The following is a 120339-nucleotide window of genomic DNA, read 5'->3' as shown; positions in this document are numbered from 1 at the left end:
CTGCATTGCATTTCATGAATTACTGCAAACCACCTTGAGAGTTTCAGCAACCAGGTGGTAATAGAAATAAAATTAGCACAAACCAGTCTGGCCAGCTCTACAGTAGGAATCAGTCTATCCACGAAGACTGCAAGCAATAGTCACTTGTGGATGAGTAGCTGGCGTTAGTTTCAGGGTTAAAAAAATCCACTTACCATCAGCAAGGACAACGCAGCCCTTTCTGGACAGAGGATGTAAGATGCCATCAGCCAGCAAGCAACTGGATTAACAAGTCCCCACTCCCTTGCAAGAGTTGCATTCCTGCACTTTCCGCTCGGTTGCTGGAGGTGCCACCTGCTCCCTTTAGCCTGGGCCGCTCCCGTGTCCACTCCTTCCCACACACCCATCACCAGGAGGAAGTGGATTCCCAGCCGCAGCAGCTCTCCGTTTTGGGGGTCACAGCAGTGGCCACCATGGTTCTGGTGTTCTGATTTTTCCTTTTTTCTGTGAATCTCCCCCTGACTGCAGAATATGTATTACATGTATATCCCACTGTTTCTTCCTCCCTATGCAAGAACTTAAGGCAGTTTACAAGAACATCCTCCACTCCATTCATTGTCACACTCTGAGGGAAGGTGGCCTTAGACTCTCCCATCATCCCCCTCAGAGCTGGGGATGATCCAGGACCGGCCCATGCGCAGGCACAGAAACAAGGGATTCCTCTGAAGCCTCCACCCAGACCAGGCCAGGTGCGGGTTGGACCACAGATCTGCTCCACTGCCCAAAGAAGCGTGATCCTTCTTCCAGCTTGGGTGACAGGAGCTTTCAGCTGCTTATTGCTTGTGCGCTGAAACAGATTCACCTGCAGGCACCAGGGAATCACAGTCCTCCAAGGAAAATAGGTTGCATGCCTCTAATATAGAGCAAGGCACCCTTGGGTGGGATCGGCCAAAACATCCCTCAATTATTGTGCAAGGTTTGCATCCTACAACCCTCTTCTGAGGAAGGGAAAAAGTTGGGAAGGCAGAATTCTGCAGTTTGGGCTTCAACCTTTAGGTTCAGCATTTCCTCTCTCCCTCCCCACCTTGCTTCATTTGGCATCCATCCAAAAGAACAGTTCCGTGCGGTGTAGTGGTTAAGACTGGGACTCAGGCAATCTGGCTCAGCCATGGAGCCAGCTGGGTGACTTTGGGCCAGTCACAGATTCTCAGCCCAACCCACCTCACAGAGTTGTGGGGTAAGATTGAGCACAAGAGGAGGGGAATGATGTAAGCCACTTTTGAGTACTTTGATAGATATAAATAAGTAAGTAAATAATGTGTTGTGGCATTCTAGTTGGCCCCAAATGGCATGACTGAGCCTTTTGTGGATTTGCACATTTTTCTGGTGCATCCACACAGGGCCTCAGGTCACTGTAAACCCAGGACAGAATGTTGTGACCCAAAGTCCACCAGACCACAAGGCTGCTCATTCCTTGTCTTGTATTACCCACCAATGGCCACATATGGGGGGACATTGGGCTGGAGGACTTGACTGCTCCAAAGCAGACTTCTGAAGTTCAGACCCTGATGCCAAACCCATCCTGTCCGTGGCTCTAATCCAGGCACCTGGAAGTTCTCCAGATTTACCCTGGAGTGGATCTATGTAGGACTGCACTGCATGTCGCATCTGCCTTTGCGAAGGTTACCAGATGCTGAAGAGGAGAAAGTGGGAAGAGGCTGCAGCTGCTTTGGAACCGCAAAAGGTGACAGGTGCAGGATCCGTATCCTCTTTTACTAGTTGGCTCTTCCCTCTCTCTCACACACAAACACAAATTCTGAAAAGTGGCAGCATGTGGACACCCCCCCCACACACACACACACCACACAGAAACACAACCATGCTTTAAACAACACCTTTTTAAAAATTGCATCCACAGACCCTACAGAGCACTCAAAAAGTCAAATGCAGCTTGTTTGCTATGGATGATCAAAAGGTTTACATTGCGCTTGGAATCCGGATATGCTTACATGAGAGTGTGTCCCTTTGAACTCAGCGGGGCTTACTTCTGAGTAAAACTGCACGGAGTCACTCTAGCCAGCCACTGCCACCGCTGTCTCTCTCACGGGCACCCAGGTGGGTCGCCCCGCACTCCCCACAACTTTGCTATACCAGCTGGGAGAAGAAAGGGGGAGGGGGAGGGCAGGCGCAAGAGGAAAGGGGATGGGGGGCGCAAAGCAGGAGGGGGAGAGTAAACGGAGCGGGAGGGGAAACGAGGCAAACTGGAGGGAAATGAGCAGATGCGTCTGTGAAAAGGCAAGATTCATCGCCGCCGCACCACCACCGTTATTTTAGCTGTCTCTGGAGGGGAATACGCGGAAGCAAAAATGGGGAGTGAAAACGGGACGGGGCTCCTCGGCTCCGACGCCAGCTCCACCTTCCCCCTTTCCAGCTGAGGCTCGCCTCGCCGCACGTCCCTCCCGCCGCGCCGACTGCCCGGCTTCAGCTCCCCGAGCATCTGCTCGCTCGGCGGCTGCCCCGCGGACGCTGCCTTCTGCCGCGCCCTCGCTCCGCTGCCTTCCCTTCCCCCTCGTCCGGACGCCTGTTGATGCCGCGCCTTTCCAGGCGGAAGGGGGGCGGCGCCGCGACAGGCGCGGAGGTGGCGCAGAGTCGCCTTAGCGAGCCTCGTGGTGCGCGCGCTTCTTTGCAGCCTCCCTGGCGACCGGGGCACGCGCTGCACCGTGCTGGCCACCCCAGAAAGGGGGGGGGGGGGGAGGAATGCTTTGCATGAATTAAGAAAAAGAATGGAGGAGCATTTTCCTGGAAAAGAAAAGGAGCCATTCTTGCAGGGCAGGGAGCAACGCGTAGCCCACCCGCAGCCCCCACTGCACCCTGCTGGATCCAGCAGTAGAGCAGAGAATAACTCCAAGGAAAAACCGGCTAGGGAGCACCTGAAAGGGTCAACACTGAACTTGCAAACAAGCCAAGTGTGACCCTTTTGGTCCTACCAAGCCTGCATTTTTTATTTTTTTGTAAATAACAGTTTGCAGAGGGGCAAAGAGGGTGTCCAGACTTCCCGCAGCTGCCCACCCCTGTTAAATAGAAAGGACGGGAAAACGAGAGCTTGCAGGAGGCCATCTTTTCCTGCCCAGTGCGAGAAAGCACGTGGCCAAGCGCACTGGCGAGACACCACACGGCAGACCCGTCGGGCAGCGAATGGAAAGGGTTCCTTCTGGGGATAAATGCCGCTTCTTGGTGAAACGTTCGCTTCGCTTCTTTAATCTTACTTGCAAGAAGAGGCCCGTGGAGCGACCAGGATCATGCGAGGAGTGGCCGACGTGGCCGGGGAGGAGCGCGGAGGGCGGACGCCTCCCTCGGGCACGGAGTGGCCCCGCTCCGGCTCAGCTCTCCTTGCGGGAGGTTCTCTGGGAGGCCGCCGAGAAGGTGATCAAGAGCTGGGCCGTGTAGTAAGTGCTCATGATGAGGGCGCGCGCGTGCGCCACGTTGGAGCAGAACTTGTCGAGGCCGACGAAGAGGTCGGACGCCACGAAGAAGAGGCTGCCCGCGGCGGCGGCCGGCCATCTTGCGCGGCGGGCCAAGGCGCGCCAGGCCATGACGCCCAGCAGGCCCGTGTAGGCGGCCGCGGCCCAGACGTACAGGCCCTTCAGGCAGGGCAGCAGCAGGAAGGTGTAGGCGGCGGCGACCGCCCCGCCCACGGCGAGCAAGGTGAGGGGCCGCAAGGGGCGCAGGCCGAAGGCCAGGATGTAGCACGCGTGGCATCCAGCGAAGGCGGCCAGTCCTGCGAAGGAGGGAAAGGGAAACACCGCGGTGACGTGGGGAAGGAGCGGGGCGGCCGGCTGGCCGCCTACAGCAGCCCTGGGCAACACGCCCCCCCCCCCCCGCTTGTTGAACTGCATCTCTCTGTAGCTCCAGCCACCCTCACCATGGGGGATTATGGGCAGCTCCCCCCACACATTCCCTACCCCCCACCTACAGGAAGGAGGGCAGATTTTTTGGGACGGGGGAGGGTCGCGCCAGCCTGACCCCCATGTGAGGTGGTCCATTGCTTAATTCCCTCTGGAAAAAGGAAAAGAAAAGACAGAGGGAATGTAGATCAAATAGGGATGCACATTCTGACAAGCCTGGAACTTTCCCAAACTGATGCCCTTCCGATGTGTTAGATGGCAATTAATATCATCCCCACCCAGCATGATGGGAGCTGTAGTCAGGAGTTTGGGTTAGTATATCAGCTACATTTAGGAATGATCATGCTAGCTGGGGATGATGGGGTTAGTAATGTGATAATATCTAAAAGGCACTTGTTTGAGGAAGAGTGCTGAAAAGACAGCAAATCAGACTGCCAGATGTGCATCATATTTTCCAGAGGTGTAGTCACTCTTCTGATTCATTCCAATTGCACTTATTTTGTTTTCTGCATAACACTGGAGTGAAAATGCTCTGTAATTTGTGAAGAGGGAGAGGGAGAGAGAGAGAGAGAGAAGAGGTGTGACATCAGAGCTCATACATATTCATAAGGTCTAGCAACTTTAAATGAGACCAGTAGTGACGAACATATGGCACGTGTGCCACAGCGGGCACACAGAGCCCTCTTGATCAACACATGAGCCAAGTCATCCCAACATCGCCCCAGCAGCCAAGCATCGGATAGCAGCGTACTGAGGGGCCATGCGCATGCTTGGAAAGGAGTAGTGGTGCCAGGCGATGATGTCACAAGCCGTGACTCATTAGCCGCAACTCATTCAAGCTTTCGCATGGCCAGTCAGTGCACTGCCTGGTGTGTGTGTATACATATATATACACATATATATTTGCTTGGACTGTCTGTGAGTTATTTTTTCTAAACTAAAGCCTCAGTTTTCAGGTTTTATTGCAGTGTTGGCACTTTGTGATAAATAAGTGGGTTTTGGATTGCAGTTTGGGCACTCAGTTTCTAAAAGATTCACCGTCACTGGGTTAGGGTTAGAAAAATGAGGTGTCCTGGCATGGTTTTGATGGTTGGAATGTGTTTAGGGTGGGCAGAAACAATGAGCTGTGCAGAAAAAGCTACTCAAGGAAGACTTCTTCAAAATCACCCTCTTTTCAATGGTATTTTACCCCTCTATTAGGGTTAGGGGTGTGCACCAGGTAAGGGTTAGGGTTAGAAAAACGAGGTGTCCTGGCATGGTTTTGATGGTTGGAGTGTGTTTAGAATGGGCAGAAATGTTGAGCTGTGCAGAAAAGCTACTCAAGGAAGGCCTTTTCAAAATCACCCTCTCGTCAATGGAACTTTAGCCCTGTATTACAGTTAGGGTAGGGTAGGGTTAGGGCAGTGGTGACGAATCTCTGGCACACCTGCCACAGCGGGCAAGCAGAGCCCTCTCTGTCAGCATGCAAGCCAATTCACCCCAGCATCGCCTCAGCAACTGAGCATCGGATAACAGTGCACAGAGGGGCCTTGCTCATGCTTTGAAAGGAGTAGTGGCGTCAGGCAATTACATCATGAGCCGTGACTCATTAGCCGTGACTCATCCGAGCTTTTGTATGGCCAGTCAGTGTGCTACCAAGGTTACATATATATTTGCTTGGACTGGCTGTGAGTTGTTTTTTCTAAACTAAAACCTCAGTTTTCAGGTTTTATTGCAGTGTTGGCACTTTGTGATAAATAAGTGGGTTTTGGGTCGCAGATGGGCGATCAGTCTCTAAAAGGTTCGCCATCACTGAGCTAGACTGTTCATGTCATAGATACGTCCAGATACCACTAACCCAAAGAACAAGAAATCTGGATATTCATCACAGGCCAAACTTAAATAATTCTTACTGGATATCCACTTAACTGTGGCCGTTGAACTTCTTTCAGGCCATGGGAACTTGACCAGTTTGCATTCCTATGTGAGGTTTGGCTGTTAATCTGTTATCTATTTTTGGTTTCATTGCAGAATTTTATTTATTTAATTACTTACTTATTAAAATCTTTTCTATCCTGTCCCCTCCAGAACATCTTAGGATGACTTAACAGAATTGAGCTCCATATACTACACAAACTTTTCCTTCATGGCTTCTCTACTACATAACCTCTAGATGGCACTGAGGTATAGTAGAATAGCACAAATACAAGATGAAATAAAGGGTTTTGTTTGTTTGTTTGTTTGTTTGTTTTTTTGCTTTCATGATAAAATGCTCTATTTCCCTGATCTTAAATTTGCTGAAAAGACTGGTTAGACACAGAAAGAAAACTGGAAAGTCATGGCATCTAAAGAACTGTTAAATTACTGTGAACGCACCATCGATAAGTACCTCAAATAGAAAAGGCCTAAGCCTTTCAACCTTTTAGAAGGTGGGGGAAAACTGCACAGAAGCAGGGGAATTACCCAGTGATTGGGGAAAAGAATGGAGGGAAGGGCATGGGGAACTACCGAGGACAGGATTGAGACTCCCAAGATGTCTGGATCTGGCCCATGGGCCTGGCCTTTAAACGCCCTGCTTTTAACAAATATGGAGCCAGTGAGAATCCAGTGTTTACTAACAATTCAGAGCTTCAGGGAAGGGGCAGAGATGTGTGCAATTTGTCCGGGTTCAATTTCCAGCGTAGGGTTGGGCAAGACCCTTTCCTAAAATTCTGGAGAGCTACTTCTCCATTTCCTAAGCTGCTAATAAATGTGTTGCAAAGTAAGCGAATATATTCTTTTTCAAAATTGCATGCACATACGAATGTGCATGTACACACATGAGCATTCACCCCCGTCAGATTAATCTGAAGTGTTTATTCATCATTTAACTAAAGGCCTGATTCATCTGTTTATTCCAGAGATGAGTTAGATTTTACTACGTCGGTGACACGATGCCAACAAAGGGAAAAATGTCTCCATTCTACCCCTACAAAGGGAGTTACATTGCAACAATGCACACATTCAACCTGTGTTTTTTAAATCTTTCTAGGAAATTTGGCACTTGTGATAAATGTGTCATTGGCGCCCTCATGTGGTACGATGAGGTATGCCATGGAGCAAGTGAGTGGATGGCAATTTACCCACTGGACAGATCTGCCTAAACTGTTTGTCACCTTGGCCCAGTTCTAGCAGGTAAGCTAGCTTCTTGTTACTGATTTAAACCCTGCTGGTGTTATTGCCCATGCTGCTTTGACATGACTTTGCTCCATGCAGTTGCTAGTTTTTGTCTATGATGTTGTTTCAGTGTGGATACTGTTGGCTGCTGGGGTTGTCTGGAAAACTATGATGGGAAGTACATTATAAAAAAGAAATAGGAAAAATATATCAGCACAGAGCACAATTACATTTTTTTCTGAATATATTAATTAGCAAAAAGGGGGAAATAAATCCTCTTGTCTTTTATATAAGTGCAGAAGCTCACAGTAACTGCTTTGCTTTGCTTTTTGCTTTGCTTTTTGCTTTGCTTTTTGCTTTGCTTTTTGCTTTGCTTTGCTTTGCTTGTCTAGAGTGGGGAAAGTGAAGTTTCATCTCTAATGAAGAAAGAAAAGGTGTTCAACTGTAACACAGCACCACCTAAAAGTTATATGAGACCTCCATGTCAAGCTCAGAGCTCGATGCTGCAGCGAAACCAAGCACAGATGCAGACATGAGTAGCTTTGTGCAGAAAAGCACAGTGTCTTTCCCAATTGCAAAATTAAGGCCACGAAGAAACAAAAGAAGTGTGAGATACTTAGTTATTTTTAATAAGTTTTTCATTATTAAAACCAAGGGTCAAAAATGGCCTGAATATTGAGTGTCAGTTGGAAAAAGAATCATAGGAAGAAGTGGGACGGCCGACTTTGGCCTGATCCGGCTTATAGTGCCTTGGGCAAAGAAATGTCTTGGACTCTAAACAGGAGCACTGCCATGAAGTGAAGACGCTACACTGCAATATCTTTTTGTAGAGCCCACTTATTAAAATCAGTTTTCACGGACATATTTGACACCCTGCAAATGTGCTAGACTACAGTGCCTATAAGCCCCCAGCCATCAGTGACCAATGGTCAGTGATGATGGGCATTGCAGACTGGTACATCTGGAAGAGGTCAGGTAGGGCCAGGCTGTGTGAAGTCCTAAAAAGACAACAGGTTATATTACAAAGTAAACATTGATGGGAAAGGATTCAGTGTGGAATTTATTGGGCATGGGATGTGGAAAGGGGAGAAAGGGGATGAGGAGAAGCAGACTTTGGCAGCAATGATGAGAAAAATATAGAGCGCATTGTTGGGGAGAACGCAGACCTCCAGTGGAGGGTTGCCCCGGAGCTCTGAGTATCAGTGAGTGGAATTTCTTTCTGTGGTAATTGCCATGCAAGGAAGGAGTTCTAAAGGGAAGGGAAGAGAAGAGCTCGCCCTCCCCTCCCAGCCTGTTGTAAATCCCCTGTCCCAAAGAAATCTCTTCCTGCATGACAGCCGATCTTGTTAAAAGCTTTTCTTCCATTTGCTGGGGATAATTTGGGGCAGGGTGCAAATTAATTGAAAAAAAATGAGAATATGAGAAACCAATTACTTGCCTTTGCCTCCTGTGAACTCCTAACAATAAGCCTACATTTGCATATGTAGTTCTAATTCAATATATGCAAATGTCATGCAGATGAATGTTCTATGGATCGGAGTCCCAATCTTTTAACTGCCTGGCAACACCCTTCCCCCAGAGAAGTGCGGCAGCACTTTTTAATATTTTGGCCAAACCTCCAGCACCCTTGAAGAAGCCCCCAGTTCCAGCCAACCCACTCTCTCCCCAGTTGTTAGGTTGCCCACCCCTGCCCCCTCAAAAAACTCCTCTACCAGGCCCCCACAAGCCCGTACCTGCAAGAAAAGTGTTCGGCCACACCAGACAGGCATCTCCCACTGCCGAGAGCAGCAGGCCTTGAAATATTCGCCGGGTGTACGGTGTCCAGGCACCTGCGCTGTAGGAATTTGTGGCCACAAAGAGCTTCAGGCAAAGGGTCGGCAGGCACTTGAGGATGGTGCCCCCAATGCTGGGCTCAGGGAGCCAGAGGATGAAATACGCCATGCAGGAGGCGAGGAAAGGCAGCAGCTTAAAAAACTGGCTCATCGTCTGCCAATGCAACGTGAAAGGGAGGCAAGGGTAAGGAGAGACGCACGGAGAGGTCACATCACGTCCTGCGGCTGCAAGCCTGAGTCTTGTCGACACTGAAGCATCCTTGGAGTGGGGGCATCGCTTGGTGAGTGGAGAGATCCAAGCCAGCCGGTGCCTCCTTTCACAGCAAGCTACTCAGGACAGTAACTCCAGGATGCATGTGTGGGGGGCGGTCTGACCCACAGGGGTATTTCAGGCCTCTCTTTAAACAGGCAGCTTTCATTAAAAGCAAAAGCATGTCTCTAGACCTTTACTTCTAGACCCAGTTCAGATGAAATGGCTAGCCATGGGTTAATGAATAGCTTCAGCTATTGGGCATTACAGAAATGAAATAATATATCAATATACAATATAGCTGGGGCTTGATCCAGCCAAGGCACCTGACTTTAGATTTGATGCTACTTAGGAAGTAACAAAACCACCTATTCCCAAAATAGTACACAGTTAATTGAATGTATTGATGAAATATGGATGCAGCATATAAACAAGTCAAAGAAAATGTGTACCCCCTTCTCTGTGGCCATATTGTGTCGCTAAATAGACAAAGGGATGCTCTGTGAGACTCACAATTTGGCTGGCTGAGTGCTGCATCAACTCCTCTTCCCAGGTGGAGAACAAAACAACATGCCTCTTGCCGTGAGTTTTATAAACTTCCTCTCTCTCCCTTTTTCAGAGTCACTAACTCCACTTCTGGGGATAGGGACAAAGCTGCTCCAGAAAAGGAAACTGTTTTCTTCTCACAGCAGAAGTGGTCCTTATCTACAGAATGATTGGGGAAGGCAGCTTCAAGGCAATTCTCTTTGGTGTCCTTCCACCAAAGCCCATGGAGACTTGGAAAGCCATGAAAACTTGGCGTGCCTTGTAGAACCTGTTCTGGTGTTTGGACATTGCAAAAGTTCACTACACTACCTGCTGAATAGTAATAATGTCCTTGCACATACAGTACCACAGGGAAACTGGTTTGGCGTCATCACGATTATTTAAAGGCCTGACCAGTTTGACCAAAGGCTGGCTGGCCCATTTTAATATATAGATCACCTGTCCTGGCATTTGCGGTATTTTTAAAAGTGGGTTAGACCCAGTCTTAGTCAAGCTTCAAAGCAGACCCATTGAGATAGCCAGGCCTTAAGTTAGTCATGACCAGTTTTAATCCCATCAGTTTCAAGGGCATACTCAGTCCAACCAGCCTTTGGACTGCTGTTACTGAGCCAGCAACATTCAATCCATGTTTATGTAGCAGGATGCCCCGCTGGATTCATGGGGTCCCTTTCCAAGTTCAAAGTACTTAGGATCAGAGCCTCAATCACTTTGGTATATATGGATTGCGATTCCATTGCAGTTATATCCCACTGTTTTTCCTCTTTTGAGGAACCCAGGATGGCTTACATAGCTCCCTTTTATCCTCACAGCAACTCTGAAATAAGTTAGAAGATGGAGAGGGAGTGACTGGCCCAAAGGCACCCTGTGAACTTCATGGCTGAGTGGGGGCTAGGTTTTGGGACGGGGGTCTTCTACAGCCTTACCTGGAGGTGCTAAGCGCTGAACCTGGGACTGTCTGAATGCACAACAGATGCTGGACCACCCCACTGTGGTCAGTTGTTTCCCAGCCCTTTCCCAGGAAGAACAACTTTCACCAGTTCCCTGCTTGATGTCAGAATGGACTTCAGCATTACACCTGAACTGAGCTGACATGCAGGTGGGGGCCAGCCATACAACTCTGCCCCTTGACTTCTCCATCTTGGCCTAAAATTCTGGAAGTGACTGCAAAGCTTGGCACTGGGTAAGGAAGTCTGCCACCAAATGGCTAAAAATGATGTTGTTGATCTCAAATACATAGAAACATAGAAACAGAGCGAGTCAGAAGGGGCATCTCAGGCCATCTAGTCTGACCCCGGCTCCAGTCGGCTGTATGGTGACATTCATTAACGTATTTAATGTGCTTTAAACCCAAAGTAGCTCCATGCTGGATGTGTTGACTGTAAATGCCAAGTCTCTGGTATCTCAGGTTTCCACACCCACCACCTTTCCTGAGTGCTGCATCAAATGCCAGGAGTTCTGATAGGCAAACATAAAATTGGTATACCTCATGCCCAACATCCCAGAAAATGTGATGTTCCCTCTTTGATGTATTTGCCAGTTGATGGGTTGCCTTGCTGATTACTTGACTTCATCTACATTAAATATATTATTTTCCAGTAATGAAGTAAGTTCCAGACAAAATCCTGGGCAATTGATTCAGTTGCAAATTAACTAGGGGTGTGTTAAAAACCTAATACTCTTCTAGCATAAACACTAATATTCAATACTTACCATTGGGAATAAAATCCAGGATGTGATTCATGAGTTTTCTTTGGCCTAATAAATTGGAGAATTCCAGTTGTACTTCATTAGCAGAAATACCATTTAGTCCAGAGCTTGAAATTACCTCACCGCAACACTTCATCCTTGACATAGTAGGGGACTTCATAAAAAGTTTTGTACCGCTTCTCAGCTTGCCCTAACCACAAACCTCTTTGATTATGATCTCGGTGATAGAAAATGCCTTTCCCAAGAGAGAAATGAGAGAGAAAAGCCAGGATGCAATGGCCTATCTGAACTCCATAAGGGCTAGAGCTAGATCTGGTACATGAGAAGGAATCTGGGTTCTCCAGATTCAAAGTAGGGTCTCTCTTATTGTTTTTCAGTATTTCCTTTTACAGCAGGAACCCCTCCCCTGGCAGATTATAACAAAACCATAAATTAATGCAAATAATAACACCATAAAAATAAGTCCTAAAAACAATGAGCTGCTGCGACCCCCCTCAAACGAACAACCCCCCTTCACTACATCGTAAAGATTTTGCTACATAGCTCCTATTTAAAATAGATTCTTAATGAAGAAGAGATAAACAAAAAAACTAGAAATTTAAAAGTTCAGGCTTCTCACCTGACAAGAGGGCCTTGACAAGGAGGTAACACCACCCTGGATTCTCAGAGACAGATTTCTAGCAGGTTAGCATAAGTACCACTACGCCCTCTCCCTGGGTGCCTCAGGTTCCCCTCCCTCCCTGGTGGCCAAAACACAAACCAATGCTTACATTAGCAGCAACCTTCCTTCTGTATTTGGCATCCACCTCCAGTATATCCATGGCCTCCCCTGGTGTCGGCCACACCGCTGAGCTTCAACGTGCCAGCCACTCACGGCTGTACCTTCCACGAACATGGACTTTAATCTCCCCAAGGGTGCAATGGGCCAGCTGATAAGAGAGCAGTCAATACCTGTTCCTCGTCCCTGCTTGGTAAGGGATTGTCTGGATGCACCTGCCTCCAGGAGAGAGGCCCTGAATCCTCTGGAGCAGCCCCTACGTGTTCCTGCACAGGGGAAGCACCTCCATTCACTGTTGCCCCTTTCCCCCAGATCGGGGGCACAGCTGTCAAGCTTCTCGATTCACTTTGGTTTTTATGGGAACCCTATGAGCCCCTAACCGGAGCCAGTTGTGCTTTGGGAAGCTTTTCGTCAGACGGCGTCCACCACTAGCAATAAGGTGGCATTGTTCACACGTCTGCCCTTTTCTAATGGGTTTTCTAGAGAAAGTTGTATTAAAAAGATGGAAAAAGTAGTAGGAGAATATTTGAGAGTTACATTTAGAAATGCAGAAACAAAGCGAGTCAGAACAGGACTCCTGGGACATCTGGTCTGAGCCCCGGCTCCAGCCAGCTCCACTCATGTAATCCTGAACATGTGGTTGTCCAATCTTTTCTTGAGCACCCTCACTAATAGGGCCTCAACCCCCCCCCCCCACCCAGAAGCCTGCCCCATATCCTAGGGGTCCTAACCATCAGGAAGTAATTCCTGACATCCAGGCTGAGGCCTGGTTCCTTGCGCTTTGCCCCATTGGAATGCATCCTGCTCTCCACTGCAGGGAGGAACAGGTCACAGCCCTCCTCAACAGGCCATCCCCTCACCTACCTATAAGTTGCTAATGGATCCCCTCAGAGTCTCCTCCAGGCTGAAAAGACCCCGTTCCCTCAGTCTCTCCTCATACACTGTCCCTTCCAGCCCAACTACCATTCTTGTGACCCTGCGCTGAACCGATTCTAACCAAATAGCAAGATACAGGCCAGCGCCGACGTCACGTTTTTGAGGGCTGTGAGGCAAGAGGCATTTGATGGGTCCCTCTGTGAATCTGCCTTCTCACCACCCTGTCAATAGTGTTTGTTCCTTGTGCCTTTTCCCTCACTGCTACCGTGACCACTCACCACCACCACCACCACCCCTGTCTAGGCAGGTGAACAAGTAGGTTGCGATGGAGGACCGTTGTGAATGGGCCCCTGTTGAGGTGTGGGTCCTTGGCAAGGGCCCAAGCGTGCCTACTCTTGACACTGTGAATGGGGCAGGGAGAAAGCATCACCAAAGCCTTTAAAGCTCCGTTAAATTAAAGGAGTGCATCTGAGTGTATTCTAGGAATCGGATCTCAGTACTGGCACTGAACTGAGCCAACACGCCTTTCCCATTAAAGTATGTTTTTCCTAGTTGCTCCAAGCTTTCAGTTGCCTTCTGACATGATCTAAGCCATTTGCTGCCATTGTGAAAGGACTGGAGCACGGAAGCTCTTGCTGATCTTCCGCAAATCACCAAAAGTGCAGCCGGTAGGTCACAGTTTATCCCTATGGCGGATAGCACAGTACAGGCCACTGGGGGAGAAAGAGCAGCTGCGCTCAGGTAAGGCGGCATTGCCTGCACCAGAGCTCCAGGTGATAAGTGCAAGCGGCTATGGACAGGTGGGCCAGCAGGGACGGCTGTTACAGAACGGAAGTTCTCGGCATTTTTTGGTGGATCAGATAATTCAGCCTTCTGCAATCTGGTGCCCTCCAGATGTTCTGGGCAATTCCCATAATCCCTGACCATTCACCACAAGGGCTGGTGCTGGTGCTGATGGGAGCTGAAGTCCACAGTGTCCGAAGGGCACCAGGTACAAGTATTCTAGGCCACTGACTGTATGTGTGTGCATGTAAAGGGCCCATGTGTCAGCCTGCAGGCTGAGTACCGGTGTTCACAGAAGCTGACTGCCTGTCATAACAGGATGCCTTGCATTGTGATCGGGGCGCAGTCCTCCAGTTGCATGCTTGGCGATGGGAGGTCTCCAGACCTGTTTGCTTCTGATTGTGCTGGGCAGGGCAGGGGTGATACTCCCCTCCCTGCCCTCCCACCCTGCACAGGGTGCTCGCCCACCCAAGGTGCTTTGCAACCCTTCTCGTGAGGAGGGTGCTTTGGAGGGAGATGGAAACGACTGGCAGAAGCTCAGTCTAGCTCCGCAGCCTCCTCGCTGCCCACCAAAGCACCCCTTTTCCCCACCTCCGAGTCACAGAGGGCAGCCAGGGCAGGGCCTTCCATGCAGCTGCAAGGGTGGGGAGCAGATCTCCAAGTCCTTTCCGAGGGGTGCATTGTCTCTGACTCCATAGGGGAGACCCCCACAATTCGATGGCTCCACAGACCATGTCTAGGGGCCATGGGGTTGCCCTTTCCATGTGGAAGAGCTTTGGGAGGGGGCATTTTAATGCTTCTCTTTTATTTTAACCCCCAAAGCCTTCAAATGACAGAATTACTGGGCTTCCTTTTCAATAGATGTTTATTTCTTGAATTAATGTACATACCATATCAAACGATCTGACACACCTGTGATCACAGGGAGTCAAATTATCTGCCCAGTGCTCTTTCACTGTAGCTTTTATCACGGCTTTGGAGAATGTTTCATCTCTCCACTGTTGAGATTCTTTCCAAGTTGACTTGCAGGGACCGTGTGGAGCAGCCTTCTCCAACCTGCCGCCCTTTAGATGGATTGGACTGCAAATCTCATTATCTCCAGTTGGGATGATGGGAGGTATAGTCTAACACATCCGGAGGGCACTGAGCTGAAAGCTACCTTTGAGCACCAATACAGGTATTAGCAGGTGGCAAAATAAATGAAATGGCAACAGAAGTCAGTGGTGTTACACCTCTTGGACTGATTGATTTCTATTCCCATGGCCAAAGCTCTCAGGGTGGTTTGCAATGCTGCATAAAACAGTGCCGTGTAAGACCATACAAATTTCCAAAATACAGAAATGTAAAACCCATTTTAAGACAGCTAGTATCCAGAGTCCACCTGTAAAATACCCACAATGGGTAGCTCCTCAGGCCAATACATACCCTTGGCTGTCTTTAAATGCTTCAGCACCAAGAAGCCGCCTTAACTGGTGCACCAATGGTTGGCATAGGCAGGCCTCACTGGGGAGGGTATTCCAGAGCTGAGGGCCACCACTGATGAGGCCTCCCCCTCATTGCTGGCCTCCGGGCCTCCCTCCCTCCCTCCCTCCCTCCCTTCTTTATTTATATTGCGATTTCTATCCTGCCTTTTTCCTACAAAGGGCTCAAGGCAGCTTACATCCTCCTCCTCCTCCATCTTATCCCCACAACAACAACCCTGTCAGGTAGGTTGGGCTGAGAGTCTGTGACTGGCCCAAAGTCACCCAGTTGGCTCCATGGCTGAGCGGGGACTCGAACCCAGATTGTCTGAGTCCCAGTCCCATGCTCTTAACCATTACACCACACTGGCTCTCCTTGGGGTTGGCCCTTGGGGGAAGGCCTTGGCTGTTGTCTGATCTGTACGGGTAGATTACATTTAAGAGAGGCACTCTGTCAAATGTCTTGGACCCAAATGTGCCACGTCGGTGGTTTGTAGCTTGCTCCATGTTCTAATCAAGCTTTCCCAAGGTCGTGATCCTGTATTTTGAATGCTATGGTTTGGCAGAAAGATAGGATCTAAATCAAATAAACAGAAATACCTCGCAAGCTGTGCTTGGTTTTATGGGTCAGTAGAGCCTAATTAAGGTTCTTGCTACAACTGTTAAGAGCGACCGCTCGTAAATTACACACTCAGCTCCATAAAACAAGTTTCTTAAGGATGAAACTACAAGTTGCGTTATGTCAAGGAGGCACGTCAAAGCGCATGGGCTGGCAACACCTGCTCCCCTTCCACAGAGAGCAGGTTTGCACACTCACCTGTCCAGAGTGTGGGGGGAGGTTAACACCTTCTCCTGGGGAGACGGGCGAGTCCTGTGTCAGTGAGGCTCCCCGTCCATGGCAGCTTTTATTCTAAACTTTACAGGAGCTATCCAGCATGTTGGGCTCTATCACCAAAATAGGCTCGCTACCATAATGCACCACTGACAGCACCCATGGAACTCAAACTAAAAGCTGCAGTGGATGAGGACTCGGGAGATCTGGGTTCTAGGCCCCACTCAGTCATGTCGCTCACTGGATGACTTTTGGCCAGTCATGGACTCGACCCAGCCTGCCTCACAGAGCCGTTGTTGCAAGGACAGCATGGAGAGGAGGCGAACCTTGTAAGCTGCCTCGGTTTCCTTGCAGAAGGCAGGAAAGGCAGGTTATGGAGGCAATGTCATCATTGCCTAAGCGTACACATCCTCACCTGCGATTCCTGGAGCGCCACTGAAGTCAAACAGCAGCAATGCGTGGCGTGGAGGGAGATTTTCGACAAGAAAAGAGCACCGGGAGGAAGGGGTCAAGTTCCCTCTCCTTGCTCAGCAGTTTGGGGCTGGATTCCCTCTCCCACATCATTGGTTTTCAGAAGGAATGAGAGGGGATGGTTGTACACATAGACTATAAATTGTGCATTGAATGTAATGAGCCATTTGCTACTTGTACACATGGTTCTTTGCAGCACAGGGTTGTAATTTTATACATGTCTGTATCACACCAAACATACACCAATATATCACACCAAAACTATATCACACCAAAAATACCCAAACAAACAAACACCTTTTAAAAGTATAAATAGATTGCATACGGAACCCATTCTTGCATTCACGTGCTATCACTGAACCGTCTGAAGATCTGACTGCTCTTGCAGCATTTGAACATCTGGTGGTTGTTTAGATACGTGGATGGTTTATATAAACATACATACATACATACGAAACAGATGTGTCAAATCTTTCTGCCTCTTCCAGTTATTATGGATGGAGGTGGGGAATTTTTTTGGTTTGGTTTTGCTATGTTCTTTTTGCGATTCCCCCATTTCTCTTTTTTGTTTATTGTAAGTGAACATTATATATAGATACATACACACCTGGGTGTCTCATCACAGCTGTCCTGCATACCTGAGGTCCTGGATGCATTCTCCAGCATTGCCAAAGAAAGCTGGTGAAAGATTCTTACGTCAAATTGCAGCGAGTGGCTGGCAATCCTGTGCTGAAGACACTGCACAAAACAGTAACACACTTCTTGTGCTCCAGATCCAGGAGCATAAGACCTGCAGTCCTAAACTGCCGCATGGAACCTTGTTTTTAAGGATGCAATCCTACGGCACGCAGGGCCAACACAAAGCCCTATAACTCCCACATTGCCCAGCCGGCACAGGGAATGAATCTAACCCTAGAAAGGAGTTTTGAAAGACAAGCATTTGTCTTTCAACATGCGGGGTGGGAGAAGTGATGGCCGTACTGGCCCAACCTACCTTAGATTCAGGATGAGAGCCACTCAGGGAATACCAGTTCAGCAATGGATGCACTTGGGTGGAGGAAGGAGAGCCATCTCCACGGAGCAGGAAGAAAGCCCCGTGGGGCCAAGCTGCTGACCTGTTACATGGAGAGCAGCCCCAAGCACGATCGGAAATAAGATATGTAGGGGAAATGCAAATAAATCTTTATAGAGAGAACTTGCTTATATGTGCCTTTGTGACATAAAATCAAACCTGCAGTGTCCCTGCTCTTCTTGGCCAGAAAGAATCAGAATTCCAAGCCAGACTCTTTTTCCCTGAAGCGTTATTAGTCATCTGTCCCTTTCAGAGACTGTGTCTCTCCACTTGCCTGAGGCAGCTGCTACATTTAGTTGCAAAGTTCATCCTCTGCGGAAGTGGCTTCCAAGGATGTCCACTCTTCTGCCAGCAGCAGCAACCTGGCCTGACTGGTTTCCCTGCTTTTATGTTCAGGCTCACACCCAAGACCTGTAATGATTAATGTGCCTTTCTGATTGTTGTGTCAATACCCTGTAGTAATATTTGCTGTCCTATTCCGTCATGTCGCCTCTGCAGTTTGCTCACATAGTTTTGACTATGAATACATTATGTACTATTATTTGCTCATCATCAACCCTGTTCCTGTGTACGTGACTAGAAACCTATAAAACACTCTGTATATGATCTGGAATTTTGTAGTTGGTGGGTGTACCTCTACCTGACAGTGCTGTTTGTGAGGATTTGTCCCTGCAAGGGGTGGCTTGCTCAGAAATGTCTCGCTGCTGCATTCCTACTCCCAGGGATAGGTCTTGTGCTGTTCCTGTGTCAGGTGACGCCGAAAGAACATTGACAGTCTTTGGGTGCTGATGGACTGGATGCCGTGTGGGGCCGGCTGGGGTGGGTAGGAGGCAACAGGAGGTCCTGGGCCTTCCCCTTGTAGCTTTTTCGGGCGGTGTAAGAAAAGGAGCCTTCCTGGACGCAGGAGTAGAGTTAACTTGTTTGTGAGAGGAGACAGCCCCCAAAAGAATAGACACAGACGCCTCCGCCTGGTACAAGGTGTTCCAAGCAAGCCCAAACCTCCCCATCGGCCTGTGATGGATTTGGAACCTTTTTCTTTGCATGAATGCGGCCAAGCACAGTGCCTGCTGCCTGGCTGCACTCCTGCAAATGGCTTGTCCTCGTTGCAAGCTTGGCCTTGGCAATGGAGACAAGACAGCTAGGCTGCAGGGTACCATGTTGCCCTGTAGCTAGCTAGGCCCTATTTCAATGCAGCAGCCTTCCTGCAAGCACAGGAACCATTCCCTGCATTAGCAACTTGCCTCTGTTAGTGAATCAGAGAGACAGAGCAGTCAGCCAGCAAGTCTGGTCAGGGCCCTGGAGAAAGCAGGTAGGTCCAGCATTCTCCCGAACTTCAGCTAAGCCTCAAGCAGGAGAGCATGGAGGCACAGCCGGGAGTCACAGACCCTGCCGAAAGGCATGCTGAACAGGGGCCAACCACAGCAAGTCCTGGGTCCCCACCCCGCTTTCCCGACCAGATACTGATGCATAAGCTTTTGAGATCTCCAGACATCCTCATTGGGGGAAATGTTACAAAAAGCTGGGGGTGGTGGAAAGCAGAGAGGGTGGAAAGAGAGGAGAAAGCTGTGTTATAACAAAAAAATCTACATGATGTATTTCTTACATTAATATCCCACCATTTCTCTTATTGTGAGGAACCCAACATGGTTTGCATAATCCGCCTCTCCATTTTATCCTCACAACAACCCTGTGAGGTAGGGTAGGCTTAATGATCTTGAGTGGCCCAAAGTCACCCACGTGGCAGAGTGAGGACTGGAACTCAGCTCCCCTGAGCCTCAGCTCAACCCCCTAACAAGTGCTGTGATCGTTGCAGGTTGCACCTAGAACTCTCCTTAAACCTCTGGAAAGAAAAAGAACAAAAACCAAACCATAGCACAGTGAAACAGAGGCTTTGGAAATCTGGAATCCAGCTGTTCCTAGTATTCCCTCCATCCACAGGTAAGATGTACGTGTGATGCCTCCCAGCGTTGAGGAAAGTGAACCAAATGGCTCAATTGGTGTAATTGATTCTTCCAGCAGCGTGTGAAGTCCTTCAAAGCTGCAGGTGGAAATCAGCTTACAGTGACGATGCCTGAACCGCCCCCAGAGAGATCACTTAAGAGCAGGGTGAGGTGCTCAGAGGGTGCTGGGTCTAATTTCTGGAATGGGTGTGTATTTGCTTCACTATGAATGGCACATTTAATCGAATGGGGACATACCTGGTGGAGTCAGCTTTTGTTCCTTATGAAACTAACACCATGAGCAATGAATAAGTTTGGTTTTGTTATTCTGTTTCTCCTTCATTTGGGGCCAACTAAGGTTGTAGCTTGAACATGCCTGGAGGGCACCAGACAGGGAATGGCTGACTGGACACACCAAGAGCATTCTGAGAAAATATGAAGGTGGGTGCCCAAGAGAAGTTCTCCTGCTGTTGCCAGAGAAAGAAGAAAAGTGCTCGAGGAAATGAATGCTTTCAAGAATGGGAGGTTTTGATGAAGGTGAGTAAAACAAAAGGAGAAAAATATTATGCAGTTCTCATATTTAACACTAGCTATGTGTGTAGGTCCAGACCTTCTTTGCTTCTGCCTCCATTCTGAGCTCATTCTGCTCAGAGTAGGTGGTGACCTTACCAGAGTTTCTTATGCCATATTCTTGAAGGATATCACCAGGAGATTGCAATGGGAAAGTCTTTAAAAAAATACCTATTCTTCACTGAGGTTCTCAATCAATCCGTGTGGTTCCAGGTTGTTTTAGTGGAGAAGGATGAATTTGCAAGGCTCATAACTGTGTATTACTTGCACAGAATCTGTACACAGAACATGGGTCAGAGGAAGGAGTGAAAATTAGCCAAAGAGAATCAATAACTGAAGATACACAGATGATTGTTAGCCGAAAGCGGCAATGGCTTGAAACGGCTCTTGATGGAAGTGCAAAAGCAAGAGTGCGGCTCAACATTAAGAAAACAAAATTGATGACTGCAGAACAATTACAGAAGCTCTGTAACACTTCTTCGGTGAAGAAATTGCCATTGTGAAATATTTTGCATACTTCAGCTCATTCATCAAGTCAAAGGTCTTCCTGCAGCCACAGAGTTCAAAGAAGTCTGAGACTGGGAAGGACAGCCATGAGGGAACTAGATAAGGTCATCAAGGATAAGAATGCTTTACTGGAGACCAAGGCCAAGCTCATTCATGCAATTCTACTCCTGACCACTAAGGATGGGTGGGAAAGCCAGGCAGTTGGGAAAGCTGATGGGAAGAAAGTGGATGTGTTTGAAACACGGTGGTTGGAATTGCTTTGTGAATACCCTGGACTGACAGAAAGAAATACAAGGGAGTCCTAGATCAAATTAAGGCAGAGTTTTCTCAAGAATCAAAAATGACAAAATTGAGGCTGTCGTGCTTTGGACACATCATGAGAAGGCAAGACTCCCTGGAGAAGACAGTCATGCTAGGGAGAGTTGAAGGCAGAAGAAGGACAGGAAGGCCAAATAAGAAATGGATTGACTTTATAAAGCGAGCCTCTGCTTTGAATTTAGATCAGCTAAGCATAGGGTGTCATGCATAGGACATTTTGGCTTTCATTCACAGGGTTGCTAAAAGTCAGAGACAACTTGACAGTACACAAAAACAACAAACTTGCAGAAGAATCCCATTTTTTAACATCCTCACCCGGCTATACAAGAACTTGGAAACCTACCTTACGCTGAGAGCAGACCACTGACTGATGGAGCTCAGTTCTCTTTACAGAAGAGATGGGCAGAAACTACATCTCCATTAGTTTATATTTCAGCAGCCAGCATTCGTGACTATTAGTCATGCTAGTGAGGAATTAAGGTCCAAAACATCTGGATATATGCCTGGTATGCAGCCAGCACGGGCTTGGAGGACTCTGGTTGGATCCAGCTTGCAGAGGGCATTGTAGGGGTGACTCAGTGTCCACCACCTTAAAGCCACTCCCCTGTTATATATACCATTTAAGAACAGGATCTAATTGCTACTTGTATGAAGTATGCATTTAAAACAGAATCTTGCTGCATCCTGCTTCTGTGAAAGAGGAAGACTCCATCCTATCTCAGAATTGGCGGTTCGGTTCCATATTTAATCATACTTACAGTAGACCCATTGCAACGAATAGAACTTAAGCTTGTGGATTGTGTGGCTTGGTAATAATTTTGTAAACCATCTTGCAGTTAAATAGCAGACTATGATCGATAAATAATTCCACCTTCCTGCTCTCCAGATTACTGGCATAGTTATAATAGTTGAGCTACTTAACCTGATGTTACTCTAACCTTTTGATGCTAAACCCATTCAGCTGTCTGGTTAAAAGGTGCTAAACAAGTAAGCAAGCGTTAGTCAAAAGAGATTGGGTGGGAGCAATTAGAGAAAAACAATTTGTAAATAAACAGCTAAAATAAATAAAATCAGTTTGGCTTCATAAAGGCGTCAACCCCAACTCTCATAAGAAATCTTCAGCTTAAGCCACATGGTAGGCCTTTGAAGGTGCAGCACTTGGCCAAAGTTTAAGCCATGAAGGTGCAGCACTTGGCTTCCTTACTAGCAGAAAGCACAAGCTGGTGATGTGAAACAGCAACATGGGACTCCCTCTAGCTCCAGAGTCTTGTTTCCAAGAGCTGTGGTGGTAAAGGACTGATGGGAGTGATAAATCGTGCTACCTGATCAAGAAAAGGTGAGCTCCCTGCTCAGACCAGATTGGCTGCATGGAGAGGACACATCGAGGGAGAAAAGCAGCCAGTGGTAGCCAAAAGATTTGCTGAGCAACGAGGCACTGGCAGATACAGGAATGCTGGAGTAGTTTCACCTCCTGGCAGCTCGAGGGTGGTCCCCGAGAGTTCACAGTTCCACTGCAAAGGGAGCACGTGGGGTGCCAGAGCAGTGCTAGAGTGGCACACTTTGAAGTCTGGAGCTGAGAGGGAGGGAGGGGGGCTGTGGTTAAGCTCAGGAAGCACAGGACATTGAGTGGAACGGGGGGAGGGTGTCACCAACAGCTCTCCTAACAAAAACGCACCAGCTCTCTGTTCCTACAAACCCTGGCTCGCCTGGATGTGGGAGGAGGGGCTGATGCAGCCCCTCCTGCCCGTCTTTCCCATTGCACAGCCGCTGCTGTGTGGACAAGACGCAGGGCCCCGCCATGAGATGCAAAGATGAAGGGGACTTTTCCTGGCCACATCCACAGCACCAAGCCGCACGTAAGCTTGCAGGCAGGGATGGGGGTGTGCTGCAGCCACATGTTATTTTCATCACTTAATGTATGTTTTAAGGAGATTTATGTGAAGCAAGCAAACAGAGAAAGGCTGAATGAGAACTGGATTCTACTTTTTGCAAGGGAATGGCTTGTTGGATTAGCTGCCTGCCTCTCATAACTTAGGCAGGAGAGCAGCAAGATGCAGCACACAAACTGGCAAAAATACAGGGATGCTTATGCATGTACAAGCATAGCAATACTCCAGGAACAAAGCCTAGTTTTGTTGGTTCAGGATTCCTGGCCACCTTTACCCTTTTTCTGCATGGTCCCTCTGATATCCTTCAAGGTTTTTTCCATGCCAGGTGTAGATCCCCAGCTCCAAGATCAGAGTTCAGTTTTGATCCAGACCTAGAAATGTAAAGGATCCTATGGTTTCCTATATATTGTCTAGGAAGGTATAGGCCAGTGGTGGCAAACCAGAGGTCACGCAGAGCCCTCTGTTGGCACACAAGCCAAGTCACCCCAGCATCGCCCCAGCAGCTGAGCATCAGGTAAAAGCCCACAGAGGGGCCATGCGCATGCGTGGAAAGGAAGAGTGGTGTCAGGCGATGATGTCACCAGCCATGACTCATTAGCTACAACTCATTCAAGCTTTCGCATGGCTAGTCAGTGCACTGCCAAGGGGAGAGAGAGAGAGAGAGAGCGAGAGAGAGAGAGAGAGAGAGAGATTTGCTTGGACTGGCTGTTTTCAGGTTTTATTGCAGTTTAGGCGCTTTGCAATAAGTAAGTGGGTTTTGGGTTGCAGTTTGGGCACTTGGACTCTAAAAGGTTCACCATCACTGGGTTAGAGTTAGAAAAATGAGGTGTCCTGGCATGATTTTGATGGCTGGAATGTGTTTAGAATAGGCAGAAACAATGAGCTGTGCAGAAAAAGCTACTCAAGGAAGGCTTTTTCAAAACCGCCCTCTTTTCAATGGTATTTTACCCCTATATTACGGTTAGGGGAGTGAACCAGAGTGAATATATATATATATATATATATATATATATATATATATATATATTTGCTTGGACTGGCTGTGAGTTGTTTTTTTCTAAACTAAAACCTCAGTTTTCAGGTTTTATTGTAATGTTGGCACTTTGTGATAAGTGGGTTTTGGGTTGCAGTTTGGGCACTCGGTCTCTAAAAGGTTCGCCATCTCTGGCATAGGATTACTTTGCCTGAGACACAAACGAACAGGGAATTTCAAACTAATGAATTAATATGAGAAGATTATTTGTATATAAAGAAGAATGAAGTTTTAAGGCTAATGGGGTTGGATAAAAATGTAACAAACAATATGTAATGCTAAATGTATTGAATATAACCATGAATAAAATGGAGATGAAGCAGAACTACTCATAGAATTTTGTGAAGCCAACCATCTCTCCATTGCAAATATATACTTCAGTAACTTTTTTATTTAAACAAGTTTTTGGTTGATTTAATTTTATTTTATTTAATACCTTTTATTTTGTTGTGGGTTTTGGGTTAATTCTGGTTAATTTCTTGGTTTTGTTTGCTGGTGCACATGAGTATGTTTTAGCTGAGGTGCTATCTATTGTTCTATTATTTTATTGTTGTGTCTTTTATCTGATTAATAACAGTTTTATTGTAATTTACGTATGCTTTTATGCTGTAGTATTGTAAGCCATACAGAGAAAATTTGGGTTATGGGGCAGCATAGAAATGGAATTAAATAAACAATCAAACAAACAACCAATCAATCAGAAGTCTGTATACATAGACATTGCCAGATGGCCTATACAGAAAGCAAAGAGACAATGCAATCGAAATCAGTTGATACAGAGGTTGTATTCTCATTGCCCAAACAGAACAGGGAGCAGACTGTGGTAGTGATCATGAACTCTTAATATAAAAAATAAAAGTTGGAAAATGATCACTAACATAAACACAGTGCCAAAATACATCTTAAAATAACATTCCTAAGGAACGTCCCAAAAGGAAGAAGCACTAGAGATCATATTGCTACTAAACATTGGGTACTTGACTACACCAAGGAATTTTAGAAGATCAGCCTATGCTTTACAGGCTAGAACAAAGCCTTTGATTGAGTGGAGGTCCTGAAAGAGATGGGGGTGCCTCACCACTTGATCATCCTGATTGAGAAACCTGTATCATAGACAAGAAGCTACTGTTGGGACAGAACATGGAGAAACAGAATGGTTTCCTGTAGGCAAAACTTTCAGACAAAGGTGCATTTTACCTCTCCATCTGCTCGATTTGTGTGAGAACTTATCATAAGAAAAGCTGGGTTAGGCAAAAGAAGGCAGATTCACTGGAGAAGACAATTATGCTAGAGAAAATTGAAGGAAGAAGAAAAGGAAGACCAAACATGAGAACGCCATAAAGGAAGCCACAGCACTGAATTCATAAGAACTGTCTTGATCAAGGATAGGAATTTTGGAGGGCTTTCATTCATAGGGTCTCCTTAAGTGAGAAATGACCTGATGACACAGAACAACAAACCAAATGAGAATGGAAGCAAAATGATGGCAGAAAATCCAGCTATAAAAACTTTTTCGAAATGAGAGGAAAGAAGAGCTAAAGAATGGTGTGATGTGGGTTGAGAAAGCAAAGCAAGAGGTAGATAAAAAAAGGGTGATAAAAGAACACAGCAGAACTTTAAAAAAAAATGCTGAACAACATGAAGTAATTTCAAGTGATTTTGTTTCATGTCCCTGATTAGGGAAGGAGAAAATTAATTCAATTCCAATAAATAAGGTGACAACAGAGAACAACTGAGAGAACAAAAGCTACCTCAAAAAGCAAGGTTTTGCAGGGCAGAAAGAACACAGTCATGTACAAACAAAACTTGATGCGAAGTGACCACTCCCACCTCAACACACAAGAAAAACCTAGTTGCTCACTTTCTATTTCTAGCTACTATAGGTAGATTTGAGAGGAATGGGAGGTGCAAAGAACTGAAGGGCACAGTGTAACTTAATTGTTGCAAAGGACAGCAATTCAAGCTCCTGGTAAAACAGGTCTTAGAAACATAGAAACAGAGCGAGTCAGAAGGGATCTCCTGGGCCATCTAGTCTGACCCCCGGCTCCAGCCGGCTCCACTCACAACATGCCCACCATGTGCATGTCTAGCCTATTCTTGAACACCCTCACTGATGGGGCCTTAACCACCTCCTGTGGAAGCCCATTCCACACCCTTGGGATCCTAACTGTCAGGAAATACTTCTTGGTATCCAAATTGAACCTTGGTTCCCTGAGCTTCACTCTGTTGGAGCACTTTCTGCCCTTCTCTGCAGGGAAGAACAGGTCTCTACCCATCTCCGTGTGACACCCCTCACATACCTGTATGTCGCCAAAATATCCCCTCTGAGTCTCCTCTTCTCCAGGCTGACGAGACCCAGTTCCCTCAGTCTCACCTCATACGGCATCCCCTGCAAACCGGCCACCAACCTTGTGGCCCTACACTGCACTGACTCCAACCTGGCTATATCCTTCCTGTAATGAGGGGCCCAAAACTGAACGCAGTACTCCAGTTGCGGGCACACCAGAGTCCTATAGAAGTGCAAGTGGAGCTGACCTTCCATGTCCCTCCCAGCCCTGTAGAGAATGGACACTTCCTCTTCTCTTTTCATATGAGAAACAATTATTTAAAATTGATAAACCGTGCTTATAGCCCTGGATGGTGTATACTTTTTAGTGTTTCTGAAATATAAGGTGTTAATGAAGCCTGATGCCAGAAGGCCTTCAGCTCTGAAGCATTTGGGGAGAAACGTGTTTTGCATTGGGAAGCAAAATTCTGGATGGAGACATCCCAATTCTACTTGAGCCTCCCTCAGCTGTTACCATGCTTCCTAACACCCACCCTCAAATCTTGGCTAAAGCTCTTTTAATGGTTTGCCCAAGAAAGAATTTACTGTTTGGGTCATATTTAGAATAGACTCACTCAAATCAGGGAGAGTTTAAGCATAACTAACTTAAGTCCAATAATTTCAATGGATTTCCTTAATGTATCTATCGGTAGATCCACCTGGTGTTAACAGAACAACAAAAACTGCGTGCAAGAGTCCTGAACAGACTGGTATGGGAACACCTAGATTGAAACACGAATATTTTACATTATTACATGCTTCAAGTTAGAAAATGCTAAAGTACTCCACTGAATTCTATTACTTAGGCTACTCCTTCATACATCATAAGGGAAGAGCAGAGAGGGTCAGTTTCTGGAAAACATTTTAAATGAGAGCTTTAAAAGTTAAATAAATAATGGATCTTACTTGCATTTGTGTTACAGTAACAGCACGCATTGCCTCTTGCAGTGCAGGCTTTTCACAGCTTGTAGCCTAGCAGCGAAACATTCTTAAAAAGTGCTCTCCAGAGGCAAGCTAGGCTATCTCCACCCAGTGACGAGGTTATGAAGGAAAACATGTTGCTTAGCACCAGAGGACATGCCTTGTATGCAAAAGGTCCCCACTATGGTCTCCAGCATCTGCGGATAGGGCTGGGAACAATTCTTGCCTAAAAGAGCTGCTGTAGCTGGTGAATACTGAGCTAAATAGACCAATGGTCCGAATCTATATTCAACAAACACCTGCCCCCCCCATACACACACATTTTACACATATCCACAAACATGCAGAGTTAACCCTATAAGGTTTTCAATCGAGCTGGAAATTGTGCTCAGGTCTCATAAGCCTGAGAACAACACTTCCTCCCTAAGGAGGCAGAAAGTGCAAGTGACTTTCTTTGGAAACATAAACCAAATGGGCAGGAAGGATGATGCTATGCAGAGGTGGCTGTGGGGTTATGGAAACATCCTGACTTGTGGCCTCCTGCTTCTCTCTCTCTCTCTATCTCAGAGCTGCCTTGCCAGCTGCTAGTAATGAGAGTTGAAAACTAAAGATTTGGAGGGCTGAGAGTTGTGGAAAGTTGTTCTACAGCATCCTCATTTTTAGAGTTAGAACATATGCAACCCACAAAAGAACTCCAACATAGCTGCAGCACTTTAGAGACATCATCATCATCTTGGAATAGGCAGTGCTGGGAATTCCTCTTTGCCTAAACCTAGTGCCATTTTGCAGTGTTTCATACTGTATTCTAGTTCCTTTTTAACCACCAGAATTATTGTTCTTTTAATTCATGCAAATTGTAATTTGTGCAAATAGCATTTTGATGGTCTTGTACCTGGGGGTCAACATGTAAAGGCTGGCCTTATTGGTATTCTGGCAAGCACACCAGTGCAAGAGGCACACCTTCGGAAGGCAGAATGCTGCGCCATCGAGAGAAGGTGAAAAGGAAGTAAAGGCAGGAGAACGATGATAGAATGGTTTATTTTTTGTTATATTTGGGTGGGGGGTATTTGTGAAGCGAAGGGGGAAAGGGAAGGGTAGTGAGAGGATAGGCATTGGGGTCAGGGAATGAGGTAGGTAGAGTACTTAAGATAAAATTGTAAGATAAGTTTTAAAGACAAGTAAGACAAAGTAAATTTTATGAAGAAAAATGAGGCAGAGAGAGAACCCGGGGGACAGCGAACAGTGCTCAAAAGCAGACTGGCGAGAGGGTGGGGACTCCACCCATTAATATGAGGGGAAGCGGAGTTCCCGCCAAAAACCGATACAGCTGAATCTTCCTGAAAACAGGCACAGGCACAGCACCCATATGTGTGATGCATAGAAACCATGACAAAGAAACAAGGCTACAAACAGGTTAAACATCTGTTTACTTTTTCCTGAGGCTGCCAAATGAAAGCAAAACTTAATCGATCTTTGCTTCCAAGGGAGTGGCTCGTAGATCACTCCCTTCCTCCAACCTTTATACCTTTATCTGGAATAAAGACATTCCAGAGTTCCAAAGAAACAGATTCATATTTATTGCCTTTAGTTGTTTGAAAAATCGTGAACTGAAATGTACAATAATGACTTAATGTTGAATCATGCAAGGAGAAATAACTTGCACAAAATTAATCTTATTTGTACATGTGGAGGGGCTAAAAAAATCTATTTTATTTTCGATGTTTAACATATTTCCTGAAATGTCAAGGGGTTAAGAATTTTAAGCAAACCTAAGAAAGGGCCTTTAAAGTTAAAAGAGTGAATGAGTGTTACATATGAGAAAAAAATGGGTCCCTGGGCTGCCTGGGGAATGCTGAGAGTTGTAGGACATATTTGTCAAAATATGCATTAAGATTGCATCCTAAATTGCTATGACTCCTCCACAATTTTGCCAATCAACCTGCCATTTTCAGGGTATATACTTCTTTCATGCGCCCGAAAATCACAGTAAGGCTGGCCAACACAGTTCAGTTTCTTAAGACTGGAGTAACTTGGTCATAATTTAACAGGGCAGAATGCTCAGTATATGCCTGCCCTAAACACAACCATCACAGTTACAATAATAGGGCAGCTTCTTCTTCATAATGAACGGATCTGGTTTCACTCAATTTGAAATTGCCCTTAGTAGGATGCCTTTGAAGTGTTTAAGCAAAGCAATGTAGCTGCCAGACTTGAACACACAGTACCCTCCTTATCCGAATGAAGCATTGCCCTCTGGCACTGTTGTGCATCCCTACAGCCCCTGAAGGAGGGATCTGCTTCCTCTATTCACCTGAGGGGGCTGTCCCACAGCAAGGGGGAGGGGGCAGGGCAGCCATATAACCCTATGCTTATGACTAGTCCCCCACACCCCCTGGCTTCAAGCTATCTCACAAGGCTATTTCCTGGTTGGATGCCTGCCACCTAGCGACTCAAGTCCATACTGCAGGCTGCACATAGTTAAATTCATTAAAATTAATACATTTTAAAACACAAGTACCTCCAAGTACATACCCCTAGGTTCCCACAGTACACATGCTGAATCTCAGATGACTACGATTCATGCCCTTGGAGCTATGGTGCTTACAGACGTACATCCTATTATAGATGACACGTCCCGAGTCCAAAGCTCAATCGTTGCTTCTCAGGTGTCTTCCTGAAGTATCAGTGAAGGAATTTTGGTAAAAGGAGCAGGATCAAGGCTTTCTGACCCCCCGACTCAGGCCTCTAGAATACAGTTCCAGGAGGCTATTGTTTGCCTCCCTTTCCTAGCCAGACTGCACCCAGGACTGTGGAGGAAAAAACAAGCCAATTATTGAACAGACCTCTACATACATGTGTTCTGGTGGTCAGAAGGCCAAGGACACTGGGAGAAGGCACTACCCACCTGCCAGGAAGAACATCGCAGCAAAGGGGAGACTACCCTGGATGCACACACCAGACTGGGAAGTAGCAGCTACGGGGAGCTTGGTCCATTCTTGCCAGGAGTACCAATCGTAACAGAGGCCAACCTGCTACCCAGAGGAGTTCCTGCTCCATCACTTGGTTTCCTCTTCCTTTCCACTCCCCTTCTCTCCTTTGTGTTGGAGTCTGCTGAGATACTGTATTATCTTCCAATACCTTGCAGCAGTAAAAATTGTATGTGCTTTATACACATCAATAATGATGTGGTATAGAATGGGCTGGATTAATTCTGATGAAGAGAAGGAATCTTTTTCCGCTCAGAGATATTAGTTTGCCAAAAATTCCCAATAAATGAAAAGCTTATAGTTTAGGAAAGAAGATGCCAACCTAGCCTGCTCCTTGCTCTGCTTGTTTTCTACTTGCAAATAGGAGATCATGAAAAACTGGGATCCTCCATTCTACCACCAGGGCGTGGTGAAAAAAACTTGAAATGCAGAAGGAGCAGAGTGTGGGGAAGAAAGGAGCCCACAGAGGGTGGGGAAGAAGGGAGTGTGGGGAGATATTGCTATGCGAAAAAACAGAGAAAAGCCATCGTGGCCATAGAATCTCTTTATTCGAACAGAACACACACATACACACAGGGAAAAGAAAAAAAATACCGACAGGGCATGACGCAGACAATGCGAAAGGCCAATTCTGTCTTTTGTGGTTTAAGAGCTTCGAGAAATATTGCCACTTATATTGGGGCTGGGGAGGGAGGGAGAGACAGGAGGGGGCGAAGTTTTCTGGCCACCTGCAAGGAACAAGGTGGCGAGCGGAAGGATGCTCACTGCTTATGCAAGGGAATTCCCCACGAGGACTTCTTGTTCCCGCCACCACTGAGATTCAGAAACTGACTTCCGTGCACCGATACGCGATCTCCTGGCCATGCCCTCCCACCCCCTCACAGGCACCCACATTAACCTGCCCTCCTAATCGCAAGGCGTTCTCGGCTGAGCTATCGCAATGCTCTTGTCCTGCTTTTGTAGTCAGAGGCAAGGATGAGGCAGTGGTTTGCTTTTCTTTTTTAAACGCTACAAAATGAGCTACGTGAAGTCCAAAACATGTCAGCAGGTTGGGGTGGGAGGTCAGAAGAGGGAGAAGCAGCTGTAATTCTGGGGGCTTTGGTGGAGGATTGTGCAGCAGCCGGGAGGAGGTGGTACTGGAGAGAGGAGAACGAGAGCTCCTTGGCCTTCAGGGAAAGGTCTGGTTCTTTGGAGCATGTATCACAGACAGGGAGGCTGCAAGCCAAGCCCCCTAGACACTCTACAAGGGTCTTCAGTGATTTGGAAGAACAACTCTGGAGGAGGTGGCAAAAGAGTTTGGTTTGCAGTAAGTCTAAAAACACCCCCTGCACAAACTGAGCAAATTTTGGGATTCGGGAAGGGGAGAATATAGTAGAACTGGAAGTTACATTTCTGGAATATAAACTGGAGGCACACACACAGAATTTCTCCACTTTCTGCTAGACAACTGCCCCAAATAGAAGAGCTCCCTGTTTCCAAGAATGTTTGCAGAGAAACAACTTGGTGTTTGGATCCCACATTTAGGGAGACAAGGTACTTGCTGCAATAAAGGGAGCAGGTAAGAAGGCAAAATCAGAGTCACCAACAACACTTTCATCTGACGAAGTATAGTTGGTGCCTCTTATACCAGCAATACTGAAATTGGAGGGCAAGCCTGCCAAAAGCAGCAGTGCAGGAGACATACAGAGCTGCGGATCGTCTCTGCCATCTCCAAAGGAAACCGGGGGGCGTTTCCAAACCATGGATGTGCCAACTGGGGCTGAGGATCATCTCCTAGGCCAAATGGCTCAATGCCGCTTGTGGAAGAGAGACCTAGTTGTTCCTGCATGTACGTGCACCATATGCATTTCCTCGGACTGTTATCCTGGGTAGGAGCATGCAAGGACAGGCTTATGCGCTTCTTCTCCTATTCCCACCACACTGGTGATTCGTAGATCTGCAGGAAAGACACTGGACTTCCTATCAAACTCTTTGACAGGTTAGTCCCTGCAAAAGGAAGAAAAAATGGATAGGGGAAACGGGGCCCACTGAGAGGAGGATGGATGAGGTCAGGCCTGAATTCTAGTGAGATCCAAAGATACACCAGGGGCAGAGAGAATCAAGACGAAATTATTTTTGGAAGGGTTAATCCAGATTTCACATTGGTATGCACATGAAATGCTTTCAAAAATATGTCACTGTGTCGATGGGTTGAAGCCCCACTCCCCCAAATAATGGGCAGTTCTGGGGGTGGGGGAGAGCAGCCCGTTTCAGCCTGGACAAAGGAAGGTTTGCTCTGCTTCTGTCTCCCAAGCAACCACTGCTTTCTCGTGGAGATGAGCTTCCAAGTCTTGGGGCTGAGCACACATGTTAAGATGCAAAAAAATGGTATTCGTCCCAATGTAGAAAGAAAAATTTGTATGAACCCTGCACCTGTCACACAAGCCCAAATCTGTCGCTGTTGTCCTAACCGTTATGACTAGAGGCAGCAGCACTCAGTAGAAAGCAGCACAGCCTTCTGAACCCAAACTCCAACCTTTCTCACACTGTGTGATGCTTCTCTGTTAGTCCCACCTTCCTCCCTGTGGACAAATTTGGAGGCAGATGCTGCAGGGACAGGGAGGGGAGAAGAGGAAAGATGTGGCAGATCTGTGCTTGCAGGCAGGGCACTCTTTGTTGGAGGGGCTTGTTCGATTCTTTCTCCTTGCCCTACTCAGTGTTACCCCATTAGAAGATTCCTAGTACAATTCAAGCGTCAATTTTAATTGCATCAAAACAGACAGGTTTGCTCAATGCAGCAGTGTGTATGTATGCGCACTAGAGGGGGCAAGGCATTGTGCCAAAGGAGGAGGGGAGACCCCGCCCCCCGGGGACACCATTGCTGGGCTCGCCAACCAACGTGCCACAAGGAGGAAGATGCTTTTGCCCTCGAGTCCACATTCATTTCTCTCGCTGGCAGTCGCTTGTACCAGGTCCGGATTTTCTTCAGTCATTGCTTGGGGAGGAATAGGGAGAGAGGCTGGGCCATTTCATTGCCCCTTGCTGCTTTCTCTTCTGCCCCCACTACCTGCCCACAGGGGTGAAGGCACCGGAAGGACTGGGGTCAGTCCCTGGCAAAATGGACTCGATTGAGCAAGCAGCCATGGTCCTTCCCCAGTGATGAGATCCACTGAGGCTTTATCTGAGGACAGAGGAAAAAGCCAAATGTTAAGTGCTTTGCTGAAATCAAATGTTAAGGAAGAGGCCACTGCTTCAGCAATGTCTTTGAATGTTTGTATTTTGGAAAACGTGTGGTATTCTATTTTACTGTTTTACAAACTGCTTCAAAGCACTCAGAGAACTTCAGCTGTTGGCAGTCCAGAAACAAAATGAAATGATTATTATAACAACAGTACATTTCTATACCACCCACAGCCAAAGCTCTCTGGACAGTTCACAGTCTTTAGGTCACCCATCCAGATTTCAACCAGACCCAGCCCTGCTTAGCTTCCAAGATTCGGCAGGATCAGCTGCTTCAGGCTACTGGGAAGCTATAGTGTGGGTGTTCTACATACACGAAGGAAGGAGTGCTACATGAGCTGGGAGCTTTCCACCTGACAGCACAATCCTATGCATGTTTGAACAGAAAAAGGTCCCTCAGCTCCCAGCATCCCTGTGGGAGCGATGGTGTATTTTCCCCTATCTAAACGTGCATTGGACTGTACACTTTATGAAGAGCTTGGCATGTTTCTTCATAAAGCGTACAGTCATTGCCATGAAGTGCTTTGGGGCAAATTTTATTGGAGAGTGTTCTAGTTACAATCACTGGCAGTCCATTTAAACTAACATACAAATGGGATTTGCTCTCCATAAGCAGTAACAGCATAGCCTTTGACATTTAAGGAATAGCTTTCTTTCTCCCCGGGAAACAGTCTTTGCCCACAGCAGTATCTTAAAAAAGGCTCTGCAGCAAAGCCCGTACTTCTCTGACTGTTCTCCTTGCAACTTTGCCTCTCACATGCAATTCTATCCAAGCTTCCATCTCCTACGTGTCCCAAGCACTGAACCATTAGGTTGCTTAGTCAGTCCTGCAAAGTTACATTTAAGGATGGGAAGTTGGAAAGTCTCTCTTTCACACAAGGGAACAGAATTTTTGGAACATCCTCCTCAACAGTCTGTAATTTACAGGTGTTGCCCTTGCCTCACTAGTAAGTATACCTTTTCCTGACCTTTCCCAAATTTCTTCCTCCCCTGTTCTTTTTTGTTTGTTTTTGCCTTCCCTTCTGTCCATGTCTGCCTTCTCCAGCCATTGTCATTTCTCCTGGGAATTCTTTAATCTTGCTCAGTCACCACCTGCCTTGCTCCCTGCCTTCCTTTTGTTCTTTTCCCTCACCCTCTTTTCACTGCCACCCCAGTTCAGGAAATGTTTGCTTTGGCTGATGGAGTGAGTGCCAAGCGAGCAAACGTTGCTGAGAGCACCAACTTGAGCCACTGCCCTCTGCAACTTCCCTCTCCTTGCTACCTCCACTGGCCTAGGAGCCTGGCTGTGTGCAGGGAAAACCCACAATGCTGAGCGTTCCAGAAGAGGTGGCAAGCCTCACCAATCCAATCCCTCACAAACACATACCATCTAATCCTTCCTTTGTTGGCAATTTAAACAACTTGGCCTTAGAAGAAAATCTTGAACCGTTCAAAGATCTTAAGCTACTGTTGCTGACGGGCACGCAGGAAGAACTTGCTGTATTTCAAATTTGTTATGTATGTATTTGGACAGTTAACCTTTTAAATTAACACAGGTACTACAGAAGTGCTATATAAATGCAAAATACAGTATTTTACCTCTCATAAGATACATCTCATTGCCATTTGTTAATTCTCAAGATCTCTGGGTTTGCACATTTATGTTGGAACTTACAATATCATTGTATTTATTATCTTTTAAGAGAACTATTTTAATAATTGTAGGTTGTGCCCAATAACATCATTCCACTAGCAGAGGGGTAGTCAACCTTCTTCAGCTCATGGACAATCTGAGAAACTGTTGTGGGTACCACCACAAAATGGCTGCCATGGGATGTGTGGCTAGCCACAACAGAGAAGTACTCTGCCCAAAAGAACAAATAAAAAGAGGCAGACCTGAGCCCTCCCAAACACCTTTTTCAAATGCATAACTTTCAATGCCCTCAAATTTGTTTCGACAGGATACCGGCTGTTGGTAAAGAAAGGTGATACTTTTTTGGAAAAAATGGAAGGGATATGGCACCTCACCAAGCCTGAAGAAAGGTATCTGAGTGTGTATTGATAAAATACATTCCAAAGGATAATCGTAATAAAAAGAATCAATGCAAACGCTAGCCTCTGTTCAGAGGCTGTGGAGACATACAAAAGTAAAAGGCTGGTTAGATCCAGCAGCAGCCCCTGCTGGGAGCTGCCCTCCACTGAAAGACAGACAGAATTTTGGTCTGATCCAAAAGAAGTGCAAGCATCACCATGCTGGAACATAAAAAAATGGGGGAGTGAAAGCTTGAAGGAAATTGTAGGGTTACAGGAAATAGGCAGAAGATAGGATCTGTAGAAGAACCTCATAATATCACAAAACCCTTAGAAATGGTTGCCTTCACTACATCCTTCCTGCTTTTCTTGCAGAAAGGTCAAAAAGTAGCCATGATACTGATCAGTCCCTGTTCTTGCTCCATTACCTGCCCCCAACACCTCACCTGGCCACCGGTGGTTGATGCTGCTGCTGCTGTTCTGTCTGTGGGGAGCTGCACTCAGGTTGTGGCGCCTCTGTCGTCCCCTGAAGCGGTTGGGTGGAATCAGAGGTAGATGGGGGAGGTTCTACTGTGCTGTTGAGAGAAGGGGTGGGAGAGAGGAAGGCATGCCACTGATTATGGGGCAGAAAAATACAGCACACACACCCCACCCATCCCTGGCCTTGTCATGTCACATAACATTTATAAATACATGGTGTAACACACACTTTCCATTCTCAGTCTGTTCTGTTATGTTGGGGCCACAATCCCCATCAGCCCTAGCCAGCTTCGCCAATTGTGAGAGACTGAGAGCTTCAGGTCAAACTATCTGGATAGCCACAAGCTTCCCTGCCTCCTATTCTGTAACTAGTAAAGCTGCCATTGCCTTATCAGGCTGTGTTTCTCCTTCAGAAGTTTATGGTTCCCAACAGCTAATACAGAAAAAATGCAAAGGATTCAAAGTCAGGGATGCTGAACTGCCAGCAATTTGATTGCTTATTGAGATCCCATCATTTTTTAAGAACTCAAAGCAGCTTACCACCACCTCCTCCTCTCCATTTTATCCAAACAACCCTGCAAGGTAGGTTGGGCCGTCTGTTCCTGGCCCAAAGCCAACCAGTTGGCTCCATGGCTGAGCAGAGACTAGAATCCAGATCACTACACTGGCTTTCAGTGTATGAGAGCAAAATTGCTGTCCACCCACCCAAAACTGGGAAGGAAGGAAACTGTTTGTTTCCTCTGACTTTCTGGAGTGTGGTTCTTTAACCTCTGCAAATATTTATTCTTTATACAGATTATTTTAGCTTATTGACATCTTTTTTTATATTTTAGTATTTCCCCATAGCATAGCACAGCACGAAAATAAATAAAACTATTTTATTTGCCTGTAAACAGGAACATTCTCTAGGGAAAGTATCACAGGTGCTTGCATGGTTTTTTAAAAGCAGAGAACAAGTGGTCTATTTGCGGTGCTTTCTTTCATGATTCCACAGACTGGTAACGTAAAAAGCTCCACCATCCTCGGCTGGTCTTGAGAGCCCAGCCACAAACTGCTGCCACCAGATGCCTGCCATTCCTGGTCCCTCCTGGCTTGAGGGAGGCAAGGTCCCCCACCTCACAGCAGCTGAGGAGGCCCTTGCTTGCACCCACGTTCCTGAGGGAAACAGAAGCAGGGAGTGGGCGAGGCTTAGCTGATGCAGGGCAGCAGCTACGCAGCAGCCAGTGAAGGCCCTTCCTGCTCTGGCGCAGGAGGAGGAGAGGTGGGAGGCTTGCTGCATTGGCTCTGAATACAGAAGACATTCTGGAAACCTTGGCCATGTGGCAGAGATGAAGACGCCCGCCTTCCTCCAACCGAGCCTCAGAGCTGGGGAGAAGTGGGGAGCACGCTGCAGCTACCATGATGATTCCCTTCTCCCCGACACTGTTTGCAGCTTCTGTGTTGGGAGGATGGCTGATTGTCTGGCAAGGGCACTTGAGAATAAGTGTCAAAACTGGTAACACAGGCCAGCCTTCTTCAACCTGGTGCCCCTTCAGATGTTGTGGGCCTCAATTACCATCAGTTCCAGCCAGCATGGCCAATGGCCAGGAATTCTGGCAGGAGGGCTCAAAATATCTGGAGTGCATCAGTGCAGAAGGTTGGCAAAAATCATACTTATGCTTAATCTCAGCTAACCGATCAATCATGTGTGCGTGTGTCCGTGTGGGTGCCTTGTCAGTCTTTCAATATACTTGGCTATTACTTGATCAGTTTGAGATTTCCAACATGCATGTTTGTATTGAGCTGGATTACTGGACACCCATCAAAAAAACTGCCTTTCAAGGCAATGTATCACTCTTTTACCTGGCTACTGTTGTCATGGTGGAGGGATTTGGTGGATCACATCCTTCTGGGGGTCCTGTGTCCGGAGTAGGAGGATCTTGTTGAATACTAGAAGCTAGGGCAGAGGTATGTGGGGGGAATACCATCAGAAACGGATTTGCACAGGGGATAAATAGGGGGCATGCAAGGTACTGAGCCAGGGAATAGCCCTAGAGATGATAAACTTGGCTCGTCTGAATAGAGTTGTTAAGTTCTAAACTTTCAAGCAGAGTAGGCTACAGGTGTTTTTTTTCCCTTTTCCAACTCCCTTTCAAATTAATATGCACTAAACACACATGAATATCTGGAAAACCCATAGCCTTAGGATTGCAAGAAAGTCCATAGGATTGGGGGGCAAAAAACTCCCACACTGCACAAAGGAACACAATGATTTACACCCCTGTATGTGTATATGCATGCATGCATAATTAAATAAATAAATAGTTTCAGGTGCAGAACCAAAATGTGCTTGGGGTCTGAATGGCACTATCCCTCCACTGTCCATGTTCCCAATCAGAGATACCAGGATCCTTCTAGGGTGCGTACATTGTAATCAGGGCTCATCCCCCTGGCCTAGTCCAAAGAAGCTCTGCAGGCTGGATGCAGAATCCCTGTGGGTTGGATATTCCACACTGCTAAAGTAGATGATAGCTGAAAGGGTGGTTGGTCCTTTCCATCAGACCATTAGGAACCTAATTGCACCTGGCTGCCTACAGTTTTTCTTGTGACCTTAGCAAAAGGCTTAGAGGGGATGCTGGAACTATACTTCAGTGTATGACATAAAAAGCAGAGGAGAAATTACGGTTCACTTTTTATGGAAAACTATAATTTGCCCAATCCACACTGCAAACTGATATGCAGGCACCCTTTGTTTTTGCACATTAGCAAAGTCTGAACGTGATTCTCTAATCAAAAGCCTCATCAAAGGATGTGTGCAAGCATGCATTCCTTGGGGGAATATAGCATATGCAAAGGCATATATTGAAATAGTGTTTGCAAAAATAAGGGAAATAGTATTTCTTAATAAAACCTTTGCAAACTGATACAATAACACATTAAAACCAATTAAAACATAACAAATTGAAACATCTATAAAAGCAATATAAAAAGGGCCACAGCATTCAGGCTAAATGGTAAAAAAATTTCCTTAAAAGGTATGTGAACAGGAAGAAAGCACACCAAACGTCATCCATACAGTTCAGACAGCAGCGCACACAGAAATATTTGGTGAAAATGTAGAAGACGGGCTGTTTGAGTTTCCTAATAAGGACACTCTGTATGCCACACATGATGGCGCATGCTGAGCGGTATGGACGAAAGTAATGTGGGGGTGGAATATGCTGAATAAAGGGATACCATTCTGCAGATACAGAGTATTACCCACCTCCTGCTAATGATACATTGCTTTGCGTCACTTCCTGAGGCAGGTTTGCAGGGGAGGCAGGGCCCACAAGTGCTTTGGAGGGACTACCGAGGTAAAGAGAGAGAAATCAATAAGAAAAAGAATGTCTGTAGAAACCCCTTCCATACGGCCCGAGACCTGTCTCACGCAGCATCAGTTCTATTCAGTGAGATCCATGAAATCACACCTCCCCCAATAATCTCTCATTCCAGACGCCCACAGCATCTGAAATAAGCTAAGCACTCCACGGTCTCACCTGTCTTGCTGTGTCTGGCTTTCTGTAAAGGAGGCCCAGTTCTCATCCGTGGTGAGACAACAGCCATCTGAGCTGGACTGATCCCACACTGCTGCTCCTGTGTCGGCTGCCACGGACTCTGAGGACACCAGAGAGACTGAGGAAAGATCAGAGGGGTTGTCCGCCCAGCTGGAATCTAGAGGAGCACAGGGTTTACTTAGCAGGAGGTCAGATCTCTGCTGTTATCAACCACCCTCTGGTGGTAACAAAGGGTCCTTATATAGCACTTTAGCCAGTACTCTATAGCAGTGGTTTTCAACCTTTTTACAGTTAGGGACTGGCAAAAATAGGAAAATTATTTTGGGGACCACTGAGGCAGAAATAAAAAGCATTATATACATAATATAGCATTTTCTGTATTGATTTTTAAATACAGTACCAACAAAATACAGTACCACCACTTTCTCTGCGGTGGCGCCTAAGTTATGGAACGCGCTCCCCAGAGAGGTCCGCCTGGCGCCGTCGTTATTTGTTTTTCGGCGCCAGGCGAAGACCTTTTCATTCAAGCGGCATTTTAACTGTTAACATTATTGGTTTTATCTGGCCAGGGCGGCTTATTTTATACTGTGTTGCTGTATTTTAATTTTATATTTATATTTTAATTTCTATTATAATTATTTTAATTTATTGATGTGAGCCACACCGAGGCTTCGGCGAATGGGGCGGCATAAAAATGTTTTAATAAATAAATAAATAAATAAACAAATAAATAAATAAAATGAAAATTCTCTAAAATAACAAGAAACTGAGCAGTAAGAATGCTAATAAAATAATAAAATAATGAAATTAAATGTAATCAAAAACAACTGCAATTTTTAGAGAACAATATGTAATTCAAATAAGGCTACTGCGAGAGCTTCTCTTTTGCGTCAGATTATCCTCAAGTCCATAAGCAGTAGAGAAACCCCCATTTCAATTCCCCGGCCCCAACAACCAGGTGCTACAAAGAGCTCTGACCTCCAGACATTCTTTCCTCCTCTTCTGTTTGTTCACCACAACCGTTGCTGACACGAGTAGCATCTCTGTCTCCCCCGCCAGGATCTTCCTCCTCGCCTCCTTCTCCCTCTTCCGAGTCCTCACTCTCTTCACTATCCGTGCTGCCAAGGCTTCTGGAAAGATAGTGAGGGGATTGGACAGAGAAGAGGAAAGAAGGGGGATATTCCAGATTGTGTGCACAACCAGACCTGCTCAAGGTTAAAAAGAGAGACGAGTTGGGCTGAAGGCAAAAGGAAGTACAGGCAAAGATAAGAGGAGCAGGGAAAGTTACTCTTAATTCCAAGTAACTAAAACTTTATGACAAACATTGCAATTTTTTAGGATAGGGAAAGGCTGCACAAAAACAAGGGGAAAGGGGTGGGAGCCCCAGAAGAGGTGGGATCTGCAGGATCTTGGAGATTTGGAGTAGGACCTCAGGAGAGGCAGGCCTGAGGTAACAGCTTCCTGAGATTTCAGGGAAGCCACTTTTCTTGGCCTGTTACAAGAGACCCTCTGCTCTGAGGTGGTGGGGTATTCAGGCCTCCTGGAGGGAAACTGAATGCTACCAGAGACACTTCAGTAAAAACTGTTACAGAAACACAGCCTCCATGGCCCACATGTCAAAAGGATAAGAAAAAAGAAGCACTGTTGTGAGGAAGGACAGATCTTTTCTCTGTAACCAAATGGGGACAAAGAACATTCCAAAATAATGCTTTTGACTTGTCAGAAAGGTTGCTAAGAACTGACAAAATTTGAGAAAATGGCTCGGGCAACAAAATTCAGGGGTAGCATAATTGCTGGCAGTGGCCAAAAAAAGGGGGTGGAGGGAGGAAGAGCAAGAGGTTCTTACATTAAAGACAAGGCATAAATGCTGACAGAGGAAGATGTATCCCGTACAGGAATAGGTCTCTACCAAACTAGAACAACATGTTGGAGGGGTCGAACAAAATCCCCACAGTGCATTTTTAGATGTGGGCAATTAAAGGCGTGATCCTATCCTTAAACAGAAAAAAGTCCTACAGCCCCCAGTACGGATGCCTGCAGAATGCTGGGATTCATAGGATGTTTTTACCATCTAAACATGTACAGGATGGTGTTCTAAGAGGCTTTATGTTCAGTGCCAAAATTTCCATTTGAAGTAAGCCATGAAAAACAAACAAGCAAGAACTGCACAGGGACTTTAAGAACATGGTCTCTGACATGATTCTTGGGCTGAACAATGTTAGGAGGAAAACATGGGTACCAAAGAGAGAGTTTTATAGTTGGCCTTAAAATGCTTGCTCACAGTTTACAAGGAGCAAAGACTAAACAGAGTATGGGAAGGGGAAGTAGATCTAAAGAGAGGACTTGCATGGCATAGAACAGAGAGGCAGACACTGTACACCAATTCATCACAGGCTTGGATTTCATGACTACTAATAATAGTCCTATACATTATTCAGTGCTTTTAGATGTGTTGAGCAATGTACAAAGCAACCAGTCCCTGCTGAACCAGCTTGCTGTCCATTCGTGCTAAGCAGACAGGGGCAGCAGACCAGTCCCTGCTGCAGAAGGGTATATACAGCCCATTTGAGATCAGGAGTTGTGCCCTCCCTTGCGGCACTTTCTGGGGTTGTGATGGGTCTAAAACTCTTGAGGTGCCACTGCGTTTAGTGCCAGGTGACTGCTGGAAAATCTTCACCATGCTTAACACATTAGTACAGTTAGGGAGAAGCAGAAGCAGCTGTGAAAGGGAAGGTCTTGTGAGCTTGAAGGGCAGCCTGCTTACTTAGCAGATAAAGGACATAACCTTGCCCATGTTTCTTTTGCTCACCAATGGAAGAGGAAATGACCTCTAAAAATCTTCCCGACTCACTTGGGAAGGGGACAGAACATGCCCCAGTCCCTTCTCTATGAGCAGGAAGAACTTTCACAATAGGTCTATTATTTCCATCTAAAGAAACTGAACAAAAAGTGGAGGGCAGAAAACAGAAGGAAGGAATATGTACTTTAGACAGGAGGCTTCGAGACGGTCACAAGAATCAGAGCTGGCAGGGGCTATCTAGGGTCCATAGAGTCCAACCCCTTGCTCAGTGCAGTCACTGAAGCACTCCTGACGGAAAGCTGCCTAGTCTCTGCTTGAGTGACTCCAGCAACTGAGAGCCTGCCACCTCCCTAGGCAGTTGGTTCCACTGAGCCTATTAACAAAATCACAGAAGGGAAAATAAACAAAGATGCCTTATTTCCTCCACTATGTGCGCCAGTCAGGAGTTGGGGAGATTTGCATAATCACCTCCCCTGGCACTGCTTTCCATGTCATGCAAACCCAGGAAGAGTGGCTTGTTGCCACAGTTAACAAGCCCCCCAAAACAGCCCTTGGATTCTGGGCAATTTGTTAAACCCAGTAACAAGCCATGCTAGCCAGGTTTGCATGGTATGTCTAATTGTGGTGGCAAGGGAAATTAGACAAACTTCCCCACATGTGACTAGCATGCCCGACAGGAGAAATAAGCCAGCGTGCCTAATGCTCTGACCATTAGGAAGTTTTTTATGATGCTCAACTGAAATCTGGCTTCCTGTAATTTTGTCCCATTATTACATATGGATGATAGAGTCCTTGATGATAAAGAAGAGGTTGCATCCATCTGTATGACAACCTTTAAAGCACTTAGAAAGTGCTATTATTTCCCTTCCTCAGTCTTCACAAAGCTAAATCTATCCCGTTTCAACTTGCAGGACTTTTATTAGTTAAACCTATTTTTTCAACAGAAGTGTGCAATTAAGCAGGAAGTATATGAGCTAGTTTGAAGTTAGGGGAAAGGAGAAAAAAAGAAAGGTACTAAGATATTTCTGAAAATAAAAACATGCATAGGAAGAGCATTCCATGTGAAAAGAGAAGTGGAGGGAAAGGCAGCAAGGGCCCTTTGGCCTGCAATCTGACGGAAGCCCGCTCCAGAGCAGCCCTGCGCCTTGTCCAGGAGGTGTTCTCCTACCTGACAGCTGTGGACTGTGCTGTGCCAGAAGAAGCAGTAGCCTCCTTCTCCTGCCAGATGTCTTCCCCATCAGAACCATCCGCCTCCTCCTCATCATCGAACTGCTGGATCCGCTCCTTGTAGCAAATGTCAAACAGGTTGGAATTGGGCTGTGGGAGAGGGGAGAAAAGAGGTGGATCAGAGGACAGGCCAGATTGAGTGGGGAGGGAAAGAGAGGTGGCTCCAGAAGAGTGGCACTTACGCTGTCATCGTCCGCATTCAAGGAGAAGGTGATGTTGGCTGTCTTGTCGAAGGGGGCACTGAAACAAAGTAAGGAGACCACGGTGGAGCCTGGAAACATGACGGGTTCCTTGTTTGGAAACAAGGGAAGGAAGAGGGATCCACATATTGTGTTGTGGGTTGGTAGGGATTTCTCCTTGTTTTGGTAGCTCTGGACCTAATAATCAATTGTTTCACATTTCTGTAGCACTTCAAAACTCTTTACCAGCAATAACCCTGCACTGGTCCGTATCATTATCCACGTAATGCGGATGGGAGTGCCAGGACAAAGATAGCAGCCTGCCTAAAGCCCATACAGTGAGCAAGTTCATGGAGAGTCTTTCTAGAGTGTGACTGTTTTAGCTGTATTTGCTTTTCTTGCAGCCAAACAGCAAACTGATTTTTCCCCATGACAGCATTTTAACAAGCACAACCCTAGCCTTGGGCAGGGTTCTCTAGTTCTCATACCCTTTGCCAAAGCCCCCTTCCCAGAAGAAACGGAAGCTTCAGTTCAATTCCCTGTTACCAGTATTAATTGTATTGCAATGTATGAGCTGTTGCAAACTACCCAGAGAGCGTCAGCTATTGGATAGTATAGAAATAAAATATCATGAATGAATATATAATCATAAGGAGGGAATCCAAGTAATCTAGCAAAGAATCCAAGCTCGCAGAGGATCTAATGAGGCTGGGATTTTTTTTGATGGTGTTCTACGGAATTCACTCCCTCTGGAAATCCATGTGGCTCATATAAAATTACAGTTATATTCCACCTTTTTCTTTCTCAAGGAACTCAAAGAGCCTTACATAATTCTCCTCTTCCTTTCAGACTTATCTTAACAACAACCCTATGAGGTAGGTTGTCTGAGTCTGTGACTGGCCCAAAGTCACCCAGTGAGCTCCACTGCCAAGTGGGGACTAGAGCCCAGGTTTCTTGAGCCCTAGCCCAGCACTCTTAACCACTGCACTACACTACACTGGCTCTTTTGTGTGTGTGCATGTGTGAGAGATAATTGTTTCAACTGCCATTCTGCTAATTGCCATGCTCTGGAATAACTTTTTTTTTATTTTAAAAGACGTATATGTTTTTTAAAAGGCTGGTTTATACCATTCTTAATTTTACCTTGCCTTGTGAGTGGTATTGTGTCTTCAATGTCTAGTTTACATTTTAAAATGGAGGCTACCATCAAATGAGAGGCTGTGAACAGGCAGAACAAGGTTTAGGCACAGACTCAGTCGCAGAACAAGGCAGTCAGAACAAAGGCCCCAGTCGCCACCAGCAGCAAGTGGGCGAGCCGGCCATACAGCCCACCCACCGACCCTCCCTACTGTTGTCCATCAGCTGCCACCCTTGAATGCACAGGCAAGCATAAGGCTCAACAGGCACTTGAGTTTTTGCTTATGGCCAGATCTGCCTGGATGATGCTGGTCTTGGTGGGAAAAGAACTGCAGATACAGACAGAGCCCAATGCCCCCACTTGTGGCTAGAAAGGTGCATGGCAGCGCATCAGGCATTACCTTTTCAGCTGTCGGAAGTGAGCACTGGAGGGCAGATAGGCAGACAGAGAGGGAGAGAAAGAGAGAGAGGCAGACATGAAATCAAGGGGGCTGGGGAAAGAGGGGACTGCCCTGGGGTGGATTGATGAGGGGATTGCCAGCAAGGCCCTGGACTCCTGAAAAGCAGACTACAGGCAGCAAACAAAAAGTATCTCAATGACCCAGGAATCCAATCCTTGTTTTTCAGGAAACATAATTTAATTCCAGCAAGCTGAGCAAAGCAAACTGGGAGCAAGAGTCTCTAGGAATGTAGGTCTAGGCAAATCTTTTCTTCTCCCCAAGAACCTAATCAGCTTGGCTTCCAAACCTTTAAAGGAACTGTTCATGCTCTGCTTGTGGGACATTCTAGGATCATCTGATTATTAATTGTAGAAAGCAGGATGTTGGACTAGAACAGCTTAAGGTCTTTATCCAGTAATGCGCTCTTTATGTTCTTATAATCCACAAATCCTCTTTTAAAGAAACCAAGAATCTGAGGCTCTGCTCCATCAGTCTAGATACCTCAGGAAACAGGCTGATATCTGGGTATGCAAGGCAAACCTAGAAATATCCCCACCCTTACTTTCTGGCCTCACCAGCCACCTGTTCAAGAGAAGCCAAACAAGGATGACTTGAAGGCCCAGCATTCTCTGAGGGTGCATGGTGAGTACCTAGCACAGCCTTCCCCAGCCTGGGTCTCTCCAGACATTTGGCCCACCGACACGCATCAGCATGGCCAACGATGAAGGATGACAGAAGTCACAGGCTGCAACATCAGGAGTGATGGAGCTTGGAGAAGGCTGCTCTAGCATCTCCCAGGAGCTGCTTGTCAACAAGCATAAGAGGCAACAGACCAGCCCTTTTACTTCCTCCAGGTGAGCACTGAGCCTCCTTGTCACACCATGGCAAACTACCAGACTCAGGACTGCATGTGCAATCACATGCAAATGACATTTGCCCCAGAGTTCTGGAGGGCCAGTGAATAATCTCCTTTCTGAAAATGAATTCACAATGAAGCTGCAAGAAACTAAACAATGACATGGGTGGAGATGATCGATAGTGGGTGTGTGTCCCCTCCCTCACATTATTAGTCCCAGCAGATGGGGCATCGACAATGCACCCTCCCCAAGTCTGGAGTCCTTATTAAAACATGCTTCCTCCCCAAAGTGTGCAGAAGGCCCCCATGCTGTGCTATTCTTCTCACGGAAGGTGGGGATTACTGGCAGCCCACAAACATAGGACAAGTGAGAAAACCCCCAAAACACAAATTTAAGCTGACATACACAGTGGGGAAGTGGCAAGGGAGAAAGTGAATATGACATCACTAACTTGACATTCTCTTCCTGCTCGCCAAATTCTTCGTCATTAAAGCCAAAGTGCTCAATGAACGCTGAAGTCATCTGTTGCAGCTGGTAATCAACAAAAGCCTATAAAAAGGAGAAGGAAGAGCAGACAAGGACACAGTTTAAATATGCATACTGGTGTGTGTGCATGATAGCAGGAGGAAGCAGCTCACACGTTGTAACAGAAACTGAAGAGGAACGTGGATCAGTAGGCTTTTTCCCCCAGGGCAAAACCACATGCTCTCTATCAGCCCCTTATCTGAATTTAGAACATGAACCTTGGATTCTGTTGACACACAGGACTCATCCCATATAATATTGGTTTGGTACAAGTAGTAGCTTGCTCAGGGTTATTTCATATCATATAATTTTGCAACCTGTTTTTCTGCATAAAAGATACAAAGTAGAGTGAAAGGCCACTCAAGAAGACTGAAAAGGCTACTAAAATTACAACTGGAAGAACAAAATGCCACTTCTCTGCATCCATGGACTTGAGACAAGGATGGTGATGGTGGTGAGGATGAGCATACAAATGTCCATTCCAGGATCCTTCTCCAAGAGAAGGTACCACTTCCAAGGTGAGCACAGCCACTTACATAAGCACCCTTCAACTTAAAAGCACATATAGAATTTTTATTTGGAATGAAAAGGGCTATTTGGCAGAGGGACCAAGGATCCTACATGACTACGAGCCATCTAGAGTGCAAAATGCATTCCAAGAATAGGCCACAGCCATGGATTCCTGAGTTTCCAATTAAAAGAAAGTTTCTAGCCCTCACTCATAAATTGCATCATTTATTTACATTACTGAAGCAAATGTTGGTTGAAGGGAATGGGAAGGGAGAAGAGATGACAATAACAATTTTTGAAACAAGTGTAATATTTTTAGTGTTGTGCCTGCTTTAAGCTAAAAACGCAAAGTTACTGGTTCTCAGCAACCAAATACATGGGGATGATTCCACTTTGGGATGTGAAAAGCAGAACAGGGGCAGAGGATGAAGCACCAATCTCTACTAAGGATAGGCCCACGCACTTACCTGCTGCAGGACAGCCTCCTGCGGGAAGCTGAACTCCTTGAGGTCGTTCTCGTCGTCATCACTTGACGAATGGAGGTTGTGCATGTTAACCTGAAGTAAATGAGAATTTGTTAGAAGAGCCCTTTGACAGAAAAGGTGGACATTAAGAGTTAATGGAAAATTAGAGTTAATGGAACCAACTACTTCTTATCCCTTAGTTCCTCAACAGAGTCTCATGTCAGAGTTCTTAAGCTCCTCAACTGGACCCTACCAAGCCTCTACTCTCTTCCTTTGATCCAATCACTTTCCTCCCAACATCAGAGTTGCTGTGGCTATTGGCACTCCATGTCCTAGCTGTCATTTGGGCTACTGAAAATGGGCAGCATGGGAAATCAGACATATGGGGGATAGGAAGAGAGAGAGGCCGTGGCAGCTACAACAACTCTGAGAACTGTCCCCAGAAAAACCGTGCAGAACACCCAGTTCAGTGAGTGATACTGGTTAATGTAGTGCTCCCCTATATATTCCACTGCCATCAAGGAAGCTGAGAATTTTGGACAATACTAGCCATCTAGAGCAAGAGCGGGCAAGTTGTGGCTTGTAACGCCTATCCGCCCTAGCTAGCATACTCACAAGTGAGGGATCATGTAAATTGTAGGCCAAAATACTTGGAAGGCCAGAAATTGTCCATCCCTGGTCTGCAGAAAGCAGCCTTTTACTTGGAAAGGGCTTAAAAGATACAGAACCCAGATTCCCCAATGGTAGAAGTTAGGCCCAGCCCATGCAGGCCATAATGTTAAAAAGTAATATTCCTGTGATTACAAAGGAAGGGAAACTCACAAGATCCACAGTGTTCTTCTTGTTAGTCTCTGACAAGGGCCCCGAGACAAACTTGTCCCACTGCTCCTGTTCTTCCTCGGGCAGCTCTGCAAAGCAGAAGATGTGAGCCTGGGGCTTGGTGGGCAGGAGAAACATCTTCATCCATAATATGCAAAAGAACAGAAGTGGCAGGGGATGGAGCAGTTTACCATACGAGGCAGCTTGGAGCCAGAGGACCCAGAGGAATCCTGCCTTCCTGTTAGGGTCAGTATCAGGGCTAGGCCTGGATGATCACCAGTTGCGGGCCAGTATCCAGCAGGGGCTCACTGACAAGAGCTCCCCAGAGAGCACCTCTGCCTGTGGAGCTACTTAGCACAATTTCTACTACAGGCTTAGGAGACCAAACGGCTCTCTCAACTGGAGGACAGTGGGAAGGGTTGTGCCTTGTTTTTAGCGCCGAAATCAAGTATCATGTTTAAAACTTGTAAAAAATAATTAAATGGTTCCCTGTTAAGTGGCACTTCAGTAGTTGCCTTACTGCTTTCGCCATGCTTGTGTCACATGTGAGAAACTCCACTCTGAATTCCTTCTCCTCCATTGGGCAGGTCAAAGGGGCAGAGTATGAAGAACTTGTCCACCTTCATGATTCAGTCTATGATCAAGCTGTTGCCTGGTTTACTTCTCTTAAAGGCAATATGAAAGCGCAAATTCTAAACTCCTTTGGGCCAATGTCCAGGAAGGAACATGACCCACAAGTAATATTACATCACAATTCAGCTTTTAAGAGGTATCTGCAAGTTAGGGCATCTAGGAAAGCAGGGGAAGTTCACTTGAGAGAATCTATTTTTTCTTGGCAGCATGGCCAAAGTTCATGTCACCCATTTACTGGTGAGGATGGGAAAAGTGACAGATTTAGGGAGAGGTGGAGAATTGACTGGAGGGATGGGGAAAATGGAGGGGGCTGAAGGAAGCAGTCTCTGAGAACTGATTCCCTTGGGCCAATTTTTTTGCCTGAAGCGCAGGTAGCTGTGGCACTTGGTGCTCTCTACAGGTCCCACTGAGCCTTCGGGAAGCCAGCATGCTTTTCGCTGACACCCAAGTAAGCTGCTGTCAGCTGAGCAGTGGTGAAAAAGATCTCTGTTCTCACATAATGCTATTAGCAACACAGAGACAACAATCTTAGCTCAGATCACTGGGGGTGGGAGATTTAATTGGGATTGCTGGGAAAGTGGGGTAAGTTTTAATCTCGCTTTCCTAAAGGCAGTTGTGCAGCCAGAATTGCTTTCCCTGCCCTGTTAATACCCCTCTCCACCTCTCCCATCCCAGGACAGGTCATAATTCCCCAAGCCCGCTTGGAAGAGTGCAAACTTCCCCTGCGGGGATGGAGAAGGTCCTCCACTTTTCCATCTCAGCAAGGAGAATCTCTGCATCCCTACACACTGAGGATGGAAGAGTTGTTCTACCTCTTTCCCACTGCTTATTTCCCTTCTCTTGCTCCGCTAATGAGACGGAGGAACAGAAGATCCCAGCGCTCACTTGCTCGCTAGCACTCTGCCTGGTAAGCCAGCCAGTTGCAGCAATGATGAGAAAAGGGAAAAGGCGTAAAAGGAACTGGTGACAATGGTGGTGAGAACGTAGATTCACCAAAGGAGGCCCACACAAGGCGCCTTGCCAAAGGGCCCTCGAAAACCTGAAGTCAGCACTATTTCTGTTGCCCCGCTGTAACCCATTAGTCTCCTGCCTTTCTCTCATGAAGACCTATACTATCAGCAGGGACTTTAGCTGCCCAGCTTTGGAAGCTCTGGACTGAAAATCATATAAACATAAACTTTGGCTTACTTACCCTAGGAAATTCAGTAAATGAATCTATGTGCACACTCAGAGCAAACAGAATTATGCAAACAGTTAACCTGACTTCAGTTGATCACATTTAATTTATTAGACAGATTGTAATAGGATTAGCTTCCTGAGGCTGCGGCTACTGAATTTTTTCAGTAAGAGTTGGCTTGACCCTTTTCAAGCCTATGCAACATCATAACTGTAATGGGACAATGCATGTGTGTTTCAGGCTCACATGGGAAATCACTCAGTAGATTACTTGAAAGCAACCGGATTCATGAACTATTTGTTAAATATTAAATTTATTGCTCTGAGAGGGGACATGGAGAAGGAATACAAGTATGTCTTTAAAACCAAAGGCACCCTCCATTCATATTCTGAACTATAGTTCATAAGGAGGTCATGAAGGCAAGAGCCCCATCACCAATTGCTACTCAGTGGCAGACTTTCTTTGAACATGGAGGTTCTAGCTAAGCTATTAAGGGTTAGTAGCATTAATAGGCCTGTCCTGCTTAGACTGCTCTAGTTTCCTTTCAAAACTGTCTATAGGAATGTAAGAGATTCATAATTGGGCTTCCAGTTGAAGTCCGGGTCCAATTCAAGGAGCTGGTCTTGACCTATAAAGCCCTAAATGGCTTGGGACCAGGATACCTGAAGGAATGCCTCCTTCCTTATATGCCCTCACGCCCCTTAAGATCTGCGGGAGAAGCCCTGCTCCGAGAACCCTCTCCAAAAGAGGTAAAAAGGACATCAACTCGGAGTAGGGCTTTCTCTGCGGTGGTGCCCAGACTGTGGAATACACTCCCGAGAGAGGTACGCCTGGTGCTAAGCTTTTTTTAAACTCTTTTCGGCGCCAGGTCAAAACCTTTTTATTTAAGCGGCATTTTAAAAGATAATAGTTTTAATGATTCTTCCAGTCACTTTTGCTTTGTTCTATTTTGATTTGATTTATCTGATGTTTATTTTTTCATACGGTATCACTGTTTTAATCTGTGGATGATGCTATTAGAGGTTTTAAATTGCTGTAAGCCATCCTGAGATATATAAAGGACAGCATACAAAAGCTTTTAAGGAAGGAAGGAAGGAAGGAAGGAAGGACGGAGACTAGGGCAGGTGTTCCCCAACCTGGTGCTCTCCCAATGTATGTGATGGGGAGTGGCTGTCCAACACATCTGGAAGACACTAAGTTGGGCAAGGCTACCCTAGGGTAGGGGTTGGCAACACACAGTCTGCGAAAAGCATTCAATGCCTTGCCAGCTGAAAAACACACACAAAGCCCAGTGTTTTTTGTGCTATGACGCAGTAGTTTTCAACCTTTCCACAGCTGGGGACCAGCAAAAACAGGAAAACCACTGAGGCAGAAACAAAAAGCACCATACACATAATACAACATTCTGTGTATTAGTTTCCAAACACAATACCAAAAAAATGAAAATTCTCCAGAAACTGAGCAACAAAAAATGCCAGCAAAAGAGCAAAATACTGAAATTGCCATGGTGTGGCTCCCAGGCAGCTCGCACCAAGGTGTCTCTCCCCTCTGTGGCCTCTCTGGCAGGATCAGTGCACCCCCCGCAGACACGATGCAACTGAGGAATAAGTGGTGGAGCACAGCCAGCCCCCAAGCCAGTCCACAGCAAACAGGATGTGCCCCCCCCCCGCCCCCCAAGGACCAGTAGGAAATCTCCTGCGGACTGGTGCTGGTTCCTGGACCAGTGGTTGAAAACCACTGCTCTGATGGACTAAAAGGGTAACATTTAGCTTGCAAAAAGCTATAGAACTGTTTGTTAAATGTTGGTGTCAAACTGGCAACTAAAACAAAAATAACAGGGGGAGCCATGGAGCAAAAATGGCACCTGGGCCTCTTGCAGTTGTGCACCCCTGTTCCAGGGGACATGCCTGCAGTGAACAGATGAAATGAGACCCGCAACTGTTTACTAGGGCTGGTGGGGAATTTTTCATGCATCTATATGAGGTTAAGTGTTGCTGAGTCACAAGGTCCTGTCTTATGCTGCATTTTCTCTAAGGCAGTTAATTTTATTATTACATTTATTATTATTACATTTATAGCCTACCTTTTACCTCTTAAAAGGAATTCAGGAAGGCTTACATAGTCGACTTTCCTTTTTTTCCCCACACCAAGTTGAGTATGCTGAGAGTCAGTGACTGGCCCAAAGCTACCCAGTGAGAGTCATGGCTGAGCGAGACTAGAACCTGAAACTCCTCAGTCTAACTATACCACACTGCCTCTATTATTAACAATAGTACAAAGGAGAAAGCCTGGACTTCAGTTTTCAAAACGCTCACATGCCTATCTCCTGCTGCTCTATCATTCAATCCTTCTCGGGGGAAGATGACCCTGCAGCATGACTGCAAGTTTGCAAGAAGGGTCTGTGTGGTGTTGCAACTGGAGCAAGGATGAGGTGCTGTTGGCCTCCGCTGTCTATCAGCCTCCGCCAGCATAACCAACAGACAGTGACTAGTTGTATTTCAACAGCTTCAAGAAGGCGGCAAGTTCCCTATTTCTGGACTAAAGTGATGAATTTAGCCTACTGCAGAAGGATGGCAAGGGATGTCTGCCAGGACGTGAGGGTTATCACACATTCCTGCCAGCACTCCTTGAAGGAAGGCTGGGATAACAAGGCATTCATCTTAATTTTCCAGTAATATGCAACAATAACAAGTTCCTAATATTCACAAGGTCAGATCTGTTCATTTAGAACAATGCCCACTCCATCATTCCATCATCTCCATCATCATCATGACTTTTTATACTTTTTCTTACAAAAGCTAAAAACAAAAACCTCTCCTTTCTTGGTGCTTACTGAATGAATATTTTCCAAACAGCGCATGCAGAGAATGCTGGCAGAATTCTCTAAATGCAGGAACTTAATCTGAGTTCTTAAGGCTTCAGAATTGAGCCTACTCTACACCCTTCAGTCTAGAAAGCAACCAACTTCATCTTACCTCAGTGTGTATTCCCTGTATAAGCAGCAGATCCTAGGCCAGAGTCGACCACAATCCAACATTGTGATAAGAGGCCCATGTCTCTCCCACTTGAAGTTGAATGCCCAGAATATTCCACCAGCCAAAGGCACACTTTGGCAGCCAAGATCATTCAGTGATTTGAAAGGACCCTTCCCAGAGCGCCCAGTCCTCACAGTGCCCTGAAAGCTGCTTGTCCCTGTTACCTTTCAAGAGCTGCTTGATGAGGGTGGAGTGGGGCCATTTCTCAGAGCCTTGAGCTAAGGCATTGGCAATGCGGGTGAGGTGCCCCATGTAGCCCTTGCGTCTGCCCCCATCCAACCTGAAAGACAAAGATGGAAATGAGGCAGGTAGCCTGTTCACAGAGGACGGAGAGGGTGTGGCAGATGTCTCCTGACATAAGCAAGAAATAGAGACAGGTGGCATTGCAAGGGGGAGGACGATTTTGCAATTGTCAACACACTGTGGCCCACAATTTAATTTCATGTGGCCCCATCCCAATTTCCAAAGACCTGTTCATGCAATCAGTTTAGACCTCTGGCAAAAACGAGCTGTTCCTTCGTTAGCAGCCCACTCTGTGGGGAGGGGGAGGAGTTGCAAAAAGTAAAAAAGGGTGTCCCACCCACTCCTAGCTGTGGCTCTGTCCACCACTGATTTTGGTGCCACTCACTGCAGTCACGGAGTCTTTGACAAAATACCGATGAAGGAATGCAACCTTCAGTTGGAGATGCCTTGAATGTGGGACCATCTGCATACACAGTGAATGCTCTACCCATGAGCTATGGCAATTTTCCATGAAACTGAGTTTCAGCCCTCCTCACAAATCAATCTTGTGGGCTATTGCTGTCTCTCCCCTGGCTGCAACTGGGCCGATTTCTGCCAGCTCCCAGGGTCCAGAGGCTATTGGAAGATATTCCAACAGCATTTCCAAAAAACTTTCTACATAAGCATAGGCAGCAGCTGCATTCAAGGGGCATGGAAGAGCATAAGGATTCTGGGTGGCTGATGAGAGTCTAAATGAATGGAAGCAGCCAGTGAAATGCTATGACCAAAAGGAAATAAAACAGAAGCCCTGAAACATTATGGAATGAAGAGAGAGAAGGATTAAATCAGGGAAGAACTCCAGGAAGATAAAACGGTATAAAAGTAGAAGGCAGCTCACTCAAAAAGGGTTACACGGCACTCCAAAATTGCTGTTTGCCTTGGGCTGGAGACCCTTAGAGATTCATGTATACTAGGCAAGGGGAGAGAAGTGCCCAGTCATGCCAACCCAAAGTTCCCCATTCAATACTCACTGTGACTGCTCATTTTCTTCCCAGGCAGACAAAATTCTTTGGATTAAGCGACACCTCTGCAGCAACTACAAGGGTACAATGGAACTCACTCATGTGGAGAAGGTCAAGTTGTATGAATATTAGTACACTGAATACTGCAATAGGAAGGATTCTAGTTTCTCAGCTGGAACCCTAAAGCTTTCAGCTGGCACTGGTGTAGAAAAGTATCGAAAGAGGGAGGGTGAGGTATTGATTCTGGTAGGCAAGTGACAGAACTGCTCCTCCCCTAATGAGGTCTGGCAGTTTAAGAATATGCCAACTAAACCCAGCCATCCATTCCTTCCACTGCCACCTTCACCCTGTCACACTCACTTAGCCAGTCCCTAAAATTGCCTTGGCCCTGATTGCTTCTCTTTAGTTCTTCCACGTTTGAAAGCAAAGGCAATCTGTTGCTTCTCCTGTTTCAACAACCTGTTAGCCCAGCTGTGTGGGAAGAGCTGGAACCCACAGACATGCCCCACAAGACTTACATGCTGGATGACCGGGTTTTCCGGGAGGGGCTCCGAGTGGTTCTCAATGGTCTCATCACCAGTGTGGGAACTGAAAACACTGCTAAGGCAGGCCTCCACCTGAGCGTGTAAGAAGTTGTTGTAGGTATACTTGAAGTAGAGGTCCTGGCAGTGAAAGACACAGGCAGAATATGTATAGCCAGCCAGCAATTTTTAGAATTCCTATGACCCCAAACTAACACCATGCTTCCCTTTGAAATACCTAAATAATAAACAAGTGGCATTACAAACAACCCCCACAGAAAGATTGCCTAATGATGCAACATTTAAGCAACTAATCACCTTGATTAAATCAATTCAGCAACTAGAAAACATTACTCCAATTAGTTCAGCAAACTTTAAAAAGAAAAATTAATATGTTTATACAAATTCAGGTGACAAATGCCATCTTAGCAAGGAGGGTGCACATGGGAAATACCTACAACATCTTGAAGCAAACAAACATGGCTTTCTTCTTTACAGCAATTGTTTCTTTCATGAAGATTTAGTTGATATATTCAAATTCTCAGGGCTAATTTACAAGTCATTCTGGCGATTCCTAGATTGTTTAACCCAGGAACAAAATGGGCAATCATTGCACTAACCCTAGGTTCTTTAACCCATAAACAAGCCAGAAATCCCAGGTTCACACATCATGAAGTAACCCAGAAGCACTTAGTTCAGTAAAACCAGAAATGATCTGTGTTCTCTGCTTATCCCTACAATTTCTGGGTTAAACAATGATATGTGAACTGGATCACTAAAGTCAAGATTTTTAAAATCAAGTAATAGTCCTAGAATTTCTCCAGTGGTTTCAGTATAAATACCATTTTTATCTGTGTGACCACTCAGGAGTCGTCTTTTAAATAAAAGGTTTAGTTTTGATTAACAAGCAATACTGCAAAGTTAACTTTTTTAACAAATTCTGCCCAATGTGAAAATATAGAAATTCCAGCAGGCATTTCAAATTTCTAGAAATAAGCAGGTTGCTTACCTGTAACTGATGTTCTTCGAATGGCCATCTGTGCAGTCACACATATGGGTTCTGCGCCTGTGCAGTGCCTATGGCCCGAAGATTGATAGCTAACGGTTTTGACAGGAAACTCCGCTCCCCTCCCCGCCCCTGTATTATATATGGAGCGGAGTGTCCACCATTTTCCAGTCTTTGATAGACCAGATGTTTGCTCTCTAAAGAAAAAATTTCTACGTCAAGAAAAAATGCTATATGTATCAATAACAAGTTATGAATACAGTATAGGTACCTAGATTAAAAAATAGTACGGTACTGATAACAAGTTCCACCCATCGACACTGAGCGGGGCCAGCGGGTGGGTTGTGTGACTGCACAGATGGCCACTTGAAGAATATCAGTTACAGGTAAGCAACCTGCTTTTCCTCATCGTGGCCTCTGTGCATCACACATATGGGTAGATTAGCAAGCTTACCCTGACTGGAGGAGGGGAGGTGTCATCAATGAAGAACAGCTGAAAGAACGGCTCTGCCAAAGGAACAGTCTTGTCTAGCACGGACGTCTAGACGATAATGTTTAGCAAATGTGCAGACATCGTCAATCGGGACCCCCGCTGCAAAGGCTGAAGAAGCGGCCACTGCTCGCGTAGAATGACTCCTTGGGGTTGTAAGTAAGTCCATCTTAGCTAACTGGTAGGACAAAGTTATAGTGTGAACTATCCATTTGGAGAGTCTTTGAGGGGTAAAGGAAAACCTTGGTCCTGCTCCAAGTACTTCACAAAGAGCCGATTGGAGCGGCGAATGGATCCGGTCCTTGATCTATAAAAGGCTAGGCAGCAGCGTACGTCAAGCGTGTGTAAGAATCTCTCGATCAGATTCGATGGAGATGGAAAAAAGGCAGGTAGTACTATCTCTTGACTCATATGGAAAGTAGTAGCCACCTTCGGTAGAAAGGAGGGATCCATCCGTAGAACAACTTTCTCCCTATGGAAATTTAAATAGGGAGTGTCTACCCTTAATGCACAGAGTTCACTAACTCTTCACGCTGATGTAACCACTACAAGAAAAGCTGTCTTCCAGGAGACAAGGCGCAAATCAACAGTCGCCAAAGGTTCGAATAGGGGTCTTGTTAATGCCTAAAACACCACTGAAAGGCTCCAAGTAAGCACAACTGGTCTGATCGTTGGATGAAGGTTAAGTAGCCCTTTAAGGAATCTTTTTGTCAATGGTTGGGAAAAAATGGAGGATCTCTGAATTGTACCACAGTAGTAAGAAATTGCTGCCATGTATACCTTTATGGAAGATGGTTTAAGTCCTAAATGGTGGAGTTCCAAGAGAAACTGAAGAATATTCTCTATGAATGCTGAATATGGGAGAAAAGAACAAGACTCTGTGAAGGTAGAGAATCATCTCCACTTAGCCGCGTATGACTTTCGGGTTGACGGTCTTAGCGGAGATTTGAGAATGCTTTTTAATTTCCGGGTGTAAAGCCGTCAATCCTGATGGAAAACTAGTCGAATCCGATGACGAAGGAAAGGGCAACGGATTCGAAGCCTCAATCCGAGTGACTGATTCGGGGACACAATCCGTAGAAAAGTTAAACCTTGTCGGTACTGAATCAGTAGCAAGTGTTACCGAATCTGCCATGCTGTTAGTTTCAGCGACGGGAGATCTGGATGGAGAACTGTGCCCCCCTGCTGAGTTATCAGATATGGAACAATCAGAAGGTGAATCTATTCGCCTTGAGATATTCAAAGAAGTGTTGAAAACCATGCTTAGTGGGGCCCCCATGGAGTTATCAATAGTCCTGTGGCCCCGTTGTGGGCTATCTTCGATATTACTCTCATAATGAGGGGAATCGGAGGGAAAGCGTAAAAGCTCATATTGTCCCAGGGGATCATAAAAGCATCCCCTAGTGATCCTTGTCCTATTCCCACTCTCGAGCAAAAGTTCTCACATACCCTGTTTTGCCAGGTAGCGAACAAGTCCATGTTCGGATGTCCCCAGCGATGGAAGAGTTGGTCGCATATGTGCCGATCCAGCTCCCATTCGTGGGAAGTCGACATTTGTCTGCTTAGAAGATCGGCCTCGACGTTGTCCGTACCAGCTAGATGTACAACTACTAGAGCAATGTCTCTCGGGATGCGCCAACTCCATATCTGCATCAATAGCCGAGCCAGAGTGAGAGACTTCGTCCCACCTTGTTTGTTCAGATAAAAGACTGTAGCAATGTTGTCCGAGGCTATCTGAACTACTTGATGCCAAAGAATGTCCTCGAAGGATCGCAGAGCCTTGGACACTGCCAGAAGTTCCAGGACATTGATATGATTCATGGACTCCTGTCGATTCCAAACACCTTGAGTGCGTAGGCCGGAGCACAGTGCTCCCCATCCGAGCAATGACGCATCGGTACCGAGAGTCACCACAGGGCACCGAGGTTGGAACAGGACTCCAATGTTTAAGTTGACTGGAACTGTCCACCATATCAGAGATTGTAGAACAGAGGAGTGGAGCTGAATCAACTTCATAGGCATGTCCTTTTGTGGTCGAAACATCTTGTTGAAGAAGAGCTGAAGGGGGCAAAGCCGAAGCCTCGCATGTGGAACAAAGGCAACCGACGCAGCCATGAGTCTTTGAATAGATCGGGCAGGAACCGTTCCGTCTCGTCGCATTCGATGGATGTGTCGAGCAAGAGTGCCGTACAGGAGGCATAGGCGTGGAAGACCTAGCCCTCGGTGGAGAATCTTGTATCTCGCCATCAGGAGATCGAGCCCCGAGGTGGATCCTGGTGTGGTTCAGTTCCCGTACGGCATGGAGAGCCCGGAGGAATAACCCTCATAGCCTCCTGAATGGTTGGACCCGAGGGTGTCAGGACCACAGCAGTCGGGACTGAGGAAGCCGCCGAACCTGAGTGTCGGTGTTTGGAATGCTCGGGTTTTTTCAGTTTCTTAACTGGCTTTTCGGCCTTGTCTTTCTTGGCCTTCTTATGCACAGACAGCTTTTCAGGGCTGCTGTGTTTCCTCTTTACCCGCTGCTTTTTTGGCAGGGAAGCAGGCTGATTGCCCATGATGGGAGTACCTTTGTCCAAAGGGCGTGAGGGCAGAGCAGTAGAGGAAGGAGCCGGACGCTGTGGTGGAGCAGTTGGCGTTGGATGGCGGTCAGGTGCAGCCGAAGTTGTAGTGGACTTAGCCACCAGCCGGTCCAATTGTAGGAGAGCCTGGTCCCACAGGAGTTTACGCAGGTGATTCTCCCTATTCTTCCTAGCCTGCTTAGAGAAGGCCAGACAGTGGCCGCATTTGTCCGTCCTGTGACCTTCCCCCAGACAGAGGAGGCACAGGTCGTGCGGATCCGCTGCGGGCATCTTAGAGCCACACTCTACGCACTTGCAGAACGCCACTCGTTGTGCCATCATGGAAAGAGAAGAAAGAAGATAGTATAGAGGGAGTAGATAATATTTTTGTTTTTTTGGTTTTTTTATAGAACAACAAGAGGAGGAACGAAGAAACTAACAGGAACACTAATAATAGTAATACAAACGAGGGAATACTAACTTGGAAAAGAGAGAGAAATCAACAAAGCTGAAAGGCGAGTAACGATCTTAGCGAGAGCGAAAGCGGCACGCGGCACAACGAACGGCGGTCGCAAAGACTGGAAAATGGCAGACACTCTGTTCCATATATAATACGGGGGGGAGGGGAGCAGAGTTTCCCTCCAAAACCGTTAGCTATCAATCTTCCGGCCATAGGCACTGCGCAGGTGCAGAACCCATATGTATGATGCACAGAGGCCACGACGAAGAAGATCTTCATCTTGCCAGCACTTTGTATCAAAGCAAGCAGGTCAAACTGAGTTTGAGGCAACAGTGTGCTAGTACTGCACTGGTACTCACCAACATTGTGTCAAGGGCCCCAAGCTCTATAATCTCATCCAGCAGCGCTGCATTGTTGGTGCCCAATGAGCTGGCCAGCAGCTTCACAACATGCAGGCGCGTGTTTCCTAATGGAGGGTCTAGGATTCCCCACGTTGTCTGCAGGGCCTCTTTCTGCCAGAGATAGAAAGGTGCAGGCACAATGTTTGTCCGTCTGTCTGTCTGTTCGCCCGCCCGGCCGCCCAAGCATTCCAACTGCCAGTCCCATCAACTGCCCCTAATATAGTTCATTTCTCCTTTTCACTTCCCTACTGGGCTGCACCAGAGAGAGGGGCCTCAGGATATATCAAAAATTATATCCTGTTCCCCAGCTTGTTTGCTCTCTGTTGAAACACACACACACAAAAGATCTTTCTCCAATGTATTTAATTTGTCTTTGATTACAATGTTGTGTACAACACCTTGAGATACCGTGGATGAAAGGTAGACTATACAATTTAAAAGGGCAGTTTATATGATTTTAAACTAATTTTTTAAACATACATTTTCCTGGCATACAGCAGTAGCCAAATTACAGCTCATGAATGAACACAGCTAAGCTAAAACATACACACATGCCCAGAAAAACCGTTCAAACTCTTGTGAGAGCCTATATGGCTGGGATTACATGGACTTCTTCTATAGCAATGGTCTGAGAATCCTATTCTTCCAACACAATAATCTAGTAGCTCTCTTGGTGCTTTCTTTACCCTGCTTCTCCAAAGCCCTGCCTTCTTCACTCCCAGTCTAGGCAGCAACAGCAGCAAATACATGCACTCACCTTTGGTGGATCGAGGAGCAGCCGGTGAAGCTCCCTGAGACGCTGTTTGATGGCAAGCAGAGTGCCCAAACTGGCCTGGCTGGAGGCCACTTCACAGTTGGGCCCAGTCATCTCCATCTGTCCCTCCAGGTTGCAGTAGAAGCCCCCCATGCCACCCAGTTCTGTCCTGCAAGGGAGATCATGGACGCTTAACATACAGCACCAGGCCTGTGTGCCCTGGAAGAGCACAAACCTCAGATAGCTGAAATATGTACTATTTGAATATATAAAAACAGGGGAAAAAGCTAATCAAGAGGGCTCCCCCAGACCATCTAGTCTGACCCCCAGCTCCAGCTGGCTCCGCTCATGTAATTCCCATATCATGCAAATCATGTTTGTGAAGTCAGAAGTTCTGAATTAAGGTTCTGGAACCCATCTCTTTTTCTTTAGTACAACACGTTTTGCTTCTTGGAGTCATGTTGCAGGAAAAAAGAAAAAAAACCCTTCAATAAGGTTTAGTTTGCCTTAAATACAGGAACTAGAATAGGAAAAGTGCAAACATAAGAAGATACATATGAAAGAAAAATGTCCTCACAGTAAAGGGGCAGACTGATAGGCAACAGAAGCCCTGACCCGCTATGTGGTCCCACTGTGGTTACTAGAGGCTTCACAGGATGCTGCTTTTCTGATCTGCTAATTGCTACTATCATGTCTAGAAGCTATTTTAAGAGAATGTGGCAGCACTACTACAAACAAGACTCATCTGTTGAGGTTCAGAGTGTAAAAACCTGCTAATCTCTTTGGCTCTGCACAGTTTTCTTGACATGCAAGAAACGGCAGTCCCCCCCCCCCACCGCCATACATATCCCCACCTGGGTCTGCGTGGTTCCAGCAGGGTCAGCAAGACCTGGATTCCATTGACAATGACAGACTCGCTCTGTTCTCCATCCAGCATATTGCTTAGCAGCTGCTCAATCGTCTCCTGCCTGGATGCAAAGGAACAACATTGAACTTGTTACTAAAACTGCTATGCAATTTTTAACATTAACATATACTTACAGTGCACCCACTGTACACTGAAATAAAATAGCAACAAAAAAGACTGAATTAGAAAAATTAAGCAGTGAAACTGAAATATTTCCGAAGTTCCAAAGCAGGGGTGGGGAAAATGAAGTCCATTAACATCTGGAGAGCCGCAGCTTCCGTGAGTTACCCAGCCAAGCCAATGGAAAGAGCTAATGAGACTGGAAGTCCACTAACATTTGGAATGCCACATGTTCCTCACCCCTGCTCTGAAGAGTGTCCCACTGTGCTGTCCAGGGGGCGACCAAAAAGGACCCTGGAAATACTTTGGAGTTGCCTCTGAGCCATGGAGGGGAAGGGCTGCAAGCTCCTCTGAGTGCTGGAGGCTTCCAACACACTTTTCTGCTAACATTTCATGTATGTGGTAGGTAAGCAATAGTAGTAATAGTTGTTGCTTGGGACTGGGTGATATGAATATGTAAGTCCAGTCTTGGCTCACCAGCACTGGTTGCCAGTGTATCTCCAGACTAATTTCAAAGTGCAGGGTTTAACATAGCTCTCTTGACCCCAATACCTCAGGAACTGCTTCTCCCTTTAAAACCCTTTAAAATGAACCCTTTAAAAGCTCCAAAGCCTTTTTAAAAATCCAAACTCTCTCTGTGCAAGGGCAGAAAACTCTGATTCATCTTTGCAATTCCATAAACCTGCACCCTGCCCAAAGTTTATTCAGGATTACCACATTCAAACTTGATGTACTATTTATTAGGTTGCACCAATTCGGAACCAGCTGAGAGCCTTCTATTATAAACAGTCACACTGATGCCAGACAAAGAGACCTGACCCTTTAGGAGGTTTTCTTGCATCTCTGCACCAGGTGGGACACCACTGCATAGCTAGTGGGGTCTCAATGGAAAGCTGGACAGATTCATAGAGAATTTTAGTTTTGACAGTATGATTCTTACTGATTATATTTAATCATTAATGCATAATATTCACTCAGCAAAACCAGTGGTTTTGCATGGGTTTAGTTTCCTCCCACTCCTCCATTTTATTTATAACTGATAATGCAGTTAGAAATTCTAAAAATGACTTTTAGTAAACAAACATTGTTTTTTCTTTTCTACATTCATTTCCGCTTTAGAGAAGTGACAGTCACTGCTAACCAAAGGGGCAGCAGCGATTCTTCAGCCTTTGCTGTTTTTCCAGTGCTGTCACCAGCTTTGCACTCACTTCTCAAGCGTGGCCAGTAGCTGGTCCGGCTCGGGACTGTCCTGGATTTGGATCATCTGTTCACGGCTCAGCCGGATGATGTCACACAAGGACTGTGAAGCATTGGAATGTTGCTGTGTGGAGAGGGATAAGAAATTAGAGAGCAAAAAAGGCATAAAGATGGCACCTCAATACACCTTACTGAATTGGTCACCTTTCTCTTTGTGTTTCAATTTCAACCTAGTGTGATCCCTCAACAGAAAGGAGTTCTAAGCCACCCTTCCCTAATTTGGCACTTTCCAGATATGTTGGACTAACACTCCCAAAATCCCCTAGCCAACTAAGCTGGGTGAGAGATTCCAAGAGTTGTAGTCCAAAACCTCTGGAGCATGCTAGGGTGGGGAAGGTTTTTCTAATCCTAATCACCTTCCCTACACACACACACACAGTCTAACTTCCTGGCAGAGGGTGGATGAGCATGACTGTACATTTGCTATACTCACATTGTCATCCTTTGAAGGGTGGATCATCCCAATGAGCCTCTGCACAATCTTCTCCTCATTAAGCCACTTGGCATTATGAAAAGTAAACAAACAAACAAGACAAGATTAGGAACGCTTCTTTCAATCCTGTTCTCATTACCCACACTAACCTGTGCAGAACAGAAGTACATATGTACACACAATGAAGAAATAACCTTATATTAACTGCAGGCCTAGTGCTGTTACAGTGTGAAGGCCTGTTTTAATAGTAGCTGCTAAGTGACATTCTGAAGTTGGAAAGCGAAACAGAGAGAAAATATTGTAATATTTATAGATGGGGCCTGAATCAGGTGAATTCAATTCTGATATGCTGGAGATTCTAGGTAGGTGGGAAATGGCAGTGGACCGTGAAGCAGTGGGCACGTAGGGACTGAGGCAATCTGGTGGCAGTCACTGAAGGAGAAGGTGGGAGGGTGGTATTGTAGAAGGATGAAGGGAACTAAGGCCTGAATATTGAGCTATTCTGTCTGAGAGAGATAACCGTAAGTAGCTGGTGAAGATTAGGGTTAGGGAGCAGATGACTGTGTTGCTAGATGAAGATCACACGAGCAAGCAGTAAAAACCCAGATTAATTGCCCAACCACCCAGAAATACAACAGAAGGAGCTTTGGCAGTCGGAGAGAGATTGTGACTGCATTTGGCTGGAATGGAGGTTTATGAAATTTGGTCTAAGGTAAAAAGTCATTTAGGAAACTTATATTTGCAACAGTGCCTCTTGGGTCCTTAAGAAGCATCAGTAAGCATTGTTTTGAAATCCTGAAAGTAAATATTAGCTTTCTCTTATGTACAAAATATCTCTTTAATAAAGCACTTGCTGAATATTTCAACTGTTCTCTCATTTTGGTACCCATCTCTTCCCAAAAGTCAGGCTACTAGGAGGTTTCAAAAGCATTCTAACAGAAGTGGTTCTTTATGGCCTGAACTATAAGAATTTGCGGAAAATAAGAAATCTTACAGGTAGGATTGCCAATGAAGTATTAACTTCCCCAAAGACAATGGTAGCACTGGTAGAAGAATTCCCCACACACAGACTGCTCCAATGATACCCCACAACACTGTGCCCCACGGAGTTTCCAAAGGCTCTACCAGCACCCTTGGAATCTTCCCGGCAGTTGCCATGTTATTCTGGGCTTAAGAAGTCCCAATAGTGGAAGACAGTGGGGGGAACACCTCAAAATGGGGATGCAATGAAACACTGCATATGGAGAACTGTACAGTATTTTGTAGGACAGGAATCTTGAAAGAATGAGAAGTTTGGAGGGGTGTATCTATTGCATTTGAGAGGGCTGAAGAACTGTTATTCTACAGAGCAAGCATATTTGATTTCAGATATGATTTTACAAAGCCACCAGAAGTACGGGAGACCCAGAGGATAGTGAAGATGTACAAATCCTGGCGGAAGAGTATCATTTCTTAAGATGGGCAATACCTTAAAGTACCAAAAGAGACAATCAGTTGCTCAATAAGGAAATCTGAGCTAAACAATGAACTTACACATTTTCTAATCACCTTGTGCCAAAGGGAGGGCAGGGGAAGTACTAAGAACTTCCTCACACCTACAGCAAGCCACCTTTTGGCAGTTTGGTACCCCCTCTGTTGCTTCTTTAACATTGCTCCTCCAGATAGTTAAAGCAGAACCCACCCAGCAGAGTCAGAAGAAACAGGATATGTTAAAGATCAGGTTTGTCACCAGGTTCAAATCAGGAGGACCATGAACAATAAAACAAATATATTCCTCATTCAAGCACATTTGACCACATAACTTTCATTCCCTTTGAGAACCCTTTCATTCCATGACTGGTAAACAAAGGCTTGATGAAACATTTCAAGGAAGAGGGCAGATAGGAGTGCCTATACAGGATGCTTACATTGAACACATCCTGCCTGAGCTGTGGCTGCTCCACACAGGTGAGGAGCCGCAACAGTAGGTCCATGATGGCAGAGGTACCAATGTGACGTAGCAGCAGGTTGACAAAATCGTCCTTCTTGCGGAGGAAGGCAACTATCTGGAAGACAGTCAAGGAAGTTAGCAGTAGGGGTGTGGGGAAGAGAAGTAAGGTAAGACCATTTTTGGAAATGGATGTCCTGGCACATTTTTATCAATAACATGAGACCCAAACCCTGGAACACCCTGGAGAGGAATGGCATATATTTGATCCAGGTCAGCCTACCAATGGTTTCATGAGACTCCTTTGTGCATGGGTTACACTGGATAGCTGCATGGTTGTGAGGTCTTTGTATTTTTGCAAAAGTGGTGTGTTCTGGTGATTAAAACAGGGATGAGGCATGTGTAGCCTTTCAAATATTGCTGGATTTCTACTCCCAATATCCCTCACCACTAGCTATGTTCTGATGGGAGCTGAAATGCACCGGCTTCTAGAAAGAAAGACATTCCCCATCCTTAGGTTAACATGCCTCGCTAGGTCTGGGGAGGTCCAGCTTCAAATCACCATTCAGCATGAACCAATCCATCTCTCTCAGTCTGAGGCAGACTTGCCCAACTAGGTATCTTCCAGATGTTTTGGACTTCAACTTCCATCTGCCCAGGAAGCCTGACCAATGGTCAGGAATGCTGGGAGAAGTAACATCATCATCATACAACATCATCACCTTCATCATCATCCAAAACATGAAGGACACCAAGCTGAGGTAGACTAGCCCAGCTTATAAGGTTGTTGAGAAGGTAAACAGAGAAACATGCTATGTATGCTACCCTGAGATCTTTGGGGGAAGGGGTGGATAAATATCAATAATTAGAAAACACAGAACTGTGAACCTGCAAGCAACCCTGCTGAAGACTGACAAGACTGAAGGCCTGTCTTGTCTGGCACATTTCACAAAGAGCCAACCAGTTGCTCTGGGACATTCCTTAGTTGGCAAAAGGTTCAATAACTACACTTATATTTTAACATGGAAAAAGCTGCTTTGAGGGTATTTTACTTCACCCTTTCACTCTGTGAATGTTAACTTCTGGATGTAACCTGGTATAGTACCAGATGGTTTTTAACACGTCAGGAATTTAGAAGAAATGCTTGAGAGACATCAGATGATCTCATGTGATCCATACCAAGTGTTACCACATGGGGGTGCACTGGCAAGAAAATACTTTCATGAGGTCATCTTCCAAGGACTCTCTGCAAGCTAATCTGAATGCCCTATATGAGCATACTAGAGCAATGGAAATTCCCTTCAGCCACATAAAGCAATTAGAAGGCTGGGACATTTGAACAGCAGTAGGGATGGCGCTCAGCTGAAATGAAGTGGCAGGCCAAGAAACCCACAGGAGGGTACCTGATCAGTCTTGCGGTTGATGAGAATCCCCATGACCTTGCTGAAGAAGCTGGCCAACAATGGGTTGAGAATTCCACCAGTCTGAAGGAAGCTGTAGAGCCGCCGTAGGAGAGACTCGTCCTCACCCAGCGCGTCGTTGATCTGCGTGATGTCTGACGTCAGGATCTCACACGACACACTTGGATACCTATGGAAAAGAAGAAGCATGTGCATGAACTTCTCTACCAGCCTCTAATTCCTGAGTAAATTCCTGAGTAAAAGTTGTGCAGTTGAGCTAAACAGCACAGTACTGTGCTATCCACTGGTTTTGCAGGATACTACAGAGAGATAATCCAAGAGAAACAAAACACACTTGAGTGTTCTCAGCTCTACTTCAGGAGAAAATTTCTGCAACAAGGGAAACCCAAATTTCACAAAAAGCTGAATACTACAACCTCTATAAATTGTGCAAGTTGGGCAGACTTGCTTATTCTCTGCAATTTATTCTATCAATTTTAGTCAAGAGATGGAGCAGTGTGCATGCAAAGCACAGAATTTCCCATCAATGGCCTGTTGCAAAGATGTCACTTCCTTTTGTTGATTTCTGAGATTACAGCAGGCACTATCCACATAATTTTAAAGCACCTATTTGCTGCTACAAGGGCTTGAACCTTGCTTTGTGTTCTGTCGTTTCTTGAAATCAAAACAGATACTCAATTATCAGAACCTGTTGTCGCATCAGTGGGTCTATCCCACTACTTACCCTTATCTATAGCAGTTGAATCCTGCTCTCTCTCAGTGCTAACAGTAAAGTAGGAGATGAACTGAAAGTCCAAAACCATACAAACACCCCCAGAAACCCAATTTTATATTATGATTTTGACTTTCAGTATTTTGCTGTTTTCAGTGCCCAGAAGGTATTACCAATAACAGTTCATTCAGGGCAGTGGTGGTGAACATTATTGTAAGCTGTCCTGAGATGCTGTATCGGGAAGGACGGGATAAAAATGTTTTAAACAATAAGAATAAGAATAAGAAGTAACATATGGCCTTCCAAATGCTGTTAGATGGCAACTCCCACGAGCTCTAGCCAGCACAGCCAATGATAAGAAATAATGAGAACTGCAATCCAACAACATCTGGAGGCTGACTTGTTTCCCATCCCTGATTAGAGCAAGTTGTCTCCCAGTACTATCCCATTCAAGGAGCACTGGGAACAACAGGTATGGGAAAGACCTGCCTCACTGTGAAAATTGTACCCTATCGGTGCTGTTCTGATTGGTAACTCTAATGCATACAAATGTTTTGAATAGATAATGCATATGCATTAAAGCCTGGGTTATTTCTCACTCAACAACCCTAAGTGCCAGGTTCAACCATCACAGCAAATAAAGTGAAAAAAGGAGAGCAGTCTTGTACACTTTCAAAAGGTCCTGACAACTCATAGGCTGTCAGTATGTCCAAAGCAAGCCAATATCACTATTAATGCAGATACTTGACCACTTCAGCAGCAACTTTCCTGACCCTGCAATAAGCAACAGAGAATTAGCATTGGGTTTGCACACTCCTCCCTCACACATCCCTGCTGACTTACGCACAAGCTTTGATGTAGAAACACCGGCATGTTTTAACAAGAACTCTGTTCTTTTTATATCTGAAATGGAAATTCTGGATTAAAAGAAAGAAGCATCTCCACTCTAGAGCCAGTGCATGGGCCATGCTTTACGAAGGTTGGAAACTTCTGGTTCATTCAGATACGAAGCCAAACCATGGAATGAATGTCAAAAATTACAGGCAAACATTGTTTAGTGGTGCTCAAATCTTCTCTCTGTTTAGGACTTTTTTCTCTTTGGCCTTCTTTGATGGGGCAATGGTCATAGCTAGAGTGTGTTAATTCATAATTCATACATCCTGGCAAGCCATAATTAGTACAAACCACAAATTCTGATTCTGGTGTTGCCAAAAAAACTACAAATCAGGTTTGTAAATTTGAATAACATGCTAAACCAGAATTTTTAAAAATGAGTGCAGCAAGCTCGTGCCTTGACTTTTTCTACATTATTTTTAAAGAACAAAATACTCACCTGATTCCCAGCCCCCACCTCATATTTTAAAAACGAATCCTACCGGTAACCAAAAAATTAAAGAACCAGGAGAAGGAAGATCAATCTGCCATACTTCTTCCTGGTTCTGGAGATGCTGAAATTCCACATACAGATATCCCTCTCTCCTCCTTATCTCAGAAGGTCTACTTACTTGTAGCGCACTCTCTCATCCACGTCTCCAGGGGGTTCCTCTGTCACACAGGTGACCAATGCTTCCATGTGCTCGGGCTGCACCAGGAAGTCCACCAGCTTACGGTTGACCACCTTGCATTCCTGTAGCACATCCTCCTCATCCAGAAGCTCAAAGAGGGTCACGTTGCCACGCTCCAAGAGGGTGTCAATGTGGGAGGTCGTGTGGAGGTCAAACTTCCAGAACATGGCTTGCTGTGCATAGGGAGGAAGATAGAAAGGTGAGCAATCAAGCAATAAAGGAGAAGGGGAAGATGACTGTGTGCACCCATACAAGCTAGTTAAATGTTGGGCTCTGAATAAAATCACCCCTGCAAATGCTGATTCTCTGTAAAATAAGCCTTCACACAGGTAGGGAATCAGAGTCAAGCCATGCAGCCAACTGGGTGACTTTGGGCCACTCACACTCTCAGCCCAACCTACCTCTCAGAGCTGTTGTGGGGATAAGATGGAGAGTAACAGGTGAAGAATGATGTAAGCCACACTGAATTCTTTGTAAGAAAAAGGTGGGATATAAATCTGATAAATAATAAAATAAAATAAACAAAGTCAGGGTTTTTGGAAGTTTCAGTCCAAACATCTGGAGGACAGAAGGGTGATGTGGAGGCTTCAAAGTAAGAAGCAGCCAATACTGACAGGAAGGGAAAAGCTACAACTGAGAGGTTAGGCCAACTTTGTGGAGTTGACAGAGCAGCAGCAGGGAGGCTAGGAGAAACTGAGCAGGGGAACAGAGACCACCAATCTGGTTTGAGGGAGATTCAAGAGAGAAAACATGGAGAAACATGGATTTGGACAGAGCCTTCTCATCTTAGGGCTGGGACAGAAATGGTAGGAACCAAAGCTACTAGCTACGATACCAACATATATCACCTCCAGTACCAGAAGCGGCATGCATCTCAGTGCCAGCTGTTGGGGGGCAGGAATGTAAGGGTGCTGTTGCCCTCATGTCCTACTTGTAGGCTTTCTATAGGCATCTGATTGGCCGTTGTGCAAACAGAATGCTGAACTTCGTAGGCCTTTGGTCTGATCTGGCAGGGTTCTTCTTACGTTATTAGATCAAGTAATTCCAGATGGGCAAAATAGGTGATCTGTTACTGATTAACTATTCCTTAACTGAAGGCTTGTCAAACCTTTTAACTCATAGGCATCCCTTCTAAAACATGCACTAGCTTTTGCCCCTAACCACTTTTGTAATCACTGGATGCACTGATGAATGTGACAAATTATTAAGCCCAGCAGTATAAATCCCAAAAAGTAACTAATAGGTGACCAAACAAACAAACATGGAATTCACATCTACTGCAATTTCTTTAGTGACAAACTCTAAAAAGGGCTGCTGACCTTCTGGCTCCAATTACAGCTGACTAGTCAGTAGCTCTTTATAGAGGTAGTCATCTAAGAAACTGCAATAGATGAGAGGTATTTTGTTTTGTTTTTTAGATCCACTGATAAAGAGCCAATTGCTCAAAATGCATTCTCAGATTACACTGCGATGAAGGGACAAATAAGGGGACTGTCACTCTTAGAACTGTGCAGGAGATTAGAGACAGTTCACTTTCGGCAAGCATTCAATCCACCAATTTCTTGACTCACAGAGAGACAGGCACTACATGCCTCAGGATTTTGGTCTCCCTGGACTAACCTCCTCCATAGTCAGAGAATCATTCTTTAAATCCATCTTGACAGGGCATACAACATTGCAAGGAGGAGCAGATGGAACACTTTCCCCTCCATTCTTTCAATGCATGCATGTGCTTGGATGTTGATTCTCAACCTTATTAAGAACTGCAAGCAAAATCAAAAGGGAAGCAGTCATTGAGGAGAAAACAGCATGGGAGAAAAATGCTATGATGTGTAGAGGACACAGGCTTGCTTTCTTCTGTGCAAATGGTGGGATTCTGCTAAATGAGATGGCTCATTGCAAAATGCATTTGCAAGTCTCCTCCACTACAGCTGCAATTCAACCTGGCCAAAGGACTTTATGTATCATTGGCAGGGGGAACTGGATGGGGGAACCTGGAGAGAAACAAATAGTAACTCAGTGACACCCTGCTTCCCTTTTCAATTCGGTTGCCACCACAAGTGCGGAGGCCAGAAGTTTTCACCCGGTTTCTAAGCAACCTCTACACAAGGCTTTTGCAATACAGCAGAGCAGGCTGCCTGGCTTTGACCGCAGCCCTTAGATCAACTTTGAGAGGTGGTTGTTTAACACAGGTTGCCAACATACAAGGGTGGAAGGAGGGAGGAGAGAAAAAGGTGCAGACAGGATCTGTGAAGTGCAGCCCTTGATTTTAAAGTGCCAAAGCTCAGAGGTTCACAAGCATAGAACTCATACTTTTTAGGCCAATAATGGCAAGAACCCTTGCGGTGACAAATTTATTCAAAGCATGCATATACTGCCATTCATCAATGATTTCAACCCAGATTACAAACAAGTAAAACAATAAATATAAATGCCAACTAGCAAATCAACATGGAGTTAAAAGTCACAGAATTTAAGATATTTATGAATGTATTTTCTAAAGACGAGTTTAAGACAATGATAAGTTTCCCAAATCAGCCAAGCATAATGCATAACCCCTTTTTACCAACTGTACCACATTAGCTTTCAATTGCATTGAAGTTACATAGGACTGCATTTCAAACATGACCTATTCTCAAAGCAAGTTTATAATTTTCACTGTGGCTAGGAAGGACAAACTCCACAAAGGATAGCTCTCACTCAGCATATTATCCAACTTCAGAGTTTACTAGCTAGAGTCCACCAAACTTGACAGAACACTCTCAATTCTATCTCCAACTTTCTCTTTCCTGCTTTACTTTGACAAATGGCACCTCTAGTCAGGAATGATAAGGCCAGTGTTAGCCAATATTTTAAAGTAAGCACCACAACACTCACATTTTGTGCTTGGGAACCTGTACCTTAGTACAAATAGTAAACTATAAAACATTCCTCAAAATCTCTGTTTAGCAACAAGGACCCCACTGCTGCCAGCAGTGAAAGAAGTGGTGATGGACTTGAATGGATGATCCCTGCCACCTGTTATAAGCAAGCACCTGGATTTTTCAATCCTGTTTATAGTAGAAAGGAGAATGGGAAAAAGTTGATGAGCCCTACTATAGATGGTGGGGGGGGAAGCCCACAGAAATTCCAACATACTACCATCAAGTTTTTCGGAGCCCAAGCTATTATACATATCCTTTTCCTTCCTTCCCTAACGGAAAGCCAGGAAAAAAAAGCACATAAACAGATTATGAATCTCAGGGGGCTGGAAAAGGTGTTTTCTGCGGCAATGCAAGAAGTTCCTTGAATTCATTTGCTCAGCATGCTAACAGAGATTCTCTGAGTATCTGTAATACAATAATTTTGGTAGGCCCAGTCCAACTCCACCTGTTCTGAGAAATGGAAAAGAGGCTTCTGTAATATAAGGTGAAAGCAGCTTGTGTGTCAGCCAAATACAAATAGGATATTTGCCCTCTTAATTCCCTTTTCATCAGGTATTTGCCTGAAAGTTTGAAAAGTCCCTGTTCTAAAACACACATTTGTGCTAAAATTGACTTAACAGGTTTGAAAAATCCCCAGTGGTTTGCAAGAGAAATTCCCCGAGCCAAACTGAGAGAGATGATTAGATAGACAACTGGATTGAGTACAAGAATGCAACATTAAATGACTTTATGCAATTTATTTAAATTTATATTATATTATGATTTTTATCCTGCCTTTTTCCTACAAAGGGCTCAAGGCAGCTTACATCATTCTCCTCCTCCATCTTATGCCCACAACAACAACCCTGTGAGGCAGGTTGGGCTGAGAGTCTGTGACTGGCCCAAAGTCACCCAGTTGGCTCCATGGCTGAGCGGGGACTCGAACCCAGATCGTCTGAGTCCCAGTCCCAGCTCTTGACCACTGCACCACACTGGCTCTCCAATTCAGAGCCAATTCAGTTCTGAACTGGAAAATACCCTACTCATTGTAGAAACATTTGACGCTGAAGCATTAGTGACACACATACTGCTCTAATAAGTGAACATTATATTAGAGTCCCTATTAGAGTTTAAAAATCACATTTGAGCTGAATGAGTTCTTTGCCTTAGCATGCTTTCCAAAGTTATCTCCATCTCCACAAATGTTATTGTGTTTGCCATCTTTCTTATTTCAATAGGATGTATAAGACAAAATACATCTTCCAATCTAGTCTGTTTATACAGTTACGACTTAAAATATTCCTTTACTGTGCTAATTCTTTTTTGCTACCTTGGCTGTGGGCATGTTTATAGCCCAAGTCCTCCAATAATAAGGTTGGACAATTTGTAATCCAGTCAACACAGTCACTGTTTAACAAGGCATGAAAGTGTCTTTACTACTCATAAATAGCATTTGAAATCAAGATTAGAGGCACAGGTAATTTCTCCACTTTCTTCTTACCTGTGCCAAGCAACACCAGATGAACGAACAGAAGATGCACTTTTAACCACTCCACAAAGGAAGTGAGGACATCCAGCAAGGTGAAGGGAGTGCAGTGGTCGGCAGATGTGAAAGCAAGCAGAGAAAGGATTCCGAAACCCTTGCTGTTTAAGCCTTTTTATTCCATTTTAAAGAACATCACAGTGCACGGGGCTAGTAGCAGCTCACACATAAGAAGAGGTCCTCACTGACAAGTTTGCTTGGCTATTCCATCTGAACCACCCCAATGTCACAAATTAACTAACAAGCGCAACAAATAGGTCTGCCATGGATAAAGCGTCACCATTGCTGGGAGAGCAGAAAATGATGGCCAATATGCAGCTCTGAACTATATGCCAGGTATATGCTTGGAAGCTGAAACCAAAGTTTGGGAGTTTCTGAACTGAGCTTCTGAGAATTCATCAAAAGCATTTGATTGCTAATAGAGGACCCTTAACACAAACACAGAGAGTAAGTTTACTAGTACTACATCAAAGCTAACATGTAACGGTCTTATTCTGGCTATCCAGCTCAGTATTGGCCTCTAAGATTCACAGCAGCTGCCCAAGGAGAAAAAGATCTTTCCCAGCTCATTCCCACTTGCATGTGGTGATGCCATGAAATAACCTTGGGGAATTCTACATGCAAAGCAAGTACTTTACCCCAAAACTATGGAAGTGTCCCTCCATACTTCAAAAAAGATGCTAAAGAAACATCAACAGATCTTTAGCTTACCCACCTGTGAAAAGTAAGAAATACCTCTAGGCAACCAGGCAGAGAAGTTTTCATAAACTAGAGAAGTGTGGCTTCTCCATCACTTCAGCAATTCATGGCCCTATGGCCTACAGAGGTTTATTTGTTTAGATAAATATTCTTGTGGACTAGTAATTTATGTGTAAATGCAATGAGACATATGAGCAGGTTGGATCCAGATTTGATTAGATACACTCTGGTGCCACAGAAGTCAATGTAAAAAAAATTGCCACAATTAACTTGTTCTACTGACTTCTCTGGGACCCAAGTGCAACAAACTTAATCTGACTGCACCCATTGGAAGGGTTGGCATGACATGTTTAACCCCTTGGGAATTTTAACCATGCACTGCAGGTAAAATTATTCTGTGCTTGGCAGAGGACCAGGTACAGCAGGGTTTGTGTGCCTAGTCCTCCCTCTTGTTCCTCCCACCAACTCTTCCTGCAGTATCCCATGGGATGCTACAGGACCACTGAGATGTCCCCTGAGCCATGGCAAGCCATTTACTGCCACATGTTACACTTTCCCTTTTTGTTTTAAAGATGGTAAAAGTCACATTTAAAGGTGTTTCTCCTGATCCTGTTTTGGGCCATCCATGAGATGCCCCTCTCAAGGATGCCCAGCCCAAATAAAAGGGGACTGCCTTTTATGGCAACTTTTAAAAATTCAAGTTTTCTCCCTCCACTATGCACGGAGCCAACATGACAAAGTATGATTAGGATACTGTGCTTCATCGAAAGGGGCAATTTCTCCCCTTTTTGTAATGTGATGCCCAAGCTTCTTTTGGGGAGGTCTGCTAGCCCTGGAATCCCCCAGTGCCACTCTACTGCTAGGAGTGGGAAGGCACTTCAAAACATGAGGAAACCTCCATGTGGGGAGAAAGTGTTGTCTCTTTAAACCACCCAGCCTCAGGGTTTCCATTAGGAAAATAGCACTTCTCAAGGTGCTCTCTTAGCCAGGGTAAAGTGCAAACAAAGGGGAAAGCCAGGGCTTCTTCATACCCTAAAAAAAAAAACCTGGAAAGGAGTAAAACTGAAAGGGACTTTTCCTTCAGTGTTTTTGTGGGGTTCTATTGTTTCTATGTTACTCACACGTGAGAAAGTGTGAATGACCCAGGGGCACATTAGCACCCCTCAAAAACCCAGAGGATGCTACTGGAAAGTGTGCTTTCCCCACACTTTCACCCTTAAAAAAGTTTTAAAAGTTAGCAGTAGGCTCCAGAGTTGGAATTTGGCATGCACACACTGTCCATGTAGTCAAATGTCCATGTCAAATTGCAATTTTGTAGTCCTTGTTCAGGTTTTTTAAAGGTAGGGTGGGTGGAAAGCAGCAGAATTTAGGGTGAGGAAAGCATGTGGCCCTGGGTACCCTCACTATCCTAAATATGAATAATACAGGGACCCTTTTTCAAAAAGGCAAGAGAGGACTAGCCATGGTTAAGGGAACATCTTGGTTCTCCTGCTGTGTACCCTGGGACATGGCAGGAAGACTGAGAAGAGAGGAAGAGGGAGAGTGGAAGGAAGAAACAACCCCTGCTGTGCTTGATTGTCCGTCAAGGACAGTGCATTATTAAAATTCCCAAATGGTGTACTGCACTGTGTGAACCAAGTCACTGCCACTCTTGTTTAAGCAAGAGTATGTAGAAAGTTGCTTTTCCACTTTAGGAGTCAGTAAGCAACGCAAGTGAGCTGTGTTTTTTTTTATTATTATTATTATAACATTTCTATGCCGCCCCTTGCCGAAACCTCGGGGCGGCTTACAACATGATAAAATACATTGAATACATTTCCTTTTTTGTAGCTTTTCTCTGCTTTAAAATCTCAATGGAGGAGCTCATTTAACTCTGCTCCATTCATCTCAAACTAAAGTGTCCTGAAAAATGGAAAAACAATTGCACCCTCAGGGTATGGAAACACATTTTCAGCTTGTGATATTTGGGAATAGGGAGCAACAAGAACCAGACAACATTGCAAGACTAAGAAACAGCTGGCTCTACCTTTAACAACCATGCCAAACATTGAGAAACCAAATCAGGTCAGGCATGTAAAGTCAGAGTTTACAACAAGAAAACTCAGATTCTGTAATGGGAACAAAATAATGCAAACCTGTTTAACACAAGCCTGCCTCATGTTTAAGGCTTTAGCAAACATAGACTTTTGTGAGAGACTGACCAAGGAGGAACAGAACACTTGGAACAGCTATCATGACCACTACATAAGACTTTTAATTAGAAATAAATGTAAGTCAGCTTTCTGGTGAAATGGAACTAATTTTTTAATTAAATGCATTTAATCAATAAATGACTAAACAGTGCAGTGCAAAAGGTTGGAATGATTTCCTAGTAAGTCAGATGAGGCATAACTGAGATTGTGTTTTAAGGTTTTACCCCAATAACTGATCTTTACCCCCAGTATAATTATGCAAGCTGTTTTATACCACTGTAGATCAAGGAATTTACCATTTAGAACAGGTGGTAGTTTAGGCTAATATTTATTACTTGTGTCTCAAATAAATCTGTTTGTGGTTAATATTATTTCAGTCATGATAATCATTACAATAGTAAGTTAAAACAAGTTAGCAGCTATGGTTACAAAAATGTGTACTATCTACAAAATCCAAAATAAAATCAAAACATTTCCTCCTCAAATGTATAAGTGCACACACAATGGGCTAAATTACAATTTGGTCACACTTTGAGTAGGTCCATTGAAACTTATGGGTCTTAAATTAGTTATGACTAGCTTAAATCCCAGGGATTTAAATTGGTCTACTCTAAATACAACTTAATCTGAATGCAACCCTGTGAAAGGCAAGTTGCATACCATATTGCATCTTTACAGTTTACCAAATTAAACCTCAGCAAGCTTCTTCCTCAGCTTCTTTGCAACTTCTCTGCAGATGTGGCCACCCTGTCAGAATTTTAACAGGGTTAGATTGTAGAAATATGGTTTTAAATTTCAGCATTGTCTTTGGACATACTCCCCTATCAGCTTAAAAATTTCTTGCTCAATTCAGATCATAAAGAATTACATAGCAAACAATGGCACAAATTTGGTTCTGCAAAGGCACCACAAATAAAAGCACTGATCTATTAGTACTTTTTCAGTTCAGTAATACTCAAGTTCCACTGTGTATAGTTCTAAATAAAGACTTGATCACTTCATATTTTGACCCTGCTCCAAGTGCTAATCTTTCAGGTTTAAGCTTGAGAAGTGATAGGCAACTGAGTGTCCTCCATATATATATTCAGGATACAGCCTCTGTGAGCCCACCCAGAATGGTCAATGGTCAAGGAATATGGGAGTTGGGCCAAAATTACCCTGAGCTAGAGCAGTTGGAAAACCAGAAATTAAGGCCTATGTTTCAACTGGAAAAAAATCACTTTCAGAGTCCACTGAAAGTAATTGAAGTGCAGCAGCACATTTATTTGATATAAAGGGCTGCATTACACAAAGTGGGCTGAGAGATGGTGAGAAGATGAGCTTGGACTAAATGGCCCATCTGGTGCCATTTGATGGGATGGCAAATTTGAAATTGAAAATGGACAGGGAAATGAGGGAGAACTGGCCAAAATGTTAAACTTCAGCATGCCAAGCTAGGATGGCATATCCATTAACTCCACTTCAACCAACAAAAAAAATATGGATTGTTATATTAGAAGTTAGATCCAGTTTTGTTAAGTAAGGAAACCTAACTCTCCTAGGTTCTGCTTTTCAGAATGCAAATAAGCAAAAACCAAATGGGAAGCACCAAAACAGGACAGAATGCAAAAAAAGAGAGTGCATTTTCAAAGATGCCAATGTTGTTTAATTAGTGAAGCTAATAGCTTCCAGAATGAAGAGCTCCTTTGTCAGAGGCAATCTGCTGAAAACAACAGATTTAGAATCAATTCAGTAAATATAAAGCTTTACATGATAGTAAAGGTGAACTTGCCACCTTGGAGAACACTGTCTTTCTACATGCATCTTACCATGCAAGTAATCACTTATTTTAAAGAGGCAAATCTGCATTCTTGCTGCCTCCACATGTGAACTCCTCTTCCAGTGTAAGTAGGAGTGCTGGAGCTTATTATCATCTAAGATCTATTAAAAGTGCCCTTTATACTGCAGGTGTGAATTCAACCCTATTTAGCACTACTCCCAGAAGCTGGTCAGTTTCATATGCTGGTAAGTATTCCCAAGTCAGAAGAGATTATCATCTTTTGACCACCTTGCTACACCCATCTTCAAGACTGCATGTAGGGAAAAGCAAAGCAGAAAGCAGCTGCTCAGGCTCAGATTTAAGATGTCAGTGCTATTTCCTTTCCAAAAGAAGACTATTACAAATCTCTAAAATTCACTTGTCTCTTGACGGGAGTTTTGACAGAACATCTGCATACTACTGATACTAGTAAATATAACAAATATGGATTCTGCATTGTTTGCAAACAAAGGTCTTAAACAAATGAAACAGTAGTCCAAATAGTGTATCGCCAAGGACAACCTAAACCCAGTTTTCAGGGTAGGCCACTGGAGAGCAACTGAGGGTCTGATCAGAAAGATTCTAACCCTGCATGATACTTCTATGTGTCTGGGCCAAGCAACAGATGTATTAAATCAGTGCACTCATAGTTTAAAATACATTGTGGTATCTGTTTCAATTTAGATATAAAACTATAATCTGGTGTGCATGTCACAAGAACCTACCACATTAACCAACCATTAACTCAACTAGGTGAGTTGCTGTGTGGCCTAATTCAGGTGCAGTTTCTTCAGGGTGGCTTATTTTTCACTTTGAGAATCCACGGCTTGTTTTAGGATTGTTCTTGCACACAACGGGTTGTGGTGTCATCTAAACCTGGCAAGGCTATTTTATTATGGGTCACTGCAAACAGTTAGAAAGCTGCTCAGAAAGAGCAGCAAACAAGCTCGAGTTATAGGCTTTTCACAATCTTACCAGCTAGTACCATTCCACCAATGCCAATGCAGCACTTGGAAAGGCTGTCATTTGTTCCCTAGCTTAAAAAATTGAAGCCTCAAAAATGCATAATTGGGGTTGCAATATTTAAAGATCATTATTTTGCTGGTCTTTCAGAAGTGCACATTTACAGCAATCCAATATGAATACTTATATGACAAAGTTGCCTATCAGCTCATTTGCATAAAGCTGTGAAGGACCAGAGGGGAAAATAACAGTAAGAGAAAGGAGAGCCAGTAGCACAAGAAAGCAGTACTGGAAATGGGGGAATAAAGCCAAAGGGATAAGCATACCAAAAGGGAGAAAAATAACTCCATGTTGGCAATGTGATCCTTGTGTACTTGGGAAAAACCAAACCACAAAGTTGCACATTTCAGGCAGAACAAGTGACAGTCATTCCACAATGCCACTTCAGCATTTGGTGGATGGGTGATCACAAAAAAGTAGCAGCATGAGTCCCCCCTCCCCGCCCTTTTGGCTCTGTAGGCAGCTTCTCAGGATGCGTTCCCAGGGTGGCTTGTTCATGAAAAAGAAGCCACTCTGCAAAAACCTGGTTCTGGTGATATAACAGTCTGCCATGGCTGCTTACCAGATGCGAACCAGGTCAATGAGTTTGAATACTATCCTTAAGGCTGCTTATTCCAGGCACCGAACTATCCCAAGTAGCACATTCAAACAAGTTATGAAGATAAAGAGCACTTTCGCGCAAGTTTGTTCATTCTGCTCCATTTTCTTGTTTTATTTTGTACAAGACCTCTGGATTATTTAAAAAAAATGCAAAGTAGTAGCGAAATGGCAGAGGTGGAAAGTCCAGCTGGAGACTGTGGGAGAACAGCTATGTTGTTGTTGGTATACGCCATCAAATAATCTCCAATTTATGGTGACTCTATGAATGAGTGCCCTCCAAAATCTCCTGCCCAAGGCTCAGGTCTTGTAAATCCAAGGCTGTGCCTCCTTTATGGATTCAGTGCATCTCATATTTGCTGTTCCGCTGCTGCTTCTGCCTTCAACTTTCCCTAGCCTGATTGTCTTCACACAGGCAGAAAAGTTCTGCTGGACAAATAATGGAGCACACTGCCTGAATGTTTACCAAAGGACTTCCACAATCATGAGGTCAAGAAACATGCCTCTTTAATTTTAAGGTAAGATTTGGGTGACATTCCAGATAATCAGATTATGAATCCAAGAAGACAAAGAGCAACACCATTTCCTATTTTACTAATAGGAAACAGAGCCAGATATCTGGCTCAAAGCCATTATTTTGCCATGGTTTCAATACAGACACTCTACATAGTGCAAGCACATCAAAGAATAATCAAAGCACAGAGATTCACATTTCTTAGCCAGTTTCAATCATCCTCCAAAGCTACTTTTTGTTTTTCTCATTTATGCCTGGCTATATGCCTTATGATATAGGAATGCCATTAATATTTCTGAGATACTTATGCTCCTCCTCCTATGCACCCATGCTCATACTCATCCACTGCTATACAGTGCAGCCCACATAATCTTCCAACCCCAATCCCAACAGCAGGATCAGCCTACGTCATTTACACAATTTCTTTGAAGCTTAGCTAACTGGTCACATTTCCTTAATAAGGTTGTGTTTTTTGTTTTTTTGTGGTAAATCTCTGTAAGTGGCAGGCTAAAAAAATAGCTCACATGCCCAGAGAAGCAGAGCTGCCAAAGTTCAGACGAGGTAGAAAAGAGGTGGAACTAGCACTGGCCTTAAGCAGGTGGCAGCCGCTGTGTCATGACCTGCTGAAGACCATGGCTGATGACCCATAAATGTCTGTGCAGCAGCCACAGTATGCCAAGAATTTGGGCCTGAGCAAAACTCTGAAGCAGAGCAAATATTAAGTTCCTGAGAAATGAAAAGGAGTGAGACAAAACACAACTGGGCAAACCACAGCTCTTAACCAGTGTCTTAATGACAAACTGTAGATACTATGGCTAGAGCAGGGAAGCCTGTAGATTTAATAATGCCCACAGAGGTGCCCAATCTACAGGGCCCTCCCTTTTCTGAAACCCTATCCCTCGGTACAGAGAGAGGAATCCACATGTTATTGCTGACCTCTGACCAGAGAGAAGGGGATTCCCCTGTGCACCACTCACTGTCCCAATGGGGGCTGAGAGACAGCACAGGGGTGTCTTCACACTCGTCTACACAGCTCATAGCTCAATGGGAGCCACCTACTATAAGCACTGTAGGTGCCCGACTCAAATTGTCCTTCTAAGCATCAGCCAGATTGCTTTCTCTGTTCAGAGAGAGAAGCACGAAGTGCCATGCCTCTTCTTGCATGGCCAAAAAGTGATTAGTACTGCAGCACCCAATGTCAGGTCAAGACGGGATGCAGTTTGGATGGGGTCCTACTTGGCCCACAAGGGCTTGGTCTAAGGACATTTTGGCCCCTGAGAGCACTGGTGGGGAACACAGCCTAATTTCATGTGGCCTTTCAGGTGCTGTGGTCCCCCCATGCTCTCTGGACCATCCCTCCAGGAATTTCTGGTAGACAGAGAGAGTGTGGGAGGGAGGAAGAACACTATGTAATTCTGCAATATTACAAACTCTGCCCATCTTTTGCTCTGGGCCCAATCCTGCTAAATTTTCCTAGAGCAAAACTGCCCTTCCTGCAAAAGAGGTTCCTCACCTGCGGGCAAAGGTGAGGAACATATGGAGGATGATGACTAAATCCTTGGGGAAAACATGCTGAAGAATTTTTTTTTTTTTTTTTTTTACCATTAATGGGCCCGAAGGCACAATAGCAACACACAGAGACCAATAGTTCTCAGGGCTGAGTATTCTCCAAATGAGCGGATCTTCACTTGTGCTAACCTGACAGACCTGTGCATGTCTCTCTTGCTTTTGCAGGGCCCATTATCTTCCCTGACCAACCACACCACCTCCCAACTCCCTCCTTTGTAAGGCTAGGCTACTGAAATAAGGAACCCTTTGTTGGTAGCACCCACAATGTTGATCACCCCCCCACCGCATTTTAACCAGGATCTTCTTTACCAGCTTTTAGGTACCAAGATACCCATCCTATTCTGAGGCTTTCAGTGTAATTGGATTGCTTTATTGCTTGCTTGCTTGCTTGCTTGCTTGCTTGCTTGCTTGCTTATTTATTTATGGATTTATATCCTGCCTTTTTCCTACAAAGGGCTCAAGGCAGCTTACATCCTCCTCCTCCTCCATCTTATCCCCACAACAACAACCCTGTGAGGTAGGTTGGGCTGAGAGTCCGTGCCTGGCCCAAAGTCACCCAGTTGGCTCCATGGCTGAGCAGGGACTAGAACCCTGGTCGTCTGAGTCCCAGTCCCAGTCCCATGCACTTAACCACTACACCACACTGGCTCTTTACTAGTTCATTGGTTGTTAATTTTTGATCTTCCACTTTTTAAAATACTTTTATCTTATTGTATTAGCCTTAGAAGTATTCCTAAGAAGGTGGGATATAAATCCATCATTTAAATTTCTAGGAGTAAATACAGTGGTAGTTTTTGATGCATGTGCCTCTTCTCGCAGGATTGCAAAAGATAGTCTCCTTTGCATGCTTCCAATTTCACTACTGGCAAAAAGTTTAAGGACATGTGCTTCCTCTGCTGGGATCAATATTTCAAGCTTCATGCTAGTCCAGCCACCTCAGAGATCAATTCCACAGTCATAGATACTATTTTATTTGGTATAATTTGCTAGGTGGGATAGTTCTTCTGTTGAGATTTGTTTTTTCTACAATACTCTTCCTTACTCTATGGCATTTCAACTTGTATCTGTTATCCTCCCACCTGTCCCCAGCCAAGAGTTTTCACAGAAAATCATTAGGATTCTAGTAGACAGCCACAAGAACACCACCAAGTAGTACAGAAAGGCCACACAAGGTAACAGTTGTGTCAAAACATGAGATGCAGCTATGGGTGGTAGCCACAGCCCCGAAGTCTGTCCCACAGTAGTCACAGCTAACTACCTCCCAGAGGCAAGGGAAGAATCAATTAATCCAAAGCCAATGGAGGGCTTGCTAAGAAATAAGGTGGTTTTGTTAGCATTTGAAAGCCTGAGCTGAGCACCCATGCACGTGGCCCAAGACAGACATGCACAGGTCTAATGCACAGGTTAGCACAAATGTCACTTTTCCACCACCATCAGCAAATGCAGGCATGCAGAAAAAGCAGGCATGCTGCTGCTCTGTCTTTACTATGTGTAAAGGAAAGGGTAGGGAAACTTCTCAGTGAGGTGGCAAGTGTCAGTAACCAGAAAACACAAATTCTGCAATCTGAACAAAATTTCAATTGTCTCGTAGGAAAAAAGAAAATTCTGTGTTATGTTTTTGATCCAAACTGTCAAGTACTGAGTTTAGCAATACCTGGAATGATATTCATAGTGACTGAAGTGATGAGAGAAACACTGTACAGGCATCCAAGGAAGGCGGCGGTAAGAGGGTGAGAGTTTGGGGCTATGGAAAAGTACAGCAATCTTACCTCCTAAAGAAAAGATCACAAAGCCAGATTTCCTTCCACCTTCCTAGTATTCTGGTGGACATCATTCCTGAGTTTCAGCCTCTGTACCCAGCCCCCCACAGTTGTTGACGGACAATGATGTTAGAACTAACACAAGGAATCAGTCCATATGCTATATCGTAAATTGGCATGGGCTGAAAAGCATAGACCTGTGTAGATTAAGGACAAGAGAGGGATAGAGGGGTGTATGGGTGGGAAAACAATGGAGCTCATCAAGGTACACAAACTTGTTTTCAGCCAAAGCCAATCAGACGCTTTCACCAAGCCCACAGGTGAAACATGAAGGGACTGGATCTCTCTGAATTTACATCCGTGTTAATGCTTTCAAGGAACTCCAAAATGTAGCAGTGTAGAACTTTCCTATGCAGAAGCCATACTGACTTTCTCAGAGCCCCTTCTTTTTTTTATACACTGAATAGTTTTACATGTAATTGCCAATTTACCCGGGACAGATGTTGGGCTAACAGGACAGCTAAAGAGAAGTGGGACAAGGGAAAAGCCATGAGGGGGATAGTCATGAAAGGGCCAAAAAACACTTTTGAAAGGTGGCAAGGCCTGCGATAAAAGTGGTGGTGCATTGATGGTATTTCACTACAAGGCCTAACAATCTGTTGTTGATGATGATGATGATGATGGTGTTGTTGTTTAAAGAAGAAAAAATAGCATTTACCTGTTCAGCCAAGGCAAAGGGCCTTGGAGATGAAGAGCCAATGCCAGCTCCCTGTCGCTCTACAGCAAAAAAGGCAGGTCAGAGGAAGAGTTGGTTGCTGCTGTCTGAAGCCACGCGGGGCAGCTTTACACACTGAACTGCATGTGCTCCTGCCTCAGGTATGACAGTGAGGGGGGCTGGCAATTTTGGGCTTGGCCAGCAAGGTCAGCTATTGTTACTTATCACTAGTGCAAGTAATGAGTACCTATTTACAAGTCCATTGACTCTCCTACATATGACAAATCACAGTTGTTATGCTTTAGCAAACATATTAAAAAGAAATGTAGACTTTGCAGACACTTGAATCAAAGGCTGAGTATAGGCCCACACATACCACTTTGGTGAAAATCACCACCCTCACTGCTAATGCACCAAGACCTTTAACCATCTAAAATTTACCTTTTTCCCCACTCTTTTTTGCCACTGTACCTAAATGTCCAATTCTTACCTCCTTGGATAGAGGTAATTTATTTGGTGGGATCACTTTCTAAGTAATCAGACCTCTCACCAGCTCACCAGGGGCAATAACCGAAGCCAGATGAGACAGCCCTTTCCTCAACCCTTGCTGCTACAATTCTATCTTTTACAGTCAGTTCCTGCAGCCCCAGTTGTTCTGTGCTGCTTTTCTCCAACCACAGCTGCACTCCTAGTTTTCTCTGTTCTCTAGGTTTAAAAGGCCAGCAAACAGAGAGACAGCCAAGAATTCTAGACATCATAGTGCCATCGTTCCTTGGCAGGCAAAAGCTATTTGCAACTTGGTATAAGTGATTTTATGAAGTGCACTGCTATTTCTTCCTGGAGAAATACAGAGCTGTTTGCCACATAAGGCAAAGCAAGCCTAGGTCTTCCACAAAGATAGCAGATCCTGGCTTTCTGACAAGCACGTCTGCATGATATATATTTGCTACAGCCACCTATTATATTTAAGGTGGAGACAGGAAAAACATGGTGTGAAACAGACCTGTGAATGACCCAATGTATTTAGAAAGGGTGAAACTGCCAGGGAATTCCTTATTTCTATAGACAGGGCTTACTCTTACCACAGCCACACTGGGATAACAATCTTTGAATCTTGATTGTGTAAAAAAAGGCCTGTATAAATACAGTTCAGCTTTGCAGAAAGATCACTTGAATTTTGCTGGCAATGATTGGCGTGGGCACTTTCTTCCAACAGAGCCATAGTGTGGCTTAGGAAGAAATAGCATTTGGCAGAACAAGAGCTAATTTGCCATGGCACAATCTCTTATATCTCGCTCATGTGTAACAAGGCCTTATCCCCTCTGCTCGAACAGAGATAAAAACATGCATTATTTCTGCCCCAGATCAAACCTGCTGTAGGAAATAAATAAGCACTTGGGATTCCAGGCTGTCCATCAAAATGTACTAAAAGGGAAGCTTTGTTGGAATTTCAAGTCTCTTATTTCAATTACTTCCTTATGTGCTGATTGTAGCAGTGGGATTAGTTTTAGGCCTCTTCTGCCAAAACTGTCAAAGCAGGCTGCAGCTGCACACCTCCTAGATTTAACCATGACTGACTGTGTAGCCTGAACTATTGCAACAGGGTAAGCTCTAAATTAAAAAAAGGAATAAAAAGAGCAGGGAGAGCACATGAGAGAGAATTCTTCAAGCTGACATCTGTTGGAACTATCTGAGGTAAGAAGAGAAAAGTTCACCTCCCAAGTGTAACCATAACAGAACAAAGAGAGGCAGGCTGGATCCCCTTTCGCATTGTCCTAAATAGCAGGCAGATCAATGGAAAAGGGAAGGAGCAGCATCATATACCCTGTGTATAATTTAATCTCTCCAAAGAAAAATAAAAGGTGTATGCAACATAAACACATACACTACCTTTCTGGACTTCTGTTCCCCAATTCTAAACTAAGAGAACTGTCATAGGATTGCAGTGAGGGGGAAAGGGAGAAATCACCTTAGAAATTTGTGAACTTGAGGGCAAACTTGTCCCACTGGTTCCAACTTATGCTGCAATCCTATGCATGCCTATCTCCAAGCATAAATACAGTAGGGCTTACCTCTGAGTGAACACATGATACTGTGTTGTTAGTCTGGTTCCTGTCCAATGTATGATATCACACAGAGGCAGTCAAAAATTAAATCGGATTTAACATATTCGAAACTTGCTTATTCACACACCTCACATCTCCACTAGAGTAAACCTAACTTCTCCCCACCCTTCTCTGATGATGTGCTGTTGCAACGTCTCAATATAATAGCAGGTTGCACTGAACAACAGCAAGTACAGGTTCTGATTTTTAGTGCACTAGCTTAGCTCAGGAAACAATGGGACCAAAGCACCATTTAGTCAGACCCTTCCCTGGAAGAAGAGGAAGAACTAAGCACTTACCCTAAACAACAGAATTCCCTTAATCTTGTTATGTCACAGCAGCAGTTGAGACTTGGTTGTATGTTCCAGAGTTGTCTCTAGCTGTTCCCCGCTGTCCAACAGTCTTCACATATCTGGTGCCCTCCAGACTACACCAAACATCCTTGGTCAGGCAATGGTGGCTTGGCAAGGTATAAGTTGCAGACCAACACATCCAGAGAATACCAGATTGGGGATGCCTGTCTAAGAACAATGTCACTATATGCAAGGTACAAGAGGCAATTTCTGTTGTTGCCTATGTATACCAGAGCATTCACTTTCTCCACAGCCCTAAGTTCACACATTTCCCAGACAGCCAGTACCCCATTCCAGAACCTAGTTGAATGCCTCTCATTTACTTAAAGACACATACAGGCAGAAGATGCTTGGATGACTGTAATTTGTTCAGCAGTATTTCCTTGGTCAATATACAAGCATTCCTGCAGTCTCACTTTGGTGAATCAGCACTTTCTAGTTTCATTTATTTTATTGATACCAAAGACCAAAAGAGCATCAGGTCCTCAAACAACTGTGTGATATGCAGCATGATTTTTTTTTAAACTATAAAGCTTGAACAGGAAATGGAATCCCTTCCAGGCTCTTGCTTAGAAAGCACAAAGGAAGTAGACATCTGCCCACAATTTAATGGTTTTTTTGCAAAGTAACTACTCGGGTTAGTTTCCAAAAGTGCAGAATACTAGATAGTCACACTGTCAGATGGTTCAACAACAAAACAACAAAAAACCATAATCTACCAGGGCTACTGGTCAATTCCTTCTTGATCTCCAAAATACCAGTCAGCTAGTATTTTAATATCAGAGTAAAATCCATCCATTCTTTCCTTTTGCAAACACAAAACCCAGTCCCACCCTTCACCCCTTGCTACTTAGGGCCATCTGAAGGAGATAATGAAACAGATGAAGCCAATAATTACTGCAACAACTTCCAAAAGAATGAAATATTCCAACTGAGGTATACACATTGAAGAAATGTTCAAAGTCACACTGATGAAAGTGACCATGAAGAAACAGAAGCCTAGTCCCAGAAGACGACAGGAAATAACTTCTGCCCTCAACAAGCCATGGAACTATTATTTTTCTAATTCATAAAACCCATCTCTGGTGATTACTGGTGAGGAAACAAGATTACAGTCACATTTTTGCAGCTTACCACGATAATAAAAGGTTATGGGAAGAAGGTAATAGTGTGAGAAGCAATCAGGATCCCTCAGTGAAAGCATGACACAGCCACACAAGGGGTGGGGAAAAGGAGCTTGTAAGATCGATCAGGCTTTTGTGGGACATGCCTGCGAAAAAGGAAACCTGGGTATAGCCCTTAGGGTTATCCAAAGTCAGCAGGGAAGCATTAGTGGTTCATGTGTATGCAATTATCCATTAACACACTTTAAACTTGCTGTTGTGCATGGAAGTGAGGTTAAAGAGTGTTATATAATATGAATGGATATGCTTTCCTCTACACTTTAAAATGGGAAGTTTAATACATGTAGCAATTCTAAGCCATATTACTGTTCGTGAGGAGTGAACCACAGGGTATCAGTAATTTTATACAAAAGTAGGAGTATACAGAATAGGTACCAGTGGGTGTTCAGTAGGAAGAGGAAAGGCTTGCTGGAGAAGGGTACAGAAGGTTTGAAAAGGTTTAGATGCTGTAAGAAAAACACACAAAGCCAGGGGAGTGAAAAACTAGGGCCATGTGTTCTGAAACACACTCTTGTACCCAACTAAGCAAAGTAACAACAATGAGTAGTATAGTCACTAATATGCATTAGAAATCACTACTCCACCCACACAAAAATCTAGATCTTCAAGGTTTGTTCCCATGAATCTTTTTAAAAGGCCATAACAAACCTGATCAGAGAATGGCTTTAGGGGGTCAGTATTTAACTTTTTAATAAAGTGAGGGTTGTATAGCATTAATTTCAATCCTGCTCAAATGGATTTGTATATATATCATAACTTTCAGGTTAACCTCCCTGAACTTCGGGGGATGTGGATAAATGATCTGGGTGTCTTGGAAAGAAGGGGTAGGAGAGAAACCTTCCTCCTTCGCTGCTTTCACAGCCCACTTTCAAGTACCAGAGAAGCAATGAAAGTGGCTCTTTTCAAAAGGTAGTTCCTAAGATTTTAAGACACTTGATTATGTCCAGGGAGGGTACAGAAGGAGAGGAGACGAGGAAAGCCATCGAGTTCAGAGAGGCGGAGGAAAGAAATAGGAAGGCTGGCTGGCTGGCTGGCTGGTTACCTGGCAGGGTGAAAGAGGTGGGCCTCAAGAGGAATTATGAGGCGGGGAAAGGAAGGGACAGAAATCAAATTGGGGTCTGTGGGGGGGGGCGGGTATACAGGGGGAGGGTCTCCCATAGGGAGCTCTAAAATGGCGGCAGGCTCCTTCCCACACAGCTCCCCACTCACCCACTCGCGCGCTCTTTCCTCCCTTCCTCTCCCTCCCCCACCCCACCGCCAACCGCTCTCACCGGGCTCGAGCCCCCTCCTTCCTGCCCCTTCTTCGCTCTCTGGGCGGGGGACTTCTCTGTTTCGCTTGCTCTACCTCTCTTCACTATTTTTTTATTTTTTTTTTTTTTGCTCACACCGCCGCGATCCCACAATCCCCCGCGCGCGCCTTCAGCAGTCGACCTGCTGTTTCCTTCCCCGCTTCGCCTTCTCCCACTTAGCCCCGCCCCTGTGCTGCCTGATTGGCTCTTCCTCTTCTTTTTCCCTTTTCTTTTTTTTTAGGTTTTACAATGCGCGCGCTTTCTCAACCCGCTTTGCTCCTCCTCCGCGAGCTCTTTCATTCGCCCGCCTTCTCCCCCTCCCTTCCCTTACGCCGAGGGATGCAAGAGGAAAACTAGCTGCGCATGCGCCTGTGGATCTTCCGTCTTTCCTGGGCGCATTTTTTCAGCTTGCTCATGGGGTGTCAAGTCCAGTTCGTTGCAATGGACTTGCTCCTAAGTAAATGTTGCACGGGATTGTGGCTTTACTGCGGCTTCCCTCACTCCCTTTTATTCTTTTTCTCAATTTTGTCGAGGTTTATAGTTTTGTGGCAGCTTGTAACGCATTTAAGACGCAATTCAGTGCAAGGTTATATAGAAAAAAGTCTACAACCCCTAACGTGCCCCAATCACCCATTCTCGCTGGGGTATGCTGGGAGTTGTAGTCCTTTTGGTCCTGTCTAAACTTGCAGGCTTATACATAATTAGACGAGGAGGGAAGCCCTACCGCTCCTAGCATAATTTACTGGGACTTTTTTTTGTTCTAACCCAACTGGTTTTGCACCCTAAATATAATGTTGAAAAAAGAAATCTAGAAGAGCCATTCTTGTCTCCCTCGTGACTCCTTCCCCTCCAAATGAGAGCAGCCTCCCTGTGACCCTGGCTTTCTGTTAAGTTTTCTACCTTTCATACAGACAGGTAAAATAAATCTCACAACTCCCAGCATTCCCCAGTCAACCATGCTGGGAGTTGTAGGATTTTTTCCTACCTAAATATACATAGGATTGTGCTCTCGTTCTGTCAGTCTGTTGTTATCCACCTTTTCTCGTTTTTGTTATATCTGTATAGGTAGATAACACACACACATGGGCATATTGCAACACTTGGTTTGGATAAAATTCCCAGATTCAGTTCCTGGGATCTCCAAAGTGTGGGAGATTCAATCTGACCTGAAACTGCAAGAGCTGCTGCCAGTCTAGGGTAGAAAATGCACAGTTAAAAGTAATGAAATTTCCTATGCTCCAGATCTAGGAATGCAAAATCTGCAATCCTAAATTGCAGTATGGGGCCTTCCATTTAGTCACATTAAGGTGGAATCCTATGCAGAGTTAAACAGGAAAAAAACCCTGCAACTCCCTGCAAAATGCTGCAAATTATAGGACTTTTTGGTGTCTGAACGTACATTGATTTTCACCTTATTCTGAGATTCATAAACTTTTGTGGACTATAGCCAATTTCAAGTTACCACTGTCCTGAGGAGTCACTGTGCCTGTTTTATCTTGTACACCTGACTTTGAGTTGTTCTGGCATTTTGTGGCAAAGCAAGGCGAAAGGCCCTTTTACTGCAGCATACTGATGACAAAAACCAACCAACAACAACCAAAAAAACCCCCCACCATCAATATGCAAAACCCCAGCTAAATTACAATCTTTAAAATTCCAAAGAACAGACATAATCTTTCCAGAAACCAAAGAGCAAAGAGCCTTCGTGACTTTGATATCTCTTTGTGTATATGCTTTTGAAAGGAGCATGTTCTTTGTGGCCAGCTAGGCCTTTGCCACTGGTTCATGAGAATAAAATACCAGGCTCATTTCTTTAGAGTGTGGTACGGATGTACAAGCATATGTACAGATCATGTATCTACATGGGCACAGAGATGGTTAAACCTCTTGTTCTGTCACTAGGAGATAACAGGTTAGCTTTTGCATATGCAAATGCTGACAAATTTGTATCCCCATCTGACACACACACAGACCACATATTTTGGTTTTGGCCTATTCTGTGGTTGCCTGCCCCCCATCTTTGGAATAATCTCCCTGCTGTACTCTACCTGTCACAAAATTTGCCATCTTTTCTGCAACAGGTTAAGACAGTCCTCTTTGTAGAGGCCTTTAAAGACCTGCCTGGTCATTCAGGGACCTGACACGATTTCCAGATACCTTTCTTTTATTCTTGGCTGAATCTTTTTATTACCTTCCAATTGTCTTTTAATGTTTTGTATGCTGTTTTATTTTTCTTTAATCTTGCTAGTGCGTTTATCTATTGTATTTTATTGTTTTTATATTTTGTTGTAAACCATCCAGAAAGCTCCAGCTGTGAATTATATAGAAATGAAATAACTTTTAAAAATATTTTAAATGTCTTAAATTTTATTAGGTAAGGTTATTTTCTGTTAATAACAAATCATTTAAAAATACTTTAGGATTTGCATTCTGAGGTGCTCTGTGTCATTTTATCCATCCCTTGGTTTACCACACAGAGGGAATTTCAAAGTACACACCTGAAAACAAAAGTTGGGCCAAAATCGGGCGGCTAGAATGGTATCTGGGGTTTATTTTTCCCACAGAGTTTGTCACAGGACCCACCAAGACTCAGCCTGGATAAAGCTTCTGTTTCTGGAAGAGGATGAAGTTCCAGTGATGGCTCTGGTGCAAACAGAGTGCCTGAGAACTAAGTACCATGAGCTGAACCTGATGCTGCTTCCTGAGAAGATTCCCCCCCCCCCCCCGCCAGAGGGGCTCCAGTGCTGAGGTCTCCTGCACCTTGCCAGGATAAGCATCCCAGATCTGGATACACACACATACTGCTGCTTCCTGACAAATTCCTTTGGAAGCAGAAGAGAATCAGTGACAAAACTCCAGACCCACTAGGTCTACTCAGGAGGAAGATGCAAACCCCACATGTGCTGTGGATCCGGGAGCTAAGCAACTTCAGGAAAAGCTGGATCATCATATGGTGTGTCCCCTTTTTTTATCCCTGGGCACATTTGGGAATCTGACAAACTGCTGTGGGAACCGTAACAAAAGGACTTTCTGTGGATTGCCACTTTGGCATCCACCTGTCATGTTTATGTATCTTAGGCTGCATCTAATTCAGCCAAAATGGTTGTTTTGTGACTTACTGGACACCAAAGGGTCTCTTTAATACGGAATTGTTCAATTCAGCTAATTGCTGCCAGTGCAATACAGCTAATGCTTCTTTTAAAACCATGTTTTGGAAATGTTCTATAATTGTTTCTTTCGCAGGGGAAGTTATTACAGATAAATTTTGTACTGGAATCATCTTTAATATTCATTGATGTATGTACTCTTTTAAATTATTGACCTGTTCCATGGAAATTAATAAATGGTCTGTGTAAATGGATTCTCTGTGCCCTTTCAACAGCTAAAAAATTGATACTACAAAATTGGGCAGATACTCACCTCTTATAATGCAACCTTAGAAAGCTTTCAGTATATGAATAGGTGGTGTATAGAAGCCAACTTAAAATGGATACTTATTTGGAGGCTTGGTCTGCATTTCTTGAAGCTTCCAAATTTGCTAACATAGGGGAAAAATAATTAACTATCGGGTACCTGCAGACACTATTTGGGGGACCCCTTCAGAGATGCCACTGGAAGTGTGTGCTGGTGCAGCACTGGGTACTCCTGGCCTTTTGCAAGAATCAGCTGACCGCTCAGAACTTGTGCAACTGCCTAGAGTTAGCTTTTGGTGGAATGACTTGCTTGAACAGCTGTAAATGGTACAACATTACTCTGTAGCTTTCTGCAACTTAATGTCCTCCAGATGTTCTGGCATTCAGCTTCCTCAAGCCCCAGCTATCCTAGTCCATGGTCAGGAATGTTGCAAACACTGGAAGAGCATTAGGGTTAGGGAGGTTAATCTCACCGAGTTCCAGCATTGCTTCTGGCTCAGTTAAAGTGGGTTTGTGATTAGCCCAGCTCTAAATGGTTTGAGGTCAGGCTGCTTTCCCCCATATTAGTTAATCTTCTCATTGTGTTAATCTCCCAAAGCATTGCTCTGTGTCTTGTTGCATTTGGTGGCCTGGTGGGGCAGAGCAGTCGCAGTGGCAGCACCTAGCCTATAGATGCTGGAATTCTACCACCACAGCAACCCGCCTGGCTTCCTCCATTGAAGCTTCTAGGCAAGAAACACATAAAAGGGAGCATTTGAGCTTCAGTGCCATTTATTTTTATGGCTCCTTTCTAAAGTTACCAGTTCTTATGGTGTTTTATTTCTATTTTTATGCTTGTGAGATGCCTCAGGGGTCCTTTTAAGGCAGCTATAAATTATTTAATAAATGAATAAGCCATGCCCCCTTGTGGAGACTTCAGGACAGGGAGGGCAGTGTTTGGTTCTCCAAATATTTTGGCCTACAGTTCTGGTCAGAACACAGGACTACCAGAGAAGTGGGTACTCCAAGAAAACGCTGTAGTGTGGAGATCCCCTGTTCAGGATTCCAGCCATCCAAGTCCATTCCAGGATGGTTCCTTTCACCATGTATTTCCCACACACAGCAACAACCAGTATGTCATACCCACTCAACATAATTGGTCCTCAGAGTTTGTTCCTGAAATGTTTCTGTACTTCTGCAACCCCTGGCTTCTTCCCTCTTGTACATGGCTATTTCTGCTTCGGCTGTGCAAGGATCCACACTAAGAAAATGAATCTGATACTAGGATGCATGAGATCATAGCTATTAGCACCAGCAATTCTAGTTCTCTAAAGGCCCAGCAAGATCTTCCTGGAGTGGCGATACACAAGAAACCTCTTGTGTCTTGCTGTCTGCTTCCATAAATTACCATCAAACAAATCCAAGGCAGGCATGTCTGCTCACGATGTTGCTGCACAGCAGTGCACCTGTATTCTCAGTGGCTGTGGCGCCATCCACAGCAACCTCGCCAGCCAAGCCACAAAGTACCTGTTTTGCATGCCAATGCCCCAGGTTCATTCCCTGCCATTTTCAGACTGGGCTGGGAAAACTCTTCCTTGACAACCTGGACTGCTGTTGCCAAGTCAGTTCTGACACTGGCCTGACTCAATGCAAAGGGAAATAAGCCTTGGTATGGTTGTGTGGTCATCAGCCTAAGGGTGACACCCCACTGATATTCTGAACACATGGGGTGTCTTCAGAAAAGTCAGCACTGTCCTGATTGAAACTGAGCCTCCATGTATGCTCAGCACTAGGACCTCGACCTTAAATGGAGGCCAGTTACCAGAGTGACAAGAGAGAAAGAGGGAAAGATTTGGGAGTAACTGGGAGCTATAAATCAGTGAGGTTATAAGTTTTTATGCCATCATTTTTGTCGAATTTTCACAGTCCTTGTTCACTCAAAATATTCTGGTCTGATTAAAGGTAAAATACATCCTGTACTGGAGGGGAAGGTGGTTGTGGGGAAGGAAATGAAGGAGTGTCCTTGTTTCTAGTTGGAATCAACACACACACTCTTGTTTTGCAGTGGCATAAACATTAGCACTTTCTCCTTCTAAACCCTTAGCAGTTCAGCAAATGTTATGGTTGTACAATTTTTTCAAGGTGCTATGGGGCAATTACTTGTGTAATTATGGCTTGGGCATGAGACCTCTTTGTTCATATACGAGGTTTACCTGAAAGTAAAACATGCACCACATGGGGAGGCGTAAAGCAAATAAATGATAATTATCTCCAGCAGTCGTTTTAGTTTTAGCCTAGGGTTCAACCTTCCACTGAAGACATGGATGGGGTAAGCAGGGTTAGGTAAGAAACAACCCCATCGACTGTAGCATCTGTTGCCCAGAGAAGGCAATCAGTGGGAAATTCACAAGAGCCTGAATTCTGCCAGCAAATGATAATCCAAAGGAGGCTGCTGCAGCTTTCATTTCTATCTATCATGGCTAATTACCTCCCTTGTGAATCTATCTAATCCTTTCTAAAAGCCACCTGAAATCTAGGAGCAAACCCCACATCCTATGGCAATGTGTTTCATTATTCATAGTGGACTTTTCAAAGACTGCCTTTTCTCCTGCCTATGTTGATGATTATCATCATCAGAGGATCACAATGTTCTCTTGGGTGAGGAGGAGAAGATAAAAGATTAACGGTGGCTACATCAGTGGGAGGAATTAAAGAGCAATTAAACTCTCCATAGGCCTAGCCAGGACCAATGTCCATTGAGCTCCTCTGAGAACTGCCTCATACAACAGTTATTATGTAGAAGCATGAAAAAGACAATAGCTGAATATACGTGTGCTTTTCTTCCCTCCAGACGTCTTGTTCATCATATCCAGGAAATTTTAACCCATTTTAAAATGCCAGCCACCATGAGTACTTTAGAGCAGGGGCAGGCAGAAGGCAGCTCTCCCAATTGGGGCTTCAGCTCCCAGAAGCCTGTTAGCAAGGCCAATGGTCAGAAACTCTGGGAAATAAAGTGGCCCAACATTTGGTGATTTGCTTTTTTCCCAATTCATCATTGGAAGAAAAATATATATGATGCTTCTGTTCCCTGGCTTGGAAAAATCACAGAACCAGTTCTGCACACCCAAGGGATGTCACGCCGGACTTGTGTTTCTAGAACAGCACCCTTCACTCTGTCTCGCTCGCAAACCAACCCTGCTTTGAAAGGGGGAGTTCCATTAGTCCCTTGTAATATGGCGTATCTCCTCTGGAAGCAAAACACAATCCATTAGGCAGAAGCTCTGCCAGTGTCCTCCAGAAGTGCCTTTGGGAAAGACACTCTCACCACTGGGATAATAGCTAAGGAAGGGAGGTGCTATTTCCTTGTATTTTAAAATTTATTTATAATGACATTCAATGTTACATTTTCCTCCTGTAAGGAACCCAAGGTGATTTAGGAGGCTCTCCTCCTCTCTGCTGTCCTCTGTTAGGCTCGTTAGGCTGAATCAGAGACTGGCCTCAGGCCTCCCAGCGAGCTTCATGGCCACAGGCCACGAGGCCTAGCTGGACACTCTCACCACTCCACCACAATGGCTTTCCTCAACTCAGCTTTATGTTCTAGCTGATTCGTTTTTCATGTGTATCCAACTGCTGTCAACTATCTGGAGTACCAATTTTGGCAGTACATAAATTTAACAACTAAGAGGCGCTGATGAAGGCCAATTTTGATTGGGAGCATGATGACTTGCGTTCGCTGACCCCTACGTTGGAATGACCGCCTCTGTCATCTTTTTCTAAGTGAGAGAGACAATACACAAAAGAAGGTATAAACGCATCTGGTAGGAAAGACAAAAATGTGCCAGACTTATCACCTAAAACAGAAACTTGTTTTTTTGTTTTTTTAGAAACCTTAAGCAGAGAACACAGCAACAGCAAAAGCAGAGTGATGGGAGATGCGAGCCCCCACAATACATCTGCTCATCGTCAGCCAATGACATGAAAGGGGGTGAATGAAGCCAAGACCTCAACCAGAAGGCCTGCAGCAAAAGAGGATGTCCTCCTGTCCTTCTGATAGTTGTGTAGAAGAGGCAACTTCAGCTAGTCTCTCGTTAAAATCACTCTTTGCAATGATTGGAGGTGCAGGAATCCAGTCCTCTTCTGCAGCTGGCAACATTAACCTTACAGAGAATTCAGCTAGTACATTTTCTCCTCCCTGAAAATGGCTGTTTAAGTGATGGGTAAAGATACGTCCTATACACACATGCGCAAGTCCTTTGAACTGATGTTCCCCAAATATGCGATCTGGTGTATGTTTCTGGAGTAGCCAACTGCAATCCATTTTAGTTGTAGATCTAAAGATGCCCCATTCAGCTACTTCCTGGATAAAAAAAAGTAAAAAGGCACTCAAGTATCTCAACTCTGAAAAGAAGCAGTGTAGCTATGGGAAACAGGTCACTTCCCAATGAAACATGGAGAACTTAAGAGCCATCATGAAACTATAGCTACTTGGCGGTAAACTGTGGGGTTGAGGATAGGGAGAGCAGCAGAAAGCAAGTTTCTGCAGGGTGGCAGAGAGGAAGTTACACAGTGACAGCTTATGAAAGTGTCTTCCTGCTGATCATTAGGTTAACAAGCTCCGTATCTTGTTTCAGAGAGATCTTCTGTTATTCCAGCCTGTTGCCAGTTCAGTGAATGGAGGATAAACAGGGGCGTTTCCATACAGTGTCTCCAACTGACATGGGTCCAAGAGAACTTCAACTGTCAAGTGGGAGGAAGGGAAGCCAAGTTACCGATCCATGTTGTTTTCATCAGGTTGATTGCAGAAGCAAAGGCGCAGAAGTGTCTCACAGAAATCCTGTTCCTCCTATTTAAAATAATAATGTAAAAAAGAATGAGAGAGGAGGATATGAGGACAGTTTTGATCCTTCTTGGATCACTGCAACTTGACTTGATTGCCAAAATGCTGTTCAAGTAATGAAGACTTCCCGCTCTGAAACTAGAAATTGTTTTACTCACCATCTTTGCTTCCCACACTGCTTCTATTCTGCCCAATTAAGAGATCTGTGTTAACTTCAAAGCTTGCATACTCATACATGAACAAAAAGGCCTTACGCACATTCTTTATGGCCCATTGTAATCTCTGTTGCTTTGGCCAATTCAAAGGTGTGGTGCAGTTCTCCTATTCTGGTTGCATGGCAATAGAAGGAGAAATAAAGTGTCTGAATGTGACCTCATATCAAACATTCCTTACAAGTGGTCTAGCCTTCCTGAAGCAATAGAAATTTCTCCACATATACTCACTAAGTGAAATTATAGTCCCTGAGGGATATTTCAAACTATCTGTTTTCCTCTCTGGTGTTAACTATGAACAACAGTAGTGCCCAGGAGAGGAAGTCTTGGTAACAGTGCCCAACAGTTCCAAGATCTAGGTCCAGTTCCAAAGATCTTCCAAACAATCTGTATGTATGTGTGTCTCTTTAAAAAGCAGGATAGGACCCAAGGAGCTTACGATCTAAAATCTGACAGACTGGACAGGAAGATGAAGACCAGAATAAACAGAGGAAGAATGTTTGTTTATTTTAACTGCATATACTTTGGCTTCGAGAGCAATCTTATGCATGTTTACTTGGAAGTAAGTACCACCATATTCAGTGACTTACTCTTATGTGGATATGAATAAGACCACAGCCTCAGTTACATGGGGGCGGGGGAGAGGTTAACAGTAGATTGAATAATTTTATTCACAAAGATTTCATTTAGCAGTGGCTACTTTAAAGCACAAGTAGGCAACCTAGCAGTCTCCATCTTATGAACAACTCCCATCAACCCTACCTAGTATGGGTGATCAGGACTATGGGACTTGTAGTTAAAACATCTGGAGAGCATGGAACCTCCCTATTCCAGAAACAGATGAAGGGATCAGGCCAGATGTGACAGCAGCTTGTCCAGAGAAACAGATTCCCTTATTGGAGGCTGGTAATATGAGGAAGTAGATCAGACCACATTCCTGAAGACAGTTCTCCAAGAAATCCTATCTCTTTCCCAAAAGGCTAGAACCTGGATGGGCAACAAAACACCTTTCCTGACTGCCACAAGTAGGCCTGGGGGCCAGCACTGGGACATGCTGGTTGTTTAAGTGCGTGGAAGTGCTTATCAGCTGCTGCTTCTGAGCAGGAGCAAAGAGCAATTCAAAACCAGCAGCAACCTCCTCCTCGGCCCCACCCATCCCTGAAGTCTGAGTGGGTGGACCGTACCATGCAACTCTTCTGCTCATGCGTCTGCAAATGCTTTCAGGGTACTGAGCACCACGAACACTAAATACAAACGCAGGGCACCTTATGGAAAGACATGCTAAGCAATGAATTCTTCCTTCACTGGATTTAAAGGGAATAGCTGCCTGTTGATTATTTTGGGGGTGCACTGTCTGAGACTTGTTACACACTTTCAATAAACATTGAAAATGCAAGTGCCTTCAAATGCAATAAAACTCATGATAAAGCACATCCATGAGTTGACTGTGATGCACACCTTCGCCCACCCCACCTCCTCCATTTCAAGGGGCAGCCATGCAGCACCTCATGTGTAAGAATGAGCGAGAATCCTCAGGGTCCCCAAGTGCTCTCATCTCAGCGATTTTGTGGAGCTCAGCAGGGAAGGGAAGGAAGTTGGGCATTTTCGAAATGGCACAGCAGTGAGGAGCAAGGCTCGCTATCACCCTTCCCTTCATTACGCCAATTGTTTAATTATCAAGCTTGGTGTAACCTAATTGCTACGTTGGGAGAAAACTGCTGGTTGCTAACGGTAGGGGGCGGGAACTTGTCTGTTCAGAATAAACAAAACAAGAGCCGTAGACACAACACAAAGGCAGTGCATCTCTCCCTGTTTCCCCTCAAATCAAGTGCTAAAAAGTAAGGAGAACATCAGAAGGCTACAGAAGGGATGGGACTGGTCGCGCAATCCCATGGCAAGGAAGCGGACTCCAGCCTCCTGCAGCTGGGAATGTTTATCCACTCCATTCCTGAGCAGCAGAAATGGAAGCACCGCTGCAGAAAGGGCTAGAGTACTGCATGCACGCCCTGCACTCATAGGAAAGCCACCATCCACCACGATTCTTCACGGAGGCCAAGTGGCGTTGGCAAAAGCCCCAAACATAGAAATGTTTTAATTAATTAATAAATAAATAAATAAATAAATAAATAAATAAATAAATAAATATTGCTTGCACTGAAAGAAGTTCAGGAGTGTCAGATCATCCAATGTAACGCAGCCTTTTAAACAAGCTCCGAAAGGCTTCTGGCTTGCAAAAACACACACGCTCAGGGCAGGTTTGCATGTAATGGCAACCCAGTGTGATATATCACTACAACGGGCTGCCATCAAGTGCCAAACAACCTTGATGAGGCTGCAGAAGGGTTCGCGGGGGTTGCTTTGCTCCGCCCCCGCCCTTTCCTCCTCATTCCTCCTGGGGCCACCTCAGCTGACACCAGGGAGACAACAAGGCCTCTCTTTGTGACAGCTGTGATCCTGAGCTGATTTTGGCTCACTGCAGCTGTCGGAGCCTCTCTGCGCCGCAAACAGGGTTTGCACACCAAAGCACAGGAGGATGACGGCCACAGAGCTGATCTGGCACTGGGCCCGGGAGTTCCCAATCTGCTCAGCCGTGCTGCCCCTTTCGCAGGGCCGGCTCCCAGCTCCTGCCTGGGAGTAAGACGCTCGGAGGAACCAGGGACCTGCTCAGCAGGGCGGTGCTGCAAAGCCAGTGCCTGCCTCTGCTTGTGCCCAAATGGGCAACTCTGGGGGAGCAGTGGGGGACCAAACGGGGGGCACTGACCCCCTGCTCCCACCTCTCCGGCACAAGTGCAGGGGCATTCTCAGGAGAGCCTCGCAAAGCAGCTTGCTGGCTCTGCACTCCTGCATGGAGCAAGTTACATGGGCAGGGGCCAGGAAGGCAAGCCATGGACTCTGTGGGGCTGCCCCAAGGGCAGGGCATTGTCCCCAAACCCACCTCATTCTCTGGGCTCTTGCCTGAGAGGATGAGTCCAAAGCGGGAGCAGGGCAGGGAGTGGTGCAACACGCCTGGCAGAGGTGCCTTGTTCTTGGCGCATCCCCACCAAGCCCATGGTCCTGCTCTTGCCTGGGAGCAACCCTCCTCCAGAACAGAGCAGCACCACCCAGCAAAACACTGGCTCCTGCCCCCTCCCCCGGAGTGGGTCTCTGGGGCACAGAGGGAGGAGGGATGCCTCGGGCAGCGGTGCCAAACTGGGCGATCAAGCGGCTCTCTGAGTCCTGGGCTGCACCCACAATGGACCATGTTGTCCCAGTCAGACAACCCAGCAAATGATTGTGGTCGGGTTCTCCAGCTGCTCCTTGCTGTGGTTCTCCAGTATGGGAAGCCACAATGGAAAACCATCACAGCTGGGGCTGGACGACAAGATGAACCATCCGTGATGACCATCAACGGTGCTAGTTGTGTTGTGCGAGCCCAGCAGGGGCTTCTGGCCCTCCTGCAGCAGCCCAAGGGGTGCAGAGAGGGGGGGATTCCTCAGCTCTGCTGGTCCACATGGTTTCCAAGCCAGGGCGTGGATTAAAAACACAAGTGCTCAATCCCTTCTCCACCAGCCTGCTTACTTGCCTGCATGCCATTCTTTGTCACTCAGAGCAATCAGGCAAGGACTTAAATACCACCAGGCTAGATCTCCCAAACCTGACATATGCCCACCCGTGTCTTCAGAGGTCAATAAAAGTGTCTGGTGTCCCCTAACGCCAAGCAAACAAAGCAGAGCAAAGCTTATACGGTTTCTGAAGAAGCCTGAAGCCAAACATGCTCCCACCTTCCCAAGAAGCAAGCGAAGCTGCCAGGGGCTTTGTAGTTCAAGCATGGAGGGCAATTTGGCCTTCCAAAGCTCAGCTTCTCTCTGCTTTCTTGAGTTCTCCCTTTCAAAAAAGTTTCCAGCCCTCACCGTTGTAGAGAAAAGCTTGAACATGCCTTCGGTGCCTGGCCTTCCTAGCATTACCCCATCCTTTGATCAAAACTGGAAAATTGCAAAAGTAGAATCCTTCTGGCTTACCTGGAATTCATCCTGATCCTTTAGTAGCTTGCATCGCTCTTTTAACAGTTCCTCGAGTGCTAATTCTGGTTCTTGACACTCTCGTACACCTTGAGGGAAATCTGTTACTAGGCTTTTTGGGGGATGGGGAAGGGGCCACACAAAAGAAAGGAAATGGTGATCAAAAGGTGGACAACTGGGACTTGGAGCAAAAGGTTGCACAGCTGAGAAGGAGCACTCCTGCCCAGGTTTCTAACCTATGCCTCTCTCCTGTAATACTCTGAGCCATCTTCCCCTCACCCCCTTTTCATTTTCAATGGCCACAAAACCTTGTATGGCCATTAAGCATACTCAGTGCTCCTTGGGATTTTGTTTTCTTTTTTCATTTTGCAGAGAAATGCCCCCTTAGGGTTCACAATGTAAAGCACTGCTTCTCCTCTGCAAACCTTGGGAGTCCCCCATGCATGCAGGTATCTCCCTCTTGTCTGTCCGTGGCACCATTTCGGCTACATGGTCAGCAACACTCACCACTAGAGTTTGCAAGCAGAGGGCGTGGGAGGGTTGGGTTTACCCCTTCAGCAGGAACTGGGTCCAAAGCACATGCCAGCCACAACTGCTCTGTGTCGCTCTTGCTATACACAAGCTCTTCACTCCAGAGACCCAAGAATACTGCTCCCAAGAGAGCTCCCTGCTTCATGCACACAGCCTTCTAATACCCAGCCTTGAGCACCCCTCAGATCTGAGCTTCAGTTCTCGGCTCCCCACTGCTCCGTACCTGCACAGCGCCCCCAACACGTGCTCGTGGAAAGTGCTGTGTTCAGACCGGATCAGGGCCACCAGTTGCTGGACCATCCCCATGGAGCAGAGTGTCTCTGTGGGGAGGAAGAAGGCAGCAGGTCATATGACTGTTAGTGCAAAGTGATTAACCTTGAACCCTGGCTGGGAGAATGAGAGTTCAAATCCCCACACAGCCTCGAAGCTCACTGATCTAATCATCCTGGGCCAGTCGCTTGCTCAGGTGGACTTACCCCACAGAGCAGCTGAGAACGGGGGGAACGCCATATCCAGGCATGCACCCCGACCCCAACGGAGGAATGGCGGGATACAAATGTGGAGGAAACAACAGCAGCGTGTGCTTATACGGCTTCTGAAGGAGCACGGAGGAAAGGCCTTGGGTTAACCCTCAGCCTCTATCCAATGCCCCCATCAGACTCCCCCAACAGCCACTCACAACCCTGGGGAATCCCTCCGGGCAGCTCCCACAACCCTTTCTGCTGCCTGAAATGAAAGGCAAGAGAGCACTCTCTCCCCTTCTATGTCCAAAGCCCAAGTGGACCAGAAGCTGGATGCTCCAACAGTGGGAATGAGATAACACCCTACATCACACCTGACAACCCAGGCAGGCGACTGTTTGCAGCACGGGGCAAGCTGCACAGCTCACGCCTTCCTCCTCCATCACCTCGCTGCCTTCCAGCATCTGCCGCCAGAGGCGACGAACTCAATCTGCCTAACCGGAGAGTCAGCCCTGCCTCCCCACGAGGCCTCATCTACTCGAACAAGAGAACTAGGTGGTGGTATCCTGAGGCAGCTGAACAGACCAGATCACTGAGTGGCCTATACCACTTTGGACTGCAGGTGGAAGAGCCACAGTCTGGAAAGTTCAAACAAACAGCCCTACCTGCAGGTAGAAAACTCACATACAGACTGCCGTGGGCCAGAACCCTAGGCCCTGCTCTGCGTGTGCTTTACTGGCAAGGATTGTGTATTTAAAAATGGCATTCTCCCAACCCCACCTGAAAAATACACCCTTTTTTCCTTCAGGATCCTCCTGGAGCTTCATGGTAGAACAGAGGCTCTACGTGCAAAAGCTCTTGCGTTGGCTCCCCAGGAACTCCAGCCTAAAGCGACCTAGACGGCTGGGGATGGGGAAACCGCTGCCTGAGACTCTGGAGCTCTGCCAATCAGAGCAACCAATACTGGCCTAGATGGACCAATAGCCTGCCCTGGTAGAAGACAGCTTCTTCTATTCCTACTTATAGACCAAGCCAGGAGTAGAGAGAATGAGCCGTTAACAGCACCACCTTTGCGTGTCTACATAGAAATAACAGCCATGGAGTTGAATGGGCTTTACTCCAGAGAAGAACGTATAGAAGGCTTGCTTGACCTAGTGGCCTTCAGATATTTTGGACTTCAGCTCCCATTGGCCCCAGTTTGCATGGCCAGTAGACAGGGATGCTAGGAGCTGTGGTCCACAACTTTTGGAGGGCACCAGGTTAAGGAAGACTAGTAGACAGAATTGTGTCTTCCATCGCAGATTTTGGAGAAAGGAGTTCTAAGTGTTACTATACATCAGAAGACATCAATTGCCCTTGAAAAAAGAAGACTCTTGAAATGTGTCGGGAATGACAAACTGTGGTGCATTTCTCTTTTGTCTTATATATGATTGCAGCCAAAGTTAATCGGCATGTGGGAATACCAGGGTTGGCCTGTAAAATGTAATCTTAATCTTTAAATCTTCTTTTATGAATAGTAGGAGCTAGTGTAATGCTTCGGGGCTCACAAAAAAACAGCCAGGTCATATCTGGTCTCACCGTCAAGGGCAACCCAATCTCAGGACATCTAACAAGCCAGTGGAGAACTTTCAGCTGTCAAGACCACAGAGAGAAGAAACCAGAGCAGCTGGGACTTCCAGTGCAGGAAGTGAAAGATGAGGCAACCACGATGGAGGCAATGGAGAATTAGGTGCTATAAATCGCTAGCATCCCAAGAAGTAACACCTCCACACACGAGGATGGTGTGATTCTCACCTTTCTGCTCCGGGTGGTCTATGAGAAGGTTCTGCAAGAGGAAGGCAGATTTTACTTTCAGCTTCTGCACACTGCTCTGCATGGCCCTCATGAGGACTGAGAACCCATCAAGTCGTAGGAACTGCTGCAACCCAGCTTCCTGGGCTCTTACCAAACCTGGAAGCAGAGAGAAAGAGGGAAGTAGGGAGTTCACAAAATTGTCAGGCGCACAGACAGAGTGTTGGGCCCAGGCACCTAGATTTACATCTCACACCAGAGGCAAGACTCGGCCTTTGGTGCTGGACAGGCTGGCTGACATGGCCTTGGACTGAACGAATAAGAATAATAAACCAAGAATGAGACTGCCACACACTCAGTAGGAGGTGTACAATGCTACCTAAAATTGGCCAATTGAATAATAATAATAATAATAATAATAATAATAATAATACAATAACAGTAACTATCCTCCCCCTCCTCCTCCCCCCACCTCCATGGAGCTCCCGGAAGATGTGTCTTACCCCACTTTATCCTCACAATGATACACCAAGGTATAGGTTAGATTGACTTTATTGTGTTTCCTGCCTGAATAGGGCTCTGAACTCTCCAGCCAAACTATAAGATCAATTGTTCCTCAAAGACACAGTCATGTCAGTTCAGGGCACACTTATGAAGGTTCCCAAAACGCCTAGGAGAAGTTTGAACCATGAATCCTTGGAAGTAAAAAGTGTAACTTAAACAGCTGCTGGACTGCTGTGTATTTAATACACTTATAACTGTGGACAGTACCAGGCAGAAGCCTGGCATGCAATCCATCTCCCTCTGATGCCGAGGACAAAACAGCAACAGATTGGTTGCTTGGGTGCCGATTTTGTCATTGTTGTATTTCTCTTGGCATGTTTTCGCTGATTTTAGTTTCTTTTTAGAACAAAAAGGCAGTTCACAAACATCACAATGAATCATTGCAATAGCACCAGTTTACACCCACCTACTAGAGGACAACCCACAGGTTTTTAAGGTTCTCCTATTCAGGATTTAATGCTCTTCCTTTGTAACTTAACAATAAAGTGTGCTTGCTGCTAATGGAAGGACTTTATTCTTTTTGGGGGGGGGCACAGAACAGATGTAACATGCAAATCCATGACTGACTCCTCCCTCCACCTTGAACATCTTAAAGAAATTGGATAGGGAGGGGTCTTTATTTGATCACAGGAGGAGTACTAGGGAACAGTGAATTCAATATGTTTGCTGCTGCACCATCTCCCCTATATTAATTGCTCCCATCTGAACTGCCACTTATTCTACTGAGGGCAGGAGGGGAATATAAATATTTACCCTTGATCTGCTTGCAAGACTAAAGGCAGTGCCAGCAGGGAGCAGGACAAGTTGTGGCCCTCCCATTTCATATCTGGTTTTGACTTCGCCTCCACAGCCCAAGAATCCAAATATCCCCAAGCTTACAGGAAATAGCAAAAAGCGCCTTGATCCGGACTGCCTCGCTGGGATCGTGGTCCAGGAGCCGCAAGAGCTTCCGCATGCAGCCCAGTGCCAGCGCCTGCTCCTGCACCTTTGGCACGTTCTGGGCACAAGTGCCCACCAGGTGGGCAGCTCGCCAGCGCAACTCTTGCTCCTCATGTTCCAGGTACCGGTGTGCCAGCAGCCGCATGCCCTCCAGTTTGCAGAAGTCTGGGAAAAAATAGCACAAGCTGTCCAATGTAAGATGCCTCCTGCCTTTCCTGTCCCCCAAATGCCGCAGCAGTGACCCATTAGGCTCAGGAAAGGAAATTTATTCCGTTTACACCATCTATTCTTGGGATTTCCTGATATGCCATGATCTGAGCATTAGAAACTTCCTCAGGTTGCTTTAACATGTAGAGACACCAATTATATGTCCCCTGGAAGATGTCAAAGATGCTCAAGGATGGAGTGACATAGTACCAGAGATGGAGCGCAGGGAGTGTTGGGCAGGTCAATAGTGTTGCCCCCCGCCTTCCCTCCTCCTTCCTCACAATTAGTTTCTCTGTAGGGCAGAACTTGAATCATCCCAGGTTATCTGCTAAGTAAGCCCACTTGAATTAGGCAGCTTATCAGGAGGGGCACAGCAGTGGGAATGAGTCCCCTTATTTAAAGCAAGCAACTCACTCCTCCTCCTCCTCGCTCACACATGCACCGACTGAACGTACGCCCTGTACAGAACTCTTCTGATGCTGAATTTTGCCTTGTTACTGTCAGCAGCTTCTGTAAGTACTTGCTTAGTGACATTCCAAAGGTAGAAAGAGAGATACTTGCTTTGAATATTTATAGATGGGACATGCATCAGGCAAATTCAGTTTTGATTGGTTGGGGATTCTAACCAGGTAGAAAAGAGGGGTTGGGAAATTAGATGAAAAGCTAACATGTCCGTTTGGTGACAGTTTGTGAGGGAGAAAGTCTGGTTGGTAGGTGGTGTTGCAGAAGGTCTACAAGATATAGAAAAAACCCGAATATTAAGCTATTCTTCACCAAAGGGTACCTACATGTAGCTGGTGGGGATTAGGAGTAGGAACCAGGTGGCTGTGTTACACGGAGAGACTGATCTAAGATTCTGCTAGATGGTCAGACAAGTAGTTAGTAAAAGCCTGGATACACTGTAATATAAAAGGAGGAACTCTGGGAGTCTGAGGAAGATTGTACCCAAGAAGTAGACTTGGTTGTGAGTCCACATCTGGCTGGTTTGGGAAACTGAGGAAATTTTGGCTGGGATAAAAGAAATTATGAAAGGTTTGAATTTGCCAAGTAGATACACAAAATGAAAATTCCTAAGTAAATATTAGTATTCCTTTATGTACAAAATATCCCTTTGATAATGAATTAGCTGTTTAATAGTTTGTCTCCTCTCTAATGGATGGGGGCTCTATCACACCCAAACCCTTTATACCAAGCTTCTAGGAGGTTTTAAAGCATTTTAAGAAAACTGGTGGGAGAGGAAAGGTGTCAGCTTGTCAAGCTCTGAAGCAGCACAGAGCACCTTATGCCCTGAAATATAAACAATGGTTGGAAATAGGGACATTCCATAGGTGACACTGCCCACCTCCACTTAGGTGATGGCAGAGCTGAGAGCCCAAAATTCCCCCTATTAAAAGGCCTGCCTACGTGTGACCATCTCCATACCTGCAGCATTATCCAAGTTTTCACACAACTCTGCAAGAATGTCCAAGGCGCTCTCTCTGCGGTCGAGGTCCGAATGCGCTTCCTCCGAACTCTCTCCACGTTCTGCTCCAGGGGTCAAAGCCTCCAGTAGCCGCAGACATTCCTTCATCTGTTCTACCTCATCCACTTGCCCCCGGAATGCCTCTACCATCGCCTCCTGTAGCCACTGCCTCCGCTGGAGGTCAGTCATTGAACAGCAGAGCACAGAAGGAGGGAAAAAAGGAGACAGATCAGGAAATGTTGCTCACAGACAGTCCTCTTCTTCCAACCACTGCTTCCAGTCCCCCATGTAAGATCTATCGCCTCTTCTAGGGAACCCACGAGTCCTCCTTCTCCACACCTTTCATGCCAGCCAATGTGCAAGGCTGTGCAGACATCGTATCTGCTTGAGCCCTTCGGCCCTCCCTATCTATACCTGGCAATTGTCATTACAGATCATAAACGTATTTCAGCAGCATCTCAATGCACACGCATTAGTGTCTAATGCCGCCTCCATGCCCTGAAACTCTCCAACCTGTGAAGTTGTGCATAGCAGGCTGCTGAAGGCACAGAAGCAGGGCAGGGTGGTATTTTTTTTTCTGTTTAACAGGCAACCCTAAGCTCATCTCAGGTTGCCCCTACTGATGTCGGTTTGGCTCTAGGCTCTGCCTTCCACGAGAGAAAGGGGCCATGAAAGATCTCCCTGCCTGATTGTCTGGGGATCTCCACACCTCGTGTCTCACTCTATTCAAGAGGGTCTGTTAAGTTTCTGTGCAGGGGCCTGAAGGGGCTGCCACAGAATGATGGAGGCCAAAGCCCCCACTTCCCTCGCCACAATCAGTTCAGTAGAAATCCTGTTAGAATGCCTCAACTCCTGCTTTTCCACCCCAAAGCGGCTCACAAGGGCAAAGCACCAACCAAACAGCCGCTAGACTGCAATATGCAGGCCTGTACGCACACATGCTGCTTTTACATATGAAGGAAATCGGCAAAATACAAAGCAAAAATAACACAAGGAGGGGATCTATAGAGTTAAAACTAAAGGCCAGCCAAGAGTAAAGAAAAAAGGATACAAGGAAAAAAAGAAGCCTTGGCAGCAGAGCAATGAAAGGCTGGTAAAAATATTCTACCAGCCCTGCTGGAAGAGCATCACAAAGTCTCCTCCTCCTCCTCAATCATCATCAGCAGCAGCCATTCCAGCAAGTTGATCAGAGAGGGGTGAGAGGGAGATGCAGGCCATTCCACCAGTTAATCTTTTCCTCTTCCCTCCCTTTCCCTCTTTCCTTGCATGTTATGTCTCTTTGGACTGTAATGGTGTTGCCAGGAACTGTCTGGTTTAATGACTGCAAGCAAGGTATTCAGGGAGCCCTTCTGACCAAGCAGCTGAATAAAAATACTTCAAAGCAGCATTCAAGCAGCACTGGAAGGCCAGCAAAGTGGGAAGTAACTGAACCTCCCAGGACAAGGAATCCCTGGACGTTGGGAGCCACAAGTTAACGGGCTCTTTCACCTGTCTCCACCAACCATACCTTGTACGGCAGAGGGACGTGGGAAAGGGCCTTATCAGATTGCCCTCAGAAGGTGGGCAGGGACCATTATCCTCTGAGGGCTTACTCCAGGTCCCACTACCTGCTGAGGCTAAGTGGTTGTCGAAAGAAGACAGGAAGCCTATTTCTGGCATTTTTTCAAATGGTACCAAGTACAAACCTTTTACTTGCTGAGTCTCCTTAAACCTCTGATGTACCATACTGACATTTTATCTATGCCCTTCTTGTTCTGGTTTCCTTTTTTAAAAAATGGCAATACTGTCTTGAAACTGCTGTTTCAATATTTTATTGTATGTTGTTCTGAGCTCAACTTCAGTCAGCAAAACAATAACAGCCCTGTTATTGTTACCACATTTACCCCATGTATATCCCATTTTTCCTCTTTCAAGGACCTCAAGCAGATTTGCATGTCTTCTCTCCCTTTTAAAAAAATCTTCACAACAGTCCTTCGAGGTAGATTGAGCAGTGAGTCGGGGCTGCCCAAAGTCACTCAGTGAGTTTCATGGCCAAGCAGGGATCAGGATGGGGATCTCCCGAGTCCGGCTCAGTGCTCTGAACACCACCACACTTTTCCCCGGTCAAGACAGAGAAAGCCTAGCCTAGCTACAGCTATTCATGCTCCCATAACATCTTGTTCAGATTACTGCAATGCATTATACATGGGGCTGCCTTTGAAAATAATCCACAGACTTCGGCTGCTCCAAAATAGGACAGCAGGATTGTTAACGAGAACTGGCCTGGCCAATGCGATCGCATTACTCCACTGCTTTAGGATCAACACTTCCTTACCGTCTTTTTCCAGGCCCAATTCAAAGTCTGAAGCCCTGAGAAGAGAGCTAGGGTGGTACAGCAGTTAGACTGTTAGGCTGGGACTGGGGAGATCCAGGCCTAGTCTCTCCTTGATCATGAATCTCATTAGGTAACTTTGGGCCAGTTACTGACTTTCAGCCTGACCTACCTCACAGGGCTGCTGGGCTGGCAAAAGAGGCAGGGAGCACCATGTAAGCCATCTTGGTTCCATCAGAGGAGAAAAAAAGGGAAAATGTCCATGAAATAGCTAAATAAATAAAATCGTTTGGAATCTCTTCTGTTTTCCTGGCTAGATCCTAAATCACCTTCAGAGACCCTTCTCTGGGTACATCTTCCAAGCGGGGTATGATGGGAGACTCCTAAGAAGACCACCTTTTCAGTGGTAGCATCCTGGTTGGAGAATGTCCAACTGCTGCTGACAACTGGTGTTTGGTGCTGAAAAGTGCATCATGAACTTTTCAGCTCCAGGGGAAGGACTTTCAGTTATAATTGAATCTTTTACATTTTAAAGCATTATTCTTCCTGGTTTTATTTTGATTCTATTTTAGCTCGTTTTTAATTTTATGCTTGTACTGTATTTTTTTATTATACGGTTTCAGTTCCCCTCCACATACGCATTTGTGACCAGCCAAAGGACTTATTGTTAATGACTGTAATAAAGTGCAGTTTTAAAAAACCCTTTGCGAGTTGCACTATGACAAGCATCCAGAACCTACCAGATGCTGACCAGCGCAAAGCTGAACGCTGACAATTCCAGATAAATTTTGCACATGGCCAAAAACTAAGACACATTAGTGAAAGTTGACAGCCATTAAAACAATCAGCAGCATTTCTGCATGCATTAGTGTGTTTATATATAAAATATATAGTTAACAATAAAAATACAAGTAAAATTATACTTAAAACAAAAATCCATTAATTAAAATGCAATTAAAGCATGTCAATTAAATCCACAGAGTAAGAAATAAGCAGCACCCTCCAGATTAATACCTACTAAAACAAACAAGTCATCTTAAAGCCAAAAGCTTCACTTCAAAGCTAATATTCCCAGCTTGGTTAATTTAGGTTCAAGTGCCTGGATTTGTATTTTCTTTTTAAAGCATGTTTCTCCTTACCTAACCTCTAGGATTGCTTGCGCTTTCCCAACTAATGGCTAGCATAGCCTTCCTCAGCCTCATACCCTCTGAATCTTTTAGATTTCAATTCCCAACAGACCCAGATGGTATGACCCATGGTCTCAACATTCACTAGAAATGGTAAATAATGTGAAAGTTATCTGAACCATTTCTGCTTTTGAAAATATGAGAAGCTAATATGACCACAGGTATTGTTTCCCTCTTTAAAAATTCAGGGTGAAGTTAAGCACTTTTGGTATTGTGCTCATGCAGTCTTGCTACCAGAAATAAAACAGCAAAGCAAAATGTTCTAAGTATATAATGGACTGTCTCCTCCATGTTGTAACACTTGTAATGGGCAGCTCCCAATATTCTAACACAGAGGTAGACCAAGAAACAGAATCAAGGATTGAGCCATGCAGGTGAAGAGAAGGAGCAATGCCAAAAGAAACAGATTTGATTCTAAACAACTGCTAGAAGCAGCAAGTAAATTCAGTCCACACCCTCGTGGTGTCTGCCCAAGTACGACTCTGCATTCTTTCCCACAGGAAAGAACAGCTGCTTTTTACTTTTAAAGAAAAAAGTAGGCCATCAGCAGCAGTGCTCCTGGGCACAAAACGTTCTGCAGGTACACACTGAATCCCGCCAGAGGTCCTTACATGATACAATTTCTCCTTTCCTTGCTTCTGTCTGTCAGTCTCTCTCACTACTCCCTCCAAATAATGTAGGCATTTTGCCAGAATGCGTCAGAAAGCACCCAATTAACAACATGCTTGACACGGTTCTCTTGCAAGCTCTTACCAAAGGGGTGGCCAAAACTTCTGAAGAGTCACAGCTCCCATCAGCCCCAAATGGCATAGCTAATGGTGAAGGATTATGGCAGTTGTGAGCCAAAACATCACCGCCCACCTCTATTTTAGCCCAAGCATGTTTTGAAGCGGAGGGACTCCATAGCAGAGAACACACTTTGTCATACAATCTACACTAACTCCAGATAAGGCCCAGACAGCCTCCTATCTGTAAGTGTGGAAAGTTGCTGTCAACTGAATCAGAGGTGGGGAAAGTTTCCGACTGATTCCCAGGATATTCCACAAGGCCAGGATGACGTAATAAAAATAAAATAAATAAATAAAGGCAGCCTTCCTCTGGCACTGAGAAGGGAAGGGCATTGCATCAGCCCCGGAAGAGACCCTAATATGTAACTCTCACAGGCCAGCAGTGGGGACTTCCCCTTCTCTGGACTAGACAGAGCAAACAGACAAACTTGTATTTTTATAAAGAACTTCAATCCTGCCTTTTGAGCTTATACTTCCCAGGATGTCTTACAAATCATTTTTCAGAAAGTACTGTAATAAAAATCAATCAAGTGAGGAGACCAGAAAAAGAAGCTGGGAGAAAAATACCGCTGGGTTCCCCATACCAGCTTTACAGAACTAGGTGAAGAAGGTTATACACTTGAACCTCCTTTGTAGCTACTGCTACTTGTATGGCCATTTTATTATTGCACAATCTATTAACCTTTTTATCATTTTCATGTGAAGTGAATTGTAGGACATTAAAAAAATTCCTCATTGACTACCTTTAAAGTTGGGATAGGAAACTTTTTGAAAAATTTAATATTAATCTTTACACAAGTGTGAGACCTGCAACAAGATACTACCATGTGAAGGTGCTACTAAGATTCCAGCCTCTCCATTCCCTCCCTGGTTTCCCACCCCCCCTCAAACACCCCCCCCCATATCAGTCAGCATTTCATAATGACTGCACATTTAGCTGTTTGGGAAGCTCCCCGACACTTAGATTTTTTCTTAATTATGCTGTGTTTTTACATATTTTTGGGATGTACCTAACATGTCAATACCTTACTCTTGTACATTGCTATTTCTGGTTTGACAACATAAACAACACACAGCCTGAACATTGGAAATTAACGGTGAATTTTGAATTTAGATTGGCTTTATCAATTGCCTCTGTTTGAACATCTGTGTAATTTTTATCATAAGATGCAGAGTTCTGTGAATCGGACAGACCATAGCAATAATGCTTATGACAAAGGGAATGATGGGAACCTCCTTGTCTACTTCTTCTGCATGCCCCTCTCCTTGACTAGAAGGTCTTGGTACTCAGCACCTCCAATCCGTCCTGTGTATACCCAGTGAGCCTACAACTTTGTCGCCCAGTAAAAAGCAGATGTTTCCAACGATGCATCTCATTCCCTAAGTCCAGCCAAGGGACCACACTCCTCCCCTCTGCCAGTGAGCCAAGCTGCGCACCTCATCAGACATGGGCTCCACCGGAGCAGGTTCAGCGTTTCCTGCGGTGACCGCCATCTGCAGCAAGCCCTGGAGGTTGTGGGGATGTTCACGTGGCGGCTGGTTTCCACCAGCACCCCCTTCAGCCATGGCTGGGAACCGCAATCCAGTCAGGAGGCAACTCACGAAACTTCAAAAGGAAAGCAGAAAAGAGGGATGAGTGTGTGGGAGAACCCAAGAGTCAGCCAACCTCCCTAAGTCTGTCCAGACTCTTATGCAGAAAGCCCAGGTGTGTCTTGGTTACCCCTTCCTCTTTTGGGTATGCATCTGTGTTCTGTTTATAACTGAGACTCATAAATTTATTATTACAAAAATTTATATCCCATCCTTCCGACAAGTGCTCAGAACGGCTTACACAGTGGAAAATATTACAACAGTACAATAAAAACAACAATTATTAGAACAATATAATACAGCACATCATAAAACTAAGAGAAAAGAGAAGGAGGAAAAGACTAGAAAATATGAGTGTGGGGAGAAAATACCTTAAAACATCCAAAAACCTTAATTATTAAAATGATGGTTCAACAAAACATCTTGTTTAAATGAAGCACTGCAGCACGGAGCGCTCCTGTCCAGGGTTCTAGGTTGCTGTACCTTCTTTCAGAATACTCCATTCCCATTTCCCTCTCCCAAACTTGCAGCCAGCTTCCCATAACCAGTAAGTTATGGTTACTGGTTAACCAGTTACTGGTTAACCAGTAAGTTAACCAGTAACAGTACACTCAGTGGACTGTTACTGGGAGTGTGTTTCTAAAGATTTATTTGTACGTCTGTAAATCTTTGGTCTTCCTGCAGCCTGCAGGAATCTTCCTATTGTGGATTAGCTCTCATAAAATGAGTCTGCCATTCATATATAGCAGGGGTGAGAACCCAGATGTTATACTACTAGAACTCCCATCACATTGACCACTGACCACACTGGCTGAAAAAAAGACCTGACGTGCTACAATTCCCCCAAAGATATACAATTTGCAAAGATATACAATTCAGATGTCTGCCTTTTTTCTCACCTCTGTGCTGCTGTCCCCATGACAACACCCGACTTCCTCCCACCCTGGAAGATGCGGCTGCAATGGTAATCCTGTTTCCCTCCCCAGCACCCAAGTCAGGAGAAAAACTGGAGGTTCTTTGACACTGAATTGTCAAAAATGCCTACAGAGGCTTGCCCACAGTGGGGCCAACCAACAGGCCCCACCATCCTTTTCTCTAGGAAAGGACTGGACTCTTTCAGTGGCTCAGAGGCCTAATTAGACATTAGTTGAGCAAACACAACTTGCACAGGATTGCGTCTTAACATATCTAAAAGGCTTGTCTTCTAATCTGACATTGCTCAGAGAATCCAGGTCTTCCAGCTAACTCCCCCCCCCCCGCCCCCACTATATGCCAGCTGATCAGTTGAAGGTCTTACCAAGATTTTGGGGACTTTCTTCACTGGGGGACTGGCTTGCAAGAGAGTCCTTCCTCCAAAGTAGTCAGACAAGTCTGCAAGGAATATAGAAGAATCAAAACGTTACAAACTCAGAACTATTGTTTCAGAAAACATACAGTCTGGGGCCACATACAAAATGAACCCATCCTAAACTCATCAGTAAGGATCTCTTTACATCATTCAATCACCTTGATGGGTTTATAATCAAGGCAGACAACAATAGAAAAGAAAGGTAGGTATCTTCCTCACTTTTTCTGGGAATACTTATTAATGCATTACATATACACTCATCCTTCCTCCAATGAGCTCAGGAATGCATGGCTGACCTCCCCGCAATTCATCCACACCATAATCTCGTGAGAGGCTAAAGGGGATTTGACAGGTCCATGATCACCTAGCAAACATCAGAGCTCAGCAGAAATTTGAACTGCAGTACTTCAAAATCCAAGGCTGACACTCTAAACACAACATAGGCTGAGATGTCCAATATGGATTGTAGTTGTCCACACTGATGACTGCAAACTCTGCAGAGAAGACCAGTAAATCCTTAAGGAGTCACTTATTGCATGCGTGCAAGAGAGAGAGAGTTTTAATATCTGATCTGAGGACAGCTTTGTACCTCAATCAAAGGAAAAACAGGCACCATTTCAGTCTACACTAACAGGTATGTGTGGACTGCAAGTTGTTAGACTGTCAGGCTAGGACCTGAAAGGCCGGTTTAAATTCCTACCGTTGGCCTTGGATCAGTCACTGACTCCCAGTCCAATTAATCTACCTTGCAAGATTCTGAGTTCCTCAAAGAAAAGTCAGGAGAAAAGCATACTAAACAAAACATGTCAAACCCTGTATTCTCTTACTATCGAAAAACAAGTTGTCCCATCTTCTGGTCCTCATTCCAAGTTATGTCGAGTGTCCTTTTCCAACTTCTAATTCCAAAAGCTGACAGGATTGCAACCTCCCTGGCCCCTCTTCTGGGGGCAAAGCACAGCGGCCAAGAGCCTGGACTACTAATCGGGGAGACCCAGTCTGAATTTTGCCTCTGCCAAAAGCACACGGAGTGGTCTTAGGCAAGCTTCCCCGCGCGGCCGCTCGCTCGCTCGCACACAGACGCACGCGCGCACATGAACACGCGCGTGTTCAGAGCGGTCGCGTGAAATGGGACTTTCTGGCTGAGAGGAATGGAACAAACTTCACCAGCTGGAGGCAGGCGACAGGGTCTCTCCTCCAAGAGTCAAAGGCCACCTGAGCGGCTAAATCACAACTCCTAGCGCGACACCACAGCCTCCACGCTGCGCACACATGCGCACTCTGCCTCTTCTGGGTCCAGCGCTTCAGCATCTGACTAGCACAGGGTCTAAACATCTCCCTAACAATTCAAGAGCTGGCAGCTCCACTGTCTTCCTCGCTCTCACGCCAAGTTTTCGACCGGCCCGCTCCCCAACTACAGCCCCTCTACGTCATCTCTATTTCTGCCCCCGCTATCCTCTGCTTCTTTGGGTTGAGAAGTGCCGCACTTCAAAGGGGCTCCCTAAATCAGCCTTCCTCAACCGCGCGCCCTCCGGATGTGGTGGACTACTCGGAGCGGTAGTTAGTAGACATGCTAGGAGCTACAGCCCAACACATTCGGGGGGCGCCCTGTTGGAGAAGGCTGCAAACAAGCGTTACCCCTCCCCCATAGTCCCCCTTTCCCCCCTCTCTCTCTTTCGCCTCTTCCTCGGTGATGCCTCCCGACTCCTTCTCCCCGATGGATCCCTTTTCCCCACCCCAGAGGCGCCGCCGCTGCCAGCCGGCCCGCTCCGCTCCGCTCACCCCAGCAAAGGCACCGCGTCCCTCCGGCCTAATGCGGCTGGTGCAGGCGGCCATGTAGGAACACGTGCTGAAGCAAGGGAGGAGCCCGGCCCGAGCAGATGCGAAGGCCCCCTCGTGGCGGGGAGAGCGGCCGGGCTCTCGCGAGGCGCGTGCGCAGCGCGCTGCTTCTCCCGCGCCCTGCCCCGCCGCCTCGCTTGCGGGTTGCTGCGGTCGTCCGCACGCTCTCTGCCTGAGAGTAACTCGGCTGTTTTGGACGCCACGGGCGACAACGAGCCACGGCGATGATTCTGCACAAAATGAGTGCCTGGGAACGGCTTGGAGGAGGCGCTCCTTACTCGCTCTAGCCGCTTAACTGTGGTGACTCTGGCTTTGGAGAGCGCCCGGCGTGCCGCCTTCTCAGTTGGAACAGGGGCTGGATTCAAGCAGCACGATAACCTGAATGAGGCCTAAGTGCTGGATGAGGGTTAGGGTTGTGGTGGGACGGGGGTGAGCTGGACATGGAAGTGGCTTCCCTACAGGAGGCTTTTAAACTGCAACTCTGTAGAGACGGCTGCTTCGGTTTTCTTTGAGAGAATCTGATTGGTCTTTTATATGCTTCCCCCCACCCGAGTTTTTCTTCTCCTGCTCTTCTGTTCATGCCATTAAGTAAACAGGAGGAGGTGTAGCAGAGTTACCAAAATACATAGACTTCCCATAGTAGCTTTACCTCAAAATTAAGAAATAATGCTTGACATTCCTCACTGTAAACAAGCTGCAAAAGTGGATGCAAAATATGGGACGGGTCCAGGAGGAGGAGGGTACGCAAAGCCCCTACAAACTAACCTGAGTGCAGAATCACAAGCATGCAATGAATGCTTTGTGTAGAAGAGTGCAGGAGACACAGGCTCTGTTTAAATAAAACTTAGGTTTTTGGGGGATGCAGAGAAGCAAGTCCAGAGGACTCAGCTTGATCCCTTGGCAAGTACCTGACCTTGCCTATCCCTGACTGTATAAAATTAATATTATTAAAATTAATAATATTAATTATGAAAATGGTGGTTAAATAAAAAGGTCTTTACCTGGTGTCGGAAAGAATAGAGAGTTGGTGCCAGGAGGACCTCTCTGGGGATTGTATTCCATAGTCTGGGTGCCACTGCAGAGAAGGCCCTCCTCCAGGTGGAAACCCTCCGTACCTCCTTCAAAGAGGGTTCCCGGAGCAAGGCCTCCCCTGCCAATCTTAAGGGGTGTGAGGGCGTATGGGGAGGAGATGTTCCTTCGGGTATCCTGGTCCCAAGCCGTTGATTCTATTGGGTCTACTCTAAGTATAGATTTGTCTGGATCCAACCCAAAGTAGCTAAGGAGGGAGACACCATGAAATTTAGTGGGGCCGTGGACCTGTAATTTGCATATCACTGGGAACATTCCCAAGAGCGTTCCCCGATATGGCTTCCCCTGGTACATGCCCTCATAAAAATAAAATTCTATTCAGCTAAAGGCCCACCTGTTCCTGCTGTGCTCTTATTTGCAACCAGACACTTCTAGGAAAAGACCACAAACATGAAGGCAAGAATCCTTCCTCATTGTCCCCAGCAGCTGGTATTCAGTACCATGTTGACGCTAAATATGGGAGGTTTCATTTCACTACCTTGGCCTTTCTCTGCTGATAGATCTCTCTTCACATAAATTTGCCTCATTTCCTTTAAAGGCAATCTGCAAATAGCTATCATTGTCTCTCAGAGAATCCTATGAGCTAACTACACATTGCATTTGGTAGCTTTCATGGCTTGGGGATAAAGTATATGAAGGAACAACCTGCCCATACATTCCTGTCCAAGTCTTGTGTCAGGGGCCCAGCTCTGAATGTCCTAGTTTTCTAGGGAGCCCCCTGGAATACCTCCCCAGAGAGGCCCCCTGGGCACCGGCATGGCTTTTAGCACTAGGCAAGGGCCATTTCATGCATTGTGTTTTGAAGTAGCTTTATTTCTAGCATACTGTTAAATCTTTGTAACTGAATAGTGTCATTACAATGCTATGCTATGCTTCTCTACTCAGGACCAAGCCCCGTTGGGTACTCCCAGGTGTTCATGCGTGAGATTTCAGACTTGTTTTATTCTGCTGTTTTTTCTTTGATTTATATGAACTAGGATCATCTTGTTTTTATTTTATATCACTGAGAACTATTAGTTGCCAGGAGAGTAATGCCTCTTAGAAATAAATATTCAAATAATGGATTGGATCTGGAGTTGAGCATATGCCACTCACCCAAATGAAAACACTTCCTGGCTGCCTCCTCTGTGTAGTGCCCCTTGCAGCCCTCTGAAAATGGTTCAGTGGGGCAGGGGTGCTGAAGGGAATGAGCTGTGCTTCAGGAAGAAGGCAGGAATCCCTAAAATTGGGATGGAGGCACCTTCCAGAGTACCTCAAGGAGCAGGTGTACATTTTGAAGTGCAGGCGCTCCTCATGCCAGTCACTGTGCTCCTCAGAAGAGTCCAAAATTCAGGCTGCTGCCTCAGACCTTAGCAACAAACCAGCTGGAGCCGCTCTCATCTCCACCAGAGCAACACTTTTGTGAAACTAATTGGCCTTAATTGTCCATTCAAAACCAAGCCACCCTCCACCCCAAAATACTTTGCAGTTCAACATTGTTAATGGGAAAATTCCTACCTCTTCCCCTTCTCCCCCAGTTATTATGAAGATTGCTGCTAAACTTATAAACTTCGAGGACACACAGAATTGTTGCAGGGGCAGAGGGGAGGGGAAGAGCAGAGTGACATATATGTCGGCCTGCAGTCCTGCATCCTGGTGAGCCCCGGACCCTGCAGCATCACTGAGGAGCCTCTTTTAGCCCTGCGTGGACAGACCAAAATTGAATCTTCTGAGTTATTCTGGCCTCCCTACTTCTGAATGGACATGCTGAGTCATGTCCTGTTTACTTCTGACTAGGCTTCATTTTGGTAGGAACCATACTTTGGTCCCACCCATTCTGCCTTTGATTCCACCCAGAGAAGAGACCTGGCCCCTGAGACCTTGTCCCGATCAGCCTTTAGACAGAATAAGCTTCCCTGCCCTGCTCTGCTCTCTTGAGTCCCCAACTTCTAATGACATTTTCAAACTTTTTTCAGGATTTTTATCACAGTGTTTTTGTTGCTGCTTAAGTTGCATAGTTCCATGTTTAAAGATACATTCACATCCCCCTTTTTTCTTCCGATCATCCCTTTGCAAGTGGCTACTCAGTGTGGGTGGCATGAGGTGGGAGCACAATAAGATCATGGATCTTGCTACATGGGGTAATGAGCAAGGTCCAAATGAACTGAACCAAACCCCCGAGAAATACATGTCGAGGTCAACAACCCCAACTTCAAGTATAGGCCGATAAATTCGAATTTAGGAGTGCCTGATCAAAAAATCAGATCCTGAGATGGTGGCGGTGGACAGTTTGATGAAAAAGCCAACCCAGTGTGATGCTGCTGTGAAAAAGGCAAACTCTGTGTTGCATATAAAAGTACCAAGATCACACTCTACCTATACAAATCTTTGGTGCGACTGTAAGTAGAATATTGTATCCAGTTTTGGTCACCATACCTGAAAAAGGATATTATTGAGTTGGAACAAATACAGAGAAATGCGACTGAAATGATTGTGGAGTTGCATTTATTAGAAACAGTTACAGCAACTGGGATTGTTTAGCTTAGAAAAAGGGAGACAAGGTAGACATCATAGAGGTGTTTAAAATTATTATTATTATTATTATTATTATTATTATTATTATTATTATTAT

General features: G+C 45.4%; 3 protein-coding genes across 6 annotated transcripts; all 3 read right to left on the bottom strand.

Moving 5' to 3' along the window:
- Positions 1 to 3359: 3359 nt before the first annotated feature.
- TMEM86B (transmembrane protein 86B) lies at positions 3360 to 9002 on the bottom strand. Its single transcript, XM_044447714.1, has 2 exons — positions 8753 to 9002; positions 3360 to 3757 (listed from the first exon to the last, which is right to left on the bottom strand). Exons 1-2 carry the CDS (start codon positions 9000 to 9002, stop codon positions 3360 to 3362), a joined length of 648 nt encoding a protein of 215 aa, XP_044303649.1.
- A 21644-nt stretch (positions 9003 to 30646) lies between these two features.
- PPP6R1 (protein phosphatase 6 regulatory subunit 1) lies at positions 30647 to 89305 on the bottom strand. 2 transcript variants are annotated; one of them, XM_044447807.1, is made up of 23 exons: positions 89168 to 89305; positions 68882 to 69114; positions 66647 to 66833; positions 65224 to 65361; positions 63317 to 63382; positions 62835 to 62947; positions 61454 to 61567; positions 60603 to 60768; positions 59804 to 59956; positions 54928 to 55071; positions 54419 to 54483; positions 53330 to 53445; positions 48324 to 48409; positions 47505 to 47594; positions 46454 to 46551; positions 43572 to 43629; positions 43331 to 43479; positions 40341 to 40492; positions 39345 to 39519; positions 39071 to 39156; positions 37669 to 37762; positions 35793 to 35921; positions 30647 to 33277 (listed from the first exon to the last, which is right to left on the bottom strand). In XM_044447807.1, exons 2-23 carry the CDS (start codon positions 69106 to 69108, stop codon positions 33274 to 33276), a joined length of 2610 nt encoding a protein of 869 aa, XP_044303742.1. In that variant the 5' UTR covers positions 69109 to 69114; positions 89168 to 89305; the 3' UTR covers positions 30647 to 33273. The 2 variants fall into 2 exon arrangements, with proteins under 2 accessions (XP_044303742.1, XP_044303743.1); XM_044447808.1 differs by having other exon boundaries at positions 39071 to 39153; positions 89168 to 89304.
- A 6635-nt stretch (positions 89306 to 95940) lies between these two features.
- On the bottom strand, positions 95941 to 116663 carry HSPBP1 (HSPA (Hsp70) binding protein 1). 3 transcript variants are annotated; one of them, XM_044448041.1, is made up of 10 exons: positions 116583 to 116663; positions 114753 to 114826; positions 113303 to 113471; positions 107540 to 107753; positions 105851 to 106075; positions 104411 to 104566; positions 102379 to 102475; positions 101625 to 101736; positions 97347 to 97420; positions 95941 to 96934 (listed from the first exon to the last, which is right to left on the bottom strand). In XM_044448041.1, exons 3-10 carry the CDS (start codon positions 113429 to 113431, stop codon positions 96928 to 96930), a joined length of 1014 nt encoding a protein of 337 aa, XP_044303976.1. In that variant the 5' UTR covers positions 113432 to 113471; positions 114753 to 114826; positions 116583 to 116663; the 3' UTR covers positions 95941 to 96927. The 3 variants fall into 3 exon arrangements, with proteins under 3 accessions (XP_044303976.1, XP_044303977.1, XP_044303978.1); XM_044448042.1 differs by lacking the exon at positions 116583 to 116663 and adding an exon at positions 115631 to 115746; XM_044448043.1 differs by having other exon boundaries at positions 95941 to 97420.
- Between the last annotated feature and the right edge of the window lie 3676 nt (positions 116664 to 120339).

Source organism: Varanus komodoensis, unplaced genomic scaffold (genome assembly GCF_004798865.1).
Source record: "Varanus komodoensis strain SLA01 unplaced genomic scaffold, ASM479886v1 scaffold53, whole genome shotgun sequence".
Taxonomy (NCBI): Eukaryota; Metazoa; Chordata; class Lepidosauria; order Squamata; family Varanidae; genus Varanus; species Varanus komodoensis.
Note: the sequence above shows the minus strand (reverse complement) of the source record. Positions and strands in the feature narration are given on the sequence as shown.

Excerpts from the sequence above, each read along its gene's own strand:
- TMEM86B (XM_044447714.1), bottom strand. The coding sequence starts at position 9,002 with ATGAGCCAGTTTTTTAAGCTGCTGCCTTTCCTCGCCTCCTGCATGGCG. Across the intron at positions 3,758-8,752 it reads GCCGAACACTTTTCTTGCAG|GACTGGCCGCCTTCGCTGGA; the intron begins GTACGGGCTTGT and ends CCTCCTTCGCAG.
- PPP6R1 (XM_044447807.1), bottom strand. The coding sequence starts at position 69,108 with ATGTTCTGGAAGTTTGACCTCCACACGACCTCCCACATTGACACCCTC. Across the intron at positions 60,769-61,453 it reads CTGGAACCACGCAGACCCAG|GACAGAACTGGGTGGCATGG; the intron begins GTGGGGATATGT and ends TCTCCCTTGCAG. Across the intron at positions 43,630-46,453 it reads GAGCAGGAAGAGAATGTCAA|TGCCCCCTTCGACAAGACAG; the intron begins GTTAGTGATGTC and ends ACTTTGTTTCAG.
- HSPBP1 (XM_044448041.1), bottom strand. The coding sequence starts at position 113,431 with ATGGCTGAAGGGGGTGCTGGTGGAAACCAGCCGCCACGTGAACATCCC. Across the intron at positions 104,567-105,850 it reads GGCGCTTTTTGCTATTTCCT|GTTTGGTAAGAGCCCAGGAA; the intron begins GTAAGCTTGGGG and ends CTCTGCTTCCAG. Across the intron at positions 97,421-101,624 it reads AGGATCAGGATGAATTCCAG|GAGGAACAGGATTTCTGTGA; the intron begins GTAAGCCAGAAG and ends TATTTTAAATAG.